This window comes from Amblyomma mixtum, chromosome 5, assembly GCF_055824585.1.
Source record: "Amblyomma mixtum isolate Tamu chromosome 5, ASM5582458v1, whole genome shotgun sequence".
In the NCBI taxonomy this organism is placed as follows: Eukaryota; Metazoa; Arthropoda; class Arachnida; order Ixodida; family Ixodidae; genus Amblyomma; species Amblyomma mixtum.
This window is the reverse complement of record NC_143016.1, coordinates 15,100,253-15,244,217: the sequence shown is the minus strand read 5'-3', so window position 1 is coordinate 15,244,217 and position 143,965 is coordinate 15,100,253. Positions and strand designations below refer to the sequence as shown.

At 48.1% G+C, this 143,965-nt stretch overlaps 2 protein-coding genes across 4 annotated transcripts; both read right to left on the bottom strand.

The window, feature by feature from the left end:
* Positions 1-39,546: 39,546 nt before the first annotated feature.
* LOC149341361 (aquaporin-9-like) lies at positions 39,547-113,953 on the bottom strand. Of its 3 annotated transcripts, none has more exons than XM_089543434.1 (7): positions 113,547-113,953; positions 62,477-62,597; positions 53,400-53,537; positions 51,362-51,480; positions 46,937-47,154; positions 45,846-46,003; positions 39,547-41,111 (listed from the first exon to the last, which is right to left on the bottom strand). In XM_089543434.1, the coding sequence occupies exons 1-7, from the start codon at positions 113,652-113,654 to the stop codon at positions 41,095-41,097; spliced, it is 879 nt and encodes a 292-aa protein (XP_089399560.1). In that variant the 5' UTR covers positions 113,655-113,953; the 3' UTR covers positions 39,547-41,094. The 3 variants fall into 3 exon arrangements, with proteins under 3 accessions (XP_089399560.1, XP_089399562.1, XP_089399561.1); XM_089543436.1 differs by lacking the exon at positions 113,547-113,953 and adding an exon at positions 91,253-91,347; XM_089543435.1 differs by lacking the exon at positions 113,547-113,953 and adding an exon at positions 89,824-89,868.
* A 1,434-nt stretch (positions 113,954-115,387) lies between these two features.
* Positions 115,388-142,981, bottom strand: Ctr9 (RNA polymerase-associated protein Ctr9). The gene is made up of 19 exons (XM_089543433.1): positions 142,812-142,981; positions 142,581-142,679; positions 136,584-136,823; positions 136,157-136,246; positions 135,928-136,050; positions 132,970-133,365; positions 129,917-130,132; positions 129,142-129,264; positions 127,399-127,663; positions 126,083-126,171; positions 123,974-124,241; positions 122,590-122,738; positions 121,534-121,796; positions 120,791-120,862; positions 119,004-119,268; positions 118,472-118,617; positions 117,802-118,011; positions 116,743-116,889; positions 115,388-116,077 (listed from the first exon to the last, which is right to left on the bottom strand). The coding sequence occupies exons 1-19, from the start codon at positions 142,851-142,853 to the stop codon at positions 115,513-115,515; spliced, it is 3,768 nt and encodes a 1,255-aa protein (XP_089399559.1). The 5' UTR covers positions 142,854-142,981; the 3' UTR covers positions 115,388-115,512.
* Positions 142,982-143,965: the final 984 nt, after the last annotated feature.

Here is a 143,965-nt window from a genome sequence, read left to right as displayed (position 1 = left end):
AGCACACTTACATAGGCCTCATTATGCGTTTCACCGTGCTGATCATTGTTCTAAGATTCGCGAATAACATGCTAGTTCTAATACCTTTGCCGGATTTTTTTTTTGTTCTCATCATTCGGTAATGACATAGTCTTTAAGCAAAGCAAGTATACAGTGTCACTGAAGACGTTTTTTTCAGCATTTTTACGATCCTGCTTCAGCGCCTTTGATCTAAGCAGGGTAACCGTTAAATAAGAAATAAATAACTTAACGACGAAGAACACGATAGGAAAGTTCTGGTAACTAAACATGAAATTCAAGAGAAAGCTACATGACGTGTGTACTTCTTTTTCCTCAAAACACTTTACGTGCTGTATTGCTAGAGATTTGCGAGCAGCGAACTCCAGGGCCATCTGTACACAATCGCTGATGCTATCCTACAAGGATTCATTTGCTCAGTAACTTATTCGCACTCTACTGCAAGAAATGAGGCGAAGCGAATGCTGGAAACATAAACCAACTAAGCAGGTTTTTAAATTATAAATAACCGTTGCTCACTGTACTTCATCTGTGATAGCCTTGCGTGCTCAACAAGGAATAGCTACAGCACTTGGAATCCACTTGGAATTCGCTACGCGACCTTTCGTGTGACGGAGTCTCAGGTGGTGCGATGGAATTATCAATTCTGCGGTGATAGCCAATTGGAGATTGATGGGAGAAGCTTTCGTAGTGAACCTAGTTGGGTTGATCATGATGAGGATGACCTTTATGACTCCACTACTCACTAAACCACTGATCTGGCACACTTATCAGTGCAACATTAGCAGATAGCCACGTGGCTCTCCGTCTTTACGGTGTTCGATAACGTTTACTGTACTGACGATTGAAGCCTCTCCTATCTCGCTGCGTCTATGAACACTTTGTTGTAACTCGGGAGCTGGAATACGTGCCAACAACACGCATTTTATGACGTTGTTGTCGAGGAGGGGACGCATATCGCAGCTATTTATCTTCAAACACGAGGCTCTCAGGGCGCGTCTCGCTTTGGCACAACGTTCTCGGAACGGACAGCTCACTTTCTCGGAACGAACTCTTCCACTGCTACCGAATTAACCGAACACCCCCACTCGGATCTTTGCTGATGATTTTTTTAAATAGAAACAAATATATGGAAGCTTCCCAGAAGACGAGAACAGCCAACCTGTCTGCCTGCCTCCCTTACGAAAGGATCAACGCGCGCAGTTCTCTGATGGCCGACTTTCAGGGGCCGCGAAAAGGCAGCACGGCGTCAGTCGCCCGACAGCGCATGCGACTCGTGTTTCGCCACTTGTCGGGGGGAGAATAAAATAGTCGAGACGTGCACAGCGGTCCTCTTCCGCGAAACTTCCCCTTCGGACACGGCACCGGGCCAGCACAAGAAGCGGGGGACGCCGTGGAGCGAGTCTCGGCTAGCTGAGAGAAGCCGTGCCCTGGCGACGCGGTGGCTCTTGCGCGGCGAACGCGGTTTCAAAACTGGGCTGTATGCTGAAGGGGAGAGGGAGGGAGCGTGCGCTTGGTTTCGCCCTCTGAGATTATCGGGGTGCCTCGCTTTTTCGTCGGTCTGCTCTTCGTAATGTCGTTAGTGTAACGACGTTAGCCGGTATAGTCGGTGTGGTGCAGTATCTTACTGCGTTGGAACGAAGCGTGTGTCTGCTGCGCTGTGCGAGGCGTGTCAGTGACCATTCGCATGGGTAGGGCCCGAAGGGTAGCGTCGTGAGTCGTGAAGGAGGGAGTAGACGGTGCGACCTACTACTGCGCTAGAGGTCCTTGCCCCACCGGATTATACTTCCCTGCACCATTAACAAACGCAAACAAACGTAGACTGTGGACACCACATGCGTTTTGTAGTTGTAGTTGTAGTTCGCAGTTGCCTTTTGCGCTGAGGATTTGGTATTCGTGCATGCCAAGGTCTAGATTATTCTCTTCAGTTACAGATTATTTTCCAGCCCGTACAGTATGCTCAGAATTTCGGAATATTGCAAGAAGCATCCTATGATTGCACATAAGAAAGTTTTAGCTTCCAAGATCCATGCAGTAGCTGCTGGGTCCTCTTATGTACACATCAAGGCTCATCGTTGGTTTCAAGTTCTTAATCGCACTTCTTTTGCCTCATTCGTGTCTGCAAAAATCGTTATGTCAACGAATAAGTAAGTTTTAGACCTTTTAAAGCCCTCGTGTTTGCAAAACACGTAAACGAAGACACACACTTACTGCAGCCGAAGTCCAGAGCTACCACACCACACGGAGGCGTCCATCTTGAAAACAATATTCTGCCTTCATATCGCCTGCCTGACTTCAAATGATTCTACGTGGCTTGTCGTAAAGTGTTCCAAATATCAGCTCCAGCAATTCCCTGCATATTACGCTTCAGCGATAACCGAAACCTGCACCAAATAAGCTATGTGTACATATGGCAACGTCGTGACCGATGGGGGCTAAGTAGACGCGTTTGGAGATCACTACACTTCTTTTTTTTTTCTTTTTGTAGAGCTCTAGCACTAAGACCCCACCCACCGATTTCGCCGACCTTTGTCTGAAACCTCCTTGACCTTGAAAACCGAGCCTCAAACAGAAACTGAAACCGCAATGAAAACCGAAGTGCTAGCTGTGATATCGTACTTCGCATTTCACCTAACCACGCTAAATCGTGTCCCTTTTTTTTTTTTTTTTCAGAACACACACGTTTTCTTGCACTGCCCTGCAGAGCGGAGTACACTAGTAGAGATGCTTCGCTCGCTCGGATGCCTTACTCCCACACCCACTCTTGTCTTCGCACCCCCCTTCCTCGCCCCGCCACGTTTCCGCCATTACGAGGTATCCGACCGACACCCAGCGCTCGCGCTCTACTTTTTATCTTGCTTCTCATGAATTGCTTCCATATCTCTTTCCCTGCAGGTTAGCGACTATAAGGCAAAAAAGAAATGTTCGCTTATCCCAGAATTTCTGTGAGCGACCTTAAATCAGACCGTCGAGCACTCCTTGCTATAGCGCGCTCATAGAGATAGTCACTCGCCCCCTCGCTCTGCAAGAAGCTACAGCAGACGCAGCCGTGAGCGCATGCGATTGTGCATTCTGTCCAGAGATGCAAAACAGGGTATTGTGCATGAGCAATCGGTCTTTAACCCGTGCGCCGCTTGCGTGTATCACCATTGTGCGCGCCAGAAAACTTACCACTTGCTCATGGGCCTTTTTTTTTATTTTCTGAGCGAGGTATTTTTCTTACTCCTAAAAACCATGCTGCATTTGTTTGATATCGAATTCAATTTTGCTTGAATGAGCGAGCAGCGAGATAAGTCCCTGCGCTTTTAAGAGGCCCAATTCAGTTCCAGTCCTCCTCTGGTTATTTCGCATCACGAATAAATCAAGCCTATTCGTAACTGTAGCAACTCCCCCCACCTGTGCACGGTTCTGTCGACATCTGGCCGGAACAATGTCGACGAAATCGCCCGAGCGGTTTCTCTACGCGAATGCGTCGGAACGCCACCAATGTTTACTGAAATGGAGATGCCCTTCATAAGATCGCAGCGCTGCATACCGTTTAGGGTTCCTTGCTGCTTGCTTAATCTGGTTTAGGGTGAAGACGTACATTTTCTGGTCGGGAGGCGCCATTCTCGGTCCCCAAGACTGCGACGAGATGCGGTGCTGACACGAAGTTTCTTTATTTCTACCTGAAGTAATAGTTTTGTGCTTGGCCGAAGTATTGTGCAGCGTTTTGGTTGGAAGGCTCAAATGTGCTGCCATCTATTGTAATACTGCAGCGGCGCAGACGCATTCACATTGAACGGAGGCGGCGGTGTTGGACATAAGTACACCCTCCGCCCGTTCGTCTTTGAGCTCCTTCGCATACGGAATGCATTTCCTTGGAACCGCATAAGACCGTTAAAACATGGCAGTTGACACTCAGCAGTTACCACACATGGCGTTTGGAGAAACTGTATTGGCACGGAGTTATCGGAATTCACCTCGTATTTAACTATAACCAGCACCCTCGGCCACTCGACCACCGCTTCAACGTACCATCACAGCGTCGTCACCCATCCATTACGAACTGGCGGCAGCGCATTGTGCACTCTAGCAGATCTACGCCGGCGCGAAGCTGCTAGTTGAATAGGAACGTGTTTTATAACAACGACATAGGTAGTGACGCCAGAAATGCAAAATAACGCAAAACAAGCGGTGTTCAGCGCTTATAGTAAACATCTGGGTTTCCTAACAGTGTCTTATTATTAGAGTTCAACCGCTACTAGCGCACTCGAAGCTGCCGCCAAGCGCTCCCTCAGGACACGCGTTTGCTATTAGGCAACTTATGGTTATGATCAGAGGCACGTCTGGTGCACACTGCACTGAGAAAGCGAGGAAATCGGCGCTGCACTGTGTGGGCATCGGCTAATAGAGCGATCACAGGCAGCACGAGTGGGCGCGTGCCGAAACGGACCTTGTGGCTAAGCACACAGCACTGGTACCGTGACCGGAGAGGGCCTATAATTTCTTTGCGTCGCTGTGACTCTGCAGCACACCTGTCTTTACTCCTCCGGCGGCGCCTGTAATGGCTGAACATTCTCTTCCTTTCTGTTCCTTCTTCCCACCTTACCTGCCTCTCCCCCTTTGTTTCGTAACTGTGCACACGCCAAAACCGGACACTGCCCTAGTTAACCCCTCCTTGTCTTTCCTCTTTTATGCTCTCTGCCCTCCATGTGTTTGACACTGCTCGGAGGCAGAGCGATGGTATCTGACCGCGCGGCTGCCTGTTTCGGCGACCTTCCGAGCGTCGCTTTCCCAACTCGCCGCTGAAAGCCAGAATATCGTTCCGCTTTCTCTGTTTCCATTTCTTCTTCTTTTTGTGTTTTCGTTGGAACAAAGGTGCATGCGCACGTAGCTGACGTCATCGTTGCAGCGAGGGATGCGACAGTGCACGTGCAGTTTCGGCCAAGCGACACTGCATGTTACTCCGGCACTCGCTGTCACCGCAATTCGCAGGTGTGTGCGAATACAGGCGGTTTCTGATGATGACAGTGAATTTTTATGGCGCAAGGGCATATATGCTGCCAAAGAGCGCCATGGCACAATATATTTTCGTTTCCTCAAGGTGGGGTCAAGGACCCATTTCCCAAGCATTTCACCCTAAATAAGCCGAGCACCAGGCCAAGGAAAGCTTGTACCCATTGCATCAGCGGTGGGTATCTGGCGGCACTGGGGATCGAACCCCACACCTCCCGCATGGCAGGCGGATGCTCAACCAATATACCATCTCTGCGGTGTTACAGGTGGTTTCTAGATGCACTGTAAACCTGCAATATGGCCATGTCTTTTTTTGTTTTTCTTATGATTCTCAGTGAAAAGAGATCCGTTTCCCTCTCAATTCGGAGAATATACGCGATGCGAATCAGTATTAATTGCGAAAAGAGGAGCGATTTAAGTCCCATTTTCGTTATAATCCCGGATATTGAAAGCTTTTAAACGGACCTCGAGGCCAACTCCATCCTAATAGTGCTCTGAGTGAAAATTGATTTCGTGACCCTTTCTGGCTCAGCTGACGTTTGTTTGGCTGGAAATAAGGGCTTAAAACTAAGAAAATTGGAGTTAAAAATCTCTCCAGTGGATTAAAACTCGTGACGTCATTATGCCGAAATGGGCGACGGGTTGCCACCGTCTTGAAGTGAGTGGCGAAGGCAAAGCAGTGACTTTTGTGCCTTCAGTTACGCGCGCTTGCACTCATCGAGACAAATGACGAGGAAGGCATACGCGCCAAGTGTTCGGACCAGCGAGCTTCGTTTTTGAACGAGCTCTGAATTTGGCCATCATCAGGATGATCCAAAGTACTATAGTACAATTATGAAGGCAGGTTAGAAAAGCCCTAGCCTTTAAAAAAACGCACTTTACAAAGCAGGAATTTTTGATGTGTGCATTTGCTACTTAGCTAACCGGAATCAACTTAGCCGTGGTCTACTTAGTGCATTCACGCCGATTTCAACGATTGTATGAATGTGAGTATGTCACAGCGCGTGGTTTTCGGTTCATTTCTTTTACGTCACTGTTGATTTTTGTGCTTCTTTACTCACGTCGTCCACGCGCCCTGCAGAGCTCTTCATATTCCCAGTCTTGCTTACCATTCGACGTGCTTTCATCATCATCAGCCTGACTACGCCCACTGCAGGGCGTAGTCAGGTTTATGATGATGATGGCGATGATTATGATGATGACAGAACAGGGTTAGGCTTGGGTGTCGGCATGGCTGAAAAAAGGCCGCCGCGGTGGCTCAGTGGCTATGGTGCTCGGCTGCTGTCCCGAAAGACGCGGGTTCGATCCCGGCCGCGGCGGTTGAATTTTTTTGGAGGAGAAATTCGAGGCCCGTGTACTGTGCGATGTCAGTGCACGTTAAAGAACCCCAGGTGGTCGAAATTTCCGGAGCCCTCCACTACGGCGTCTCTCATAGCCTTAGTCGCTTTGGGACGTTAAACCCCACAAACCACCAACCAGAACAGGGTTAATTTGAGAGCTCTCAAATTAACCCTGTCCTGTGCCAGCTGCGGCCACCCTATTCCCGCAAACTTCTTAATCTCATCTGCTTACCTAACTTTCTGATAATGCTGAGCCCTTTTGGATTTTTTCGTGCTCATAAACTTTATTAATCATTTGCTACTATAAATATCAGTACAGATTACTAATCACGTGTACAGGTAAAAAATGTGAACAATGAGAGCACTGCGTGCTGGGCTCAGTGTGCAGTATCTTCTCGGAGTAACTAACCTCGCCTCGTGTCCTCAGTTTATTCGTAAGCAGTTGATGGAAGGCCCATCTTGACCCCATCTTGAGCAAACGAAACGAAATTTTAATGAATGCGATGTAATACAATTATTTTCGAGAGTTTCTATTCGATTATTATCCTCCGCCCACCTGGGTGATTGATTCCAGCGAGAGCGAGGACATGGAGCAATCGCAGTGGAATTAGAATCGGAATTAAGTTGATATTGTTGCCAAACATTTATCTTAGCAAGGGGTACAGGTTCGTCGCCATTAATTCTCAGGATCCTTTTTTTTTTTTTTTGGTCTTGCTACCGCTGAGTAGTCTCACAGGCCGCATTGAATGCATTTAGAGATGTGAAGATGAAGTATTACACTGTTTCAGCAGAGGCATCTGTACTGACATCGGTATTTGGTGGCGGCTGCGTGACGTAGCGACAGATGTCTGCTTTCAGACCTTTAGAGTTCAATATATCCCCTCATCGAACTGTACAATGTATGACTGCAGCTAGCTAAACTGTTGTAGCTTAGCTATTCGGCGGTTAACCAAGCAACTGTCGCTGATCTTCATTGTCTTGAAGCTATAGGAACTACTGGTACTTGTACTCAGTCAGTGTGAATCACCTCCAAGCCAGTTTTTCAACTGACTTTAACCCTTCAGAATTTCGAAGACATCGAATACTGTCGTCACAATGCCAAGCGATGCATTGACATTACCCGCGACTTAAAGTACGTCGCGTACACGTGGAAATCTAATAAACAGGTGTGGGTTCGATCATCCGTCGGTATAGCGTCGGAGGGAGGCCTTTCTATTGACCCAAGTTACCCGAGACGCTTCCTGCAAATGACCTCTAGGCCAGGGATAGGCGCGTGCATGACGGATAGCGCTCCCAGGACGTTTGTGAGCTTATGCCCCCTCTCTTTCCTCGCTAGCTGCGTACGGCGGGAGACACCGCTGCGCACGAGATAATACACACTCGACTGCACAGCTGGAACAATAACAACAACAACAAAAAGAAAGCCATTCGCGAAGGAAACGGCTGTTCTGCATTGTTAAACTCACATGACTGGAATACCGCTACTCGTTTAAACGCTGCTGTCTGCTCACGCCCGAGCTAGTGACGCGCGTTTAGAAAGCTTTTCTGCTGGTTTTCAGCCTGTTCGACACGCCGCAAACACGAAAACGCGTTCCCGGCAAAAACGAAAAAGGAGCGTGAACAAAATACGAGCCGGTCACGCTTTCAAACCAGTCGGCGGACAATTTCCGATGCGGTCCGGCTCGTGTAGCGCGAAGAACAATTGTTCGGAGCCGGAAAAGAAAACCTGCGAATGTTTGAGCAGACGAGCGCGGCCGTGTCATCTGTCGCCGCGGCGGCTTCGGTTTAGCCACCGCCTGGAACGAGTCAAGCCGAGGTTCATTCGCGTGCAGACTACAGTGAACCGTAGTGCGTCCTCTGCTCCTCGACAGCTTCGCGTAGCGTGCCTGACACTTTAGCACGTGACGTCGGCGCTTTGACGACACAAGTACTAGTTTTGTTTCACTCTCAACTGCTCTGTACCAGATGCAGCCGGTTATAGCTGCTCTCCGCACACTTCGTGCCCGTCCACTTTGTATAAGGAGTTAAATGCTTCTTGAAGGAATGCGGTGCTTCGTCTTGGCAAGCCTGGTATGTCGGAAGTATTGTCAGTTATGCTCTATCCACGTCACAGGTGCGCCCCTTGTCTCATCTGGCCGCTCCTTGGGGATGGCGCGGTGAGTGAGTGATCGTATTGTGTGCCAGGAAGGTCAGTGACCCCCAGTCGTGGGTATTGGACGCTTTTCGGCTTTTGTCGGTCGTGTTGTTTGCCCCGTGTCTTGAACGTGTAGCGCAGGTGCTCACGCATGCGGCAAGTTTAAGTTAATCTGTTACGCATGGGTGGAATACAGCACACTTAACGTGCCTTCTCTCTAGTTTCTTTACGAAGACCGCAGGACCAAAGCTTACGTGGTTTTTCAGTAGTTAGTTGTTAACATAGTTGGTATTGTCCATTGAAGTTCATAGTTTTCAGTGCAACGGCACACGACAAAAGAAGGGAAGAAGGACAAGAAGAAAACTACGAACTTAAGATTTTTGTTGTTTATTATGAACTGCAACCAGAGGCTTGGTTCACTAAGCCGTCTTGTGCTTCAGAGTGACTTTGAGATAAATGTCTTAGTTTTTGCAAATTTTTAATGCCGTGACCATCAGCGTATATCCGAACGTGTGGAATGCGTACGATTACTGTAGTCACAATCATTGTAAACCACTAGCTTGTAGTAGTAAAGTGTCCGGAGATAGCTTGGTTCTCCTGAGCACATTTAAGCCTTGATGCCAGGTGCGACATTTTCTATTTAGAAAGAGTTGCAGCAGCATAACGAGCAATGACAACAGAAAGAATGGCAATGCATGTTGTGACTCATTGTTTCTTCTTGATCAATGAACCAACTAGCTTAAACTGCCACTCAGTCCTCGATTCAGCTCATGAAGTTTTGTTTCAGGTAGGAAATACACCTGGAATACACAAAGAGAAATTTCATTTACAATTTGCTCCCTTTTACGAGAAAGCCTCCGTTACGAGAGAGCTTCCCGTCCTCCTCCCCCCCCCCCCCCCCATTCACATACACGCACACACTCGAAAAAAGTTCCGGAGTCCATGCTGCCTCCACTGTGCTGCATTGCCAAAAAAAGTTCTCCCTGAGTATAGCATACCCGATGAACTGTACAATTTTTCTTAGGCTGTACCCTCAACAACATCCGTGCTATCCCTTGTACCGGCTGTGTGTCGTCTACATGCACACTCACATAGCCGTAGTAACTTACGCGTATGTATAGGCTCGCTAGTAGCTACCGGCTTGCCCGACATCGCAGCAGAACTCGTCCTCCACATATCACGACTACGTCTCGTGTACGCCGCTTCCAGGCAAGCGCGTACGTACGTCGTCTATATTCATGCAGCTCCCGAGAGAGGAAAGGCCATCCTTCTCCAAGGCTCCAGAGCTGTCAAACGTGTCAGCACTCGTGCAGCCGCGCGCTCGTTACGCATTAGCCTCGCTGCACGAAGACGACTACCGTGGGAGAGCAGCTCTGACGCAGCACCGTATTTACAGTGGTAAGAAGGCCCGAGTATCTTCGGGAGGGCTTCCTCTCTACCCATCCAAAAAAAAAAAATATATCGTGTCGGCCATCAGCCATTCGTCCCGCTTGGTTGGAGCCTAGACACAGCGAAAGAGACGGAGAAGAAAAAAAACAATTAACTTTCTTCCTCGTAATTGCGTCGCCCGTTATCCTTGGGGGTGGCCGTGAAAGTCGGTGGTGGCGAGGGATCGTGGGTCCTCGTGCGTACACACAGCGAGTCCTCGCAAGTATGGACCTACTATAACGAAGCGATGAAGAAAACCGAAAGAAAGCACGTATAACAGCTTGTCACCCGCTTTAAACAGACGGACTGCGCGCAAGCCTCAATCTTGGAGGCAGCAGACGAAAAAGGCCGCAGCGGGACCTCTGGAAAGTATTGACGCAGATTTGTTATGCTCGGGAGCTTGAAATATACCGCAAAAACTCGCGTATAGTGCAAGGTTCCTTTTTCTTATATTTCGAATATTTCGAAGTGTCAGACCGGCGTTTCTTGTTACGTGCATATGGTAACGATTTTATCATTTTAACGCGGCAGCGTTAAAGGCCCTGTTGTCCAGAAAATCTGGTGTCGGCGTTGTGAGCGATAAGTCACCAGCATGGATCTGGCAGGTGGTGCCCATAAAGCAACCTTGGAGGCAAGTGGGCCACCTAGGTCACGTGTCATTGTGACGTCATCACAACTTGGCCTCCGGATAGTGAGAAAACCGCCCATCGTGGCAGGTGGCAGTTAAATTAATGATTGGCCGTTCGGGAAGAGCAACCTGGGCCACACAAGGCACCTGCACAATGGAGCACCTGCCATCCCAGGGCTGTGGCGCCTCTCTCAACCGCTGCACCACTGCGCCAGAAGGGCTATGAGGACACCCAGGGATCTACGAATGTAGAGAATCCCCTTCTGCTTATATGGGAATTAAGCTGATACGCTATCGCGTCACACCATTAAGGAGGAGTAAGGTGGAAAGTTGGGCGAGTTGAATCTTATTCATGATGAAGTTTAGCGCCAAAAACGCGCTCGTGTTGTGTCTTCACTCCTACTTTGTCATCGTTTTTGGCGCTAAACTTCATCATGATTAAGGAGGAGCTTGAGCGTCCCCTTCATCTTTTGAAAAGACATTGCCCTCTTTGTATCTTAGCGCTCACTTCTGATTTTTTTTTTCCGGGAGTGTAGCGCCGTTTCTCGCAGTTTCAATTTTAACCCTTTCATGCGATATGTGTTCGCAATTGTGTGCAAAAAGAACTCGCGGCTTTTTATAAGCGGGGGCTGCACCCAGTACTGATTTATTTGTTTCAGGTCCATTTTGCTTCCTCCATCTCACAAATAAGCTAGTTTTTTATGTCGTATATCGAACGCAGTAAATGATATTTGGCGAAACTGCTAGCGGGATAGCACGTCGTCCGCCATTTTTGTACGCACATATTTTTCCGCCATTAGTAACATGATATTTTTTTTTCACAATTTAGAGCATAATGTGCGCCTTCAAAGTAGAAATTATTTCCACAATCCTTCGGGTGCTGACCTGATAAGTTGCGGCATTTCGATGTTGCAATTTTCATCAATTATGACGCCGTGTAAGAAATTTTGCACATCCCTGCAAAAAATCAACCGCTAGTATTTAGCGCTTGAAAACAAACAAATTGTCTATCCTAAGGCAGGAATATACTATTAAAGCGGAAAAATATTTCATTTCGATGGAAACAAAAATACAGGCGTGTCAAAGGGTTAACCCTGCCAGCAAACAGCTAGCGATCACCAACTATGAATTATCTACAAAGCGCTTGGAAGTACAGAAGGCAAGTACGGAACTCTGAAACGGTGCCTTCGGCGCTGCATCCATACCACTTCACGTTTGCTTAGCTATTACGGCATTCGACTGCTAGGCCCAAGGGCAAGAAATCGAATTCCGGCCGCGACGGCCGGATTTCGATGGAGGTGAAATCTAAATCACTCGTCTGCTGTGTGGTTTCTGTGATCGTTAAAGAACCCAAAGGTTTGAAAACTAGTGATTCGGAGTCCTCCTCTACGGCGCCTTTCACAGCATATGTGTGGCGTTGTGACGTTAAAGCCGACATAGCTGTGCCCAAAGAGGTGTCCAAAAAGAAAAACAGCAGCTCTTTCTCTGGGTCCTATGAATCCGACGATGATTGTTAGAACAGGTTTTTGAATAGCTTTTGGAAAACTTCCTGAAAACTGCCTGTAGATCGTTCTCTGTAATCCGAAGACTACAAATAAATCGCGCCGTGCTTAGTACTTTCATACGTGGATAAAGGCTTTTTTTCTTCTGATTTTGAAATCCTGCGTAGCATTATATGCGGGCTTATACGGTACGTCATCACTGTGCCTCAAGCTTTTGAACGCAGATATGACGACGAAAGAAGCAAAAACAGGTTTACTCGAGCGCGCATCTGCCTTTGCAGGCTAGAAACAGTGGGATGGCAACTTCTTGCCTTGAATCATCCGTCCGTTAACTAGAAGCCGAGGCCGGCCTGGTGCTTAAGACGCTTACGAACTCAATGCCACGCACAGCACCTCGAACGTCTTCATGTATCATACTGCTTACAATATAAGTCCCGCCAGAGTTTTTCATGGTAAATAGTCGACAAAGGACAATAGGCTTGTTTCGGCTGTCACGTCGCGCTAGCTATTAATCACCTATGTGGACATTAGTTTATGGACTGCATTCAGGGGGGGGGGGGGGGGGGGGGGGGGGGCATTTATTGAACACTTATTCACAATGTTAAGAGCACCTGCTCAGCTAATTGGTCCGCCTTACAAAAAAGTTTTCGACAGTGTATAGAGTGTCTGTAGACTTCTGTCTATAAAGTCTACAGATTATCAATAGACATATCCTAGACAGCAGTCTATAGGCAATACAAATGCCACAGACAGTCTACAGACAATCTATAGATTTATGGCCATACACATTTAGTACACTTTTGACTATAGACAGTCTATAGACTATGAATAGACAAAAAGCAATATCTATAAGAAGTCAATAAGAAGTCTGTAGGCTGTCTATAGACCATTTTTATTAGGGGCGCGCGTACTGCGTTGGCACGATTAAAATTTTTCCAGCTCGTAAATGATGCTAATACATCAGAAATTCGCTAGTCTTGCTTCGACTAATGCCTGAACCTGGCCGGGAATCGCGGTCTATAGAAATGTGACCTTGCTTCGCCAGCCGGTCAAATATTTCATGACGCGGTACGTAGTAGCAGCTGCTGACGTCGTCATATCCGCGGGCTTGGAGCGTAATTAACTCAGCAACGCCTCACTTCACGCTTGCGGGCTAAATCGAAATTCCTCGAGGGCATAATGAAGTAATGGAAAACACCTGCCGTCACACGTTGTGCACCTCGTACGGGGCAGTCATCAGAACGTGGAGAGGCTGCAGCCTTGATGCTGCAGAGGGTGTCACTGCGCCTTGTGTCAACAGTCCTGCCGCGTGGGTCGCACGACAACCTCCCTGCAAACAGTGTCGCAAGCCGCAAGGCGCCGTGGTTGAACCGGACAAGAACACGACAGGCGACAATGAGCTTGCCACCACCGGCCAAGGAAACAGAAGCGGGGTGCGGTCGTGTAGTGCACGCGTAAACGTGAGCGCTCCGAGGGAGAGAAGAAAAAAACAAATAATGAAAGCACAATTCCGTCGGCGTCAGTATTGCGTTGGAGGCCATACCGGAGAAAGAGGTCGATAGAGAAAAATAACACGCGTAAGTCACTTCCCGGCGACTCTTCTTATATAAATGACAGATACGAGACCAATAGGACCTATATCTAGTTATATACACTCATATATGGACATCATCATCATTATCATCATCAGCTTGACTACTCCCACTGCAGGGCAAAGTCCTGTGCCATGTCTCTCCAATTTAACACTGTCCGTTACAAGTTACGGCCACCGTATCCCCGCAAACTTCTTAATCTCATCCGCCCACCTGTCTGCCGCCCCCTGCTACGCCTGCCTTCTCTTGGAATTCACTCCGTTATCATTATTTACTCCGTTATCATTAAGGACCACCGGCTATCTTGCCTTCGCATTACATGCCCTGCCCAAGGCCATTTCTTCCTCTTAATTTCGACTAGGATGTCATGAACCCTCGTTTGTTCGCTCACCCACTCCGCCCGCGATATGGACATACAAGTTCATTATCAGCACGAATGTCCATGTAATCGTATGCTCGTATTGCCATAGCGAGAGCATCCCTTATATGTCGCTATATGCGGCTACATATGGGCAAGCGGTGCCACAAATCGAACAGGTACGGATAGGGTGGTTGTAGCACACAATTTCCCCGCGGGCAAAACATCCGTCGAAAGATCCCCGCGTCGTCATCCCCACGATGCAATCCAGGCAGCATTCCTCCCATATTATAAATCCCTGCATGCCAAAAGCCCTGAACCATAAATATTGTGTCAAATCACCCGCACGACACGAAAAGCGAAGCAGCTGGTCGTGTGTGCATGCCACAGATTTCAAATGGTGGACAGATGCCCTAGTGGGGTCAAAATGCGATAGAATACATAGCATGGCCAAGAATCGAGAAGAACGACTACAGAACGGGTCCCTCAACTTGAATGAATTCCTCACGAAAATGTGACGCTTTGACGGAATATAGCCATGCGTATCGCTTACTGCTACGAATAAGCATTGGCACGAGCATTATAATATGCACGGGTAAATGAAAATGAAAAGCCCCACCACAAACGAAAAAAGAAATACGCAAATGAAGACCGTAAGTGAGAAGCCCCACACTGCCGCAGCGTACTTTGTGGGGAGCAATTGACGAGGGGCAATTGATGTCAGGGGCTTCTGAACTGATTGATTTATTTGATTTATTAGGGTTTAATGTCTCAAAGCGACTCGGGCTATGAGGGACGACCTCTGAACTGTTTTCTTTCTTTTTTTTTTTTTAATGGGGCAAACGCTATGAGGAATTCGCGGAGGAGCTTTTCAGCATCATCATTATACATCAATTATTAACCCTTAAAGGTCCCGTCAGGGACATTACATAGGGGGGTGGTCAGCGGTCATACATACAATGAAGGAGCAAATAATTAACAGAACAAAAAGTCGCACAAACAAGAAGAAAGAGTTAACGGATTCAATTTTAACACATAATATGGCAAGAAACTTGGAACCTGACACGTGGCTTGTGGCATCGGGCGCTTTTGTACACCAGCCGGAGAGGATGCATCGTACAAACGCCAGACCACAAGCGTGGATGCGCCGCTTCCTCGCTCAGCCAAGCACGTGGCCGAACGCCGCCACGTGCAGCTCGAAGAAAGGGCAATCCCTACGTCGCAGTGTGCGGTCGTGCTGGAAGATCCCGCGGAAACACCTGTGCAGACGTTCGCGGGGTTCATTCTCACGCGGCGAGTTCAGTGACCTGCGATTGTGATAAGAATATCTAAAAAAAAAACAAAATAAAGATTGTCCTGTGCATTCACCTCTCCATTCACGTGCCGAAAGCGAGGCGAGGCTTCACAAAAAAATTCGAGGGCAGCCGTAAAAGCAGCGACTGAACTGGCAGGAAGTTCCTATTGCACTCTGCTTGCCTCAGCCCTTATGAGTGGCCAATTTTCATTAGCGCTCATGATCGTGTGGGTGCGTGTGTGTGTATGTGTGCGTGCGTGTCTGTGTGCGCGCGTGTGCATGCATGTGTGTGCGTGTGCGTGCGTATGTGTGCATGTGTGTGCGCGCGAGCTCGCGCAATCGAGTGATATTATGCCACTGTTGTCATATTTGACAACTCTGCTGGCAAGTCTGCCTCAGTTTAGAAAAGTCTACAATGAATACATCCCATTACACCCAATGTTGCTTTTAAGCGATCAAGCACTTATTGATTTTTCAAGTATTTTCAAGTTTCTTAAAGAAGCCAGCATTTTAAAGAAACTATATATATCTCTTTTAACACATGACATTCTAAACCTGTGTTTGGTGCATCATAGCCTTTGTTGCTTTTGCGCCATAAAACCAAATATAACTAAGTCTCTCTCAGTGTAATAGTATACAGATGAGCTGCTGACATTCGCACTGTCGTATAAGACATTATGACTGCATCGTTGTAATATAATTTTACAGTCTAGTTTGCTTGATGTTGAGATGGGGTGTCCATAATCTCTTGCACAGTTCCCTGGCACTGAAGAAGTCACAACTGGCGCCAGCAAATCACGGTTGAAACTATCAACGCACCTCTCACGAAAGAACTGTTGATGACTGGCACGAACCCGCGACAGCGGCCATCGTGATATCTGGGGTGTCCACTACGCCGACATGCTCGCCAATCACGGACGGTTGTAGTAAGAGTGCAATGCGGAAAATTCGGCTCGTGATTTGTGGTGCGAACTGCAACTAGCACACCAGTGTCCACAAACTGGGAAACAGAGTATGGGCGCTGTAGATAACTTGAATGAGCTGCTGTAGTTGAGGCAGAAAAATTTCGACGTCACTGATGTCTGCCTCCGGTTCAGGTACTCAACCTGGCGTTATGATGTATGTCGTGCATGTAGTGTCGGCATGACTTCAAAATACCTTAAGCCACTAGTGTTAGGTACGGTTGCGTAGAAAACGTGAAGGTTGAGCTGCTGCGAAGACATTCTTTTCAGAGGGCTGTATAGTTTGGTTTGCAGGGGTTTAACGCCCCAAAGCGACTCAGGCTATGATAGACGCCGTAGTGAAGGGCTCCGGAAATTTCGACCACCTGGGGTTCTTTAGCGCGCACCGACATCGCACAGTACACGGGCCTCTAGAATTTCGCCTCCATAGAAATTCCACCGCCGCGGCCGGGATCGAACCCGCGTCTTTCGGGTCAGCAGTCGAACGCCATAACCACTGAGCCACCGCGGCGGCTCATGGCTATAAAGAATATGCTTGCAAACACTGACTGAGGGTGTACAGAGCGTATCGTGCTGGTAGTTGTGGTCTGCGGCTACAAGCAATCACTACTTTTAGTTACGTAGTTCTGTCGGCTGAGATGGACGCATCTGACTCTTGTCGGCCTTAACGTGCGAAACTGCTGTACTTGATTTTTAAAAGAACGAAGTGTTGCTGCCCAGTAAGTCAGGCTGATTACTCTGTCTTAACTAACTGTTTTGTTCCCGCCGCGGTGGCACAGTGGTTACGGCGCTCTCGACTGCTGACCCGAAGGACGCGGGTTCGATCCCGGCCACGGCGGCTGAATTTCGATGAAGGCGAAATTCTAGAGGCCCGTGTACTGTGCGATGTCAGTGCACGTTAAAGAACCCCAGGTTGTCGAAATTTCCGGAGCCCTTCACTACGGCGTCCCTCATAGCCTGAGTTGCTTTGGGACGTTAAACCCCAATAAACCAAACCAAACCTAACTGTTTTGTAGCTAAAAAACACTCGGCGTAAAGTTCGTTGACGAAAAATTATTATAATTTTCTTTACCTGTGCTATTTGTGCTTCGAAAGCAACTTGCTTCCATCGCATTGCCGAGTTTTGTCAACAAGTTGAAGCATTTACATCTTGCGTTCGGCGAATCAAGTGCTCGCAGCCGATGTTCTCCTGGCGTTCTTGACCTGTCGCTTCACGACGTACAATGCACCGTGTTGTTGTTCATCAATAACAAGCCCCGTTACTACGCAGGGTCCACTGTTTGCGCGGTCACCACCCAGCGGCAATCCAACGGCGCTCTCTCTTTGGCTTCCACGCGAACCACAATATAAGCGCTCGTCTGTGACGCAAGGCAATGCCAACAATGCATTGTGCGCCGACCATAACAGTGTTTGCCTAAAGGGGCGAGTCCAGCTGATCCCTTTGGGCACCGCGTTCATCTGAAAAGCCCGGCTGCTGCCATTAGGGCTTCATGGGCCGCAACAAGCACGAGGAGCTTGCGTACTACACATGCACAGTCGCACACGCAGCCAGCGCCTTCCTTCTAATTGCATCGGCTTCCAGGCGCGCTTGGCCCAATTGCCGCCGCTGCCGGTTCGGCTCGACCTGACTACACTCCCGGTCACGCCGAGCGCTCTGACCTTGGCGATCACGATCACTTTCCTTTGACCCGCTACCACCTCTCGCCGCGGGGAGGGCGACCGGCGGACGCACCCCTCTCTGGCGCGCCGCCCTGCCCTTGCACGTGTGCGCCCTGAGTGAGCTGCAGCGGCAGGAAGGGGACAGCCGTCCCGTAATGGACAATGACGCCCGCAGGTGTAACACGAGCGCGGCATCGCTCGACTGCCACAGCTGACGGGGCCAGCTTTTGCCGGCGCCCAAGAAACCAGAGACTCGCTGCTCGAAGCGTGTTCGTGTTACGACAAGGCCGGTATACAAGTGCAACAGTGATAGATCTAGCCGGGCTAATTGTGAGTACGTAGTTCAAGCAAGCGTCCAGTGTGTGTGCCTCCACACACGTATTGCGCATTCAGTGTAAGTTTTCTCATTGGTTTTGGTTTATGGGGGTTTAACGTCCCAAAGCGACTCAGGCTTTGAGGGACGCCGTAGTGAACGGCTCCGGAAATTTCGACCACCTGGGGTTCTTTAACGTGTACTGATATCGCACAGAACACGGGCCTCTAGAATTTCGCCTCCATTGAAATTCGGCCGCCGTGGCCGGGATCGAACCCGCGCCTTTCGGGCCAGCAGCCGAGCGCCGTAACCGCTGAGCCACCGTGGCGAGGCAGTTTTCTCATTGGTAAAGACGGCATTGTAATAATATTCTCCATGTTTGCTTACATTCCCCCCGAGCAGCAGTGGCTTCGTTCGAGCCACAAAAAGTTCTGTGCTCGATATGAAGGTCACCGGGCCTCATCTGACTGCCCAAAAACAGTCAAATACCGCACGCAATTTCTCACTTAAGCGCCAATGCATGTTCAATTGTCAGTTCGGGTGGCATAGGCGTCAGCCACATCTATTACGTCGGTATCACAGAGCGTCACGAATCGTGCAGGAAGCTTTTCACTCCGGGAAGCACTCAACGCTAATGGCGGACACGGTCGGTGCGTTTCAAGCCGGTAGTCGTATTTCTCTCTCACGTTGCTGCTGTGCGAAAATTGACCTGTCATCGTCGTGACAGGTGTAAGGGTCTCAGCTGTCTACTAAAATTGGACAGGGAAACAGAGGAAAGGGGGGGATGCTATTTACTGCAGCGTTATACGGCTTTCTGCGGCTGTTAAAGCTTTTTTTTTTTTTCAAAGCTTTTAAAGTAGTTGGTAACGTGCACTATAGCCATGACACACCAAGTTCTGCTACAGACCCCGCATAGCAGGTAAATGAACAAAAAGTTTTGTTGAGGAATGGAGGATAATAAGAAGGCGCACACTGTTCTTCCAAGCATCTCTTCCCAGAAACCTCAGACTTGAACAATATGGACATGTTTGTATACGATTACATCATCTCATGCGTAGCAGAACACACGGGACAGGCGCGTGCATTGATCCTATTATAGTCCCGGAGGCACTTTTTCTGCCCAGTAAGTGTAGAAAAAACTGCTGGAAAGGACCGAGAAGGCTTCCAATCGCAAGCTATACAAAAAAAAAAAAATTAAAACTTAAAACCGGCGTCATTTACTCTTGGGGAGGAGGAGGGGTGGGGAGGTGTATAGGTTTTGTTCGTACCCATTCTCGATCGCAGTAGATTTTATTAATATAAGTATTAACCTTTGTTTGTTTTCGCATTCTCTCAGCGGATTCGTCGAAAGAGATTCATTAAATTTTATTCGTAATAAACTGCCATTAATGTGAAATGTTCTTTCGCTGAAGTCGTGGAAACTTGTACGAGATGTCTTTGTCTTTGCAGTTTTATGTATACTCCCATTCCTTTCATCTTTTAAGCGTCCGCTGGTTGTTGTAAGGCTGCGGTGACAAATGTCTGCAGCACTGTTCTTTGAAGCCAGTAGAAGTTCGGTCGTTGAAACTCCAAAGCACCTGCATTTACTTGCAGCCGTCGAAACACTTGTTGTGACGTTCTTCGCAGATGAAAAAATTTATTGCCCTAACATAGTCACAAGAGCGCGCCTTGTTTAAAGTGCAATGAACCCCGATTTGACCCTGAAATTATGAATTATTATCGTTTGCTCGTGCATGGTAAATAAAGGCAAAACTCTCCTCCGTCAGCACTACACTGCTGCGTCAGAACTTCGTCAGCACTACGTCAGCACTACGTCAGCACTACGTCAGCACTACGCTGACGTGGGTATATGCCAATGAAGAGCATAAATTGGCGTTTTCAGCCCAGCTGCACTGTAGACATGGGTAAACCATTTGGTTACGGGAGTAAGTTCGGGAACTTACTGCCCAACTTATCGCGTACAGGCAGGTGATCCACGGTAACTGCAAAATTAACGCCGTCTTGTCCACAATCCTCCGCACCTCGATCGGCACAACGTGTTTGCGATCACGCTGGAAGTGTTGCGAAAGACAAGGCTTGCGTGCCAAAGGATCGTATAACTGATCCTCGCGTTCACGCTTTGCCTTCGCTCGAAGCGCAGTTTGGCCACCTTTGATGGCTGCATCAATGTAGCCATAGTTGTACTGGGAGGCCCGCCTGCAGATTTTTTTGCATAAGTTACAACTCTCCAGTTTTTTAGTAATATCACAGCTGGGTCGACCAGACGGTCGCTCAGCTTCCCGCAGTGGTGAAACGAACGCGGCGTGGCAGCGTTGCGAGCAGACGAGCAGCAGGGGTTGTGTCACGTCAGCAGGACAGCCGAGCAGACGACGCTTCAACTGACAAGCAAACTGTGCGAATGCTCGTATACTCGTTCCTTGAGTAACTATCTGCCTTAGGGAGACGCTGAACGACCCTCTAGTCGACGCTGCCGAGATATTACGAAAAATGACCGCAGCGGTGGCCTAGTGATTTGAGCATCCGCCTCGCATGCGGGAGGCGCGGGGTTCGATCCCCAGTGCCGCCGGGTACCCACCGGTGATGCAATGGGCACAAGCTTTCCCCTTCCTGCTGCTCGGCTTCTTTAGGGGGAAAGGCTCGGGAGATGGGTCTTTGACTCCACCTTGAGAAGACGAAAATACCTTGTGCCATGGCGCTCTTTGGCCAGCCCTTGCGCCATAAATATCTATCATCCACCCAAGATATTACGAAAACATTAGAGAGCTGTACATTTTGTGAAGTGGGCAGAACGTATCTTACCGGTACTCACCTATGAAGCACACCTATGAAGCACACCTTTAGAAAAATATACACTCGTATCTTACCGGTACTCACCTATGGGCCAGAAGCGTGGAGGCTAACGAAAAGTGTTCAGCTTAAGGACAACGCAGCGAGCTATGGAAAAATATATGATAGCTTTAATGTTAAGACATCGGAAGCGGGCAGAGTGGATGCGGGAACAAACGTGGGTTAATGACATCCTAGTCAAAATTAAGAGGATGAAATGGGCTTGGGCAGGGCATGTAATGCGAAGGCAACATAACCGCTGGTCTTCAAGGGTAACGAAGTGGATTCCAAGAGAACGCAAGCGTGGCAGGGGGCGGCAGAAAGGTAGTGGGCGAATGAAACTAAGAATTTTGCGGGGACACGGTGGGTACAGTTGGCAAAGAACAGGGTTAACCGCAGAGACTTGGGAAAGGCCTTCGCCCTGAGACGATGATGATGATGATGATAGTCAGGCTGATGATGATAATTATGATGACACATTTAGTCAAAAATATGTAGGCCACCAAATCTGCTACTGGGTTCCTCAGCGGTGCTGTCGCAACTACCCTGCACTGAATACTGAAGCTCTGGAAGGGTGAAGGCGGTATACCCCTATCTCTCTCCAATTATGAACCCTGAAAACGTGAAATGAGTCGAACCGTACCGGAGAGAAGCAGATTTTGTGGCATCTACACTTTCAACAAAAGCTGTACGTTGCGTGTCTCGTTACAGGCCGGCGCGAAGTCGAGGCACGCGGATGTATCCTTCCAGCGCTGCTCTGAAACGGCTGGCGAGCGGCGGACAGCGTCGTGCCCCCGCCTGCCCCGCGGTGAACCGGCTGGCCGGCACTCTTCCCCGACGGGTGTGAACGGCTCTTGGGCCTCACGCCAGCGGCGGCGGCGGCGGCGGCCAGCTATGAGGAGCAAGGTCAGGTGGCCGGGGTGAGGGCCCGCGCCGACACTTGCATCCCACACGCCTTGGGCAACAACGCGAGGCGCTCTCCGGGCCTATACCTGCAGCTGCTGAGTACGTGCCAGAAAGTTGACGCGGCGACGAAGAGACAAAGCTGACGCGCCGCTGTGCTTGTAGGGGCCACTCAAGCTTCACCTGTGCACGTTGTATTCGCAGGCATTGGACCGAGGTTGGGGAAAGAAGTGACGGAAGCGAATCAGCTTGTCTACATATAGTTTAAGCTGCGCGCGCACGATACCTATGCTTATATGTAGATATTGTAAGTAGATATCAGCCATTTTTTTTTCTTTTCTGGGAGGCACATCGGCATCGAAAAGTGTAGATGGAAGCACGAGGGCTTGCCAGTAGGCGGATGGCCTCTTGGCCAAGCTGGGTAAATGGAATTTCCATCCATAAACACGTCGCGAAAGACTTCCAGCCTGGTGCCGACCGACAACCGACCCAGCTACCGATGGCTACCGTATACCCTCCGGGAGACTTGTAAGTTCATACCTGCATGCTTTTCCTTCCTTCCTTCCTTCCTTCCTTCCTTCCTTCCTTCCTTCCTTCCTTCCTTCCTTCCTTCCTTCCTTCCTTCCTTCCTTCCTTCCTTCCTTCCTTCCTTCCTTCCTTCCTTCCTTCCTTCCTTCCTTCATTCCTTCATTCCTTCCTTCCTTCCTTCCTTCCTTCCTTCCTTCCTTCCTTCCTTCCTTCCTTCCTCTCTTTCTTTCTTTCCTTCTTTCTTTCTTTCCTTTTTTCTTTCTATTGAAGGGCCATTGCAGGAGTGGAAACAACACAGAAAACACGGAATGCGAAAGAATCTGATGAGGCCAAGCTTCCAACAGATATGAAAAAAGAAATCTGGTTACAATGGACCATATAAATCTATGCATGCGTATAATACACTGTAGTACATGAGAAACTGTCAAAATCAAACGCACTTGAGGCCATGTATGTAGAATAACACTATAAAGGAAGACGCAAATTGAGTAAAGGAATAAAGGAAAACGAAAATTGGTTAGCACACTGCGTTCCCGGAATATACAATGTCACTAAATTAAATTTTAAAAAATAAAAGCATTAAATGAAGAAGTTTAGACTATGCCACGCGAGGGAAGTATGTTCCATTCTGTTGTAGCTCTGGGTAAGAAACTCTGCTTAAATGCATCGTTGCGAGTTTGCGGAGGGGGGAATATGCCGGATGTTCCGCCTAAGATGTTCTGGAAATTTAAAAAAAAGGGCGTTTTGAGTTAGAAGAGTGCTTTTTACAGCACAGCATTGTCAGCGGTGTAGCTCATCAGAATACTGCTAAAGTGTGCTAACTAGTTGACTGGTGCTCTAATACTGAATAGTTAACGTTTTAACTATTACCTAACTCGTGAGATCGGAAGTGGGCTGAGTGGGTGAGGGAACAAACGCGGGTTAATGACATTCTAGTAAAAATCAAGAGGGAAAAATGGGCTTGGGCAGGGCATGTAATGCGAAGGCAAGATAACCGCTGGTCCTTAAAGGTATGGAGAGAATTCCTAGAGAAGGCAAACGTAGCAGGGGGCGGCAGAAAGTTAGGCGGGCGGATGAGATTAAGAAGTTTGCTGGGATACGGTGGCCGCAACTGGCAAAGGACAGGGTTAATTGGAGAGACATGGGAGAGGCCTTTGCCCTGGTTGATAATAATGGTGATTTTAGTCTCGTTATTTATTTACAGGCGCGCAGCCCACCATAAGTGATATACACAACAGTTTTTAGAAAGTTAACGATTACCGTAAGTCTCCGTATTAATTGAAAGGCATGTAGCCCACCATAAGTAATATACACATCAACTCTTATCATTTCGAAAGCGCAGTTACCCTCGGTGCTGTCAGCTCAACAAATTTTGGCTATTTCAACGAGTTACGTGTTCTGGAGAGGTTTCCTTGCCTGCAAGCTTTTCAAAAGCACGTGTACTTTCGCGAAGTGTAGGCAAAATGTCGGCTCAGCAGGGATGGCGTAGACGTAGAGCATCCGCCCCGCGTGCTCTCCCTCCCGCACTCCCTCACCAGGACAGGGTTTGGCCACCATGGTTTAGTACTTATATGAACAAACCAATTTGCCAGGTGTTAACAGAACCTCATTTAATTTAAGCCATCTATTCTATGTAGATGCGCTGACAAAAACCGCAGAGTTTTAATATTATAAAACTCTGCACTTAGCATGTAGCTCCTTAATGAACGCAGACATCAAACTACGGGAGGCTACAATTAACAGAACCTGAAAGGCTGAGAAAACTGACATTGTATGCTTGACTTCCTCACGCCGAAATTTCACAAACGAGCTTTCTGCTGCAAATCTGACGCAATTTTTTTACTTTTTGACAATTGGCAAACCGTGTGCTGATGCCTATATTATTAGAATTATGCTTCCAAAATTACCCGACTACAATCTGTTTCTTCTGAAACGAATGAATGTCATTCAAACCGGTGTAGTGGTTTTCTAATGAGAGAATACCTGCTGTCTCTAGTAGTTTGTCCCGCGGTAAAGCTTCCTCCCAGCAGGAGAGTGAATGCACCGAACAACGAATGCCGCATGCCGTGTTTAACCAAGGCTGGTTGGCTCAAGTTCTGAAGCTGTTAAAGTCCTGGCTCGTTCACCCCAAGTTCGCTGACTGCTTTATCTTGTGTGACTGCACTCTCGCCTGAAGGGCGAAAATGCACTCACGGCATGTTGGTATGCATGTATTCACATGCAGATGGTTTCAGGTTCAGTAACACTGCCTAGAGCAAGGACTCGAATCGAATGCTTGAAATACATCGTCCGTAGAGCTACATCTGCTAACTAAAGGGCAAAGGTTGCTCCATCTATATCACTCTTTAATTTTAATCGCCTGGTTTCCATCACCGTTTGCATAAATTCGGGGTTGTCATTTTCTTATACGCAGCAGGAGCATGTAACGCTTCTTGCATGGGAGCCAAACCTACTTTTTATTATTGCGCAAATATTCCCTTCGCCTTAAAGGGAGACTGAAGCACTTTTTTTGAAAATCCGGCTGGCAGCGGCGTCCTATAGTTTTTCATGCTGTATGCTCGAATATCGCATGCAAATAAGGCAAAAACAAGCGCGAATTGCCTTTTTTAGCCGAAATATGCGGCCTGTGCCGCGGGGCACGCCGCGCGGCGCGCCGCCGCCCGTGATTGGTCAAGAGAGGTCTCACGTCACTTTGAGGACTGGAGAAGCTGCCGATGCGGATGCGGCGCTGCGCTGAGTGCAGATCGCAGCTTTCCGTGGCGTTGTAAAAGCGAATATGGCGACTGTTTTTTTACTGACCTCCGAAGAAAAGGATACTACAGTTTGTTCATTCCACGTATCACCTGAAAGCAAAAAAGACACGAGCAAAAAATTCTACGCCTAGCACAAGCATACGCTAGCGTGAAAGACACGTATGCAGACCATGCGTAAAAGGTGCCATGGCACAGCCTCGGCTGGTATTCTCGGAAAGGAAGGGGTGCGAACAATACTCAAGTCAATTACCACCACCGGACGCCTCCTGGCGCGCCCGAAAGAACGTCATCCTAAAGAAAAGGCACAAAGCGCTGCGTACAAAAAATCCTATTCTCACTACCCGGCGTAGGTTGGGGCAAGAAAGTATTTCAAGGAAACGATGAAGCAGCACAAAGCTGATGTCAAAATTAGCGAAGCGCAGTGGCCAAGCACTGCGAGGCATGTGACCACAGGATATTGAAGGAATCATTGTGCGCTGGCAACCAAGCTAAATACGCGCACAAGGCTGCTGCTTCGCTCGTGGCGCGTTCAGCAGATGCCAGAAAATATTAATCGCTGCCTCGGAAACGTTCGCCCTTCCTAGATTTGCAGTTTAGGTTCAGTGAAGTAGTGGCCAGCTATATGTGTGTTTAAAAGCCAAGCTAGCTGCAACTCGTTCGCTGCCACAGCTCGATGAAGAAACCAGCTAAGGTTGCGAGACATGGTGCTTTTTGTAAAAACTTGGTTGGCATTCATTTCTCTGTTAAATTTGCATGCGAAATCAGAACGTCGAACGCTTTCATTTTAATCGTCTAGATACGATTAAACGAGATGCCGCATATGAAGAGCTTCAATGCTTGCTTGCTTGGCTTTATTGTGTTTTGCTTTGCTTGCTTGCTTGCTTGGACACGTCGAACCGAGTATAAAATCACTAACCGAGCCTTGCTGAGCACGCCTCAGGTGGTATGGCCGCACCTAAGGTGAGAAGTGCAACACATGCTTGAGCCTCTATTAGGTTTCTGCAGGGGCATGTTTCTAGTGAGCATGTTTCTGCTTTTACAAGAGGCGCTTCTTCGAAATGGTGCCACGCCTCTCATGCGCGAGGAAATGAAAGGAACTGCGTCATGGTTCAGCCGCGACAGAAATCTCCAGAGATCACATTAGGGACAAGCTCTGCATGTAGCCGGTCTCACGAAAGTGCTTCGAGCAGAGTACGCTTGCTTTGGTCGGCTTGAATTCTTCGTCAAAGCAGCGAGCGCTTGCGCTGCGAGCGTATGATCTTGCGGAAAACAGTGGAAGACGACACAGTCGCGGGCGTAGTTGTTCGTGGACACGAAAGCAGAGTAGTGCCTCGTGTTGAATCTGATTCCCAAGGTCGGCTGACACGCTTTTTACGTTACAACGCACGCAGTACGAGGAACAACGCATGCAGCACGAGAAACAACGCGCGCTGAAAGCTCTCTCGGGTGCGCCGAAGTATCCCCGGCTCCTCAGTGTGACGTCCCGTTGGCCGACATGGACGAGGTTTCCCTCTCCGCTGTTCTCCTCTCCTGCGGTCGCGCGGGGTGCGGGAGATATAAACATCGCGTTTTTAATTGGTGATTACGCCACTGTTTTGGCCAAAATCGAAAAAATAATTTCACAGACGTGATCAGCAATGACACTACTTCAAAACCCTAAAAAATTTGCTGATTCGAAAACGGCCTCAGTATCCCTTTAAGAGGGTTATATGTACGTGTGAGACCGGTAGCAGCTACAAATGCCAACAGGGCCCGGTACTGGGGCCATGGGTCCAGATTCGAGTGTCTGGTGGCCGACTGGGGTGGTAACCCTGAATGCCTATAGTATCGCTTGCGTGCCTCCCGTAGTTCGAGGCAAGTTAGCATCAAGTGAGCTAACGTCACCTCTGTAGCAGAAACGGGGCATGAAAGTGGCAGTTCAGAAGTGGGTATGTGATGTGTGTTCAGAAGGCGCCGGTGTGCCTGTAAGTGGAAAAGAAAAATTCAATTTTTTATCTGATAGGTAAAGCCACGTTCTTAACATTTTCTCGTCTAGGACGCGAAAACGAAGTGTGCAGTTGTATTCGAGCACAATGGACCCCTTGTTCAAAGCTGGTAAAATAAGCTAGTAAATAATCCTAAATTTTGTTTATGCTTGGCTTCTTTCTCAAAGTCATATATTACAAATTTAATTGCAAAAAGTACAGATAACTGGGTTCAACATTCAGCGTTTACGAGAGCGTTGGCTTAACTTAATTACCATCCAGGCTCGTCATATTAATGCGCAACGCTTACAAAAACATGCCCTGCATAGGCGTCGAGCTAAGTTGCGGTACAGGACCAGTTGATATACTAAAGGAGCAAGGGCGTCCGCAGAATTTTTTGCAGGGGGGGGCCCGTTGGTGCCTCGGGGGGGGGGGGGGGGGGGGGGGGGGGTATGTTCGTAGCAGAAAGGCGCTATTTGCGGAGTAAATTTATTTATTTATATATAAATAAAAATTAAACAAAATGCACACATGAAAGAAAAATTACAAACAGCAAATTAAAGCGCGGCTAGGAGAGGTACATTGGAATTTATCAACGAAGAAACAACTAAAATTAATAAAAAATGCAAAAAGATGCTATATCACTTCGTGGAGAAGAGTGCTCAGTCTTGCTGCATACGGGTTCTCGACTCACCCGGATTGATGACCAGCACTCAGCACAATATGTTCACAAACACGCAACTACAGTCACTCAGTCAGTCTTCCTTGAACAGCAACTGTAGGCGCCTCGGATTTTTCTGGGCGAATTGCGTAATTACACGTGTGATAAATTCACTTCTGTGCTTCATTATACGCTCTCGGTGCACACTCATCATACACATTGATTGGAAAAACTGTTGAACGCGTACGTTGAAAACAAAAGATGACTATATATCCAACGAAAACTTATTTACAAGATAAATGCACGCTCGCAGCTTCATACACCTCGCTCCATCTTGCTTGCGCATCCGCACAGTCGAGCAACCGCACACACACTGCTCGCCGCTCGTCGTTTTCTCGTCCGCTGTCTTGGTTGTTCTCAGCTTCGCTGACAACCGGCCACTAAAAATACCCATGCACAAACACAGAGGCGCGCACACGTGCAAGGGCTTACTTGCCGCAGTATCCCCGAATGCGCACTATGGGGGTGAAAGGAACGCCGCTCAACTTCCGAGGGGAAGGGACACTCGCCACTCCAGTCGGAAAATTTGTTTTTGTGTTTTTATGAGGTTCAGAGCCCCAAAACGACTCAGGCTATGAGGGATGGAGTAGAATAGAGTTCCGGGTAATGTCGACCACCTGGGTCTCTTTACCATGCACTGACACGTACAGTACATGGGCGCTGTTGTGATTTGAGGCCCAGCCAGAGGTGACAGGCGAGCCAGGCAGGCGCCATCGGGCTGCGTTGACCAAAGGCGCTGGTTTTCGCAGAAGACGCAAAGAACGCTGGTGTGGGGGCGCCTCGGGAGACTGCGTCGCCGTGAACAAAAGCAGCTAATCCCCTTTGCCGGAGATTCTGAAAGCGGCGCTTCTACCGAACTGCGCTACCCGTGGGTCGGAGGAGACAGCGAGCGGCGGCGGCGCCAACTCATCGCCCGCTTGCCCCTGAGCAGCCCGACAAAGCGGGGGTGGACACGGCTGATTTGTCCTTCCCTCCTTAAGAATTCATCGGTGACCGGCGTAACGATAGGCGAAAACAAGATGCCCCGTGCACTGTCTGCCTCCGTGTCGCTATCTCTCTAGAGATCAAAGAAACAGACACCCATCTCAAGGCGGCTCGAAACACATGCTCGCCGGTGCCGCTGTATGTCTGGAACAGGTCGCCCTTCAGTAGAGCTAACGATGGCGTGGTTTGAAAACGGCGGAACGACGCACGCCCGGACGCGGCATTTCGCAGATGTGACCATGCGGGCTGCTTTTACCCTTTTGACTGAGCGCACCACCGCCCCTGGCGTGCGGCCATCACACACGGTTCGAGTGAGTGATTTTCCAGGGGGGTGCAGCCGCCCCCCCTTGCCCCCCCCTCCGGACGCCCATGTAAAGGAGTTATGTGAATAGCGCGGAAATGATACGAGAACATAAACGCGCTTTAGTATGTATAGTTGTGTTGCTGCGGGTTTTTTGTCGCATCCTATATCGGCGCTGTTCACTTCGTAATGGGCCTTTAGGTAGACATTTATGCATGCGTCATTTTTTCCCTGTATTTTTCCAGCATCTCGTGTACTTTCAGAGAGAGCGAAGGTCACCAAGGACTTCTGCAAAGCTACCGTTCTTGCATGTAATTTTTTTTCTCCTAGTCTATGACAGCAACACTCACGCATTAATTGGGTAGGACATTCTGCTGCCGACCATGAGGTCCCCCCTTTAATGCTTGCCTGAGCGATGCTCTCATTTCGATGGAGCTGAAATGCCAACACGGTCGTGTGCTGAGATTTCAGAGCAAGTGTTAAAAATTCACGGGGTTAAATATAAATCTATAGGTCCGCCCGATGCAGCGTGCTTCCTCGCGTATGGTGTAAGGGACTTCAGTATGTTAGCAACCATAGTAGTAACAGAACGATTTCACCGATGTGCATGATATATTGTCCGACGTGTCTGAGGTGCGCGCATAGTCTGAAGCCTAGCGGGTATACTGTCCTCACTTTTTAGCCCGAACTATGAACAATGCCTGTTTTTGTTTTAGACAGCGGAAATGTCTCCTTTTAATTCCACCCGTACAAGGACGTGAGTCGCATCTGGACAACTACTCCGAAATGTGTGATGCTGATGCAAGATGGCGCGCCAAGCTAAACACCCCTCACTGGCGAACAAAGTGGTTCTTGTTAAATACTCCTCACAATACTCAGTTTTCAGGCCAGGGGCGCAGGAGAAAGATGGGTATAGAACGTCGTTCCCGCGTTGGGGCACACTTCAGCGAGTACTGCTACGCAATTTAGCTTTATTTAATACTTACTTTTATTTCATATTTACAGCTCTCTCCCATGAGGGCAGTATATAGCAGCTAGTTTTGAGCAGACATTATGGGCTACTCAATGTGTGTGCGAGTTTTCTCTACCGAATGAGACTGCACGAGCAGCTTTTAGACAAGAAACTCTCCAGTTTATGCTGTGAAATGTACTGAGTTGAATATGAAATCGAATTCAGCAAGCAACTTTTTTTAAATGCATGTTTTCGTATTTTTATTTTGTGTGTATTATTCGGGTTATTTCAGTTGTGAATTCTTCGTTTGCTTCTTGGCAGAAAATTACGCAGGAATGTCTAGTTATGCATGTTAATTATATATTTTTGCCTGTACTGTGTTGCTACCGCTTTTTTCAGTAGGTAACAGTGCACTCCTTTGTCAAGCCGATCATAGATTTTTATGCTTACCCCTAACATAACATTTTATGTTGACATAAACGTTTGACGAAACAGCGCAAGGCATGAGCGCTTAGGAAGAAGAGGCCAGACACAGCGCTGACTTGCAGCTGATTTATTTGCAGAAATTCTCGTATACATACATCGCTTTGAAGTTTTTGATATCACTCGACATTGCATTATGGCGCCTCTTATGATAGGTGTTCTGAAAGTCAAGGTCATCCGATTTTTTCGCCATGAAAGAAATGATCGTTAAGACGCGAAAGTGCCAGCATAGTGCCAGTGTGTGTGTGTATCTATATATATATTCTGCTTTTCTAATCAATTAGCTTTAAGCGACCACATATTCAGTAATATTCTTACTTGATCAACACCACAAAAAAAATCAATGAAAAAATCCCCTGTGCTCCTTGGTTTCTGTGGCTGTTGGCTTCTCTCATATATATATATATATATATATATATATATATATATATATATATATATGTTGCGAGAGCATGAGGTACTTGACCGCTTACAGGAGTATATAGCGAAAGTATACGCTTCGTTAAAGGAAACATATTTATTCGACACGACGTTTCGACTGCCGATCGTAACGTCGAGTCGAATAAATATGTTTCCTTTAGCGAAGCGTATACTTCGCTATATATACTCCCACCGCTCCAGTTCCTTCCAGGAGTGACTCTCCACCCGGAGTCTCTATACAGAAACCATTTTAGAAGGCAGTATTTAATCACGCCCGGGTACTTGGGCAATTTGTTGTATCCCCTCTATTTTTATTCCCATATCAGCGCACCATGGACGATTGCGCTCATGGCCTGATACCACTGTGCATGACATTTACTCTGCCGGATAACGACACAGAAGTTACCTATGTGCCTTGTCACGCGTAACCTCTCTAACTGAGCACCGATGGAAGTGTCGGTTCTGCGTGGTACTATAGTCTTCGACGAACAAGATTACAAATGTAGTCTTCTTTTCCTCGGCCTAGCCATATGCGTTTGTTACTCGTGCCGTATGTGCATACCAGCACATATACATGGCAGACTGGAGCCAGCATCGCGTGCCACGCTGCCACTTGATGGATGGCCTTGTCTGGCGCATGCATTTGTTTTTCGGCGGTTAGGATATCGTCGCCACGTACACATGCATACGCTTTAAGCAAGGTAACAGCAGCGCAAAGAGACGGAGACACAAGAGACACACAACCAACAGGACTGGCGCTGAACTAACGACTGAAATTTTATTGAAAACGGCAGAGCTTTAAATACCAACAGGCCATCACAATTCCAAGAAGATAATGACTCGCCAAAAGATTATATAATGCCAGCATCAAAACCACTCAAATGGATATCACACAACCCGATAATCACTAGAAGGCATGTGCAACTACTTAAAACCGGATGAATCATGAAAAAACAACAGAACAGGATGTAATCTCGTGTCAAAGACTGATACACGGAAGTCAGTAGCGTGGCAAACGCCGAGTCAAACGCGTGAAAGTAAAACAACGAAATAGCACGCCAGGGGCCCCCGGCAACAACAGAAGTGAAACCTTAAAAGAGAAAAAAAAAGGAAGGTTTCACTTCTGTTGTTGCCGGGGGCCCCTGGGGTGCTATTTCGTTGTTTTACTTTCACGCGTTTGACTCGGCGTTTGCCACGCTACTGACTTCCGTGTATCAGTCTTTGACACGAGATTACATCCTGCTCTGTTGTTTTTTCATGATTCATCCGGTTTTAAGTAGTTGCACATGCATTCTAGTGATTATCGGGTTGTGTGATATCCATTTGAGTGGTTTTGATGCTGGCATTATATTATCTTTTGGCGAGTCATTATCTTCTTGGAATTGTGATGGCCTGTTGGTATTTAAAGCTCTGCCGTGTTCAATAAAATTTCAGTCGTTAGTTCAGGGCCAGTTCTGTTGGTTATGTGTCTCTTGTGTCCCCGTCTCTTTGCGCTGTTGTTACCTTCCATAAGATGAACCACCGACTAGCCCATACAAAAATTTTGATCGATTGCATACGCCTTCCACGGAACACCAAACGCAGCCTCTGAAAGCTGATCTCTCTAGCCTAGTTCTTCGTAGTAAGTACAGTCTTTGTCAAAAGTAACCAGGCTGCACGTTTTACTTCTCAGTCGTACATTAAAGCTTTTAGGCCAGCCTTCAAGCTCTGAATCAGTGTATGGTAAGAAGAACCCCTGTTCTCAGCTTCAAAGCTTCCTTAATCTTTAGGGAAGCCATGAAGGCTCTGTTATACGAATGAGAAGCAAACCATACGGCCTGGTTACTTTTGACAAAGACTGTACCTGTGTGCAGATGGAAACCATACGCTGGCGGACGCACTGAATGGTGTAGCTACTAGAGCACTGCACGGGCCTCAATCTGAGGCCCAAGCCCGGCCCGGGCCCGAGACCTGAAGCCCGAGCCCGGCCCGGGCCCGCGGCTTCAAGCCCGGGCCCGGCCCAGGCCCGCTAAATTATCGCTCTAGCGAGCCCGGCCCGGCCCGTGAATCCCGGAGTGAAGCCCAGCCCAGGCCCGGCCCGCCCAGTTTCACAGTAACGCTTGAGGTATACTGCTCACTCTGAGCAAATACACTGCTACTAGACCGATAAGAAACTGGCCGACAAAGGTTCTGAAACCACAGTTTGGCTTGCAAAAAGTTGGTTCCTTTTAACCCAGAAGGAAGTGATTAAGAGTAGTGCTCGCCAGTCCCGTCTTTTGGACAGTGATCTCGTGTAGGTGCGCAAAGATAAACTCGGAAGTTCCGAGAGCCAAACAAAAAGGGCTGCATACGCGCGTAATAGACTACTTTGCATTCCCCCATGATTTTAATCAGTTGTATTTTTCCGCCCGCGAAGTATACACATTAAAGATGCCCAGCAAGAAGCTACAAGGATTGAGTATTTCACGGACTTTGAAGACTATAAGCGTCCTAAACATTTCTGTATAGGTATGTTTTGGGATGACGAACAATCAATAGCCAGTTAAGAACGGTTGAATTTTTACTCTTACTGGTGGAGCAGAATATAACGCGCGAACCACGTGATAACTTACAGGGCAAAACACTTGTCATGGCAACCAGGCTGAAGAAGCGAGGAGGGTAAGATGTGGTTACGAGATGAGAGTTACAAACTCTCGCGAGCTTTTGTGGCTATTTCATCTACGAGACGTTCCGGTCAGCTGATCAAAAAGAAAACCAAACGCGCTTTAGTTTGCGAATTTTCTCACATGAGAAAAATATAGCTATACAATAAAAGCTATGTTTTGGGGGCTTAAGGGCCCAAGGGGAGTCAGGCTATGAGAGACACCGAAGCAGAGGGCTCCGGATCATTTCGACCACCTGGGTTTCTTCAACGAGCAATGATACTGCAAAGTACATGGCTGTCATGCTTGCCACCTAAATAGAAATGCGGCCGCCGAGGCTAGGAGCAAACCTTGGTTCCCCGGCTCAGTAATCACACTAAGCCACCGTGGCGTGGAAATAAGGAAATAAATAAGTCGTACTCTAACCCATAGCTCATCCATGTCGCTGCTCCAATGCCGCAGTTGTGTACTTCACTCTGCAATAGTGAATGAATAGTCGGACACCAGACGTTTCTGTACGGACCCAAACCCGACTTGGGTCCGCGGCTCTAAGGCCGAGCCCGGCCCGGGCCCGCAACTTCAGGCCCGGGCCCGGCCCAGACCCGGCAAAACAGATCATGTCCCGGGCTTTCGGGCCGGCCCGAGCCCGTGCAGTGCACTATAAAAAAAAGTAGCTACGTATTATAGTAGCTACGTATTCAAGAGGGCGACGAAGGGCTCTGTTTCTCCCCCCCCCCCCCCCCCCCCCCCCACGTCCCCCTCGTGGAGGGAGAGAAAAATTCTGGCTGTGGGCCTGGAGCAGTAGGGGCTTTAAGCAGTAAGTGCTTAGCGCGCCATCTTTCGGGAATTGAAAGAAGTTCGGCCGTGGAGCTCAGCGCGGGGCCTTCGGCAGGTGGCGCAACGTTTCTTTGGCACCTGGAGCGCTTGGGCGCCACGCCTCATGTCGAGGCGCGCTAACGCTAGAACCCTGTTACATGTTACAGCGCTATAGTTGCAGAACCAATGTGCTGCATTATTAGCTGGCTCACTAAATGTTCCCATAAAATTGCATTGTTTGCATGTTTGGTTGCTCACATTAGCCTGTCATTGCTTCCTATGAACTCAACAAGCAGTAAATGTTAAGACGGTGGACCACAAAGAATCGCATTTCCGACAGTGTTTACAAGTCTTTCTAAACGGATACACGTATGTAAGCATGAAAAATACAGCGGAAGTAATAAAATATGAAGGGCTCACCCCAAGTAAAAGATTAATAGCCGTGCAATGAAACTAATAAATGACGTGCTGTCCAACAGGTTTAAAGTTTATATTAAAAATGAATCACTCAAAAGTTTCGGAAAAGTACAACAGTAAAAACGCCTACAGGTTGGTGATGACAGGCAGTATGACGAATCACCGGTGTAAAAATATTCTAAGCCACTTCGTCCAGAAAAAGTATGTGCTTAGGGGAGTAGTGGAAAATATTCCATTCTGCTGATATCCTTCTATTCCAAGAAATTCGTCATTCTCACAGTTCAAAGAAACATGAATTGAAGCTAACACTCTTTCTCATTAATTATGTTGAGTGTCGCGTAAAACTAGAGTGGCGGTTTCTCCTGTTAGCACACAATACCTGTTCATAATATACGTCTGCATACTAGGTGTTTCAGGGAAACTTAACACCAATTTTTAAAAGTAGGTTTTTAGGTAAAGAGACGCATTTTGTGGCATACTAATTCCAGTTTTCGTAGGCACCAGAAAAGGGGCGAATCGTGTTATATAGTAAAGTGATTAACTTACTTCTCACATTATATTTCTAACTCTTAAAAATAGGCGCCTGGGGGCAATAACAGGCTTTAGCCGGCCATTATTAAGTATATAAAAGTCATATTAGTTACAATTTCAAAAACACGATTACACGCACCGCTGTGGCTCAACAAATTTTGGCCATTTCTGACGCAATTCGAAAACCGCGGTGCGCACACAGCGATTTCCATCAAACTGTGTCATGCCGCACGTCCACGTACTTTACTATATAAAAAATAGAAATCGACTAGCTTAAAAGGGTCGAATGTGTGAAACTTGTAGGTAAAGCATGCGAAGTCTTTTTGGGCTAGCATTTGAAATAGGGACGTAATCGCCGATTAAAATCGCGACACCCTTCAAGCTTCTCTGCAGCGCACAATGTCAAGTGGAAGGTGCATGATGACGTCATCGAAGGTATCGGTACATTGCCAACGCGTAAACGCCTGCTTTGAAGGAAAAAAATCAACGCCACCGAAGGGAAATCCTGCCGCGAGTTGTTTGGCAGTGTCTAATGAGGCACGGCAGGGTGTGGCTGACGGCAGCGGTAATTTGAAATCATAACCTCCATGACGTCACACTGAACTTCCCCGCACTGCTTTAGTGCACTGAGGAGAAGCGAAAAACTCGATCATCGATTACGTTACTATTTTAAATGCTAGTGCAAAAACACTTGACATGCTTTACCTACAGCCTATGCAGATTTGAACCCTCGAATATTGCGAAATTCTCAAAAAGTGGTGCAGTTACCCTTTAACATTATTCGCCTTTTTTTTTCTGATATCCGCCGACACTGGTATTACTATGCCGCAGAAACCGCACCTTCACCTAGAGAAACCTATTTTTAAATATAGTGGCTGGCTTCTCTGAACTAGCCCTAGGCAGTGTATGTATCGCATAAGCCAAGGGAAGCGCAAACAAATTCCGTTTTATTCAAGCATATACATGTATGTTTGTTTTTTTTATTTCGATTTCACGCAATGAAGTTAAATGCAGTACATACCAAGACGAACGCGTCACAGGTGGAAACCGAACCAACCAATTGTCTCGTACTGCGCTCTTGCAAATTTGTAATCGAGCTAAGGCGGGGGCTGTGCACACCCCGTTGCATCCACATACCTTTCAAGCGTGAATGAACACGCGTAGCTTGTACGAACATAACCTTTGCGTTCATGCAGTGGCGTCCGCAGACCCAAGGTGGAGAGGGAAATCAGCGAGTGACGACAGCTGCTGCTGTCGGGATACTTCTCTCTATTTTTAAAGCATTGCACTGCAAATCAACCGCGGCCTTCGTACGTCTCGTTTTGGGGCTCGTCACTGCAACCGTATAACTGCCGACTGCTCAGAAGCCGGCCGCAATAAAGAAAAAATAACAGAACGGCATGGCGACTTGTCTTTTTTTTTTTCTCGTGATCGCGACGTCCTTATGAGGTTTAGTCTTTACCATAGGCCCCAAGAGTTTCGATATTTGAATTTTTTTTAATTAACAGGATGTTCCTTAGCCTTAATAACGGGAGTGTTTTCCGGCGTTAGCTGGCGCGGAAGGAGCGTTTTTTTTTCCCTCCTCTTCTTCTCCATGTTCCTGTTGCCATAGCTCGTTTTGGTGACATTTGCCGCAGATGTGGCCTAATGGTTTGAGCATCCGCCTCGCATGTGGGAGGTACGGGGTTCGATCCCCAGTGCCACCAGGTACCCACGGTGATACAATGGGTACAAGCTTTCCCCTGGTCTGGTGCTCGGCTTCTTTAGGACGAAATGGATCTTGAGCTGGGGCGCTCTTTGGCCATAGATGCCCTTGCGCCACAAAAATCCATTATCATCATCATCGTTTTAGTGACTCCGACTAGAAAAGTTTTGCAGAAGTCTACCTTGTAAAGAAATGAACCGAAATCTCGCGCAAATTATGCTCCAACTGCACTCCTTAACTCTCTAACAGGTCCAATTAAAAAAGTTTTTTATCTTTGGCACTATAAAGTTTCTTTTTTAACCATTTAGTTGGAAGTTTTCAAATGTTAAGTTTCACCGTATTCAGACAGAAAATATCGGAATGAAAAATGGGCTTCTATCAGACGCCAGATTGGAACTTTTTTATGTTAGCAAACCAGATTGCATTCTAATTGATTTAGGAGTTTAGTCGTAGTTTCGTAGTTCGCAGAAAGGTTCTTCCCTACTCACGTGCTTCGTATGAGCTCCTGCAATCACAGAACGTGATATCACCCCCAGATCTTTCAGTGCAGCACCGTATGATAATTTGTGCGATGTCTGAGCAAGCCACTGCAGGAATTAGATGCTGCTTGGCAGTTCTCCAGTAAGCGACTCGTGTGCACTGCATCCTGCGGATTCGTATTTCTGGCGACATGGCATAGCTTGCGAGAATATAGTTGCTCAATGTGTCACATGTAACAAGTTCCACCGCTGCAGAGTTTCTCCCCTCCGCATTACACAATAGAGGGAGGAACTCATTCATGTTTTGTGTCTAGGGAGCCCCAGTTGGAGCTGTGGTTGCGGCTACAAGGCGCCTGACAACGTAGTGTGAGAGCAATGAGATAGTCTGCCAGACGCACATCAGAGGAGCAAGCTTTCTTCAGGTTCCTGTGGTCAACCAGTCACATGACAGCGCAGAATGAAAAGGGAGCGTACGGGCACATATATGAAAGTACTACTTACGCCCGGCTTCGCCTTTACAAATGCATTCATGCCTGCATTAGCAGGAGTCCCTGCATTAGCAGGAACACATACGATGTTTCGGGTTTCTGTAAGCAAAAAGTGAAAGGACTTATGAAGTCGCTCTGTTAATGTCTGTGTGGTGTTTGCAGGTCGCAGAAAGCAAGAAGCGATAAGAGAGTTGCGTAGGACTTTATTTCAAGGCAGATAGGGTGCTTTCTTTTGTAGAGGCCTTGCTGACGTCACTGCTTAACGTGTCATTTATCGCGCCTGTATCAAACTGCGGCGGCGCGTTTCAGCCTGTACGTCATGAGCAGAGATCCTGCCCCTCCTCTATAAAACTTAGGAAATGTTCCCAGTTTGCAGCACGTCGAGCATTGAGCTCTAGCTCCGTGTCTTCGTGTGAAAGCTCCCTTGGCAGTGCAACGCAGGGTAGAGGCATAGAAGGCTGCGAATCAAGTCACATGCTGTATCACATAGATCGAAAGGCTTGACGCATTAGACCTCTCATTGGTCTCTTGTAGATCAATTAGATCTCTTGTAGTGAAATTTAGCGTGTCATCGCTACATTTCACTACGTTTTGTACAAATCCGTCCTCAGAGTTCTCTGAAGAGTAGCAGAAGGTCACATGATTCGTTTCGTGTTCAGTCCTCGCAATAACATCTTGATCGAAATACGTCAAGTGTGGCCTTGCCGCTATTTTCTTGCCGGATCAAAGCACGATGCTTCTGAATTTAATAAGATGAGAGAAACCGTAATGACGGTGATGATGCTTACCTAGTACCGAAATGATGACCACTTACCTTTCGACGCCATAAGTTCGCCGATGGCACAGAAAATATGGCGGAAGCATTTGATTTTCTACTAAGCTAATGTAAACACACTGGCTACCGCGGGCATTTCCGAGAAATGACTGCGCAGCTTGTGAGAAGTCCGTACAGCCGGCCAGTTTTTCTAACGGTATCACGCGAGCGTCGAACGGACGGCAGGGCAGCACCCTACCACGTAGTGAAGCGGTTAAATGAGTCAGCATAGGAGTGAGCACACAAAATGCATATTGCTTGCAACCTGTTTTTCATCTCCGCTTTGCTACATGGCGCTGTATGACCGTTTCTTCAACGCTTGCGTGTTTCTGTTTAAAATATGCAGACAGTACTCAAAAAGGGCCCGGTTCATGAGTGACTTCTGATTTTGGTGCCACTCATGCACCGTACCCTTTTGCCGGCTCAGCTGCCTCCATCAGCCAGTCCCGTCGTCTACCGAAGGCGGCCGGATGTGGGTCAGGAGGGCCGCCTTCTATAGCGATCTCTCATAAACCCTGTAGCAGACTTCATAGCTGTTACTCCTCTCTCACGCTTTGAAACACGCGTACTAGATAAGCACCGTCACTCCAGAGCAAGAAAACAAATCAACAGGATGGAGAAAACAACGTTCTTTATTACAACTCCCCGTCATTACGCATGCCTAAAGCTTCTAAAGAAACATTTGAAAAGCGTAGTTACAAATATTTGACTCCTCGCGCGCCATCACCTTCCTTTAGATGGCAGTACCCATATATCTCAGGGCATAAAAGGCACTGCGCACACTGAACATCGCGTCGGTTGTGAGCCTTTCATACACTTTGTACTCGGGGCTCCACATCACCTGCATTTGATCCCGGCAAGTACGCTGAAGCGTGCTCCCGTCACATGACGGGAGGGCGACAGCTCTCGTCCGTGTACTGCATCATCAATTCACCAGTGAGGGATGACAGCGTGGCAGTTTACTTTTGCTTTATACTCGGTCAGCCCAAAATCAGGTGGAGACGCAAACTGCCAGCAGAGGTTACCTTCGCATCAGGCTATCTTCCGTCAAGCTAGGACATGCTCGAGGGCAGGAATGTCCAGACCGAGACGCTTCAGTCAATGGCAGTTGCTTAGCGTGGAAACGCGACATGTGCTGGCGCGTGTGACGCATCAGCAACTGTACCTGCGCTGCATCTGTTTACGGAACCAACACCCGAAAACCCTGCGCGCTTATGAGACAGACAACGATCTTTTTGACGAATCCAGATGCACGGAACCGTGTCTCATTTCCAAACGACTAAACACTTTGTCATTTTGCTAAGCACTGCATGCCGTGAAAAAGAGAAAACAAATTCTCTACTCCGTTACCCCAGCACCATGCAAGGAAGGAGTTCACACTGACAAGAATGTTCTTTTGAAGTGAAAGTACGTATACAGCCAGCTTCAGGCACAGGACGTAATCTGTCTACAGTGGTACGTACTGCGTACAAGAATGCTTCGTTAGCCATGAAGTGTTGTTTCATGAAGTGATGAAAGTCAAGGAGGACATCACAAAATGCGAACTCGTTGTTCAAGTTGATGCAAGTCGCTTTTGCGCACCCGGCGTGGCATGTTTAATCATGTATTCTTTATTTTGTTTTTTTTTTGCAACTACTAAGACTCCCTTACAAAATGGCTGGGAGCATTTTGAGACCTAAGCTTTCGCAGGCTAAAATTTGTCGTGCTAAACAAAATACACACTGGATAACCATGTAGCGAACGTTCCGTTTTCAACAGTATCCAGAACGAAAACTTTGGACTTCAACAAAAATTCCGTGTGAACACAATGCAACCTTTGTAACAAAGACGACATAAAAAATTATATTATAAAGAATGGTTGACGTTTTTCGCCTTAAATACCAGGCCTCCTTCAGCTGCCTCTAAACGTAATCTGAAGGATGAGTACCAAAGTAGTCTAAGTATACTTAGGGAGCAGACTTTATGAACTAGTCAAACTCCGCCTTAAAGCCTATTGCATTCAGACTAAAGAGTCCACGAATGTAAATGTTTGTGACATAATGCGGTGACCATCTCTGCGGTGTCGTGCGCAGTTTCTTTGCGGTCTGAAGCCACGGTGACGAGGATGAATGAGTTGTCCGCACTGCGCTGCTTGGATGATTTCAAGAAGGAGTCGTGGTCCTCTAGGCCGCTGTTTTGTCTGAAATATACAACAAGAGCAACAAAAACGGGGTGTACAACCGACCCGGCTTAACCGCGCTCTAATACCAAACCAGGCAAAGCGGGCCAAGCCGGGTGCGAGCATGCGGCGGGGGTGGAGTGCTAGGCAAAGCTCAGTGTATAAAATAATGAACAAGGGTAAGGCTCAGCCACTGACCACATTGTAAACACGAATGCGCCTATATGGGAGTAAAAAGGGAGTAAACTCTCCTCTAGCGCACCCCATTGTATAAAAAGGAGTGCGCTAGAGGAGAGTTTACTCCCTTTTTACTCTCATACTCTATACTCCTTTTTCTTTAGAGTGAAAACTCCGAACAAAAAGGAGTAAAAAAGGAGGAAACTCTCCTCTAGCGCACTCCTTTTTATACAATGGGGTGCGCTAGAGGAGAGTTTACTCCCTTTTTACTCTCATACTCTATACTCCTTTTTCTTTAGAGTGAAAACTCCGAACAAAAAGGAGTAAAAAGGGAGGAAACTCTCCTCTAGCGCACTCCTCTTTACTCACATACTCTCTTTATACTCCTTTCTGTATAGAGTGCAAACTCTGAGAAAAAAAGAGTAAAAAGGGTGTAAGCTCTCCTCTAGCGCACTAGGGCGTGCGTCAGAGTACAACTTACTCCCTTTTACTCCCTTATAGGTGTATTTGTGTTCAGAGCGCACGGGGAGAATCCTAAAGAACCCCAAGAACTGAAAACCAAGCGGCATCCGAACGTGAGTAAAGTGAGGGCAGAAACTGGATCAGATGTGACCAAGGATTCAAGGGTACCACCGTTGAGAAAAATACGCGACAAGACAAACGCCCAGTGCAAGCTAGGCGCCTTGTCGACAGCGGGAGAGGAGGACGGCGTTTGCGTGCAACAACGACAACGCAGCGCCCTGATTTTAGCGGCAGCTGAACGACAGACGTTTGAGCGAAGGACAAACAGCTGTTGGGATTCTTCGCTGTCAGAAAAATATCATCAGTGTAAATGAGGCTAAACGAACCTCGCAATGTCCGCGGCTTGATGGTACGCGTTGGCAGAGGAAGCAGCCCAGAGATTTATTTGCGCCTCCGTCGCTCGACGTGTCTGTCCAAGGCCTCACTGGTCACGATATCATTTACATCTGTTCCCGATTTAGCTTCTCACTTCACAACCCACCCTCGCATTTATTTAGGTGCCCCCGAAACTGTTAAGCGCTTCGGTGAGGCCACAGCCAGCTGAGAATGAACAAGTAAACATCTCCCGATTGGTTGATTTCGATTAAATTAAAACATAAGTCATGTCCTTCATCAACTTTTATGCAACGAAAGCGGCATCGCGCATACTTCAGCATCCTCATCCCAAAGGCAAACTAGAAAATACTGTCGGAATTGCGTCTATCTTGCCCTGTTTTTTCCTGTGCGCTTTTTCATTACCTGATTATACTACACCTCACCCCCCTACCACAGTCCGTAGCTTTTTTGTTGGTTTTTTTTACTGCGTGAATGTCACATATTTGGGCTACCCAACGCACTGGTCGTTCCTGCCAGCTTCTTCCACGTGAATAATGCAGCACCAAGGACAAATGAAACACGGACGAGGCACTCTGAATGAGAGTCCACAGATAGGACGGTTTCTGTTTCTAGAGCTAGAATAATGGCACGCTTGATTCTTATGACGATCTGTCACTGCGCTAGTCACTGCTCCGCACTTGCCACACAGCGTTCCTGCCATTGCATTGTCCCTGCACGAACATAGTCTCGTTATTTCTCCTACATAAGCCAAAATCTACTTCGGCTTTTTCACTTGTCGCGTCCGGCTCGTGTTTCATTTATGCACGACATTTCGTTGCCCATGCGTGACACAAGCAGTTGCCATGCTCCGTACGTTACATCTATACCTCGGCAGATAACGATCTATGGCATGGCTGTACGTCTGGTCTTTCGGATATTGTACAGGCGAAAAAGAGAGAGTCCGCCAGAAATCCCGGAGGCTGTGGCCAGAGCTGCCGGAGGGTTGAGCTATAGGAGGGCTGAGCCACAGGAAAGACAGCTGGCGGATGTACACCACATGCTTTTTTCAGTAGTGAAGGTATTGTCCGCGCCACGAACAATGGGGATGGGACGCAGGAAACAAAGCGACGAATGGGTGTCGCTTTCACTATAAGCGTGGTCGCGTAGGCGCTAGAAAAGACAAGATCGCCAATCGATGGAGGCCGTATTTGAATAAGTGGCGCAATAAGGTATCTATGGGGCTCGGTGATTGAGGAAGTGCCGGAGGCACTTGTATGCGTCGACATTTTCTCGTTATAGCGATAGCCAGTGGGCTAAGATTCTCGGTAGAATGAAGCTACTGCCGTTCAAGGCAATCATCCATGACTGTACTGCGCGATATTATCAACGACGCCGACGTGAAACAATAGCAATAGGGTTCGTGTCGTACTGTAGTCCCGTAATGATGGAAAAAGTGCGCCAAAAAACACATGATGATGCCGAGTACGCGTAATTTTTTTCCCTGTTAGCGATTTTTCTGCAGTATTGCTTTTTTTTTTTCACTACCGTATTTAACTTGTCGTTGCGAAGGAAGTTGAAATGTGGAGACCCCATGAGCAGTAAAAGATAAGGTGTGAGACAAACAGAGTAGATAAGGTATGTACGGCATAACGAAAGAAGTAAAGCAGCATATGCAGGTGGTAAAGCAGATGTTGCAGCAATGAACAGCGCAGAAGCTGGTCAGCACTTGATGGAATTAAGAAAAACTAGTACTGACACCACATAACGGTGAACCAAATTTTCATTTGGCCTCACAGCCCTAAAGCATGCAGAATTTGAACTTTTCGTTGAATACAGTTTAGCAACTCGCTTAGGAACTTGTGATTCTCAGATATTTCTGTCTCTGTTTCTGCAGGACGTCTTTCCCAGAGTCTCTGTAAAGAGTGAATTCGAGTGAGTATATGAAATGATCGTTTTATTAAAAACGTATATCACACGATGGGCCCATGATTATGATTCTTCCAAGCATCATCTACAGCTGCTCCATTCTTTACTCGGTATTGCTCTCCGCAGGACATTCCGATGCCGTTTTGTGGCGAGGAGTTACGGGCACTTGTATTCACTGTTGTCCGTAATGTGATACACTGCGGAGCGTAGCCCGACTGTGTATATGCCTGCGTTTCCGGTGCTCTCACCTAGTGAGGAAAGGGAACCAATGCATGAAAGGAGACTGCAGCATCAGTTGGCAAGCATCGATCAAGGCGTCACAGCCGATCGTTTCACAAGCAGCCTAGTTCCATTAATGACAAGGCATAGAGGGAACTACACGCTTTAGACAACACCCTTAATAAAAGAAATACATCCAACTTACCGAGAGCTGCAAGCATGTGCACACACAAATTGGGCTGTTCGTTTGCGATAAAAGTAAATGCTCGTTTTAACGAAGTCGCATTAATTTCAATGCATCCTTGCATCGCACTAAGGTAATTTCATTGCATGAAATCGATAATTATTTGTTGCTGTTTTAAATCAAAATGTGAGTCGCGATTTATTTACGCGGTAAAGTTACTAGTTATATAACTCGCGACCTGTATAATCAGCACTTATATACACGGATTTATGACGCCTGTATAACTCGCATTATAAAGCACATACATTAAGGAAAGTTTACCATGTTTATGCGCCCAGACTATTATCTTATCGTGCCGTGTTTCATCTATTCCTGATTAACATCAAGTCCGCAGGTGGGCTGTAAGACCATCTGGAAATTCTTGCTATCTTCTAGCTTTTCCGTGACGCCGGCAGCTGCTGCCTGTGTGTATGTCGCCACTGACGCCATGGCAACGCCCCAGACGTCATAACAACACCCCTGACGTCAGGATGATGCCACTGTCAGATGCGCCACGCACGTACACAGGCGGCATACACGCCGCTGAAGACACTCGGCTTCTCGTCACATTTTGCCTCGCCGTTAGCAGACTGAGGACAATTACTGGAAAACAGGCCATGAAGTACGAACTGACATCCATAGATGATATTTGATCCTCCTCCGGCTCGGCAATGACACGTGGCGCATTTGGAGGCACTCGGTTCGTCGCCACGTTATGCCTCGCCATCAGCTCACCAATGAAGAGAGGTATAGCGTCCAATAAATGCCATCCATTCTGGGTGCTCTTACGCTTCTTGTGTCGTTGCCCTAATCATTCCGTTACTGACTGCAGCATGTTCTGCTAAGCGTATGAGGTCTGAGTATAACAGTCAATATATGCTTCACACCCTTTGAGCGTTCCTTGGGTGGTCCTCTTTCGAAGCTTTTTGTTTGCTTCGCTAGCTTTAGCTTGTGACTGCACCCGGCACCAGCACTTCAATTCCGTCGACGTGTTAATGCCATTAGAAGTTCGCAGGTTCGCCAGACATGATTTCGTAAAATTTTACTCTCCTGCTCGCTCTTAAACGAGTGCGTGTATACGAGAAAGTTAACCTTTGCTCTCTTGCTTACCTGCACCACAGTCTACAGAAGACTTGCTTGCAGGCCACTGCACGATTTACGTTTGCACCATGGCACTACTAAAGTTCAAACGTCACATGCACCCTTACAAAATTTTTTTTAGACAGTTTATTAGACTGTCCATACTGTCCATAGACTTCTTTCTATAAAGTCTGTAGACACTTTATAGACAAATCTCCCAGAGGCCTAATGGGTTAGAGCGGGTGCAAAGCAGGGGCGAGGAAATGCCATGCGCGTTCAAAGGCGGCACTAACCGGCCCTGGGCGCCAGCGGAAGCAGGTTGACGCACTCGGCTCCTTCCTTCTGCTGTGGCTTGGAGACGTGCATGCCGACGCCCAGCACGTACAGCCAGGTGCCGATCAGACCGCCCAGGTGGGGCACGAACATCGGGATCCACCAGAAGTTGCGGAACCTGCGTTCGTTGGACGGGTGACGAACGCCTTTTGCATTGCGCGCGAAACATCACTTGACGGTGGAATAATACTCAGTGGTAAAAAAAAATGGAGATCACACAAGAGCACAACATGGACATGCGCTGAGCCATGTTGTTTTCTTGTGTCGTTCATCGTCCTTGGTATTCCACCGTTGACCACGCACCATGTATAGCCCAGCAGCAAGCTTTAATAAAAAGGGGCACTTGGGGGCGCATTCTCGCGAGGTATGCCACACTGTGGAGAGCGCTCCGCACTGTCCTCCCGCTCGGCTCTAAGTGGGGAGCGATCGCTTTTCACGGATTGCTTAAACGGGGGTGTTATTTTGGATTAACTAAGCTCAGTTCACTCTTGCCGCTTATTAAACAGTCATCATCACCATCAGCCTGATTACGTCCACTGCAGGGCAAAAGACTACTCGCCCATGTCTCTCCAATTAACCCTGTCCGTTGCCAGCTGCGGCCAACATATCCCCGCAAACTTCTTCTCATCCCCCCATCTAATTTTCTGCCGCCCCTTGCTGCGCTTGGCCTCTCTTGGAATCCACACCAGCGGCTGTCTTGCCTTTACCTCAATGAGCCCTATGACATCCCATTTAATACCCGCTAGTTCCTCGAAGAGCACTGCTAGGCTAGCCTCAATGGATAAGGTTCTAGCGTTAAACGTTGCCAGGTTCAGTTTCCAATGCATTAATATACATTTGTAAGATTCGTCTTGGAGCTTGACCAGCACTGCTGTTCAACTACTATCTAGCATCCATGACTAGCGAAACAGTAACGGCAAGCAGTTTAAGCGGACAATGGGTATTCCTCTGGGCAGAAATAATGGCGCTACACGCATCCTTGGACAAAAGCCCGTGCTCTGTCGTTGACGTTAAACTGAGGAGACGAAGGACAACCTTATAAAATACTCACGTGAACGACTCGGAGCCGTATCCGACGAGCGCGCTGAGCACCCTAGCGGGGAAGTCCCTCGCCGGGTTGACGGCGGCCATGCAGTTGGCCCCGTAGGCCCAGCACAGCGCCACCACCATGATGCCGATCAGGTAGGCGTGCATGCCCTTGGTGGTGTTCGCGTTGCGCTCGTCCAGGATCACCATGATGGTGAACATGAGCAGGCCCGAGCAGATGACCTGCGTCGCCGAGAAAGAGGGAATTCAGGTCAGCAACAGAGAAAGGCGTGGATTGAGCCACCGTGCCCAGGTCTGAAACTGTACGAAGAAAGGCGTAGAAAGAAGCGCAAAGGGTAACTATGAAGGGTTAGGGTATACAGAGAGAAGCAAAGCTCTTAATGCCGGGAATGCAGTCAAGGCTAACAAAACTCTCGGTTTAGATCAACTTTTGTGATTTGCATGTCAACGGGCAACTCGACTGCACCTGTACGGTGCAGTCGCCACGCCTTCGTGCCGCTGTTGTGATACGGTTATGTACTTACGCACTTACAGCAGTGGCCATCGTTATGAAAGTGGACAAACGTGAGCTATGCCTCGTTGTTTCATTCATCTGCTTCCACTCCCCATGTGTTTTGTTTTTTAGTTTAACGGACTGCATGTCGTATAAGCCTAAGGCAACCTAATTTACTCTGACTGAAAATTTAGAACAAAGAATACGCAATATTCTTCGATAATGACAAAATTAAAGCCAAAAAATACGAAACAACAGAACAGAAGAGACAACAATAGCCCTCGTGTTTTCGTGTTCTGTTCTCCCGTTTTTCTGCCCTAATTTTCCGCTGCTGGAGACCCAAATACGGCCTTTGGGCGCAGCTGAGACAGCTGTGTAGCACCGCTTCTTGCCTCGCTGCTTCCTGTTCCGTGCTGAACAGCCCGTTCGCCCTTACTTTGGCTTCCTTACGCCCCATGACTCCTTGATTGATTTCTCTTCTCAATGGCCCGCGCCGTTTTCTTTCCGCATTTGTGGCAACCCCTTCTCGTTATGCATGCCTCGCGCTTCGCCTCGATGCCCACTGCCGTCGAGAAGTTGGCTTTGTTTTGCAGTTCGCTGGCCTGGTGGGTGAGCTCGCTGCAAGTATCTCACGTGCTGAACTCGTAGCTTGGTTCCGAATTTAACGCGAGGTGCATTCTAAAGCACGCAGTGAACTAGAAAAAAAAAAAAAACTCACGCTTATATTCGTGAAAATACGGTAATCTTGATTTCTACAGAGGCTAGTATCGTGGCTCTTCCGACACAAGTGTGTAAGCGCGCTTGCTGCCAGAGCCGCAACGCTTGATGCGCTAGGCTGCTTGAGCGTAGGGAAAGCAAGCATGTCAAAGCATCAGCAGAACTTATCTTAGTTCGACATCAGGTTCCACCTTTTTAGAGAAATCGGGCAATTAAATAATCACAATATCATGGTTCTATCGTTCCTAGTGATGTTCGCAAACCCAATGTTATCAAAAAAGAAAATGTGGTTTCTAGCACACAATTCTACGAAAAATGCTAAAATCCGTGAAAAACTATGGGTCCTTGCCGCGTAAGACAGGTCTGGAGACCGTAAAAGAAGGAAAAATAAGCTAGTGCTTGTACGTAGGGTTAGTAACACACGGAACAAGAAAAAAAAAAGCAACGCCTGCCGTATATTATGCGAGCTGGATCAAAACCGGCGCCAAAGCAGGACAGTTCCCACGGGAGGCGTGCTTGTTTCCCAACTAAGCATTTACTTTGCACATGGACATCCGCGCCTACAAGTGCTCCCTTCTTTAGCAGGAAACATCCTTACGATGATCATATAGTATATCCGAAAACCGCAAGCGTGCATAAAAAGAATTCAATGGAAGTATTTGCGGTGGCAAGCGTTGTGGTTAGTGAAAGCGAAGAAGCCAACAAAGAACGTTTTGCTTGTTCCTGAAGAACAGAGATCGTTAATGAAGGTTACGGCTGTTCAACACAGCCAAAGTACTAGTCCGCTGCGACTTGCAAAGGTATGCAAAAAGTCAAATTACTACGACTGTGGATGCCCCTGACATCAGAAAGCTGTAGGTATGTATTTGGAGTATCCCGAAGAGAACTGAAATCAAATGCAATGCAGAGAACGAAACTACGCAGCGTACGCACTCATAGACATGTGCACAAACGGATATCAACTTAGCCCCGTACTCTCAAGAGCGTCCTGGAAGGCAAGACAAAAAACTAAGCCATGGTTCAGCGCGTACGGTTCGGCCATGGCCTTCCACGCGACGTCGACGGGACAAACATGTTGAAGTTCCCAAACCAAGTTTCGGCTATGCTCTCAATGCGCGGATTCCTTCTCATTGGCAAGGACACCACGCGGGACGAAGGGCGAAGGGAACGGTAGTTGAATGCAATGGGGTGCTGCGGGGTCAATGGGGCCCAAATGCAACGCTCCAGCAAGGCTGGCGCGAACAGCGGCAGCCGGCTGAATGCCTCCGTATTTCGCCTTCGTGCCATAGCGGAGCGAGTGATCTTCAGCATCTGGTCCCCTTCTACAGCGTTATTCCAGATACTGCGAAAAGATGCGCGCTGAAGACGGAAGCGAATAGCGCGCGCAAAAGACTGCGGAGCGATGACCCAAGGCTACGCCACTCAACGCTGTTTTCCGCCCTGCCCCGTCGCAGCAACGCGACCGCTTCAAATAGAAGCGGCGCGTGTCTGGACAGCCGCCAGGGAATCTACTTGTGGGCTGCCCATTGAGCCGATCGCCAGTACGACGGAAGCTTGCGACCTCCAGCCCGTCAGACGTTATGCAAAGTATCACTTTATGCGGTCACCAGTAACCCTCCGTTTGTGTGCACAGTGGGAATAAACGATGGTGAATACAAGGGGGGGTACTGCGCACAAAAAGACAAGGACAAGAAGATAACACAACAAGCGCAGACTCGCGACTAACTTGATTTGAAAACACGACACTCCTTTTATAGTTTCAAACTGTCACATCACACACATGTGGAAACCAAAAACCTGTCTTCATTCTGATACAGTTTGATAGAAGGGTCACTTACGCAATCTTTATCCTTCTGTTTGATGCAAAACGCCTCAGCATAAACGACCTTTAGCATGTGGCAACGAGTCCGTTAGGCGGAGGCAATGACACCTGATAATTTCTCGTCTTATTAATGCGAAATCATTATATGGCTATGTCGCGTCAGCAAAAAGTGTCCACAAAACGTGTCCGGTAATTTTGTCCCCATGATTAGGTCGCTCTCCGAAGATAAATGTGTGGAGGTGTGATTGTGATAGATAGTGTGTGATAAAATGTTGCCGTGGGAAAATTTGGTTGATGAGGTATAATTAATGAATCAATTAAACGGGAAAAAATACACTCAGATGTCAAAACATGGACATCGATATAGTGCATGGACGTCAGAACCGCCACGGACGTCGATATAGTGTGTGGACGTTTTGCTTTCGCATTGCTCCAGTGCGGGTCGCCGCAGTGATCTAAAAGCTTTTTGCTTGCTGATTCAAACTGTTAATGGCAGTTGCTGCGATGTTGTGTTTTCCTTCTGATGTAGTGGCCGGCCTCACTTTGCACCCGTAGTCGTGCCACCTCTTGCACAGTTACCGGTTCAAAGCGCCTGTGATCGGAGTGCAGTCACGCGCGTTTGTTCGCCACATTGTTCTGCCATTTCATTTGTCAAAGCTCGTGAGCGGAAGGCTGAAATTCCTCCTGAACATCATTAATAATGAAACCAACGGGTGGCACTGTTTACTATACCGTTTCGCGGCTACACGCTTACTACGGTTGCGGGCACTTTGGCGTGTGAGCTTTTGCAACAGTCTGCACCTCTTCCGTAGTACTTACGGGTCGAGGGTGCTACAACGCCTGAGTGATGTGCGCCACGGGTTTGACTGCTCTCGTAGGTATAGTCTCATTTCCACGAGTATAAAACGCAAGAAGCCTCGTATATACTAAGAATATCGAACATGCAGATGAGCCGGCAGGTAATATTGTAAACGAATGAATCCTGCAAGACAACATCCTGGCTACCTCGTGTTGTCAAGAATTCCATCTTTCTGCTTTCTTTCTACCGTGGCTGCCACACTGTTCTTCGTGGATGTCGAAACCCACCAGCTTGAATTCAAACGCAACGGCAGTGAGCAGCAGTGCTGCCTATTAGTGTTGTTGGTATGGATCCATTAAGGATTGCCCGCCAGTGGCCAGTACCAGACTCGTCCACATAATGGAAGCGCCATTATACCACGAGAACAAATCAATAAGGAACACCGAGCAAGGTATGCGCGCATCATTCGTCGCGTCTATACGCTCAGTATTGAGCTTCTATGGCCGATGTCGTGCTCTCGTCGTTTAAAACTATTTGGTGACATTGAGACAAAGGTGGTGGGTGTGTGATTTCTACCAAAAGCCGGGCTTTGGCTCACCGTGTCGAAGACGCAGACAGAGAGGTGGACGTTGTCGTTGGGGTACGTGGTGAGCAGGATGCCAGTGCCGTTCTTGCCGAAGATTTGCCGCTCGCCACCATCGACGCTGTCCAGCAGGTCTGCGGGAGCGGGACAGAACGTCAGAGCCGCCATGCGCACGACAGTATATTTGCGTGCGTGTGTGCTTGCGTGTACATTTTATGACTGCTCTGAATGCAGTAAAGAGAGAAAAAAAAAAACCCCGAACAGCGGTGCGATGGCTTTAATTAGAGGTTTCACTAAAGGCAAAAGAGCTGAAAAAGTAAAGTTAACTTCATTTCCTTTTTTTTTCTTTTTGACTTCTCTCTCCCGCTTGGTCAAATGTTTTAGGGCAATCCCCCAATGAGTGGGTGTGTGAGGATCCTGCTAATACCTAACTGTTTTCTTTAATTCCACAAGTCTTACACTGCTAAGGTAACCCTTATCAACAACTGCTTTCTTTATTGCCACAAGTCTAACACTGGCACGGTACGCAGCACTTCGGCTATTTTATCGATTATATCCCGTATGCGTGTGCAAGATAAAGTAATGGCTTTCCCTGTGTTGCTTGTGCCCTCGGTGCCACCCTAACTATATTTCTTTACATCATATTTATATCACACATAGAAGTGAGCGTTGCAGCAGCGCCTATTGCGCGCTGACCACCCATCTTCAGGCTGCATTATCAGAATTCCCGAACTGCCCGAATGCCTCTCCCCTTTCTCTGCGCTCGGAGCGAGACATGCGCTCGCAATGAACGGCCTCTGCAGGCATGCTACGTGACCAGAATCGACAAGGTCGCGGAGCTCCGCCTTCCGCGTGCCTCTAAATACAGCTGATCCCCTTTCTCTCAAGTCCAAGCGCTCTCCCGCACCCGCAGTAGCTGCTCCCCGGAGAGATGATTACCTGCCTTTTCTACGCGAGCAGACTCCGCAGCGGCGGCAAAGGCCTATCAGTTCTGCGTGTCATCGCATCCCACTTCAACGGCACATGGTCGTCGTTTCATATCCCTCGGGCGTGCCTCGGCCAGTTATTCGCGAGCGCTCGTTTAAGCTTGACAGCTACTCGTTCATGGAAGCGGATCCGCGATGTGTGCATAAATATGAATTCTTTTATTTTTTTTCATGTTCGCGCAAGTAATGGAGCAAACGCGTCCGCAGAAAAGAGAGAGAACCTACCCCTCAGTGCTCCGCAAGTATGCTTCCGAGCTGCTCCTCGGAAGCATACTTGCAAAACAGCCCACTTTTTAGCCCGAGGCCTGCGCTGAAAACGACCGCTCGCAAGGTCGCCAGGACCTCATTCTCATATAGTGCATTACGAAATATACGAGAATATATGAATAGAATGTCGAGCTCGGTAGGCAAATTATTTTTACGCTTGCTTGACTTCCTTGGGCGGCCACATACGCGCCTTTTTTATTTGCTTATGGACGTTTCCTAGTGTGCGATCTGCGTGATCGGTGATGAGGACAAATGATGGTGAGTGAGTGAGTGAGTGAGTGAGTGAGTGAGTGAGTGAGTGAGTGAGTGAGTGAGTGAGTGAGTGAGTGAGTGAGTGAGTGAGTGAGTGAGCGAGCGAGCGAGCGAGCGAGCGAGCGAGCGAGCGAGTGAGTGAGTGAGTGAGTGAGTGAGTGAGCGAGCGAGCGAGCGAGCGAGCGAGCGAGTGAGTGAGTGAGTGAGTGAGTGAGTGAGTGAGTGAGCGAGCGAGTGAGTGAGTGAGTGAGTGAGTGAGTGAGTGAGTGAGTGAGTGAGTGAGTGAGTGAGTGAGTGAGTGAGTGAGTGAGTGAGTGAGTGAGTGAGTTGGGTGACTGAGTGAGTGAAGATTATGATGAGTATGCCCTAGAATTCTACAGCCATGAAATTTATAAATGCGAGGCTGCCGGATTCGTGAGTTAACTGCGAGGCATTTGCCATACTGTACTACGATTACCACAAACGTAAGATTACGCGCGTTTGTTGTGGTTCAGTAAATAAAAAAGAATGACACCTTACGCAAACACAAGGTGCTCTCCTTTCCTTACCGATGTAGTTGAAGTAGAGAATGGCCGAGGCGAGGAAGGCGCCCAGGTGCTGCCCGAGCAGGTAGTGCGGCACCTTGCGCCACGGAAGCTTGCCGACGCTGGCGAACGATGTCGTCACGATCGGGTTTACGTGACCCCCTGCAGAGGAGAAGGCAGGGGCCTCGTCAGCTGGCATGCCGACCAGAGCTGTGACAGTGTGTACTACACACGAAAGGACTCAATTGAGAGGGTTGCAGTCGAAGACTCACTTCTAAAAAGTCATCATTCAGGCATTTAGGACTTAAATAACTATATACACACACTTAGAAACTATACGTTGCTAAGGTGCTGTTTAGATAAAATATATTTACTACGTCTCTATATTCAAACCTATATATTGTATTAAACTACACCTATTCCACTGATTGTTGGCATATTAGAATTAGTTTCCTCGTGGCTATTATTGTCAATTTTAGAGACTGCCTAACCAAATCGCACTACGACAAAGATGAAATTATTCATGTGGGCTGCTTTTTTTTTTTATTCAACCGTAGATCTCCGGTAAACTTCCAGTTCCATCTAATCCTATCCTTCTCTTGTGACTTCGCGCAATGTATATTCAGGACGGAAGCATAAAACAGTATCGGTTAAAGGGAAACTCGCCTGTACGGACAAACTAGAATCAGGAGTGGAGCCTAGTAACATTGCTTGAAAGTGATGACGTCATCAAAACCACGCAAGAGAAGCGGAAGAGAAGGAGAGGGGTATAAGGTGGAAAAAAGGCTAAAAGCAGATTTTTCATGCGTTCGTTCCCACGTAAACAGGGTCACAATTCTGTTGTTTTTTTTCTGAAACTTTCAGATCGCTGCAACCATTGATTAATTCAAACAAAAAATATTTGACCCATCTAAATGGTTCAAATACGCGGGTGGATTATTGTTGCAGACTCCTCGGCGACAGGAGAACACGAAGAAAAAGAAAGCCTCAGAGAAGAGGCGCTTCTAATTTCGTTCTCAAAGATGAAAACGTAGTCCGAACTGCTATTCTCGCAAGAACCTGATTCTACGTACTAACCGCCCCCTTAACCATACTCCTTCACATAGTCGCCTAGACACATCTCAACAGCAGACAGCTCAATTAGTGAAGGCTGTCACATTCAACGAGGGTAAGAAACGGTCATGAAACATACTTAATTGCCGACCACAGTTAGCTTCCGTTTTCAATCGTTCCGCACAACCACGCCCCTTAAATCAGACGCCAAGGACCAGCGGCCATACAAAGCATGGCGTAAGCTTGCTCATTGTTATAATGGACATGGAATAATGACCACACGAGTCGGAGTTTCCTGGGTGTTGCGATTCGCCGGCGTCCTTGGTGCAAAAGCCTATTGGGTAACTGCTGACGTGAATAGTGTCGCTGTCTCCAGACAGAATACTGGAATTCCCACATCCAGAGGACACTTTCAGCGAAGACAGGTCAGCCGCTTGAGAAATCATGTCGCTGACCAGAGCTAGTGCTGCGCAAAAGGAAATGAGCAGAAGACGCGGAAGAATTACGTATGCAGAGTAGTTGTCTCCTTTCTTCCTTGTCGCCACTCAGCATAGTCAAGCAACAGTGCAGTGTGTAGAGATGCTGCGTGTAGTGAGTCAGAACACGTATATTGTCCGCCGCGTGGTTCTTGTTCACTGCGATCTGTAATGAACGCCTGTTGAATGGTTTGGCTAGTTGGTAAACATGCATTGTAGGAAAAACTACTGTTCTAAGAGACGCGGGATAAAGAGAAGGAACTGCACGAGCCCTGTCAATTCCCTTTCCTTTGTCCCGTGTCGGTTAGCGCAGTAGCGTTTCTGACTCGCAGCTAAGGCTCTTAATTGGGCTAGCTGGTTTACGGAAGCCGACATGGTTACTAATGCTGTAAATACACGGATACAGAAAGATGCGACAGGACACACTCTAGACTTGCAACTGATATTTTATTACGGGACAGGAATATTAAAAGGGTTAACTCGCAGCGCCTGCGCGTTTCAATTTCCTGGTGGGGTGTACGAGCAGCGCGCGCAGTGGATTCGTAAGGGGATGCGAGTTTACACAGCCATGGCAGAGATGAAGCTGGTGTCGCGATCGCGTGCACCAATGAGAGGTGATCGAGTTTGTGATTAGTACGCGCACGGCTGCCGCTGAGTTCCACGATTTACGCTGCATAGCGTTAGAGAAGAGAGAGAGGGCAAACTTTTATTCGTCGACATGGGTGTGGTGGAAGCCCGTGGGGCGCTGCTTGGTTAGGTGGCCTGGAGTCACTGGAAAAATTTTCCCAGTGACTCTAAGGTGGCCTTGAGCCCATGGCGTTCGGCGACATCTAGGGCCCTGCCCACGACCCTGAGTTGGACGTCCAGATCGGAGCTAAGCAATGCGGCCTCCCCACTGTTCGGCGTTCGATGGTTGCAGGCCCTCCGTCGAATGTCTCGAGGACATACATACAGGATGTGGGAAAGGGTGGCCTTGGGGCGACCGCACAGTTTGTAGGAAGTAGTGTATTCTCTCTTTATACAAGGTGTTTCAGGGAAGCCCACCACTAATTTTTAAAAGTAGGGTTTTTGAGGTAAAGACAAGCTTTTTGCGTCATAGTAGTACTAGGCGGACGTCAGAAAACAAGAGAATCATTTCAACTAGTTGAGTGGTTAACTAAGTTCTAAACTTAACTTTTTCACTATTACCGATAGGCACCTGATTGCGATTAAAGATCTTTAGCCAACCATTAGTAATAGCCATTCCAATTTCTAAAGTTTCAAAAACGCGATTGCCTTTGCCACCGTGGCTAAACTGATTCGGCCATTTTTAGCGCCATTCGAAAGCCGTGCGCCTGCGGAGAACGCAGATCGATGTCCAACAAATAGCGTCAGCTCATCCGCTGTGCTGACAATCTCTGCCACGCCCGCAATGGAGCAGCGAAGTGGCGAGGGCCGGGGAGCACCACAGCTGGCAAGGGGTCTGATGCAAGGGGGCTGAGCTGGATCTCAGCAGTGCGGTTAGAAAGAAATGCTTTAATGAAGTTGAAGGTTCTCTCGGTTCCCCCATCATGGATATTGCATTTAGAATGGCTTCATGTTCGACATTATCAAGCGGCTTTTTAAGGCCTAGGGTAACAATAGCTCTACTTCGACGGTGGTGGATGAAGCTCAGAACTTTGTTGGAGATTCTGAGCATAATGTCTTGGGTGAAGAGGTGAGGACGGAAGCCTGATATGGTTGTTGGGAATAATGCATTTGTTTGACAAAGCAAAACGTGAACACTGAGTAATTTTTACCTACGATAAAGATCATGCTAGCCTGCAATGGCACTTAATGGACAAGTTGCTTACAATTGACGCGCGCGCTGCAGAAAACCTTAAAAGGAACGAAATAAAAGACAGAAGCCGCACTTCTCAAGGTACAGCCTGAGTCACGCTTGTCTACAGCGCTCGACCGGCACACTCGCATAAAGTGACACCTCGTCGTAGCTGCTAGGCTATAGAGAAAATGGTTCCTTGTCAGTTGAGCCGCGCAGTCTTGCAAGCAACGTGGGCACTACCACTTTGACCGGGAATCATGGGTTCCTGTCTAATATCCATTCTTTATTGCCTGGTGGGTACTGGCTGAGTGCTCTACACGAGGGTGACGCAGACTGTACAATTGTTGCTAATACAGGCCTGTGAGAAATAATACATGCACAGAAAATGTAACTCCACATGTGCTATACCGATGCTTCACTACTCTCTTGAAGAAGGCCCTTCGAGGGCAATATTAAGAATTTAATTGTGCAGTTTAAAGTCTCGAAGCGACACATGGGCTATGAGGGACGCTGTAGTGGAGGGCTTCGGATTAATTTTGAACACTTGGGGTCACTCAACGTGCGCAATCTGTATATCCGCCAAAAGGCACAGCGTGGTCCTGGATTAAACGGTCTCCCGTTGTCAGTTATCGCCTCATTCGAAAAAGGTGCAATCGACTATCGCCCTTTTTTAAGTCGTCTCAAATCTGGAATCCTCTCCTTTCCACATCCACTCCCCTTGATTTCATTTCTCGCACGCAGATGCTAGAAAAGCTACAGACCATACCACTCGACTACGCTTTTTCATCACGCGCTACTGGTCTTCTTTTCGGGAAGAGAAGGCTATGAAAGTTAGTTTTGAGGAAATGAAAGTAACTCTGTCATTTTTCAGTGGACATTTGAACCGCGCCGTGAGGAAAGGGTTGACGGTGGTAGTGAAAGAAGATAGAGAGAAAGAGGTGCTGTAGCGGAGGGCTCACAAATAATTTCCACCCCCTTGGGATCTTTCACGTGCCCTGACATTGCACACCACACAGGCGCCTTTTCGTTTCGCCTCCATCGAAATGCGGTCGCCGTGGCTGGATTCGAACCCGGGTACTGGAGCTAAAGGCGCGATAACTGTCTCCTTCTGAGTGCACGACGAAAGGAGATGACAATGTAAAGGGCAAGAGCGAAAGAAGCTAGCATGAGAGCTGCTCAGAGGACTCCGCTGCGGGGATACCTATATATACGAGGAAGTAAATAAATGGAAAGAAAAGAAGAGACCGTCCTCCTCGTCCATACACTGCGATGAGACGGTGACGCACGAATTCCTTTCCTCCTCGCTTCTTGCAGCTACATGATGGGTAGCCGAGGAAGCGCGTCACACATCTCGGCACTAAAGAGATCAAACGCCGTTCCCGGCTTACCCTTCCACACAGCTCATGTTGCCTTTACCGCAAGAGCCCGTACGACCTGCAGTAGTAAAACGTAAGCATTTGCTGAGCACAGCCCGTGGAAAGCAAAAGTCGCGCTCTTCGAGGCGCACTTATTAGTTTTACGCTTAATTCATCACTTTCTTGTTTTCTACTGCGGCGGCTTCACAACAAACCGGGCCGTTTTCGTGGGCCAAAATAAATGGTTCCCGCGGCACTCGCACTTCGCCAACCCTTTCTCAACCCCTACGGCAAGCCTCCCAGAATTAGACTACTTCGCCCCGGTGTCTAGTGCCGAGTGCCAGGCGCGCGGCTCCTCTCCCTCAGAATCCTCCTTCTACTTCTTTGTATGCCACCGCGCATCCCGGCGCCCTCCCCCGCCACTTTGGATTCGGCGTGACGTCGCCTCGTTGTGGGGTCACCACAAGCAGCACCGTGTGCCTGAAATAACAGCCGCGGGTGGCACCGCTCGGCTTGGCCCTGGGGTCGACCACTGCGAGGAGGCGAGCCTTGACTACAGTCGCTTCCGAAATACTCGCTCATGCACCTTAGCTCACTCCAGTGGAGCTGCGTGAAGGGACTCCCGGTGTTCCGCATTTCCGTTAGTTTCCGCGGGGTATTACAATGGGTGGAGTTTCCTCCAAACTGTGTATACATCTCGCCCATCCGGAACAGTGATCAGCACTACTAAGCGAGAGTGCTCGTCAGAATCATCGATAGCCTGATCCACATTCCTGATGGCGGCTTTGCTTGTAAGAAAATCCGTTCAGATGTGGTCCCCTGCTAAAAGCTGTCAGATATGCGTTGAGAAGGATGCTCAAGAGGACTGTTGAGGTTCCAAAGGTCATCATTTTTAATTCACCCTGACGGCGTTCCCTTTAATGCCTCATGGGCAAGGAATGCGGCTTATGAAGTCTCGCCTGTAGGCTCCCACGAACCTTCATATTTTTGTAACAACCTTTGCGTTTAGACCAGTATGTAAGTAAACGTGGGAAACCACACGCACGCAAACGCGTTTGTTCGCAAAGACTAAAGGCAAGGGCATTTTCTACTCAAGTCTCCGTTCACGTGTGAGTGCGTGCATGTTTCTGTGACTGAATGTTCTGCCTTTTTACTTCTGTTATTCTGTTTTCCTTGAGCAGCAAGCTCCCATCCGTTTTTGCCGGGATTGAAGCTGCCACTTGACAAGGCTGCGATTGCTAAAAGGAACGAAAATACCAGGCGTCGCGCCGCCCCATAAACTCCCTTTATTGGCAGCGCGTACGTACCACACGCCTACGGCATCGTCGATGTTACGACACGCAGATGCCCGGTGGCACTTCGCGTGTGTACCATTGTTGACACGGAAGAAATCTATTCATTCGCCTCTCGGTCTAAACTTCGGGCACGAAACAGGTATAGATGCCTCGCCTACGCGCGTCGCGAGCTACAAACAAACCGCCGGCAATACTCGTGTCACATCTGAGAAAGCTTCCGTAGTCTGACGCATCCAATTAGCGTCTGAGAGAGCCACTCTTGCGCACATCTATTTTTCTTGTCTTTCTATTTTGCGTGACGTAGTCTCTCTCTAAGTGTCCTCTTCCTACACCTCTGACACACTGAAGCCTTACCATAGTTATTATTACTTCGTGAGGCAAACACTGCATAACCGGAAATTTACTGCGCCTAAAAAGGAATCAAAGGACTGCTCCTGTATTCAATCATCCAAAAGTCCTTTCTTTCCAAAGATCGTCCGCAAAGTAAACAGCCGCGCTCAACATGCCTTCAATGTCACCACTTTGTAAACCATGTTTGTCTTGCTATCCCGTACTTCGCTATTGCTTCTTCTCTTTCATTTGCCATGTCATGTTCCTAGAGTATACAGAGTTGGAATGTATACTGGACTGTATCACGTCTCTACTATATATTTTGTGCAGGGCAAGCTCTTTCTTGACGCAGCCGTGACATGAGGTTAGCAGTAGTGCATTTATTCATACAATGCAAACATGTTTCCATGGCAGCATTATACAGAAGTACTTCAAGAATACAGCTAGAAGTCGAGAAGGTCCTCGCCTCGACAGTAACCCCGCAACAACAACAACAACAATAAAAAGCGCAAGCGACTAGCGCCGCAAGCAAGGAGCGACACTATTGGCAGCAGCAGCAGCCCGCGGCGGCGCCGATGACGCCGACCACGGTGGCGCGCCCTTCACTCGAGTGAGGTGTGCCAAGAGGAAATAAATTTCCAGGGGAGACTGGGCGGACGGGCGCCCGATGCTGCTGCCCTGAGGCGCCTGCTGCTCGCTGCCGTTGTTCCCGTCCGGAGGGAGCCGAAGCTTCGCACTTCTGCCGCACTGTTTTGAGCGATGCTCTGCTTAGATGGTGATGGGCCTCGTCTCGGCACTGCAGCCAACAGGCTGGCGGTCGGCTTCCGTGCCAGGCAAAACAAACGCCACGCGGGGCCTGTCAGATTCACGCGTCAGAGCTGGAACACTGGGAGCCTTATAGCGGAGCCTCTTGAGCAGGACGAGAAAGCATCGCAGGCGCACAACGGCCTACGCTGTAAACACGAATTTGCATACTATGGGAGCGAAAAGTAAGCTGTCCTTGAGCGCACCCGCTTTTAGGGGAAGGGTATATGCTGCTCGAGTACATGCGTGGATTTCGAGCCATAAACATGAGGAATGCTTACTCTTGGCAACGAAGGCATATTCTCACCGCAAAGCATAGTAACTTGATGCAGTTAGCGAGGGGAGGAGGCTTTTAAACGGGGCGCCGGAGATGTTGATGTTAGCAAATAGAGGAGATTGAAACCCAGATTACTATCTCCGCAGTTGCTAGAGCATCACATTGTTTGAAGAGGGATTTGTTTCCGTAGCCAAATGTAAGTACTCCGTACCTTTAGTGATGGAAATCTACCCTACAGAGCTTGCACAAAATACCCTCCCCCCACTCCAACCCCCCCCCCCCCCCCCCTCCAAAAAAAAAGGAGTGCGCCAGAGGACAGCTTACTTCCTTTTTACACCCGTATAGGCTAATTCGTGTTTAGAGTACGCGGCGCAGTGGCCGGAAAGGGAATAACGGGAATTTTGATCCATAGGATGAAAACAATAGAGGTGAAGGAATCGCAGAAGCATGGGCCTATGTTATGTAAGTCAGCCACGCTGCAGCTGCAGAGCGGTAGGAAGGAAGGAGGAGAGTGGATTATTAAGGAATTAATAAGTATGGAGCACTCCAAGAAGCAGCATGTAATTCTACTTCGGAGGGTAAGTCAGGAAGAGCTTGTTTGTATGATTCACTGCTGCAAAACCAGACGGACTACGGGGAGGTAGTAAGCATGCACCTCTGCATATAAACTTTTTTTTTTTATTCCGCACACGTTGAGAAGACAGGGCGAATCATAGCAGCCAGTACAGCTTGGTCACAGCTGTGTCCATTGGAGAACACAGGAACCACCGGCATCACACCATACATGCGGGCCGCTGTAAGCTGCACGACTAAAGATTGCACGCGGTCAGGGCGCACTTTGCGAATCGTTCTGGCGAAATAATACTTCTTACTACGCAACGAATAAACACACGATAGCTGTTACTCAAAATTTATGACTCTTAGTTGCCTAAGGAAGTCGTATTCCTGCAGATAGCAGGTTCAGAAAGACACCGTGACACAGTTGGCATCTTGACGCAGTTTCAGATAAGCAAACCAGATAGCAGATAGCTAACTTCTCACACAGCACCTTGTACAGCCCAGTCAGAGCGAGTTCCGCGTACTTGAGAGGCCCAGAGCAAAGATACTCATGTCCCAGCGCCGTAACTCACACCTTGAGTTTACACAAAGTTGCGAGCCTTGCCTATCACTGACGTTCAAGTGCATCACAGGGTCATTGCGTAGCGTTTCTGGCAAAAGCTTAAGAATGAGACGCGAAAGAAATAGTCTGTAATTTTACGCTTGATGAGTACTCGACGTGACTGATATTTCGTTAACAAATTAAGATGTGGCACTGAATTACCCTTAATTCCGGTCTGATGTGACCGCTGTGGACCGTACATATGTTCGCTCTTAACCGTAGGTGTCACAGACGTAAAGAGCATCACCACGATAGATGTCTTTGGCTCAACAAATATATTCCACACAGAACAATGGGGAAAATTCGCGTAGTTGTAAGCGTTCGTTCTTCACACTTCGGAAGGGTGTACTTTTCACACCGCCATAACGCCTGTAACGGTTGCGTCAATATGGTGGCAGTACTGATGGGGGCCATAGGTAGCATGAGACAATGAACCGCCCTGTTGTTTCCAGATAGCTCCACCGCATAGTGGGTATATGCATATTGGTTGTCCTTCCACAGGTAAGAAGTGCCGGTGGGAGTAGTCGTATCCACGCAGTCAGGGCACTGACCTGAGACGCCGGCGCCGGTCTGGATGCCGAGCATGACGCCGATTCCCCAGCAGAATGTCACCGCGAACACATCCTTCGAGTCCGTGAACAGGTAGTGGGCGAATGACGCGCCGCCGAACATCTGCGACGGAGAAGGAAAAAAAAAGTATTGAAAAAAAAAAACAGAAAAACTGAGCCATTATCCGCAGCATCTGCTATTACGGTATTGCGTTATCCATGTTCCAGGACACTTCCAGAAACGTGCTTTGCATTGTAACGCGACCGAGGCAGCAGTGCACGTGGACCTGACAATAGGAGGCGCCGTCGTCAGGTGAAAAGTTTGTTTGTTGTGCAAACAGAACTTGTTCATGATCATTGGTGCTTCATGATCAGTAAATAAACAAAGTACGTCCACGGTGTATCCACAGACCGGCACTCATGTCTGAGGTCCTTAAATATTTCAAAGGCGCTTTGACTGCGTTCTGCGTTGAAAAAGTCAAAGCTGCTTTTCTGGAATCCTGACCTTTGTTAGGGGACGAAAGTCCAAGTGGTACAGTCCTGACTCCTGAGGAACCCGTTCGTTGTAAAAGGGAGGTCAGTAGCAAAGCAAATGCGCAGTTGTGTCTTACGACACGACTACGACAATCGGCACTCCGCGCGTTCGTAAATGGCAATCCCAACCTTTACCCCCCCTCTCTCGTGTGTGGGGTAGCCAACCGTGTGTAGCATGGTTAGCCTCTGTACTCTTTTTCTTCCCTCTCTCATTAGGTGGAGGCGAGAGATGTGACCGCACAGTCATTGTTCTCACCTACCTGTTAGCGCCGGCATACGGGCAAGTGTCAGGGAATTAAAGCAGAGAATACAGAGCGAAGATTAAAGCAGAAAAAACGCAACGAAAAACACGCAGAAGGTAAGAGGAGCGCTACCAGCGACAGTGAGACTTATTCAACAACGTACGCCAACAGGTTTATTTAGGAGCACAGCCCACAACGATCATCGCAGCAGGTGTGATTTGTTCTCTTGCAGTATGTGCTGCTAAATAAACTTCACGCTTGTTAGTAGCGATAGTAGCGCCTGTCCCGTCTGCACCCTTTGCTCCACGTCCTCTCCGAGCGAAGCCACACTGCATCGTGTTGCTGTAAAGTGTTGCTGAGCGGCTTAATCAAATACAGTCGCGGTAAATAAAACGCACATTCTGTAAATACAGAACAGAAGCGAACCATGCTCAAATTTCAAGGGGGTGCATTTTGTATACGGATGCAACGCCGCCCATCAGCAGAGGCCAGGCTGGAAAAGCTTTCTCCTTTCAGCCGGCTAAGTACTGTTTTAAATGTTCGCTTTCGCCGCTTCATGTTATCGCGCAGAAATCTCGCTCTCCCGCGTTATCGTTTACAAAATACTAGACAACTAGACGGCTCACGCAGAAAAACAAAAAGCACTAGATTTACGCAGGAAACTTATTTACAGCTCTCTCTCTCTATGCAGCTAGAACGACCGCGCATCTCATTTCATGAATAACCGCACTCTCGCGCACTCACACACATAGTTCTTGCTTGGCGTTCTCAGAACTTTTTCACTCTTATTCCTTCCCAACCGTCGGAACGTGGTCTCCCGCACATGTACCGGCCTTTCTTGTGGTTTCGGGTGTCACTGGCGTCGGGCCGGCGCCGCCGAAGGTTGAGTCCAGTCTTCTATGAGCGCTTCGGTTGGTCTAAAATTAAGTTACGAACCGGTAGAAACTAAAAGTGCAAAAAAGCCACCCCCCTACACCTTTAATCACTTCAAGCTCGCACAATTCCCGAGTAACCGCAAAATTAACACAAGGCTGAAACACAAAAGTCGTTAGATGATTTAGTTAAGCTCACCTTTTTTTTTCTTTGCATGAGGAAGATGACATTTTGCGAATTTGAAGGAATTAACGACCCTTTTTTCCTCTTTTTCTGCGCTCCCCGAAGTATTACTGAACGCCTTGCGTTCTCTGAAACGCTCGCCGAAACCTTGGAGCAGCTGCGCTTCCAGGTTTCGCCCTCTTAAGAACGAAACACTCAATTCGCGCCCCATGAAATGATTGACAGAGGAGCGTCGTTGGTCGATGGAACGTAATCAGAATTCTCCCCACCACGTGAACGAATGCGTGTCTCTTGCTTGGAAGTTTTGACAAGCTGTAATTTAAAGCATCGTTTCGCTTATCAATAACGTCCATCGCATAGTACGCCTGGAAAAAGTATGAATAAAGGACCAACCATGCGTACACCGCATTTCTCAAGCAACGAACCACGCACAGGAACCGAAAGCTGTTGTGTATAACGCGAGGTCATCGACCCGTAAATACTACAGCCTTCGAGCTGCTAAAGTTCGACGTGCCTTCTGCGGGTTTCGCAACACGGGGCGTTACCTACGTTCTGACGCGCAGTGGTGGTTCAGCGGCAAGGGCGTTCGGTTGTTGACCCTCAGTTCATAGTTTCCATTCCCAGCCACGTCGGCTGTCTTCTATTGGCAGCGAAATGCAACAACTTTACTCCTAAGGTAAGATGACAACGCGCGCTAAAGACTCCAGGTCGTCGAGAGACGTAGCGTACCCTGTACGCTACAGCGTGCCTCTGAACTGCGGATAACCTTTGGGACGTAGTGATGCATTACTTTTGAATTTTCTTAATGTCATCTTGGCTATCCTCTTCAGTGCTATGCGCAGCTAGAGCATGAGGGAGGAAAAATGAAAGGAGTATGGAGAATGGCCAAGTCTACCTGGCATAACGATTCAGCATAACAGTGTACAACCCTGCGTATTTACACGTGTGCAGTTCCTCTAGGATATTTTTGAAGAAACGAAATTTTGGCTTTAGTACTCGACTACCGTGTTCGCTCCCTCGATACATTGGTGTGCTTTGGCTGACTTCGTTTCTATAATGTGATAAAAGGCGGCGAGCGGTGGATATCAGATGTCGGGCGCTCTTCCGTCTACCACTGCATCTCTCACTGAGAGTTGGCAGTACAATACGCCGGAAACGGGAGCTATGCGGCAGGTATACAGTGGCAGGTCCAATCGGGCAATGGAAACGCTTGATCGATTTCCATCTGCCGCCACCGCCTCAACAAAGACTGGCTCTTCTTGGCGCGTTTCTCTGCATGTCTTAGGGGTATAGGAATACTGTGCCGGATTTGCATCTAGTGACGTTTATTAAAGACAGACAGAAGAAGCCAGCATATGAAACGGTGTAAAGCAGAAAGTTGGGCTAGTTGGTAACGATCCATCAAAAAAACGGCGCACAGAAAAACACGGAAAACACAAGGAGAACGACAGGACAAAAGCGCACTAGCACCTGATGCGTGATGAGAGCAACGACCACGCATCAGTTACTAGTGCGCTTTTGTCCTGTCGTTCTCCTTGTGTTTTATGTGTTTTTCTGTATGCCGTTTTTTTTTATGAAACGGTGTAATCGTTGCAACTCCTCATTGTTTGTGTTCAGAAATCCGAACGCGGGCTCTTTGAACTGTTACCAACATGCGAAAAAAAAGAGATGTAACTCGCCCAGCGCCACTCTCTTTAGGCTCGTCGGCACGCATTTACAACACCCGCGGCTTCCACTTCAGCGGAACGCGGGCGAGCTCTTCGTAGAAAGACCGGTACGTTACTTCAAAAACAAATCTACAGTAGGCGCCATGCTCGACGCTGGACTCCGAAACTCGCGCGTTAGCTGAACTGGAGACAGCTGTGGCTTGATGCTTCGGCAGTTAGGTGCACGCCGTCGTCTAAAAATGGGAGGCCCCCTGCTGTCGCTTGTAAGCAGCAAAACCACCTATGCTTCATAACAATGAGAAGGTATACAATCTGACAATTCGAACACGAGGGGCTCGGCTAGGGCTCCCCTTTTAAAAAAAGTGATGCTGACGAGACCGAAGCGTCATCCGAATAAACCGGAAGTTCGAATTAAACGAGTTCGAATTAACGAGAATCCACGTATACATTCCGGGACATTCTGTCAGCTCTGGCCGCGCCGTACGAACACGAGATCGAGCGAGGAAGGCGTGCGTGGTGCCAGGACAGGAAGACTACCAACGGCGAACCAATAGCGCTTACTTAGTACACCGCTGGTTGCGCTCCCGTCGAGCAATGCGCCGACACCGCCGTCCGCCTGTTGACATGCACAGCTGCGTACGCTACTGCTGCGTCTACTGCTGCAGCTGTTGCGATCACGGACAGGTCACGACACAACCACGTGCGTGTGGAGGTGGGCGAAGCGGCGTGCTTCCTCAGCTGTCGAATAGCGTTGGACTTCCTGCAGCTGTGAAGCCTGACACTGAGCACGCAGGCTCGAGCAATGGAATTCAAGCTGCGTGCTGCACACTCACACTGCAGCCCATCCACGGGCCCTTCGGCACTGAGGCATTCTTCCCGCTGCGTGCGTATAGCGCAGTTTATTGTGCGCGCATGAGCAAGAAACGATCTCTAGTGCGTGTTGGAGGGGGGTGGGGATGATGTCGACGTGCATGGTGCGAGTGACCACTAATATTGTGACCGCCGCATCGCCACATGTTGACCGGCAACAGTCCGGAAGGAATGACCCTTCACTGCCGCGCACTCGTACACAATAAAGTGGTACATTGCCTGTAACGTTTAATTGCGAAGGGCTAAAGCCTCGGCTCGAACTACCCCCTTCCCTGCTGCCCTGTTTCCAAGGAAAAACAAATCCCATGGCTGCCCCATTGAGTAAAGCGTGGTCGAATATCAGACTTCACTTGCACCCCCTCAATTGTTTCAGCTAGAGACACAAATTCTCAGAATAATACGGTTATAATTTCATAATACGGTTATAATTGCAGGAAGGAGACAAATTGTTCAGTGCTGCGCTATATGGCCACTCGCGACACTGAGCATTTTTCTGCATGCGATTTCCGCCACGGTGGCTCAGTGCCTTTGGCGTTCGGTTGCTGACCCCAAGGTCGCGGGATCGAATCTCATCCTCGGCGGCCACATTGACATGTAGGCGAGGTACAAAAACTCCAGTGTGTTGTACGATGTCGGCTCACGTTAAGAACCCCAGGCCAGCACCCTACTACGGCGTCCCTCTAGCCCACGTGCTGTTTCGGGACGTTAAACCCCACTATCACCATCAAGCTTCGGTGACCGGCAGGGCAAACAGAGGTTACGCCCGCTAGAATGACGCCCCTTCGTATGGGAAACAAGGCCTCGAATTCGGCGTAATCGGCAGAAGAATGTGACAGCCACTTGAACCTTTTCAAGTCAGCCCTCTTTGATGCAGCTTCACGCGGCGCGAGGTTCTCTGAATATTCCGCCGCGTGACAGACGTCGATGTCAGATACGTGAAAGCACGCAGTCGCGACTGTTCCGCCCATTTTCGTCACTCCTCTCGACCCTTATCGCAACCTGCGTGCGTGGAATGTCGACGCCTGGGGCCTGCCATTGAATTAAGGTCAGCGTGCTGCTTCAACACGTGCGCTCAGCTCTCGAGTGCTGCTAAGAGCTACTTTCGCAAAACCTGCCCACTTGCAGGCAGACGTGGCTGGGAGAGGAAAGAGCGAAAGGAATACACGGATGATGGACAAGGTCAAGCCATGATGGCCGGCTAGCAGAGCTGGAAGCAGAAATAAAAAAAAGGCTTCACTACTTCAGATTTCCTAAAAAAGGTAGCGTACACGACGTCGATTGCTTTGCAATACATGAACGCGAGGTCTTTACGGAGTGCAGCGCAATGAATACTAGGGCCAACACTACGCATCGGCTTACTGAATATGGCGCTCGGCTTCTGAGCCAAGGACGTGGCGGCTGCATTTTGATGCAAGCGAAATGGAAAAGCGCACGTGTGTTGTGAGTGCACGCTAAAGAACCCCAGCTGGTCGCTATAATTCGGGAGAACCCACTACACTGTGTCTCATGTCCCATGCGCTGCTTTTGCACATTAAACCGCACTCTTCCAACACTACCCACTACCCATACAACATCCTTCCCATATCAAATTATTGATCGATTCGCCCTCGCCCTAGCAGTGCTAGCCATCCCGGTTAGCTCAGTTTATAGAGTGACTACCCCGGTGAAGCGGTGGTCCCGGGTTTGAATCACGAACCAGTACGAATTTTTGTTTAACTACAGAGTTTCTGTGAAAGTTGTGTACCTTTCCTTTGTAGCCGTATGGCTGCGGTTGTGTGAATGCCAGTGACTAATTACTCTTATTACAAGACACAGCGCCTTGGTTATGGATTGTCTGTCTTGGGCAGCGTCTTTATGCTGCGAACAGCTAGATGTCCCAAGGCCGACCCACTACGAACACTGACGGATTATCGCTCGCTGAGTGCATACCAGTTTCCGCAGAGATACATCAAAAAGATCAGTGTGCCTCGGACACAGACTATGAGACCAGTGGCTATATTAACTCCCTCTTTCCCCGTGGTTTGGCGATAAAATAAACCGTAGTATGAGGCAGGTTGTAGTTTCAGAGCAATGCGTTTTGTTCGCTGAATATTAAGGGTTATGGGTGCATCCATATAGGTATGTCCTGCACGGCTTCTGCAAGACATCATTAGTTGTCTCGACACCAACGACTTCTCGCGGAAGCCGCAGTGCTGGCGTAGTGGTTTGAGCATGTACCTCGTATCCGTAGGCGGGGTTCGATACCGACTGCCGTCGGGTACCCACCGAATTCGAACGGTTACAACCTTTCTTCTGTCCTAATGCTCTGCGTGTCTGGTGGGAGATGCGTTTAAAGTGGGTCTTTGGCCCCACCCTATGCACACCAAAGACTTCAACCGCGGCTCTGCTGCCCAATCTGCTCTTGTGCCATTAAAATCAAATCACTATCATCTCTATAATCATCATCATCGTTTTTTTGCGGAACGCGCAACTTCTACAGAAATGTGGGTCAACACGTACTCGCGAGATGACGTTCAATGAACAACGGCAAATGGCCTCGCTATCAGTAGACAGCTATCAGCTTAGCAGAAAGCAAAAACGAAACAGGAGCACGTAGGGAGTAAGTGTTACGCCTACGTCGTGAACCTGAAGTGATAACGACATCAATTGTTCTCGGCCGACGTCTTGCTCTTCAACGATAAAGGCGGCTTTAGGGGGCGGGTCATCAGTCAACCCTAAGCGCGTTTTTATCTCCTCAGCGCGCGTGTTTATTCCGCTATACACCCGCACTGAACTCGGGCCAACTTCCACATTGCGCCCTATGACGCCAGCGCGTGCTTTCATACGTATTCACGTAGCTGCTCGCGTTTGCACAGAAAGCAATACTGATACTTCGAAGAAGGAAACACTAGTCGGGCGTTTAACCTTGCGGGTAACGCGAATTGCAGCGACGCCTGGGTAACGAGAGTTGCAGTGACGCCTGGTGTGGTGGGAAATGCCGATACCAGTCACAGTGTTCAGTAGCTTTTTGTAGCGTCAGTGGCGTTTCTGTGGCGCAGCTAGGAAAGCGGGTGAGGGGGAGCGCGGACAACGACGACGACAGCTATTTTGCTGAAGGTATCACATACAGCTATCGTTATAAAAGCTTCAGCTATAAAACAAACTCCCAGGGATTAGGCTCTCTCTCCATATTTATATAGAATAGGAGGAAGAGGACGGGGTCTGCAGGGTTGTTTTTTTTTTTTTCAATAATTGTTGTCACGTGTGATTCACAAGCTATGTGTATTATTGCACGTGCAACAAACGCCAACGAGGACAACCGAGAACAAGTGAAGTTTTATGATTTATGGGGAGTAGTAGTAGTAGTAAAAACATTTATTTTTTTTTTTTCAAAAGGAAGAGTTAGGGAGTAGGGGGATGGGGATAGATAGATGTGGAGCTACAGTGGTCGGTCTTCCCTAGTCCAGGATACCGTTGGCCTCCGCCGCTGCCGTCACCAGCATAAGCTGAGTGCTCGGGTCGGAGTCAGCCAGGAGGGCCTCCCACTGCTCTAGACTAGGGCTATTTACCTTTGGTAGTAAAGGGCTTTTTTCGCAGCCCCAGGTGGCGTGGTACGTTGTGGCGTAGCCCCCACACCACACGCACTCTTTCGCGTATGGGGAGTTTAACGTCCCAAAGTGACTCAGGCTACGAGGGACGCCGTAGTGAAGGGCTCCGGAAATTTCAACCACCTGGGGTTCTTTAACGTGCACTGACATCGCACAGCACACGGGCCTCTAGAATTTCGCCTCCATCGAAATTCGACCGTCGCGGCCGGGATCGAACCCGTGTCTTTTGGGTCAGCAGCCGGGCGCCATAACCAGGTAAAGCAGTATACCTGCAGGGCTCTGTATCTCATGTGACAATAAATGCTTTAGACGAAATGAAGCGTGCGAATGATAATTAACGCAAAATAAACAAAAAAGACTGCGTGCCAAATAATCGATATTATATCTAAATGCACCTAAATAAAAGCGCGCCTTTATTTGCTCCAGCGGTCGCGCCATTCGCACTTCAAGGTCCAAGAAAGCAAAACCAGCTCCAACCGCAACGGTGCGCAGCCGGCTGTGGGATAAAGCACGCGTTCACGGTGTGGCTAAGTGTGGGAAACTGGAACATGCTTTGAAGGTTTTTCACAACACGAGCGGCAAACCCAATTATTATAGCGGAGTTCTTCGTGCTACCGCAGACTTCCCGTTGTAGTAGTTGTCGTGAGTGTTCGACGAGCGCAGAGAAGAACGACCCTTCAGACGGGTGGCTGAGAACAGAAAAGCATTTATTTTAGAAAGGGACAGGCGAGCTGGGGCTCGCCCTCCGACGGGCGCCGGGAGAGGAGGGCGCGTCCGCTCTTTCACATTACTTGGCGCTCGGCTGTTACACTAGCCGGCGGCACACCACATCCCCCTCCGTTAGCCGATACCACGGCGATGCCCCCGAAACGGTCCGGCACAAAGACACTACGCCCGGAGCGAGTCACGGCAACTGGTGCCCTTGCAGCTGCAGCTTGAGTGCTGGGTGATGTCTCGGGCGGTGAGTTACTGCCGCGCTGCGGTCGAGCTCCCTCGTTGTCCTCTGTCGGCGACGCTCTTGGTGTTAATAGCCAGTCTTCATCGTCGTAGTCCAGGAAAGCGGGAGAAGGAGGCGGCGTCGTTCGACTCTGCGATGGCTTCCAGGAAACCAGCATCCGCCGATTGCGGCGCACGGTCCCGCGGCTTGTCTTTACCCAGTATGACCGTGGGGTCCCGGCTTGCTCTACTATTTCCCCCTCGCAGTCGAAGTCTCTCACCCAAACTTGGGTCTTGGGCGGGAGTACCGGCAGCTCTCTGGCAGCGTGTCGCGAGTTGAAATTTCGCCTCTGTTGCTCCTTGGTTTCGCGATCCTTTGCGGCTGCCTGCTTGCTCTCGCTACCCCGCTGTGCGAAGAGAGCGGGAAATGTCGGAACACGTGTGCGCAGCCGTCGTCCCATGAGCAGTCTCGAAGGGCTGAAGCCTGTTGGTCCCGGCGTGTCTCTGTAGGCCAGCAACGCAAGATAAGGATCTTCAGCCTTCTTCAGCAGGCGTTTTACTGTTTGCACCGCTCGCTCTGCTTCCCCGTTGGCCTGCGGATGTAAGGGGCTGCTCGTGATGTGGGTGAAACCGTACGTCTTCGCGAATTTCTTAAACTCCGAGCACGAAAACTGAGGGCCGTTGTCGGAAACCACAGTCAAAGGAATTCCATGACGAGCAAAAAAGCTCTTGAGGTGGTTTATAACTGCGTCTGCTGTTGTGGAAGCTAGAAGCGCTATCTCCGGGTACCGAGAGTGGTAGTCCACACAGATGAGGTACGGCTTGCCACGAAGTTGGAAGAGATCTATGCCCACCATGTTCCAAGGCTGCTCGGGAATTGATGTTGGCAGGAGCGGCTCAGCATTTTGCTGGCGCGTTTTAGCGCAGATTTGACAGTTAGAGACGACTTGGCGGAGTTCACTGGATAACCCCGGCCACCACGCAGACTGCCTGGCTCTGGCTCTGCAACGCTCGATTCCTTGATGCCCCTCGTGTAGGCGAGCGAGAATTTCTCCTCTCATGTGTTGAGGGATAACCAAGCGTGTTCCATATAGCAAGTAGCCATCGTTTTGGGATAGACTTGCTTGGTGTTGCCAGAATGGTGACAAAGCAGCGGGAACTTTGCGTTTTTCCGGCCATCCATGCACGCAGTACCACCGAAGACGCTGGCAGATTTCGTCTTCGTTTTGTGCTTTCTTGATCGGATCGAAGGCGGAACTTTGTAGTCCGATGACAGCTCCCTTTACGTAGGCACTGACTTCGTCGCAGGTGAGCATTCCTGCTACCAGGTCGCTGGTTACGGGTGCCCTGGACAAAGTGTCGGCCGTTGCAAGGCTTTTCCCTGGCACATACTGCATCGTATAGGTGAAGCGCATCAGGCGCATGCGGAAGCGTTGAATACGTGGCGGCAGCAAATCCAGAGAGGCCTTTCCCAGAAGGGTGATCAAAGGCTGATGGTCAGTCTGGAATGTTGCCGTGAGTCCACGGATGTATCCTTCAAAGCGTTCGGCTGCCCATGTCAGTGCCAAGGCTTCCTTTTCAACCTGAGCATAGCGCGTTTCTGCCGTTGTGAGGGATCTCGAGGCGTATGCAACTGGGCGTTCACATCCATCTGGCTGCGTTTGTAGCAGGACTGCACCCAAACCATGGGCTGATGCATCCGCTGACAGTGTTGTAGGGTAGTCTGGATGATACTTGGCTAAGCACTTCTCTGAACAAAGGAGGTCTTTGATGCTCGTGAACGCCACTTCCTGAGCAGGCCCCCAGGTCCACTCTGATGTCTTTTTGAGGAGGTCACGAAGCGGTGCAGTTTTCTCGGCCAGACATGGCAGAAACCTTGCCAAATGATTCACCATTCCCAAGATCCTCCGAACTCCGGCGACGTCTTTTGGCGGAGGAAGTGACTTGACTGCCTCGACTTTTTTAGGGTCGGGGCGGATACCTCGGCGGTTTATGACGCATCCCAGGAAGGTCACCTCATTAACACTGAAAACACATTTCGTGCGGTTGAGGGTGAATCCCGATGAAGCGAGTTGCTTTAGCGTCGCGTCCAGGTTCTTGTCATGCTCCGCTTGGTCGCGGCCAAAAACTAGAATGTCGTCCATGAGATTGACTACTCCAGTCAGTCCACTGAGAGTTTCGGACATGCGTTTTTGAAAGTATTCCGGCGCTGACGTGATACCGAAGGGAAGTCTGGTGAAACAGAACCGCCCTATCGGCGTGATAAACGTAGTCAGCTCTTGGGATGCCGGAGAAAGAGGAATTTGGTGAAATCCCGAGTTGGCATCAAGTCGAGAAAATACTGTAGCCTCACCTAGCAGTGCGAGTGACTGTTCCACTGACGGAAGAGGAAACCTTTCTCTGAGCACCGATGAATTGAGGCGAGTAAAATCCACGCAGATTCGGACTCCTCCTGACGGCTTCACAACGGGAACGATTCCGGCACACCAGTCCGTAGGGCCTTCAACAGGACGAATAACCCCTTGCTCCCTCATCTTGAGTATTTCCTGCTCCACTGCTTTTAGTAGCGGTACAGGAATGCGCCTCGCTACAGTCACGGAGTATGGCACGGCTGTCGGCTCGAGACGAATGGTGTACTCGCCCGGCAACTGACCTAGTCCGCAGAAAAGTTGGGAGTAACGCTCCTCAATGCGTTCGGTTGCGCACAGGAACTTCACCAAGCCCAAAGCCTCTATAGCAGGTAATCCAAGGAGCGGGTGCTTGAGATGCTGAACGACGTAGATGACTTGGTCGGAACTTCGCTTCTTCCATTTGATAGTTGCGCCAAATTTTCCGACAACTTGAAGCGCTTTCCCCGTCGGTCCTGCCAAAGTTTCTTTTACCGGATGGAGATCTCTGGGAACTGCGGCAAAATTTGCAGGCACAACGGAGACTTGAGCCCCTGTGTCAATCTTGGCAACCAATGGAAATCCGTTAATGCCGACTTCGACGAGCCTGATGTCGTTCTGAGCAGTGGCTGGTTGATGGACAGCGCCGAGAAAAAGTGCTGAGGTTTCCTGCTCGAGTGTTGAGACTTCTTTAGAGGGAAACTTTCTGCAGACGCGAGCGTAATGTCCCTTACTTTTGCATCTTGAGCACTTTTCGGACTTAGCCGGACACGAAGGACGAGGGTGAGGCGTTCCCCCGCAGTAGCTGCAAGACTGGCTGCTCGTCTTCGCGAAACTGGCCGGTCGCGTGCGATTTTTTTTCTTGTGCTTTGCGCGGGCAACAGCATCCAAAGCAATGCCTTCCGTCTTGACCGATGGGCTTCCCTCCGCGGCTTGAAGTTGAAGTAGCTGCTGTTGATGATGCACTGTTTCCTTCTGTCGAGCCTTGGAGAGAGCTTTGACGAGGGTGAGGTCGGCATCCAGCTGCAACGCTTCTGACAGCCTTTTATCACGGAGGCCCAAGACAAAACGGTCGCGGATGAGTCGATCCCGCAGTTCACCGTAATCGCACCTGTCCGCCATGTTGTACAGCACAGTGACGTATTGGTCAACCGTCTCTGTGGGCTCCTGTTCACGCCGGTTGAAGCACGCTGATTCGTAGACAACGTTCTTTGTCTGAACGAAGTGCGAATCGAACTTCTCCTTGACGAGGTCGTAGTTCTTTGCGTCTTCAGCGGAGAGCGAAAACGTGCTGAAGATTTGCCTGGCTTGGCGGCCCATCACGTAGAGCAGAGTCCGCACCTGCGTCTCCTGGTCTTGCCTGTTGAGACCGGATGCGTAGCGGTAGTCCTCGAACTCGAGAATCCAGGCTGGCCATTCCGACGCTCGGTCGAAAGTGAAAGCTGTGGGCGGCTTCAGAGCAAAGCCCGAACTCGCAGTTGCTTCTGCCATCACGGTTCCTTCCGACCGCTGAGGACGGCGAGAATCTCTTTAGCGAAGCCCGGATCCCGCTTCTGACACCATGTCGTGAGTGTTCGACGAGCGCAGAGAAGAACGACCCTTCAGACGGGTGGCTGAGAACAGAAAAGCATTTATTTTAGAAAGGGACAGGCGAGCTGGGGCTCGCCCTCCGACGGGCGCCGGGAGAGGAGGGCGCGTCCGCTCTTTCACATTACTTGGCGCTCGGCTGTTACACTAGCCGGCGGCACACCACAGTAGTGATGGGAAATGTCAGCGTATAGCGCTGTGTCTATGGCTATACGCGAAGTCCACAGTGCGGCCTACCTGGCTACCTCTATGCAAGCTGCTTGTTACACGTGCGTATGGGAAGTCGACCGCCGTTCTCAGTTATTTTGTGTAGGACTCTCACCTCCTGTCTCTCTCCACACATACGAAGCAAGCCAGCGAAAACGCTGCCTCCTTCTGGCCAACCCTTTCTTGCATTTTTCCTCTCGACACGTTTCTGCAGCCTCCACCGGTGTCCGCAAAGCAAAGCAGGTGTATCGCTCGACAAAGACCGCGAAGGTTTTCTATTATTATTTTATGTCTTGTTTTTATTTCTTTATTTATTTAGAGTACATGGATATGCAGCGAGCTGCTTTCGTTGCGGCAGAAAGCAAGCACTGCATATCCCGCGGACGCTCGGTTGCTGCATCGCTGAGCCCAGCTGAAACTGGTTCCAGTATCTTTCGAGCAAGCAGCTCGTTTCTTCGACGGTCAGGCGTTTCCCGTGTGTGCGGCAGCGATCGACTTTCCACCTTGCGATTGGCCTCGATTCCTTGTCTCCGATGGAAAGCGACATTCGCGGAGTCTGTTTCCGCTGCAGTGTAAGCTGTGCGGATGCTACAGGGTTGCTTGCATTTTATGAGCATGCAAAACGCGATGAGCAATAAAACCACCGCTTTCTCCTTTTTTTTTATCTTGCGCCCCAGGGCACCTGAGTTCCTTGTGGAACACTGTTTATGATAGCCTGGTAGTTCCTCGTCTAACGTATGCTTTCTGCAACTATAATGTCATCATATGATGGCATGGCATTCACCCCGATTTGACTGTGCCAGTCTTGCTGAGGTATCTTTTGTAATGCAGCAAGGAGCGAGTCAATACATTTGGGACGCATCATACTATCCTACTCATAGTTTCCGTTTGCGTGCTTTCTAGTCATAGTTAATAGCGGCCATTGATCAAGAAGGTCAGCAAAAAAAAAAAAAACGAGCCTATTTTATGACAGCCATTTGTTTGGATCACGTTTGTTAGAGCACCCAGTTTAATATCGAAATAGTTCGGATGCTTTGTTTTTACCTATTTTACTCGATGAAATCGAAACTGCTAGGGGTGGAGACTGTGGCTGTTTCACACGAGTAGCTCTGCAGCTAGCGTTTTATTTTTCCTCTCATTGCAAACACCATTTTGAAACAAGGGTGACTGAATTAGTCTTCAGATTCCTTAAAATGACATTAGATGTTTTTAGCATGCCGGAGACGTATTATCGTAGAGTTTGAGTCTACGATAATACGTCTCCGGCATGCTAAACACGTTTGTTAGTACTAGGACGGCCACAAATATTTGATAACTATGCTTACGCGCGCTGTGTCTGACGCGCGCTTAAGCCACGCGATCCAGTGCACGTCACTTCTGTCTTCTACTGGGGCCGATTGGCCGGCCCCTCTACTCCACTGGAACCGCATAGTGTGCCAACGAAGGCTGCAACAGGCCAATTGATAGCCGCAAATCTGGTTCCGGCAAATCTCCGTTCGCAGCTTCAAGTGTACCGATACCGCTATCGGCGTCCTCCGGCAGCACACGGCTTCATTCAGAGCCCTCCGCACTCATACATGTGCTCCAAGAAACAGCGCCCGCCCTGGTTGGGACAAACGCAGTGGCTGCAGCAGCTACCGCGCGCCAACCTCTTCTCGTGGCAGCTATAGCCTCAAGAGCGGCAAACACTCGGACGAGATATGGGGCAGTTTCCTATCCGTGTATATACATCGAGCCTATCTCGCGGTTCTGTGGGCGCACTGCGGAGCAACGACAGGCCTTATTCGTGGAGTTACGCCGACTTTCCAGTACACCGACAAGACGTACAGTGGTGAGCAGCCTTGTCTAGAGCGCTCGGGCGGTGCACTTCCTTGCAAACAAATCCAGATTTTGTGGCAGCCTCTAGGGTCCAGCTGCAGCGCTTGCACGGAAGTAGCGCCAGATAGCCTCGTAAACAAAGCAGGCACGAAAACTTTGCCCTGTAATGAGGGGCTGCTCTCTAATTTCGGTTTTTGTTACCATGTGCGCACTGCTCAAGCGCTCTAGACAAGGCTGCTCACCACTGTACAGCTATAGGTTTCGAAATCAATAAATTGTATGTGACTGTTGAATGTAAAATAGCGTGTCGAAACGGTGGTTATGGCATCTTCACCCCTTTGCAATTTGAAAGATTTTCGGATGTGTCAACACAAATCTGAAGATATGAAGGGTTAATGAGAATCGCCCACAATCGATTTCGATATATATCGCAGAAGACATGTCACTGCTACGAAATACAGTGTAGTATATGTATATGTATCCTATGCCTTGGCTCGCGGTCAAGCATGCCCCCCCGCCAGTTGCTCCCAAAAACGAGACTCTACCAGAACCTTTACTTTGCGCGGACAGCAGCAGCCGAGTTTGGGAAAACTAAATTTAGATAGATGCGTTCTAACAGCCCGCTTATTTTTCAAAAAAAAAATGTCTTCCCTCTTAGGCGGGGCTTTTCAGCTGAAGGTTGGCATGTAGTTCCTTGGCCCGAGTACTGGAGGGACGTCAACAGCAGCGCTCGGCCGCGCAGCGTCTCGTTGACGACTCTAGTGAGCTTTCCGAATGAACATCGGCATGTCTGAAGACCAGTAGTGCTAGCACTGGTGGAGAACGTTGTAACTCGGAGTTTAAGACAAATTTTTCTGCCTCTACATGGCACCCGGACCCGCTCTTGAGACTCTTCTCAGATAGAGCGTGCTCCGTGAAGGCTCTGCATCGTCAGGTCGTTGGACGGCGCCCGTTCCGTATCAGCCTTTTAAACTTTTCTGACAGACTGCGAGTGTAGAAATTACAGCAAGTGCGTTCAGGTGCCCGTCCGGCATCCGCTAAACAAATTAATCTTCGATGCATGCTGATTGCACAAGACAGGATGCTGCAATGCAGCACAGCGCCAGAGCAAGCGACCTGTCATGATCTTTGGCGCATGATAAGTTTTCAGTGATGTGTTGTACTGGTCACACTTGCATGTGAACGTATTTCTTTTTCTTTGTGCATGTACTACAAACGTCAAATGGAACGTGAACAGGACTACTGCGACGTGAACTCGAAAACAGAAAAATATTAGCTGCCGGAGAAAAATGACAGCAGGGTCTATTAACGCTTCCGCACAGCCGTTTTCGTGTCACTGAAGCGTAAATGAAGTGTGCTGTTGTTTAGTAACCCTCAACTAAGCTCTTCTCGTTTGGCTGTCCTTGTGCCAACTGTCTTGTTCGCTTTTCCTAATATTGTGTTCGACAGTATGTGTAGCAGGCTGCGGATGCAGCATGGGTGGTTACGGTAACAGTCGCCTAATGCTTCCACTCTGTTTTACAATAAATGGCTTGAATCATGGTGCGCACATTTGCTTTCTGTATAGCCTTCAACCGCTTTGACCCTTTTATGCGCAGCCTTATAGTTGTCACACCAAAACCCCGCCGCAGACGCGTGTCACAATAATTCCCTGAAAGGTCAAGGCTGTGATGACGTCACAGGTGTCACACGACCGCAAAAGACCAACCACAGAGCATCACCCACTGGAGGCATATTCAAACCACCAAATTAAAAGTGGAATAAGACGCATTATGAAACAGCATTAGCGGTCCCGTTCTCATGAAAAGCCGGCGTTTGTCGTGTCCTGAAAAAAGCGCCATTGATCGAGAAAGTGGTGACACAAAAAGAAAAGCAGGTTCGCTTAAAGGGAGACTGAAGCACTTTTTCTGAAAATTGGGCTGGCAGCGGCATCCTATAGTTTTTCATGCTGTATACTGGAATATCGCATCCGAATAAGGCAAAAACAAGCGCGAATTGCCTTTTATAGCCGAAATATGCGGCCTGTGCCGCGGGGCACGCCGCGCGGCGCGCCGCCGCCCGCGATTGGTCAAGAGAGGTCGTGACGTCACTTTGAGGACTGGAGAAGCTGCCGATGCGGATCCGGCGCTGCGTTGAGGGCAGATCGCAGCTTTCCGTGTCGTTGTAAAAGCGAATACGGCGACTATTTTTTTTTACTGACCACCGAAGAAAAGGATACTACAGTTTGCTCATTCCACGTATCGCCTGAAACCAAAAAAGACACAAGCAAAAACTTCTATGCCTAGCACAAGCATACGCCAGCGTCAAAGACGCGATGCAGACCATGCGTAAAAGGTGCCAGCACAACCTCGGCTCGTATTCTCGGAAAGGAAGGGGTGCGAACAATACTCAAGTCAATTACCACCACCGGACGCCTCCTGGCTCGCCCGGAAGAGCGTCATCCTAAAGAAAAGGCCCAAAGCACTGTGAACAAAAAATCCCGTCCTCAGTACCCGGCGTTGCAGGTTGGGGCAAGAAAGTATTCCAAGGAAACGATGAAGGAGCACAAAGTTGGTGTCAAAATTAGCGAAGCGCAGTGGCCAAGCACTGCGAGGCATGTGACCACAAGATAGTGACGCAATCATGGTGCGCTGGAAACCAAGCCAAATACGCGCACAAATACGCTTCACTCCTGGCGCGTTCAGCAGATGCCAGAAAATATTAATCGCTGCCTCGGAAACGTTCGCCCTTCCTAGATTTGCAGTTTAGGTTCAGTGAAGTAGTTGCCAACCATATGTGTGTTTAAAAGCCAAGCTAGCTGCAACTCGCCCGCTGCCACAACTTGATGAAGAAACCGAGTAAGGTTGCGGTGTTTTTTTGCAAAAACTCGGTTGGCATTCATTTCTCTCATAAATTGGCATCCGAAATCAACGTCGAACGCTTTCATTTTAATTGCTTAGCTAGGATTAAACGAGATGCCGCATATGAAGAGCTTCGATGCTTGCTTGCTTTGCTTTATTGTGCTTTGCTCTGCTTGCTTGCTTGCTTGCTTGTTTGCTTGGACACGTCGAACCGAGTATAAATCACTAACCGAGCCTTGCTGAGCACGTCTCAGGCGGTCTGGCCGCACCTAAGCTGAGGAGAGCGACACATGCTTAAGCCTCTATAAGGTTTCTTCAGGGGCTAAGTGAGCATGTTTCTACTTTTGAAAGAGGCGCTTCTTCGGAATGGTGACACGCCTCTTATGCGCGAGGAAATCAATGGAAGTGTGTCATGGTTCAGCCGCGTCTTTTCGACAGAAATCTCCAGAGATCACACTAGGACAAGCTCTGCCTGTAGCCGCTCTTACGAAAGTGTTTCGAGCAGAGTAAGATTGCTTTAGTCGACTTGAATTCTTCGTCACAGCAGCGAGCGGTTGCGCTGCGAGCTTGTGATCTTGCGGAAAACAAAGACGACACAGTCGCGGCCGTAGTTGTTCGTGGACAATTACGCAGAGTAGTACCTGTTGAATCTGATTCTCAAGGTCGGCTGACAGACTTTGTACGTCACAACGCACGCAGTACGAGGAACGACGCATGCAGCACGAGAAACAACGCGCGCTGAAAGCGCGCTCGGGTGCGCCGAAGCATCCCCGGCTCCTCAACATGACGTCACGCTGGCCGACATGGACGAAGTTTCCCTCTCCGCTGTTCCCCTCTCCGGCGCTCGCGCGGGGCGCGGGAAATTTAAACATCGCATTTTTAATTGGTGATTGCGGCACTGTTTTAGCCAAAATCGAAAAAATAATTTCACAGATGTGATCAGCAATGACACTACTTCAAAACCCTAGAAGGTTAGCTGATTCGAAAACCGCCTCAGTATCCCTTTAAAAGGGGAAAAAAAGATGCCCTTTGATTCGCAAGCCGGGCGCGCTGCCTTTACAGCACTGCGGAGCGTTCGAAAGATGCTATCACATTCTGTTCTTAAGGGTAAGTTAAGTTAACGTAAGATTTCTCCCCGCCTCCTTCGTCTGCTTGTATTCCTTTCCATTCCAAATCCCATTTCTCCTTTTCATCCACATTTAAAAAGAAAAAAGCTAAAACTTCTTTCTTCTACGGTTTCTTGAAGGCATGATGCCGCTGTTCCAGAAATGCGACAAGAGAGCGTCAAAATTTAAGACTTTTTCTCGCAACGGCCACTAATTAAGTTTTGCGGTGGTTTTTAACATGCATGTCACTAGTACTTACTCAGGTTTACGCATTTCGAACATTTCCCTGCACTGGCATCCCACACAGGTGTGGGATGCCAAATTCTTTCAAACCATTACCTCTTCAAAGCTGAAGAGAATAACTGATAGTTATGTGCGCTATAACATCGCCAGAGAAGAGAAAGACACCTTTATGAGCTTCACAGCGTATAGCAGGGACGAAATGGTCCCAGATAAAGTAAGCCCCCGTGGAAATCTTATCTTCTCGGCGGTTATCGCTTACACAAAATGGCGCTTCGCCCGTAAACGGCTCAGAAGCTGCTCCACGCCTTCGCGCCAACCTCAGGCTGACCCACTTTACACCCGCTGATTGGGCCCGCATCGGCGACGCAAAGCTGCCTCGCTATAGAGTAAGCTCGCGCACGCTCGCAACGAGTCCCTCTCGTCGCGTGGACCGATCGAGGTCGGTGTAGCTCTATCGCGTCCTCATTTTCGTCTTTCTCCCTTTAACTTTCTCCTTTTCTTAAAGGGGGGCGGGGGTGACGTTACGACAAATACGCGCGCCTTCGAGGGCTTGCTTAGTGTGCAGTTCGTCAAGGAGCTGCTTGCGGCACGCCACTCGCTGCCCTTGGGGGCTGCGGCAGTGTCCGTGACGAAATACACGCAACTTGTGTGGCGCATACGTCAATGATGAGGAAAGAAAAAAAAAACGCTATTTATGCCGTGAGAAAACATCAGTGCTATCGGGGACGTCGTAATGAATAGAGAACTTTGCCACGTGGGGTTTGTAAATGTGCTCTGAATGTACGTGCATAACACGACCGCCTTTGGATTTCACCTATATCGAAGTGCAGACTTCGCCGCAGCCGCGAATCGAACCTGAGAGCAGACCGTAAAATATATCGATTCCTTTCCATTGGAACTATTATATTCTCACTGTTCTCCACGTCGATCAGCTGATTACGGCCATAACGGGATCATGCCATCTCTTGATATAAAAACAATGGGCCAACAGAATCGAAATGGAATGAAATTGCACCATACAACTACAGTTGAACCTCGTTATAACGAATTTGAAGGGGACTGGCGATTATTTCGTTATAGCCGTAGCTTCGCTATAGCCCGTGTTGACCGAGCTTCCAAGGTGAATCGTCATTCCTTCGTTATATGCATTATTTCGCTGTAAACCGCTTTTTTTATAACGAGCTGTATTACATTATCCCAGGCTTGGTGTTCATCAGTGGAAGGCCACAGACACAGAATCAGCGCTGTAGTCCCCAGTTAGGAGAAATGCTACGGGGAAATGCCAACTCTGCATGGTCAAGGACCAAGTTTCGATGTTATGCGGTTAAAAATGTTTCCTCTTGACGACCCGCTGTTCCAGACGTGCTCTATCAGAGCTCCGTGGCTCAATTAGGCTGCCGGTCACTTTCACCTTTTTTATTCTTATTCTGGGCGAGTTCCTGAATTAATTCGTAGATTCTAACATTTCCGTTGCCTTTGTCGTATATATTATTTTTTTACTCGTCACAAACGGGACAATTTTTTTCAATTTGAATGTCACATTCGAAAAGCAGCGAGTTTCTTGTACTGTACCTTCATATTGCATATGGAAGGTGATAGTGATCTTATTGCTAATTTGAAATAGAATGGTTGTAAAAAACATCATTCGGTTTTATATTCTGATAACAACATAATGGTAGCCAAATTTTTCCAGACACCGCAAAAGACACCTTATTTAAGCAATGTTTTTTTTTTGCTAGCTGTTCAGTCTTTCCTGTTACTGATACGACGACATTACGTGCCCCAAAATATAATATCTAGACAGTAAGGGGACTGGCGTGCATAAACGGAACAGTGCACATGATGTACGCATGATAATACAATAGACTGTGCCGAAAAAAGAGGGATTTATTTGTTTTTGTTTGGTTTCCTTGATCCACATCCGGTTATTTGGCCACAAGTGGCATCCTCATTTTCGAGACGAGCTGCCTTCTGTTCGCACCTATAGTGCTGCTGTTCCTTGCCATGAATATAACCGCAGATTGTGCTCTTATTCCGCTTTGATTATGGACATCACACGCACCCGACCTGTAGATATTTCATAGAGTAAATAGAATACTTGTATATGTATATAGTACCTCTCTCCCCGCTATCTTTTCTGGCTGTCCCCCCACCTCTTTCATTTCATTTCTCCAGTCTGCCTGCTATCCCTTTATTTCCGCTGCCTGAGCTCAGGTGCTTCCCGTAGCGATGGTAGATGCCGTGGCTAGCAAAAATGTATTCCTTCTTTTTATTATTGTCTTTAAATAAACCACCACTACTACGTCGCTCTGCTCAGCGCCTCCATCCACCTTGGCTTCCGTGTTTTTGTTTTTTTTTCACCCTGGCCCTAACATCACAATAAATCCTCGTGAAAACATGCCGCGCGCTCATTCCCACTGCTGCTGACGACGGTCAACAATACGCGGCAGAAGCGGAAAACAGCGCATCGAGAAACGTTGCGAGACTTCAAAAGCCTATAGACGCATGCACGGCTTGCTGCGTTGGCGCTTCAACCGCATGCGTCGTTCCTTACTGCAGGGGGAGAGAGCGCGTGAGCTTGTTGTTGGAGTGCCACGAGGCTAGGCCAGCGCTGCAAGACAATGCCGACTTGTTCAGTGCCTTCAATAACCCCGCTGATGAACTGACGCCGACGTCGCGTGGCCGGTCGGTCGGTTCGTTCACACAAGTGCGCGTGGCCGAGTGTAGGCTTCCGCGAAGGAAATGTTGAGGCCACTGAACAAGCTGCATTCTTCGACGAGCACTGCGTGGGTTTCGTAATTATTTGTTCCGCTCTGAAAGGACGTATTTCCTGTGGGTTTCAGGTGATCGACCTTCGTGCCTCTCTCTTTCGAATGCCCTTTGTCTGCTTGGCGTGAGAAGCGAAGAACGCAGTGCGCTGTGCTTATATTATTCATTTCCGGATTCAGAACTCCTCTTGTATTGTCCATGTTCTATTTTGTTCTGTTTACAGGGCTCTCTTTTCTCTATGGTTATCTTTATTTATGGTTATCTCGCAGGGAGTTCTGAAGCATGTTGTCTTATCAATTATCTTCTTTTTTTTGTACCATAAAACCCTCCTTTCGTAGCATTGTTCCCTTTTCTTGAGCTCAGAGCGGCTGCTTTCAGCTAAAATTACAAAGAGGTTCTCAGAGTTATTGCTCGTTAACAACAAAAGGAAGAAAGAAATAAAGAAAGAAGGAAAGAAAGAATGAAAGAAAGAAAGAAAGAAAGTAAGAAAGAAAGGAAACAAGAAAGAAAGAAAGGAAACAAGAAAGAAAGAGAAAGAAAGAAAGAAAGAAAGAGAGAAAGAAAGAAAGAAAGAAAGAAAGAAAGAAAGAAAGAAAGAAAGAAAGAAAGAAAGAAAGAAAGAAAGAAAGAAAGAAAGAAAGAAAGAAAGAAAGAAAGGAAACAAGAAAGAAAGAGAAAGAAAGAGAAAGAAAGAAAGAAAGAAAGAAAGAAAGAAAGAAAGAAAGAAAGAAAGAAAGAAAGGAAGAAAGAAAGAAAGAAAGAGAAAGAAAGAAAGAAAGAAAGAAAGAAAGAAAGAAAGAAAGAAAGAAAGAAAGAAAGAAAGAAAGAAAGAAGGAAAGGAAACAAGAAAGAAAGAAAGAAAGAAAGAAAGAAAGAAAGAAAGAAAGAAAGAAAGAAAGAAAGAAAGAAAGAAAGAAAGAAAGAAAGAAAGAAAGAAAGAAAGAAAGAAAGAAAGAAAGAAAGAAAGAAAGAAAGAAAGAAAGAAAGGAAACTACAGTTTAATTCAGATGCATTGCATTTCAGTGCAGCTCTCACGAGACGGCTTACTCCGATCGTATATTAGCGTTTTTGTCCTGCTTGCGGAAATAAACATCTAACGATAAACTCCGTCTTCAACACCACACATTGCCTTTCACAGCACATAGCGCATGCTTGGTCTGAGAAATTTTCGTTTTAGTGGCTACATAAAAGTAATTAACCTTATTAATCGCACAACCAGCTTTATTAAGTCACGGATAAATTAGGTTGGTGTGATTGTGCCACTAAAACAAAAGAATAAAACCTGACTTCACCTGAATAATGGTGCAAAGAACCGCGTACTTTGTTAAACTCTCTACGTCTGTGAGTGTGTCACTCTCCCTTTCTCTTAACCTTGACAGTCGTGACGGCTACACGTAAAGAAGATCCTTCAACGTAAAACATTCATAAATGCCACCGTGAGCACGTAACACGCGCGTGCCATGCAGCACGTGATTTGTAACAATCTACCACGAGCATCGTAACGGCTGTCAGTAAACTGTGCCAACCAAGTGCGTCACTGCCCTGCGTGTGTTCGAGAGAATATATGCATTCTTAGAAGAGCGCAGACTCCCTGAGATATGCTCGGTCTTCTTCTCACAAGGCACCTAAGAACCCTTCATCTTCACGCATGCGTCAAAGATCACATGTGTGTATGAGCGTGTGTGTGTGCCCCGCGATGTCTTGGCACGCTGTGTGCTCACGAAGTAGCAGAAGAAATGGGCGCGACTGCTTTGCTGTGTCGTGGCACTGGCTTACAAAGCACTGCGCTTGGCAGAGCCCCCTATTCTGCTGACGGGTCCTCCTTTGTGCCAAAGACGAGTCTCGGACAAACAAAAATAAGGAAAAGAAGCGCGGACGCTGCAGGGCATGCATATGTCACCTGCTCGGTGACATAACCAAGACAATGAGAAGGCGAACAGCAAACGCAGAAACAGAATTCCTCACGCGTGACTAACCCCAGCCTGGCGAACGTCCAGCGTCCTGAGAGAATCAGAACGCCTCAACCAAGGCGCTCTGCCTCTCGTTAGGCGCGTGCAAAGCTATCGGAAGTGGGCGTCAGGTATACGCACACACGGCGTTGCGCTGGGAGAAGGAAACGAGCGCGAGAGATCCACCAGACGCCCCGATGACTGTATACCCCGCGGCATTGGTCTTACGTAAGGACTAGTGAGTAAAGATGGTTCATTTCATTAGCGAACGTGGGCTTTTAATCGTGTATGAGGAAAGTGCAGCGTTCTTTCGCAATTTAAGAGCTATATTCTCGTCCGTGCAAAGTACAGCTTACATCTTATAACGTGGCTCACTGCTATATACACATGCTCAGCTAGCATCTACGCGACAACATACGCGACTTACAGCTTTCATCAGTCACAGCACGCGTACCCAACAGTTGTACCAGGCAGCAGTACCACGTGCTAAAAGCAACATCTTGCTGTAGAAGGACGCTGTATGAAAGCTTTCTAAGTGCGTCTCAAAGTTTCCAGTCAGGAGTGGGGACCCATTCACTCCAAACTGAAAGGAGTAAAAAGGGAGTAAGAAGCCCTGCATAGTGAGGTATAAATAACTACGATGTATACAACGGTGCGACTTGTTAACTTATGCAAGAATTTTTTCTGGGAAACAGCAAGTTGTGAAAGAAGCGACATATACCGGGTGTTTCACGTAACTTAAGCCAAAGATAAAAATTAAAAGGCTGGGAACCGTAGCATTGTGAAACCAATCATATATGGAGCGTGCGGCCGCCGCTCAGTTCATCATCATCATCATCATCAGCCTTACTACACCCAATGCAGGGCAAAGGCCTCTCCCATGTCTCTCCAATTAACCCTGTCCTTCGCCAGTTGCCGCCACTGTATCCCCGCAAACTTCTTAATCTCATCCGCCCACCTAACTTTCTGCCTTCCCCTGCTACGTTTGCTTTCTCTTGGAATCCACTCCGTTACCCTTAAGGACCAGCGGTTATCTTGCCTTCGCATTACATGCCCTGCCCAAGCCCATTTCTTCCTCTTGATTTCAACTAAGATGTCATTAACCCGCGTTTGTTCCCTCACCCACTCCGCCCTCTTCCGATCTCTTAATGTTACACCTATCATTTTCCTTTCCATAGCTCGCTGCGTTGTTCTTAACTTAAGCTGAACCCTCTTTGTTAGCCTCCACGTTTCTGCCCCATAGGTGAGTACCGGCAGGATACAGCTGTTGTATACTTAAAACAACGACGGGGTGCATAATGATAAAAGTAAAGAAAACGGAGGCTACGTTGAAATACGCGACTTCAGTTCTTTCCCTTATTTATTTATTTTTTTCGCTGTGCTACGGCTCAGTAAAAGCTCTGTCTGAATTGCATGTCGCTGATATGCATATCACAAATTACAGATCACGGCGCGCATTTTCTACGCTCTCGAGAAACGTGCTGACGTACTTTCGAAGACTATTCTGGCAGCGGTATCGGCCGCTCAGATCGAAACGGTGAGCGCGCACGCTTCGTTCATTGCGGGCTTCGGAGCGCTACAACACGGTAGCTCAAGAGCGCAGTCGCGTATTTTTTATTTTTTATTTTATTTTTTTTTTTTCAAATTTCGCGAGCTTTGCTTGGGCGCCAGTAAAAAGAGCCGCGTAAGAGGCACGTTACGGCAAGAAATTAAATCGTTAGATTTTTAACCCCTTCTACATCTTGACGAAACGCCCATGATAATTTTGCATAACCTTATGCTAGTGAACTGATGATGATGGATTTTTTTTGGCGCAAGGGCATCTGCAGAAAAAGAACACCATGGCACAAGGTATTTTTCTTCTACTCAAGAAGGAGTAAAATACTCATTTCCCAAGCATTTCACCCTAAATAAGCCCAGCACCAGACCGGAGGGAAATCTTGTAACCTCTGTATCACCGGTGGGAACACGGCGGCACTGGGGATCGAACCCGGCACCTCCCGTATGCGAGGCGGATGCTCAACCCACTAAGCCACCACTGCAGTACAGCTAATTATCTAATATCGAAACTTAAAAACGCTCTGAGGAGCACCATATAAACAACTATACAAGCTGATATAAACAACAGTGCTAGTTATAGGCCAGAAAATACGGTGCCCCAAGTACACGTACACTAAAAAATAGACTCGAGTACGTGCAATAAGTTACAGTTCTGCTGTAAACAGCGACCTCTTGCTCCTTTTGCTTCCGTGGCCGCCTTTGACTCTTTCTACCTCGTTACTTTTCTGTGTCGCTCGTTATCTGTAACTTCGCAGCGCTGCCAATTGGATGCATCCGCCGTCAATGAACGACGCGCCCGTGGTGCTAAAGATTACGGGAACGTACAACGCGCCGACATGGAACGCGGTAGCCCATGCGGCATAAACTCGAAGAGAAGAAGCAAAAAACAAACAAACAAACAAACAAACAAACAACTAAGCCTCATGCTTCGCGCTCACTGACACTCCCTCGAGTCAGAGTAAGGCACAGTTTGCGCATTTTCCTTTCATTTTGTGTGCCGTGTGAAATGTGCCTGAAAATCAAGTACAGTGTTTGAAAAGTTCCAAAAGTGCTGCTATCAAAGACGAGTTGTTAACGTTGTTTAGCGCTGCCATTTCCGCCTTCTACATGAGCGTATAGTTCGTGCTTTAACACCATAAACATTGTTGCACCAAAACTCGAGAACCACGGCATATGGGCTCAGTTATGTCGTTTTTAATGTGGCAGAATTTTTTAGTAAAATTGTTATTACATTACGACAGGAATTAAAAGCACGAAAAGATGTAGGACTATGTGCCGTTCTGGCGATAGTTTTCCATCTAACGTCATGTAATTCGTAGTGTGAGCACAACATGGCCCTGGCAAAATTTCTGCAGCTCATACACAAGTTCGCTGGTCCAGGCTTTCCTGTACTGAGTGATCCTAGACATTTCAACAGGAACATGAAGAACAAAGGTGCATTTCGGGAGCGACCCCTGGGCAAAGTGCACACAATGTGTTCCAACCTCGGCACTCAAGCGAGGCAGTAATCTGATCCGACTTCCCCGCAGTGTGGAGACTGCATTCATATGCATATAGGAGGATTTACGTAACTTTCCCTCTACGAAGCTGCAACCAGCCCGTATCCGTTGTACAATGCGTGATTCAGCCCTCCCTACGCAACGCGGTGGTTGGGGATTTCACAATCGTGTATTCGGGTTCCCAGAATACCGTATCCGTCATTTTTGGTAACGTGATGTCACTGTCGGTAAACGGAAATGATCGCAACGCGGACACCAACGCGAAAAACCTTTCCAGCGCACACACGAACGTTCTCCTTGTCTCACTTTCTAACAGATCCGAGTTTGGTGTCTGCATATAAGATGGAAGAGCAATCTGCACTGCCATGTCTCTTATCAGCGCTGTTCGTACACCTACAGACATGAGACACGCATTGATGCTATTGTGCTATCTACTACACCTTTCCGGTGGCACCGAGATTTTCCCGTGGGGCGGACAGGAAAGGGACCTCACGACAACAACGCTGGATTCCAGTGACGACATCTCGGCGCGTCTCCGTGGCGCCGTTCGCTGCGGCTGAGTCTAGACAGAGTGACGACTGGCATGTATGTATGCGGTTACGTAGGCGAGAACAAAAATGTGTTGCTCTTTCTTCACCGCGCGCCCCTCGTGATGAAGGGCGATCAAGTTGGCGGTGAGGAACGGAACAGCATCGTTTTTGATGGAGTTTTGAATTAGACAATCTTTCCGTTAAAATAGAGCAACGCTGCCGAAGCTACATAAGCAAAATTTAGGTGTGATTTTATCGATAACGCCAAGTATCCCGCTCTCGAGGTAGCGCTCGATAAAGGTGACGCGGGATCGAATCCCGTCCGCGGCGGCCGCATTTCCATGAAGGCGAAATGGGAAAAGACGCCCGTGCATTGGGCGTTGTCAGCGCACGCTACAGAATCTCAGGGAGTCTAAATTAATCAGAAGCATACCACCACGAAGTTCCTCATAGTTTACGTACAGCTTAGGGACGTAGAACCTCAAACACCATACCATACCATACCATACCATACCATACCATACCATACCATACCATACCATACCATACCATACCATACCATACCATACCATACCATACCATACCATACCATACCGTACTGTACCGTACCACATCTATGTGCTACACTTCATCGCCCGAAACGTATATCGCTCCTCTGTGTACTGAACAAGCAGTACCTGTGCGATGTTCTCTAAGTTCCGTGAGAGTGTGATCCATTCCAAATCGCTGCTGCCACAACTCTGCTCACTTGAAATCAGAAGACGCCAGTTGTAAATGGCGCGGTAGGTAATCGCGCACCAAATTTACACAGCTTACGGTCATTCGTATGCTAGGCAAGACGCCGGCAAATCTCAAGTTGTTACAGCTCAAGTGTACAGCTCAAGTTGTTTCTTCCACTCAAACAGCTTTGTTAACTGTTGGAGTGGACAGCACTAGCGCCTGTGTTTCCGCCTTTCTGCTGTCTCCTTATTTCACACTCTTTAGTTGTGTAACCGCAATGAACCAACACGCCCAACCACCTAAACTGTTTCGCTAGCTCAAGCTTTGGACACAAAGGCTGCGGGATTTCAGTGGGAGCGTAGGCTAGTCTGAAGTCGAAAACGCAACCATGAGCCGTACCAGCGAAAGAGAGAGAAAACGAAGTTTATTGCAGTAAACAATAAATCCCGCGCAGGTGGGCCCAATAGTGCAAAAGTCCAGCTCTGGCCGCTATCGTCCTAACTATATGCACCGACACCAGGCAAGGCGTTCCTGATAGGTCACGGGGATCACTGGCTGATTCTCTGTGTGGTGTACGAGGAATATGTTTTGGTGCAGGTCTACACTGTTTCGGTATCTTCGGCGTGCACCTAAGTTCGCCCCCCCCCCAAAGAAATGAATGTACAGTCCAACCTGCAAAGTTCTGATCAGCTGCAGAATGCGCTTTTGTCCTCTAGCCACCGGTCGCCGGAGCACGCAGATCCCCGTCTAGTCAGGCGCTGGCGCGGACCACGTGAGCGCGATCTAGTTTCCCGACGGTTCCCATGGGCCGCCGTCACGCGAAATAGGATTCGGTTTCTGACGCCGTGCGAACGTCGTACCCGACGTCTGCATTCTTTCCCGCCGCGCCAGTGGAACAGCGCTGGCAGGCGACAGCACAGCTTAGGGCCATCACGTTAGCGCCATCCTTACCTATCTTCCACCTTTTGTTTTTAATACAGAATGCATTCAAGAGTTTGTGGCCCAAGTGTATTCTCCACAGTTTTCGAACCGAAAATTTTCGAGAAGTGTCGGCACTTTGAACTGTCACAAGGAACGCGAAGAATATTACCACTACATAATATGGCGCAATTTGTAAGTCGGCAACTGCGTTTGGATATGGACAGCATAACTTAAAGCTGCGCTAGTTGGATTCATCATAGCGCTAAACAACGAATATAAGGAAGAAGAGGACTATTTGAGAGGAGGCCGTAGAAGCGAGTGGATGCGGTGGTTGTTTGATGAGAGGCAAAAAAGGAATAGAAATGGTTGCGGGCACCGTAACTGCACCATTGAACGGTGGGCGCCTAAACTATTGAGAATTTATCGATTCTTTACACGAGGTATCCTCTATTTGCTTTACACCGAAATGACGTGACGTAACTGTTTTATCTTCCTGCTCCTATTTTATTCTCCTTCCCGTTTGACTTCGCTGTTTCTTGGAACGGCGACGAGAAATGCATTCTGTAGTAGCCAGACTTTTTGCTCGAAGCTTCGCAAAAGCCGAATTTGCAATGCGCTCTGAAGAAAGAAAGTGAAAGTTATGAGGAGACTTCTCGAGCGAAAAATAGAGAGGAAAAAAGCGAGGCCTAACGCAGCCTACGGCTTAGAACATTCGGCGACAGCTGTCTTGTTGTTGTTGCCTCAAAAACGATGGCACATACCCACGGTAGGGGATTGGCCGGGGTTTGGTGCAGACCCAAACAGGGAAAAAGCTCATCCAGGTTTATCTCAAGCGGCTCTTAAATATAATAGAGGAATCTGTGAAAAAAACCATGAATTTTGAGAGATCTTGAGGAAATCAGAATGAAAATCGAGGAAACAAAGCGGTGTGGGTTGAATAACTAAATTTTAGAGCAATAATCAGAAATAAAACAATTTTGAGAGAAAAGTAGAGGCATCGAGAAGTTAACACAAAAATCTCCCGGTTTCAGAAATATACTTGTGAAGAAGCTGACACACCTGCTTTAGGGCATGCACCTTTGACGGCTGCACCGAAGGAGAGGAGGACGAGAAGAGTAAACGGCAGCCTTAATTGAGCGAGAGCATTTTGCGAAAACTGAATTCTCTGCCGTGCAAACCGCCGGCAGTGTATAGAGGATGAAATGATCTATCGTGTCAACGTTCCCGCGTGACGCAAATAGATTCGACGGCGTGAACCCCAGAACGGCATAAATATAAATTAAGGCAAGCTAGGAATCCTCCAGCGCAACCGCGCCATGGAAACCTCACATTGCCTTGATGCGCAAGAACGTATGTTCCATGGGAATTTTAAATATTCTAAATGCGCATTACCAAGGATGTGCTCATGGCTCAGGTATCGATGTATGTTCTCTCATTTTCTTCTCTTTTTTCCTTTCTTGTGTTCTTTCTCTTCCTATTCTCTTTCTTGGCTGGGCTCAGCTTCCGTCTTCTTCATCTCGTAATTTCTTCTTCTTCTTCATCTTCTTCTTCTTCTTTTACTTCTTCTTCTTCTTCTCTATAATGGCACATACCCATATGGGGAGAGGTGTAGTGGCATAAATTCCCTTCTTATTTTCTTCTTCCTCCCTTCTTTCTCTTCTTTTCTTCTCTATCACCTGTTTTTTTTTTCTCTCCCTTTGCTTGGCTCCTGTTTTACCCCCTTTTAGTTTCTTGTGCTTCTTATCTTCTCCTTTGGCTTCTTCTCGCACTTGACTTAGCTGGCCTTACGGATTTCTACAACTGGCTTCAGTTAAGTTCTCCGTCTTTTTTCTTCTCTTCTTCATCTCTCTCTCTTGGCTTGGCTTTCGTCTTCTTTTTCTTCTTCGCCTTATTTCGCCTCTCTCCGTTTCGCTTGGCTCTTGGCTTGGTTTGTCTTCTCTTTCGGATTTCTACGACAGCTACTACAACGCGATTCAGTTACAAAACCGCTCTGGGTGGGGTCGCAGTAACGGATCCCGCCGTGAAGCACTATAACCTAGCGAAAACAGTGCGGATAGATACGCTTCTATTCTTGTTGCTGCTATACATCACGTACAACCGTACCCGGGAGTCAAGTTTGTATGCATTTCTTGGAGAAGCGGCGACAAAACGCGTGTGCTGCTACCTCTTTCGATACGAGCGGCGCGTCGTACCACTGCATTCAAAGTGGGCCGCTGTACGATAGCGTTGTCGCCAACATTGTTATCGGCCTTCAGTACACAAAGCCCTTGCAGACCTAGCGGCGGTCGCTGCCCAATGTTTGCGCCAGTTACCTGCTATTTTCATATTGCCGACACTCTGTCGCCGGCCATGCGAGGAATACGACACCATACGGGCAGATAATGAGCGCTTGACATTCGTGGCAATACTAAAAAAAGTACGAAAATGAATTTTCTTTTTTCCCTTTGTTTTTTATTAACGAAAGGCAAGGCTCGATAATTGTCGCACTCTCGACGAACACTTCAACACCGGATTGGGGTAAGGATAAAGGAGGGAGGGAAATAGTCGCCGCAGAGTAGGGTTCTCATTTTCAAACACTTGGGGTTATTTAACGTGCGCTGTAGCCGCACAGCTACACTGGCGTTTTTGCATTTCGTCCCTACTGAAAAGTGGCCGCCGCGTTGCGGGACTCGATCCTACGACCTTGTGTTAAGCAGCCTATAACGCTAAGACGATCTGGCCATAGCGGGATTATTTATAACCTTAGACACATCCCAGCAAGCAGCCAGGCCAGGTCAAACATAGGTCCCACAGTTAATGCTTTCCCGTTACTAGTGTCTTTAGTTATCATATCAACGAAAATAAATACCATGGACCGTGTGCTATACGTGTCTCGGTTTTACAGAGCTCTTCGTCGTTCAAAAGAAATTGAACGGTCAAGTTTTGTTCGAAGCGGCAGCAATGACTGTTTACACAAGTCGCATGGCCGAGGGCTCCTTTACACGGGTTCGCCCTCCTCATCTGAAACGTTTCGACAAAAACAATAGCAGCCATCCCGCAAAACACAACTGCAATTAAAAGAACCCTTAAAAATGCGTGGCGTTTGAGTGACACATGCATCTTTGTAGCCGTATGGCTGCGCTGGGGTGGATGCCAGTTCTCTGTCGACCTACCATAAGCTTGCCGTCCCAGTTAGCGCAGTTGGTAGTGCGACTGCTCTGCTGAAGCGGTGGACCAGGACGAATTTTTCTTCAACTACGAAGTTTCTCAGAAAGCTGTATATAGCTCTCCTTTGTAGCCGTATGGCTGTGTTTGGGTGGATTCCAATAAGTAATCACTCCCTTATTATACATACATCTAAGTGCACACTTAAATAATATCAGTGACCTTCCATTATTGCTGCGTTTTTTTTTTTTTCATAAAAGAAGCGCTTATTTTTTCCGAGCATGGTTCTTGAACCAAACTGCTGCAGGAACCAAACCGAAAAGCAAGCAAGCTAGAGGCTGATCACAACAGCACCCATGCGCCGCCCGAGCGGACAATTAACGCGCACGGCCCACAAGGACGTGGACGACGAGATCGGCAAGCGGAAAGACGCGGCGGCAGCGATTAAAAGAATAGCAAAACCTCCGCAGCTAGCGAAGGGCGAGACGCGCTCCGTTCGAAAGCCTTTCCGCACGCGACGGACTCTTTTTTTCCCGAGCTGCGGGCTGCCTCCCGTCATGGCGAACGTCAAGGTCACCAAGGCCGTCATCATTGTCTCTTCCTTTCACGCTGATTTTGTTTTCCTTGGACGTACTCATCCAAGTTCCTCGCGGCAGTCAGGTCCACGAGTGCGAAGGTGACCTAATTTTTTCGAAACAGCCAAATCGTGTTTAATACGCGGTTAAGTGCCGTACAGTGTACATTCTGCATTTCGGGCACGATGAAAAATGTATGGATGAAAGATGGGAGCGCCCCCTTTGAAAGAGGTGGTGGCAGTTGCCTCCATGATCGGCTCTTTTTATTTGTCTTTATTTAACTGTGTCAGAAATTCGTCCTAAAATTCGCCATTTCCTTTAAACACGTTTTCAGTCCCGCAATCTAATCTTACGTCATTTCTCTGCCTTTGAGCTATCAATCTTCCAATCGCTTTTAGCTAACTACCCCCCGATGATTTATTTATGTGGCCATTGTTATCTCTAAGCCCTAGGGCCCCAGGGAGAGTGACTGTGCTTTCATCGACATCCGGATGGATACCATCACATTCGAGTATGAGGTGTTCATTTGTTTTGACAAATCGTGAGCGAAGCCATCTTCCTCTCGCGCCCGGCAGCGAAAAAACGTAGATCCAACGTAGCCAGCGCCAGCGAGCTACAGCTACATCTGTCGAGCTTTAACGAGTCGGTGACACTCTCCGGGCAACGTCCCCGTTCACACGTGTGCATGCGTCGATCCGCATCGCTCCGTCGTCGCTTTTAATACCTCCCCCCCGCAGCGCGAAGGTTCACTGAGCAGTCATGCTTCGCGCCTGACGCATATACGGCGACCCACCTAGAGACGGACGCCTTGGAGTTCATCCTGTACCTCCCCCCCCCCCCCCCCCCCCCCAACCGACAACAGCGAAAACCACCACTCATCTCCGGTCATTCTTCGTCAAGTCATCTCGGGGTAGGAATGATCTACCACTGGAAGCCATGCACCATAACAATCTCATCTATTTCAAGAACTCCATCGAGGCCATCATTCTGTAGGTGCCTCGCTCTCCACTCATGGCAGAAGCCCTTAAGGAAATAAAAATAAAACTGCATCGGGGAGACTCTGCGTGGTTTCCTTCATCGTAGCAGTGGTGTACTACGTGTGTCTAACTGAAAACCGAGTGACGGTGCCCTTCCTGGATCGCACGTGATCGCCTTCCAGCCAAAGGGAATGGAGCGACGCCGAGTTTACCTGCCGGCTCACGAGGTGGTGCCGTGCGGGGTCATGCGATGCATGCATGTGTTCCGGGGATGGACACCTTAGCGGAGATAAGGAGAAGGAGGACAGGGGAAGAAGGGTGGGGGGCAGGTGATACACCACTGCTATTGTTTCGCCTAACGTTTTTTCACGCTCCAGAATAGCCGGGAAACTCAAGACAATCCCTTCCCTTCCCTTCATTCCTTCCTGTCTCCGTCCCTCCCTCCCTCCTCATTTCCATTTTTCTTTCTTGTTGTTTTCTCTAGTTTGTTCTTCTTTTCTTTCATGATCGCACTTTACTTTTCACGCCTTCAAAGATTTTTGTGCAGTGGCTTCCCAGGAATGAGATTATTTCTTGGAATAACAACTGCGCTCGGCAAACTGAAAGAGAAAACGCTCCGAAAGGCAGAAGCGATAAATTTGCACAGAGTACGGTCCCGTAATTTGACATTTGCAAGGGAAAAAAAATTTTATGCATACCAGACACTGTCGGCATTATACGAAATAACGTAAGTACAAACAAGATGAAATGAACCAAATATAACCTACTGTAATGTCTCAACTGTCTGCGAAGGCGCCGGCGCGTCTCATTGATGACAAGTATAACGTGGAGCGCATAAAGGCGGATAGCAACCGTGGCCTGGAAACAAGCACTCGTCGACGAGGGTTGCTGTAGAGCGTGGCCGTACACGGAGCTCAAGTTCGCATCGTTTCGAGGGTCCGGATGAGGCAGAAGATATACAAGGCTACCCGAGAACGGCGACCTCGCCCAGGTGCAACGGCGTGGGCATAACACAAGCAACGCTGGCTTCGCGCCGGGGTCGGTTTACCGAAACCCGCCGTTTGGAGAAACGTACACATCGTCGAGAAGCAAGCCTACAGGAGGACGAGCGGACACGCCGAGAACACGATCTTCCAAGTTCGCAGCGTGAGAAACAGCGGTTGCCTGCGGAAGGCTGGTGGTGTGTGTGCTCACGTGCTGTGGCTTACGTGCAGGAATTCGAGGGCGGGCCTTTATGGTGCCGTGTGAAAAGAATGGCAATTTGTGCTCTTCGATTGGTGCGTGCCCAAGGACAACAAATTCCCTGCCTAGGGACCTAGGGACATTACAAGGTTTAAAACCCGGTGTTTCCGCCTCGTAGGGGGCAGAATTCTCTGAAATCTCCATCTGTAAAGATGTAAATAAATTCTAATTCGCCTACGAGAGCTCCTCGCCTCCGTGGTCCCTCGACGCCTCGCTGGTCTTCGCTACCCTCGACTCGGGCCCAACGTCCGGCGTCGCGACAACTGGTGGCAGCGTGGTGGGATCGAGCCTGGCTGACCGACGGAGGACAGCACGCAGAGATCGCAGAGACTGGCAGTTGCAGAGTGGTGAGTGCCGGCATTGCTTTTGGTTGCCAGGCTGATAAGATAGAGGTGTAATCTTCTCCCTGGTGAGGCCAGCCGCAGAAGCGTGGATTAAAGTACTTCTGGGTGGAGGCCACGGCATTGTCGCACTGCTGTCAGTCATGGATTTGAAGCGGCTACTCAAGACTCAGCTCGTGAGTCTGAGTGAGGAGCTTGGCATTAAGGTCGGTCCGGAGATGACAAAGTCTGATATCATCGTGGCTATAGAAAGTTTGGATGCCGAGAGCGGGCAAGTAGAAGAAGCATGGAAAGAGATGCAGAGATGCCAAGCGGCAGAACAAAAGCAGTTAGAGCTGGAAGTAGAGAAACTTCGCCTAGAAGTTGATCTCAGAAAGACGAGCAGTGTTCAAGGCGTAGAGGCAGTGGCCCGGCCAGATCTATATGATCTATCGAAACTGCTCCAGCCCTTCAAGACTGGGCAAGACATAGGCCTCTATCTCGTTAATTTCGAGAGAGCTTGCGAAAAAGCGCAGTTTAGTCGCAGCTCTTGGCCGCGACGGTTGTTGAGCTTGCTACCTTGCGAAGCAGCGGATGTGATCGCTAGACTCCCTGCTGAGGACTCGGACAATTATGACAAAGTGAAAGAAAGCCTTCTTAAGCGATTTCGCTTATCGCCAGAGGCATTCAGGCATAGGTTTCGGAGCCTAACAAAGAAGCAGGGCGCTAGCTACGCAGAGTTTGCCTATGAGTTGAAGGCAAACCTAGTGGAATGGATGAAAGGCGCCAAAGCTAATGATGAGTTTAGTAAGGCTCTAGAAATTATCGCCATCGAGCAGTTTCTTTCGAAAGTTCCAGAGTCGATGAAACTTTGGATTCAAGACAGGGCGACTGTCAGCTCGGTGCAGGCAGCGGCCGAACTGGCGAACGAGTATGTCTCCCGCCGAGGGGTACGAGAGGAGTTTTCTTCCGCCAGGCCGGCTGATAGGGGGAAGAGCTGGACAGAGCGCCAGTGGAGAGCGGCACCAAAGCCGAAGCTTGAGACACCAGAGGCTACGATAAAGCCTACTAAAGTGGAGAACACGCAAAGTGAGCGAGAGAAAAAGGGAGATGATGACCGCTCAAAGAAAAAAAATTTTGAAGCGCGCAGGCCGCTCACATGCTATAACTGTCAGGAAACTGGGCACATCGCTGCAGGATGTCGCACACCAAAAGTAACGTTTGCTTACGCTTGCGATTCAGCCTCAAATGAGGAGCTGCTGAGCCCATACTTGTTTAATCTTACTGTGAATGGAAAGACATGTCGGGTGCTCAGAGACAGTGGAGCGACAATTGACCTTGTACATCCAGACTACGTTGAACAAACGCAGTACAACGGCAAATGCGCCTGGATAAAACCTATACTGCAAGAAGCCAGCGTTTGCCTTCCAGTAGCAGACGTGGTCATAAGCGGGCCGTTCGGGGAAGTTCATACTGAGGCGGCGGTTTCAGACAAGCTACCCCCACAGTACCCGTACTTGTTTTCTAACCGAACTGACCGACTTCTGAAAGGTGAAGGAATAACCTTGACAGAAGGAACTGTTCAGGCTCTGACAAGAGCTAAAGCGCGTGCTCTCGCTGCTAGGTTGGAGACGACGGTGCCTAACTCGGATGAGGATGCGACAGAAAGCCATGGCACTAGTGCACAGCCTCCAACATTGCAGATGGGCGGCAACAAAGAGAGCGAAGGTGAGAAGTCAGACACACAGAATGACACTGAAGAGCAACCGTCCACAGTACCTTCGGATGAATCGGTGATGGAGGTGGAAGGAGACAATTCAAACCGGTCAGGGCAATCAGAAAGCGCAGTACTGGATTGTGAGGGATTGTTTGTGCTTCCATCGTCAGATTCACTTGACCTAATTCTTGGAAGGGTGACCAGGGACACTCTTATTAAGGAGCAGTCAGAAGATCCGACGCTCAAAGATATGAGGGAAACGGCTAAGGAAGGAATAGCTCGTAAGAATGTGCGCTTCCTAGTGAAAGATGGAATATTGTATCGACACTACAGCTGCGCCAAAGGCCGTATGTTCGACCAGCTGGTAGTGCCGGCCAGGTATCGGGCCGACATTTTGTCCCTTTGTCACGGAGCAGGTTGGTCGGGACATTTAGGGGTCCGTAAGACGAAAAACCGTTTGCTGTCTGAATTTTATTGGCCCGGCTGCTTCAAGGACGTCGAAAACTATGTCAGGGCATGCGACACTTGCCAAAGAGTGGGGAAACCGCACGATAAGACGAAGGCTCCGCTCAAACTAGTACCCCTGATTTCGGAGCCCTTTCAGCGGTTGGTAATAGATATCGTGGGACCGCTCCCAGTGACAAAATCAGGGCATCGATACTTGCTGACTGCTGTTTGTCCAGCCACAAAGTTTCCAGAGGCCATCCCCATTAAAGAACAGAGTTCTGTGGAAGTAGTCAACGCACTACTGTCCATATTCTCAAGAATAGGATTTCCTCAAGAGATTCAGTGCGATCAGGGTACGATGTTCACGAGTGTCCTCACATCCGGTTTTCTGGAGAGGTGCGGGGTCAAACTAATTCATAGCTCTGTTTATCACCCGCAGTCGAACAGCGTTGAACGGTGCCACTCAGTAATGAAGCACATACTGAGGGCACTTATCTTTGAAAAGAAACGCCAGTGGGACGCATGTGTTCCCGCTATGCTATTTGCTTTGCGGACAGTCACTCATGAGGCGACTGGATTCAGTCCAGCAGAGCTAGCGTACGGGCGGACCTTACGTTCACCGTTACGCCTACTAAGGGAATCTTGGGAGGAAAAAGGCACAGACCCTACTGTGGTCGAATATATATTGGACTTGCTAGGTAGGCTTCATCGATGCCGAGAAATCGCAGAAGCAAACATGAAAGAGGCGCAGACTAGGGCGAAAAGTTATTATGACCGAAATGCGAAACTTCGATCGTATCAAGAAGGAGACAGAGTGCTTGTTCTGCGACCCTCGCGAATGAACAAGCTCGAGGTTCAATGGGAAGGACCGTTCAGAGTTGTGAAAAAGCTTTCCGATACGAACTATGCTATCGAACGGAAAGGAAAGCGCCGAGAGATCATGATTTATCACCACAACCTCATGAAACGATATGTCGCAGAGGTAGAGACAATCAACATGGCTCTTAACGTCAGTGAGGAACTAAACACGGAGATTCCTCAGCTGAAAGGCTCTAAACAAAGCATTGGGGCTGAGGAGGTTATGAGAGTAGCAGCGCCTGCTGAAGGCCTGACCGAAACGCAGTGGGCTGACTTGCGCAGTTTAATCTCCGAGTACGGCGGTCTCTTCTCCGAGAGACCAGGGCGGACAGCGCTTGTTGCTCGCGATATCGAGCTGACGTCTGATGTACCGATCAAGTTACGGCCTTACAGAATGGCTCCACGTAAGCAGGAAATACTGAAGGAGGAGGTAGAACGCATGCTCGAGCTTGGAGTTATTGAACCGTGCGAGAGTGCCTACGCGTCTCCTATGATACTTGTGGAAGTTCCGGGCAAAGACCCTCGACCTTGCGTAGATTATCGGAAGTTAAATGCAATAACCAAAGATCAGATCTACCCTATTCCGAACGTAGAAGAGCGCGTAGAGAAAGTGAGTTCGTCAAACTACGTATCTACCTTGGATTTAGTCAGGGGCTACTGGCAGGTACCTATGACCGAACGAGCTAGCCAGTACGCCGCTTTTGTAACACCTACGGGCACCTTTAGACCCCTTGCCTTGAGTTTCGGTCTAAAGAATGCGCCATTTTGCTTTTCCAGCCTCATGGACCGAGTGTTGAAAGGCGCGGAGACTTACGCTCTGCCCTATTTGGATGATATAGCTATATTTTCGGCTACATGGGAAGAGCACCTTTGTCACCTGCGAGACATATTCAATCGTCTGATGAACGCAGGTCTAACTGTGAAGCCCGCAAAGTGCCAAATGGCACGAGCAGAAGTGAGGTATTTGGGGCACGTCGTGGGGCAAGGCAGAAGGAGACCAGATGATTTGAAAGTCGAGGCAGTGGTTGAATTTCCGCAACCACAAAACAAGTCCGGAATAAGAGCGTTTCTAGGGCTTACGGGTTATTATCAAAGATACATACCCCGTTACTCTGAACTTGCCGCTCCATTGACAGACGCACTGAGAAAAAACGCGCCAGAGAGAGTACGGTGGAACAAAGAAATGGACAGTGCTTTTCAGGCGCTGAAAACAGCCCTGTCCAGTTCTCCTGTACTGCGTGCACCGAGATATGATAGACCCTTTGTCATTCAATGCGACGCAAGTAACCGTGGGTTAGGGGTTATTCTCTGTCAAGAAGACGAAAACGGGAATGAACATCCAGTGCTCTTCGCAACCAGGAAGCTAACAGCGAGAGAGGAGGCCTATAGTGCATGTGAGAAAGAGTGTGCATGCCTCGTTTGGGCATCCCAAAAACTGGCATGCTACCTCTACGGAACCCCGTTCGTCTTTGTGACCGATCACTGCCCGCTGACATGGCTATCGCAAATGTCAGGCAAAAACCCCCGACTGCTGAGATGGAGCCTTGCGCTTCAAGATTTGAGTTTTCATGTGCGGTATAAAAGAGGAAAGGCGAACGCTAATGTCGATGGCTTGAGCCGTGCCTTTTAACCGCCTACAGGAACAAGGGGAATATTCATCGCTCTTTTAAGCGTTTATGCTAAGTATTGTTGCAGTGATTCTTTCTTTTGGTAGCTCATGTAACCTAGTGACTTTTTTCTTCTTTGTTCTGCTAAAGAAAAAGACCACAGTACAGTGTGACAATGACCGCGAAATCCGATATTGGGCAGGACCTTTCTTATCATGCAAGAGCCTGGTTGCCAGGAAGCTTTTGCTGGCGCTTGCTTGCTCTGTGGCGCTAGTATTTACCCTTCAGGAGTGTCCATCAACCGGACGATGATGCAGACCTCTTACGTCGAGCAGCTGACACTCCTCGCCGTCCGAGATCATCCCGTCGGCGGAGGAGCTGTAATGTCTCAACTGTCTGCGAAGGCGCCGGCGCGTCTCATTGATGACAAGTATAACGTGGAGCGCATAAAGGCGGATAGCAACCGTGGCCTGGAAACAAGCACTCGTCGACGAGGGTTGCTGTAGAGCGTGGCCGTACACGGAGCTCAAGTTCGCATCGTTTCGAGGGTCCGGATGAGGCAGAAGATATACAAGGCTACCCGAGAACGGCGACCTCGCCCAGGTGCAACGGCGTGGGCATAACACAAGCAACGCTGGCTTCGCGCCGGGGTCGGTTTACCGAAACCCGCCGTTTGGAGAAACGTACACATCGTCGAGAAGCAAGCCTACAGGAGGACGAGCGGACACGCCGAGAACACGATCTTCCAAGTTCGCAGCGTGAGAAACAGCGGTTGCCTGCGGAAGGCTGGTGGTGTGTGTGCTCACGTGCTGTGGCTTACGTGCAGGAATTCGAGGGCGGGCCTTTATGGTGCCGTGTGAAAAGAATGGCAATTTGTGCTCTTCGATTGGTGCGTGCCCAAGGACAACAAATTCCCTGCCAAGGGACCTAGGGACATTACAAGGTTTAAAACCCGGTGTTTCCGCCTCGTAGGGGGCAGAATTCTCTGAAATCTCCATCTGTAAAGATGTAAATAAATTCTAATTCGCCTACGAGAGCTCCTCGCCTCCGTGGTTCCTCGACGCCTCGCTGGTCTTCGCTACCCTCGACTCGGGCCCAACGTCCGGCGTCGCGACACTACAACCACCAATGCTCCTTGTAGAAAGTAATTTCCAGTTGTTTGGCCTTATCTTTGCGCGAACTTCGAGGGTGTCACTCGTGCTGTTCTCCAAGTGCAGTACATGGTCTTCTAATGAATTCCGACAAAACATCGACAACATCGAGCGCGCGTGCAGCAGGGCTTGTGAGGCAGGGGCTTGCCTCGAAGCTGATGCCGTCGCTGCGAGGAAGCAGCGGTAGATAACCGTGCAGGTGCCGACGTGGAGCATTGCTCTATGTAATAAATGCAGATGGCCTCCGTTCGCGGCTTCGCATGCTGTGAACCTGTAGCCGTTGGTTTCCCTCTCTCCCTTACTCCCTCTGTATGCGCTGCTGTCTCAAACATTGGTAGGCCACGCGGATATACGCATGAGTGGTAGCTGTTGTGGGGTTGTTGTGTGCCTCTGCAAACTACGTAAAAAAAAAATGAAAAATTACAAGTACCGGAAGCGTTCTCTCTCTGCAAGCCGCACTGCTTTAGTAACGATGATAATTAATTAACTGCGGTGGATCGTAAGGGATCGTAAGAAGGGATGGCGCATGTCATGCGCACTATACATACACATGAGAGATGAGACACTGCGTAGTGGAGGGCTCGGGATTAATTTTTACCACCGGGGGTTCTTTAACGTTCACTGGCATCACACAGCACACGGATGTTATTGCTTTATCATTTCGCCACCATCGAAATGCGGCCACCGCAGCCGGGATTCGAACACGCGTTCTCGAGACCAGCAGCAAGTCGCCACAGCGACTAATCTACCGCGGCGGGTGGGTGCGTGCGTACGTGTGAGAAAATACCAGGACAAAGGAAGATTCACACAAGCAGAACTATCTAAATATGAATGAGTGAAGAACGAGAACCAGATATTTTGCACTGGAGCCAGTGAGATCTGCAGCCCTTTAAGGATTCATCAGTCGATGCGAATGACGTCAACGACAGCGTCGTAAAATTTCTAACAAGCTCTTTATACAGCATTCACAGCGAGCCTGCTCCAAGCGCATCAAGGCGGCGATTAATTCGCACAGCAGTTGGAGCCGCTGGAGCCAGTATTGGCAGACGCGAGGCGAGCTGGTAGTGTGTTCCGAAAGAAACCGGGGATACAGCGTCGCACGACTCGCTTGCAAAACCAGCTAAACACTGAGTGCAACCGTGTATGCGCATTCCGTATTGAGCAACGACTGGTGATGTTCCGGGGCGCTCCCGGCCTGCCGTACCCGTTCGTATTATCCAAGCGACATGTTTCGCGGTTTCCAAATAGGGCTGTATCCCAACGCCGACCGCGACGGCATTCTGATCTCGACTCGGCTTGGCCGTATAAATTCCCGCGCGTAACGCAGGCGCGAAGGAGGCGTCGCTGGGCGCGTAATCGCTCTCGCTGCGTGAACGGCGTGCGATACAGCCCAAGCTGCTGGCGCGCCCATCTCGCCGTCGAGTGGTCATTGTTCAAGGCCGCTTTTCTTCCCGCTAAGGGCCCGGCTCGTAATCAGGCAGCGGTGTCACGTTACGCCGCCTCGGCCTCTCCAGCGGGCAGAGAAGAGAGAGTCGGCGTCCAGGAGGCAGCGCCAACAGCAGCCGCACGCAGCTCGACCCTCTGTAAACACGTTGCCCCGGTGTGCTGTGCGATGCATACATTTTGTGAGCCCAGATGTGCGGTGAAAATATAACGATTCAGCCCACAGCTGCCACATTGCCAGCAGTGTTTCTGAACGGTGGCTCCGTACCCAACAATTGTGGACGAAAGTAGTATTTTTCAGCGGGAAACCGCTTATGAACGCACTCTTTTATATGCCGTAAGATTTCGTTATCATCATCATCATCATCAGCCTGACTACGCCCATTGCAGGGCAAAGGCCTCTCCCATGTCTCTCCAATCAACCCTGTCCTTTGACAGTAGCAGCCACCCTATCCCGGCAAACTTCTCAATCTCATCCGCCCACCTAACTTTCTGGCGCCTTGACGGCAGTCTTGTATTTTTTTTTTTCTATTAACGTTTTTGTGATCGTCAAAAGCGTTCCCCGCTTTGAAGTTTTCACTGTTCGATGCGATCGATATAAAAACACTTTAAAAGAAAGATTTTGCTACATATCAGACGAATGGACCATTACCTTCAATATGACCATAACAGTGTCTTGCGATTTTCCAATTCTCAAAATTTTTCTCCGAGAATGTTGAACATGCCCACGTTTTTCGTTTCGCCCATGTGTACATGTGATAAAGCATGCGAAACTGTTCCGAGCAGGTAACCAACACTTTTCGGTGACTACACGGCCCGACGTCTTCCGTCCGCTGAGACTCCGGCGTTTTGCAATGTTGGACCCGCCAAGTTCGTCGCAACGGCAGAGCGGTAACGGCTTGTACGTGATGGCATAGGCGCCATCATGATGAACCCCCATAGTTCCCGCAGTAGAGACACAGCAAATTGCGATAAGCGATTTAGGTAAGGGCTCAGCCTTTCACCGCGCGGTCCTGTTCCACAAACTACGGCAGCAGCTGCTATGAAGCCGGTGTACCAGCCCTCTAAGGTATAGAACTGAAGACTGAGTCTTCGCCTAAAAGTGGCGTTGGTGCCTCCAGCCTGAACGACGACGCTGAACATTGAGTTATCATAAATGCGATGAAAGCCTTTTGAAAGCCTCCTCTGTGCAACACGGGGAAGTGCGACAAGGGGAATTGCTACCATCGTAAAGAGGAAGATAAAGCTGCCACTTTATGGTATTCTTTCTTTTTTTCATTCTTACTTTTTCTCAAGAGTTTGACGTCTGATGTACGGTCGCTCTAGACATGACGTGCAACATACGTTTGGTGGCATGCTCTTAAGGGGTTTCAACGCGAAAAACGCTGAACTTCCGTGCAGACACGCCTCAATGGGTGTCTTCAGACCTCTCTCGGCCGATTGTGTCCTAACGCGCACGGACATCTCTGCAGACGGGCATTTTTGTATTTTCCCCTTTGTTAGCACTGTCTTCAATAAGTATGCAGCGGGTAGTCGACGGGGCAGGAAAACGATGCATTGAGCTACGGCCAGAGAGGCAACGGTTCGCTGCACTGCGCACCCACGTGTTCGCGGCTATCAATCATGGCGCCCTGTATAGCTGCGAAGAGCAAAGCTCCTCGCTATAAGCGGCAGCACTGCGTTGCAGGTTATAATGATCGCCACTGCATTCCACCGAAGGAGGTTCTGCAGCTTCGAGCTACGCGCCATGCTAGGCACACTTACGCCGTATGTGGACAAGACGGCTTCGTTGCAGTGACTACATGAAAAGTGGTCTGCAGTACTAAGACGCCTCTGAAGGCATTAGAAAATCTCTATTGGCAGTAGTGATGCAAGAATGCTCTGCGAGCATCGCTTTTGAAGCATTACGTTTGCGTGCGCAACAGAAAGCAGTTGTGGGTACGTTCCATGTTCGACTAACTTACGAGTACGCGCTTTAGATAACCTTATCGGGGGCTCAATTTAATTTATTTGTTTCTACTCCAACCCTCACTTATGTTGAACCAGCTAGCACTGGCTGCTCGTTCACGCCTTTCTTTCCTTTGTCTTCTCTGTTCTTTCTTCATACTAATTTCCTTTGATCGCGCAGTACATAGGCCGACCGGTTTCGCAGCGCTGCGCAGGCAATGAGGTGGCATTTCTTTCGCTCCGTTTAACGGCTGGAGAACAACGACAGCTAAGCGTATAAATACTCCCGCACAAATGATCAACCCTGCACTTTGGAAGCCAGCTGCCAGTGCCCTAATCGATCACCCGAAGCAAAAACCGCCAGCGGGAAACCGTACGCTCGTCGATCTTCGACAAGCTGTGCGTGGCGAACGGCCTCAGATGTCACGCGGAATTTCCTCACACTTATGCCCGTTATCTTCGCACCAAAGGAATAGCGCGCGAAAAGTGGTAGCGACCGTGCGTTCTCTGGTCGAGTCACAGGCAGCTGGAGTTTGGGGAATGCGCTTTTCCAATGCGTTTTGGAGCGACGAACTCGAGCTGCATTCGAATGCCGGAAAGACACGTGGATTTCGATCCGTCATCGACGCTGCATTTAGACATTGTCACGGTTACGTAACGCCGGGGAGAAAGAGATATAGTGTGACAAAACTGCTATCCTGTGTGTGACACACATGTTTTCTTATTCCCTTTTTTTCCAAATCGGTGAGCATTTAAGAAGGGAAACTTCAAATTATAGCAAGCTCATGCTCTCACTATAGGAATCGCAGCGAACGTCACAAGAAGAGGCTGACATGGGCGGATTCGTAGACAACCATTGGAGGGGGCCGTTCTATTCGTACACTGAACTTCTCTCACTTTTCCGTCGAATAAAGTGAATGTCTATGTTGTTCTTGTTGTTGACCTCAGTAGCCATGGCGCATACTCACGCGGAGGTATTCACCAGGGTTTGGTGGTGAATGTCAAGGAAAATCCTCTCCTCTCTCCCCTTCCTTGAATATTCGCGCGGAGGCGGACAGCACAGACAGATTGTGCTGTGTCTCTGCTGGCTTCCCAGAGCTACAGAGCCGTGGCTTCAAGCAACCATTATGATGCGTGTGTCACGCCACTCCGATGAAGAATGAGATAAGCGGACTGGTGGTACCCTCCTCAGGCTCACAAGAGCTGGGATTTAAATGAGTGGGAAAACCTGCAGCGCAGGAAAACAGGAGGGAGCTCCGACTCAAAACTGCTCGCTTGCTTCCTCAAAAACGTTTTGGTTATCTGCCAAATCAGAGCTCGCTCGCTCGCACGCTCATTCACTCTCACTCCACTCGCTAGCTCACTAAGTCACTCGTGCAACGCCCACGTCCATTGACTGAATCACTTATTAGCCTACTCGCTCGCTCACACACTAACTCACCTGCTCACCCATTCGCTCACTCACAAATCATTCTGGCTTTCCTCCCTCAGACGGCAGCCACGAATAAGTGCATGCGGACTAATCTCCTCCCCCTCTGCGCTCTCTGCGCTGCTCCTATGAGGTCCCTTAATTATAAAACGCGCTGGCTTTATCTCGCGCCATTGTTCGAAAGCGGCCGCTCTAAAATTGTTCCGTGGCCTCCACTTGATAAACCAAATGCGGACAAGTCTGACGCACTGCAGCATGCACGGGAGGCAATGCGATCATGGCGCTAAAAGTGTGCAGTGCCTCCGGTTTGGTTTTTCTACCGGGAAAAACGAGCTCTAACCTCGAGACAAGCATGCATATGTCTGTCCGTATTGAAGGGGTTGAGAGGAAAGGAAAAACCTTACGTCCGCTGTTTCTGCATTTGCTTTTCTGTCAGTGCAGAAATTAATTAAACAGAATGCACGCCAGACTTTCGAGGCAGGATGGTTGGTGAGCCTGGTAGAAGAGGAAGATGAAGAACAGGAAGAAGAAGGTTATTGTTGTTGAAAATGTTTATTGACCAAATTGAGCACGCACCCCGCTGTTGGAGTCCCTGTTTCAGAATTCCATTGGTCGAAGGTGCTACGGCGACCCTGTTTACGAATCATTTCTTTATCTCAGGGCCTGCATTACGCAGGGCGATCTCCCACTGGTTAGGGGTTGGTGAAGTAATTGGGGATACGGCCTTGTTTTCCTGGGAGGCCTATAGCATGCGGTAGAAATCCGTACTTTCTCCACGGTGCCGACATTCTAACCTGTAAAGTTCTGGGTACCCCGTGTGTAGTGATTTGGGGGTGCGAAAGGTGGTGTTGTGTCTTTATCAATGTTGTTTCTTCGTCCTTGCTTAACTCTTTCGATGAGCAAGGTATGATGCTGGGCGAGTTGATAGAGCATTCTTTTGAAACACAGCGCTGGCGGACAACGAACGAGAATGAAGCGCATAGTGAGTCTTCTGTGTGTCTTCATTCTCTTCCGATGGTTTGGGAAATTGTGATTGCTCTAGCCTGTAGTTCTGTAGGATTTCAGAAAAGGTGTAGAGCGACATATCATAGTTATGATCACTCTGCAACGATTCCCAGGGTAATAAATCACAGGCGAGGTTATGGGCAAAGTTCGTTGCTCCGTAAACCTTGGTGTCCAGGGGACCATATTATGAGTGCTGTTTCAAAGTTCGTTACACTGATCCCAGCGGCCATGCAGCTCACCGACCCGGCCCTCAATGAAGTTTCTACACGCGGTTTGAGAGTTTGAGATCACGATGAAGAATGTAGCTTCGATAGTATGCGTGGGCGCTTGTGAGCAATCGCTGGGGGGCGCATTCGTGCAGGAACTCTACGCAGCATTCAGCGCGTATATGTGCAATTTCTTTTTCGTTTTGTTTCAACGAGACACAAAGATTGGTGGACAGTATCGCTTTATAGCCGTTTAGTTCTACAGACTACAACACACTTACGTCGGTCAGCAAAAAGCACACGGAGCTCATTGTGACCACTCGTGTAAATGCCGGTATCAGCACCGTGTATTATGCATTAGGCACGTGACAGAGTTGCTGGCACACTCTTCTCGCGGATTGTGAAGGCGCACTCGAGCATGCGTCGGGCAAAAAAGCGGCTGCGTTGCGAAACCGCGTTCACGTGTCTTAGCGATAACTTTCCGCAGAGAAGATGCAGCGTGTGAGGAAATTTTCTCGTATTTTCTGCGTGCTTGCCGCATATTTGGCGTGTTTGTGAGCACACATGCTTAAACTGCGCCTACGCCACTTCAGGCTCAAGGGCACCTTTGCAGATGGCTCCCTGAACTTTGGCCGTGTGTTGCTATTCTCCTCTTTAACACACGGTAGATTGTGTTAGCTTTCCCTTTTCTCCTATTCTGCGTTTTTATCTCTTTAATAGTATTTTCTATTTAGTATCCTCTGCCTTAAGTCACACGGGCGCAGTCCTCCCTTTGCTGGTCTCGCTAATTACTGGCCTATTCTTATGCACAAAACGACAATGGCGACGACGGTTGTGGTGATGATGACGACGAAACAGTGATGATGATGTAATAATAATAAGAAGGAGTAAAAAGTAGAATTCTGACCGTACTGAAGCCACCTTCTCTTTACGTAGGTATTAAAGTATTCTTCCACGGAGTTTTGATCATTCAAGCCCACACGCACCCTTGCGCACGCAACACGGCATATAATGGCGGGTACTGACACAAAGCCAATGCTCTCCACAGCTGAAGAAATTGTGCGGTGCATCATTCAATGGGTATTGCACGATGCCTCGGGGTCAATCTAATTCTCTTTTTCTGATGACAAGATTTATTGACACATATCTTTCCAAATATTTCCAAGCACACTATAGCAATATGCCTTCTAGCCTGCGCCTTCCCGAAGAAGGTCACAGCCGCCAAGCTTTACGTATATACGGCTGAACCGCACACGTTGCGCCTGGGCTCTTTTCCAGTACCTGGACATCCCCTTGTGATGAGAACTTGCCGGCCAGCAACTATAGAACCGCGGTGAAATTTGAGGAAGCCAGCGGAATCACGAGAAACGGCAGTCAGTCGTCACATCTCTGCATGCAAGAAATCCCCGTTCTGCCGAGAAGCTGTTTATGGAACATCATCCGAGATAACCGACAGCCTAATCAGTCGCTTCGGGGGGAGGAGGAAGAGGAAGAAGAAGGCGAGAGGCATTTACTATGTTCTCGTCTAATATAAAAATCCAACAAAGCCAAAGCAGGTACCGAGCTTAGATTCCAATCAATGTTTCTCTCTGAATTAACTGCGTCAAGCCATAGCTTATGCCGGCCGCAATTATTTTTCCCGTCGTACCGCAGATGCTGCCGGTCTTGGCATGCCCCAAGCATGCTCTGCACGTCACCGCCTGAGGATTTTTCTACAGCAGTGGGGAAATTGCTTTGGCAGCCGCTAACAAAAGCATGGCCGCCCCACACACACAAGAAAAGAAAAACTAAGGAAACAAAACCGGAATGCTGCAGACTCTCGTTTCACAGCACACTTTTGCCGCCCATTTATGCGAATATACATACATTGCATCACAAGTACAGTTTCCTCCCACTCCTGTTGCATCAATTAACTCAGTTCCTTATCTCCTGCTTCGCTTTTAAGAACCACTGCTGGCCCAATGGAGCAGAACAGGAGAGGGGGCGGTTCAGCTTGTTGTGCGGAATGAAAAAGCCCATTTGGCGTGGCGCCACTCGACGCGTGAGGAGAGACCGTTAGTGTTCCTCATTGGGCTTTCCGTGTTTCGTAAGGTTAGCTTTCTTTATTGCTGCCTTCCTCGTCCTGCAAAAGACAGTGACGTCGACGGCAGGTGAGGCCGTTACGGGCGCAATTACGCTTCCGTACGTCCTTTCTCATTGTTCCGTTTAGTTATATATTTGAACTAAAAAAAAAGAAAACCGGCAAGAGTTTTCCGCAAGTTCGCGTCACCGAATCATTGCTGGACGCTGAAACTCTGCGGGCTGATGGCAATAAATAAATAAACAAAAATTAGCAGGAGATTTGATAATGACCGCACTGTGATGCCAGCAGCCGCTAGGGAGAGCTCAGATACAAGCGCTTACCTTGATCTCGTCTGGAGATGCTCATAGCCTAGCCGTAGACCGAGCTATATAGCTATGCTTCATATGCGTGAAAGGTAACGCGCGCGCTGATACGCACAAACACATTAACGCGCTCATTCGAAGCTGTTTTCAAAGCCTGGTTGAGTTATACGACTCCAATTTACAGTGCTCACAGATCAAAGAGAGAGGCGTAGTCAGGCCAGAATCAGTAATGAAGGACTCTGGTCAGGCTGAATTATCCGCGCCACTTTCAGATATTCAGCAAATACAGGTGATGAACCAAACGCAATTCTCGTCCTACTTAATTTGCGAGAACTTCAAATACGTAAATAATAAGGTAAAATGAAGGCATCAGCAATAAATTAGAATTATTAATGAGTGTAAATATGCGACATTAGCACATTAGCGCGCGGTCACTCGTGCATGCCAGCCGAGAGCAATGCAGGCCGATGAAAACGGAGTGCCATTCGTACGTACAGGCTTGATCTGCAAGAACACTCGCCTCTCAACAATCGTAGCGTTTTCTGTCTTCGCAATATTTGCTTCCCGTCTTTGTCTTTCAGAAGGTCGAAATTTACTCACAGCTCAACTTGCGTTCTTTAGACCGTTGCGCATAACTTTAGTAGTATACCGTTGCGCCCTCAACATCTAGAAACGCCGAGTCAACACTCCTACAGCGTCATTGCACTTTTTGCTATCACAGACACGCGCAAGCGGAGGGTGGGGAGCGCGGGGCCATGACCTTCCCTATTCTGTGAAAGGAGGGGGGGTAATGGCTAGAGAGGGGCGGATAATACGGCAAAAAAAAAAAAAAAAAGGAATGGCCACAAGCATCCGCCCCACCTCTAGTGGGCTCGTCTCAGTCACCAGGCAGTTTTGTAAAATGCTGCAGAAATACACGAATTTTGTGGCACCAACAAATCAAATTAGGATAGCTACACTGTAATGTAACTATAGTGGTTCATTCGAACCAATTAAATGTCAGAAAACTGAAAGCCGACTTGTGAGAAAATAAACTGCTGCTCCCTTATTTGTGAAGTTACTCGCTGTAATGCTTAAAATGTTTTCCTCAAGTAATGCTTAATGTCTACCACAAGCGTTGAGAATCATTTAGGCGAAACTCGTGACTGACACTTGACTCGTTCGGCACTACGTTTTTTTTTTGTTTTTTTTTTATCGAGAGACAAAATGCGAATTAAATGTCAAACGATGCTTTTTTTACCGCAGCGAAATTTCCGCTTCATGAACGCGTCTCCAGAACGAGTGATATCATCACGCTTATTTCTGAACTTCTAATAGAGAGTTGAACTGTTATATCACACAGTAAATGTAGCTTTTATAATGAACCATGTCGCGCTAATTTTTTGCGAGCCAGTTATACAAATTAAAACAGTAATAAAATATTAATCGTATATTAAACCGAATTAAACTGAAAGCGAAAAGAACCCCAGCCTCGATTTGTCATTGTGGGCTTATAGTTTGTTCGGTAGTCGACGAGAAAAGGAATGATTAAAAAAAACGTTTTAGGACACTCAAGGTTGCAATAAAGAAGGCAAAACGATGAGCGCACTTACGTAGAGGATGAACGTGCCCAGGAACTCGGCGAGAAACTCCTTAACAGCCTCATTCTTGGTCACAAAGCGCCTCAGGAAAGGAAAGGGTGGGTTCCCCGCACTTGCCATGGTTGCTCTTCCCGTTTCCCGAACTTACTTTTTAAATATCTAAACTACGAAGCGACTAGAAGAGCACGGCAGACGAGCAGCGGCGAAGCAGCGATATGATGCACGTTCGCGCACTCGACACGCATGCAGACGACGCACCGCAAGCACGTGACACGCGGTCCCCAAAGGCGAGGTGCACTGACTCCGTGCCGCGAGCCGCGAAACTGAGAAGTGTTTTCTTCGCGATCGCCCGCAGCAGCCGATGCGTTCTTACGATAGGAAAGAAGGCCGCTGTCGTCTGCATGCGAGCGCCTCCATTGGGCGCACGCCTGCCGCCGCGGACGGCGCCGCGAGGTTCGAGTTTCGTTTTTCCGCGTGTGGCGGCGCCTGTGGGTGGAGATCGAAGTCTTCAGTGCAACGCCATGGCCTCCGAGATCACTTGCGCGCTCTCGTTTCAGAGAAACGTGCCGCGGGTAATCTCGGAGGCCATGGCAACGCGCGCGCTGCGGTTGCCGCTTTGTCAGGACCATCAACAAACCAGCCTTAATTGCTGCTATTCTAAATTAGTGGCTAATCAACCTTCTGTTCCGTCTGCAAAAAGAAAAAAAGATTGTTTATGAGAGCTCCCTCGAACTACCGTTACGTGTGGTGCTATACGTATATAACCGTCAGCTGCACATTAATTTCCCGCAATATTCAAATTCGCAGCTCCTGCACTTAAAAAAATAATGGCCAAACAACACATAGCAAGAGAAAACTTGTAGTTGCCAGGACATCAAACCTCGCTGCAGTTTGCATGTGCAGGCCAGGACACATACTTTCGATATGTCTGTCCGGACAAGCGAATAGCCAAACATTACAAAAAACGTGAGGAAAAACTGACCTTGCTCAATTGCACCCGTAACTCAACACTGAACAGGGACATAACTTTTGTAGAGTACAGACCAACAGTCTCCTCACCTCACTGATGCTCTGCAATTTCAGATGGTATGCAACAGCTCACTATCCCAACTGCCGAGAGATTCAGGTAAACTAAGCAGACACAACAGACTTCATTTAAACATGTAACATTGTCAAAACCTTAATAAAGTTGTTCTTGTCCTTGACACTTTAAATGCTGCTAACACATGCACAATACTACTTGCTGGCCCATCCATACTGTTGGACAGCATAACGGCACGGTCACACAAGACTGGTCAAGCGTTGGTGCAGCACATTACAACATGCACAGTGATATAGCTCAGTGCTCGCATAGACGCACCAGTGCAACAATCATGTGATGAAGGCAGGGAAAATTTTGCAGAATATGCTTCAAGAGTTGAAGACGGTAGAAGTGTCACATCTACATGTGCTGTGAAATGTTGGATCTCACAGCTGATGCCTTTTTTTTAAGTAACGAAAGTAGTTTTCATGAGAGTGTTACACGGGCTCTGCGTTCACAATTTTTGCTATCAGTTGAGGTGCTGCGTAAAAAATGTGTACACCTGAAATTCTTACATATATGGATGGTACCTACACATTCTATGCAAAGTACCCAACTGCTTGAAGGATATTGTAACTTTAGATATTTGTCCCCTGGACAAAGAGAGGAACACAAATTAATCCAAAATGAGTGCTTATCGTTGCAGAAAACTGTATTTACTCGCGTTATTTGTGCACTTTTTTTTCCTTCAAATTAAGGCTTCACCAAGGTGGTGCCCAAATTATGCGAGTAAATACAGTACACAACTCTTACTACACTGAAACAAAGCAAATTCAACTTGTGTGAATTTTTATTGTCTCCAAGACTGTTGTCGTAAACACAGAGATGATGAGGTGATGAAACAAAGAGAAACGAACAATAAACCGACCGGCCTTTTCATTTTTTGTGCTGCACTGATCACTCACTTTCGGAGCCAGATTGAGCAGGGGAACCAGGTGGGCTACCCTGCTTAGAGCCAGAGGGCGTCCCAGAACGTGAATGTGACCCTGACCGAGATCTAGAGCCTGATTTTGAACGTGACCTGGAACGCGACCTTGATGGAGACCGTGAACCAGACTTCGACCTAGACCGCGATCGTGATGGTGACTTGGATGCTGAGCGGGCTGGGGACCCTGATTTCGACCTTGATCCTGACCTTGACCGTGACTTTGATCTCGAGCCTGACCGAGATCTCGATCCAGATCGTGACCTGGAAGGAGACTTTGAGGGCGATTTGGAAGCTGACCTGGACCTTGACCGAGATTTTGACCTTGAACCTGATTTAGACCGTGAGCCAGATTTAGACCTGGAACGGGATTTTGAATGAGAACGAGATCGTGAGTTAGCTGGGGATCCTGACTTTGACCGCGAACGAGACCGCGATGGTGACTTTGACCTCGATGGGGACCGTGATTTGTTGGATCCAGACCGAGAGCCAGAGGCTGATCTCGACCTTGACCGTCTTGGACTGCTTGCTGGTGACCTACAATGAAGAAAACAGCAAGCATGTGAGGACAGGCAACATTAGTATTGCATTCTAGTAGCAACCATGACACCGTAATAATTTGCCAGCTCATAGGAAACTGAAATCTCAACCTTTTCACAAAACCCATTAGTAAAGTTCCTCCTTAAACTGCACTAAGGCAACCTCCATCTTGGCTGTTTATAGTATTACAGTAAAATCTCAGTGGTACCAACATCGCTCATACGAATTCGTAAAATCTACCAGACAAAATGCACTGTATATAATGTGTACAATTTCAAGTGTTCTGAACATTCTCCTGCACTCATACAGTTGATATGAACACAAGAGCAGTAACTGCCCCCATGAGCAGCGCTGCCCTTATATCGCCAACCCCGCGATCATCAGTCATACCGTACACGGTGGCCGCACACAATCAAAAGGTGGCTGCGTGGCCATAAGTAAATCCCACCAGCCCTAAATAGGCTTGCCTAGGTGAACGCAATTTCCTGTTCTTCAGCATTAGGATTTTGATCATTTTTTTAATGACATGGATATTTCTCACAGTTCCATGAGATTCATATCAGCAAGATTCTCCTGCATTTGCAAATGCTGCTAATCACTTATGCTTTGCACCTGACAAGTGAGTGTTCGAATTTTAGAGAAGCACGTGACGGTCAACTCACCCCTTGTTTGACTGTTCTTTCTCATTCTCCGAGTCTGAAGAGACAATCTGGCGTCTCTTCCCTTTCCCAACGTCAGAGTCACCAGCCTCACTGCCAGAGGAGATGCGCTTGCGCTTCCTGCCCTTGGTGCTCTCATCCTCACTGCCACTGCAAAGCAGCGGACAAGGCCATCAGTGCGCGCCACATCAAGCACAGCAGAAAGAGGTAACATGATGACTATTGGCGGGGTCAGCTACATAGCTACAGAAGGTGTACAAATGATCAGGTTCAATTTACTCTGCACCACAGTACAGCATGCAAACCCAGACACAGTGCAAACTACAAAGGATATCTCTTCTGCATCGTAACAGTACACCTACAAGAACTAAACTAACCCACTATCATTCAACTTCTAATTTCACACAGGTACTAACTCATTTCATTTTAACTGACCAGAATTTTTTTTTTTTGAATCGCAGAACACTTGAGGTCCACAATTAAGGATGGAACCAGTTCTTCATTAAGTTCTACATTCTATGGGGATTCCAAACCTTTACAAGCAAAGACAATGTGCTGATTTCAAATCTGCAAACAATAACAATAAAACAAAAACCACAATAATGAGTCTTGCTAAGCCGAATAAACAGTAAGCAATGTACAATGTCACATGAGAGTGCTGCTGGCAGTTAAACCAAATACGGTCATTCACATGCAGGCGATACCTGCACTTTCCTGCCACCAGTGACACATGGTACACTCTTGCAAATCCATCAAAACTGATTGTCAGCCACTTCTTCTTTAAAAGCAATACCACAGAACAAATTTACAGCCATTCAGGAAAGGCAGCAATATGCTTCAAAACAATTTTTTTTAAAAAAGGACACAACATAATTCTGCACTTGTTCTCGTGCGGAGCACTATTGAATACGTTTTTCTTTTCTCTTCCTTTTTGACTGGCATACCTCACATGTCAATATATATCCCGCATTCATCTTGCTTTTGTAAAGAACTCAAAATATGCTCGCATAAATAAGCCACGAAACTCTCGTGGCTCTGCTGTAGACCCTCCCTTGCCCTCACCTGGACTTGCCACCTCGGTCAGATTCTGACTCGTCGCTGGAGGAGATGGTTTCCTTGGAGACGATGCGCAGCCGCTGCTTGGCCGACATGCCCGAGTCCTTGGCTGCCGCTGCTGCTGCTGCTGCAGCAGCTTTCTTGCTGCTGCCCTTGGCCCCCTTGCGGGAACGGCCGCCCTTCTCTTTCTCACCACCATCCCTGCGGCTCATGCGCCTGCATTGGACACACACAGGCAGGCGTCAGCCAGCATCAAAATGGGTGCACTCCTTCTAGCTGACAACCTCTGACATTGATGATGGCTGGGGCAACCGCTTTAATGCACTGCTTGTTGGCTGCAATGCCTGCAATGAACAAAACTTCACAGCATCAGAAAATAACGGGCATGCGTTAGTTGCAGCTTAGAGGAGGTTGCACACAACAGCGCAGTTTGTGCACAGCCATCATCATCTTCTCCTCCCTTACCCTTCCTACTTTGGTGAGGTTGCTCTCTCCAGAGTATTATGTTGACGACCATTAAACCATACATAAAGGGCAATCTGACCATGGAAGCTGTAACATGCTTTCAGCTCAGTCATTCATATCGGCACATAGCTGCCATGCCAGCTTTCTTTCATGCCATTCAATTGAAAGGTAGAGAGCTACGAGTGACGAACCAAAGCAGGAAGGCACTCACTCCTTCTTCTTCTTGCGGGGTTTCTCCTCCCCATCAGAGCCAGCTTGGTGCTTCTTGCGCTTCTTCTTTTCCTTGACTTCACCATTCTCTCCCGGTTCACCTCCTTCATCACTGCTGTCACTGACATAGTCCTGGGTCTTGCGTCCCTACAAGGGCCATCCCATACAGACACAAAAAAAAAAACACATGCTAAGTGAATCCTCCAGCAAACATCACACTTTTAACTTTTGCCATGGACTAGATGCAATTCTGGCATTTAGGCAACTGCCCCCAACATTAAGGTGTTTGTTCAACATCACGTCACCTGGCATGCCACCAGTAAAAGAAGGTAGCATGCTGTAACACACCGAGTACCCCTTCCACTGTCTTCATGATACTCATCGGGCTGACCAATCCAAATCAAGTTAAGAGGCTGAGATTGTTGCCGGCTACTAACAGGACTAGCCCTGCAATTACCCCAGTCGACTGCTCTGCCGCAGCGTGCAAACACAAGTGATTCAGGGCACGCAGGCAGCCCGCAGCATGGACTTGCCTTTGACTTCTTGGGCTTCTCGTCGGGCAGCTCGACAAACTGCAGCTTGCTCTTGCTCTTCTCGACGAACTCCTGGCGCTTCATGATCATGGCCCTCTCCTGCTCCTGCTTCTGCTCCTCGATCATCCTCTGCTCCTCGGAGATCTTGCGGCGAAGGGCCTCCCGCTCCTCCTCCTGCTTACGGCGGATTTCCCGCTCTTCCTCGTCCATGCGGCGTGCACGGGCCACGTGGTACTGCGCCTGGCTCAGCAAGTCCTGGCACTGCCTGTAGCACAGGAGCAAGGACCAAGAACGAGGGTCAAGGATAAACGCCTGGTTCAAGCACCCATGCGGGCACTCCATGAAGGAACATGCAGCAGCCATTCCTGAACATCTCTTCCACATGGTCGCTGCATGCTGAACGCAGCTTTTATGGCATCAACAACTAGATCAGCTGAACAGTACAAGCTAGCCTGCAGGCAGCATGGAAGCCATACCATGTGCACTAATAATCGGCTACACTTGACTATATGAAGTCACCCAGAGCTGAAACTACCATATATACTCGTGTAAGGGCCGCACATTTTTCCACGGTTTTGATGAGGAGCAGCTTTTACATGGGACTGGCATTTATCCATAAATTTTTTCCACCTCCAGGGGAGCCCCGAGAACACGACCCCATTTTATACGGTAACATGCATTTTTATGACGAATTAGCGTAGCCTGGCAAATCCTCCAAATACATAAAGCATTGAAAGCATGGATGATGCAACAAGCACCCGATAACAGGCACAAAAAGTAAAACAGGTTGCTAGATCCCTTTACTGGTGCATAGCTGCCAGTAATGAGCAATGACGGCTTGGTCAACAGCTCGGAGTGGCACTCCACACATGTGCCTCACGGCCATCAGTGTGAGGTGGCCTTCGCCTGGCCTGCTTTTCTGTGTGCTTTGCTGTCGAAGGCCTTGCAGAAATCAATTACAAATTTGACTTTAATGTGAGGTTATTGTGTGATAGTAACTGGGTAACAAGTTTAGAACTTTGATCATACACTGGGACTAGATTCCAAGCACCTTCGCTGCGATTTTGAAGCGAAGCATGCCAAGCTCAGCAACACCAGGCAAATGGCATGCTACTGCGCTGCGTATTTCACCAGCGTCGCCTGGCGGGCGACTCAGTTCCTTGCATGTACCCCGTTTTGGCTTTTGCGCAGGATAACATTTCGTCCTTTCTGGTGCAAATGCTGAGCGCACAAGATGAGTCAGCAGCGCTGAAGCACTGTGTGTTCGCAATTCCAGGCAAAGTGTGGCATGCAGGATGCGTCCTTGGTCACAGCGAGTGTCACAGGTCATTATCATACTACATGGGCAAAATTATGCACGCATGGAGCAATTCTTTTGGCTGATGTCGTTTTTTTTCAATTACAGGCTGCCAAACTAGAAGTGTGGCCTTAACACGGGAGGCAGCCCTTACGTGAGTATTATATATGGTAATTTTTCAAGTGATGAATACTGCTTTGTACAGTGTCCCACCATATACAATGTGAAAGGAAACAAAGTACGAGCATTCAATTATTGATTAGTCCATAATTATGAGTGACAAGCACAGTTTCTTTGTTTTCTAACTAGCTTTCCTCTTGGCATATAATATCCAAAAGTCATTCGTACCTGTAGTAGAGCAATAACCAGACAATATGCACTTCTGTGCTAATTCCTGTTCCTTTCATACTGCACACAGGAACACAGCAAAGTGAACATCCTACCGGTCACAAAAATCAATTTCACAAACACAACGAGTACACATTCTCACCTGGACTCGGCAGCAGCTTGGGCAAGGTCATACTTCATTCGGTCCCCATGGACACTCAGGTATTGAAAATACCTGCACAAACAAAAGGGTACAGATTACGCCGCTGTTAAGAAGGTCACTAAAAACATAGTAAGAGCAAAACTAACAAAATGAACTTCATTTTTGCATGTAGTGTAGAGTTACAGGAGCTCCTGTAATGACCACACACCATTCCAAAGGCACGGAAACAGTGCAGGACTGAAGAGGGTTAACAGCACCTGCTCATTTTCATGGCTACTGAAGCATGGCTATTGGGCAATTTGGTTCTTCTTTCTTCCGAGAAGTAAAATCAGTTGCATTCCAGCTTCATCCGTATTTCTTCTAGGCTCACGTGAACGAGCGCCAATGCTACCCTATCAAAAAGTGCCATTTTACCAAAATGCTGACAATAGGTGCAAAGATTAAGAACAGGTAAAAACAAAGAATCTTCAGCACATTTAATCCACAATCCTTTCCAAACACCCACTGTACATCCCGCAACTCTATTCCTCTGGGGCTCCAACAACGACGGCATCAAGATTCTCCTCCCACAAATTCGGTGCCAGTACGAGGCAATTTTTCGCACGAATGATGGCCTCTCTTAAGCCTCGAAGCAAGGTTAGCTGCATTTTCACTCCTCTATGCTTTCGAAACACCACCTCTGAGCAACCAGCGAGTTGAAATAAGAATCAAGGGAGTGAATCACCATCACAATGCATACACACCTGTGTGCAAGGCCAAGCTCGTGAACGGCTGAGAGCACGGTGGCCAGGGAGGACTTGTCGTCACGCAAGCACTGGGCAGCCAGCTTCTGCAGCACCAGGGCAATGTTGTAGAGCAGCAGGGTGTCCTGGGGTGCCACCCGGCGTGCCCTGAGTAGCACACGCTTGCACTCGCGCAGACGGTTGCAGCGGAACAGAGCACGGGCCAGGTACACCAGAATGTCCACATGATGGTGCCGGTAGAACTTGCGCAGGCAGTTCTCGTACTGAAATGCACAGCAGATGCCACAGTCTCTTATCTGCTGGATAAAGCACCATGATCAGACCGGATTGCTTGGCAATTCACAAACAGGTAAAAGTAAGCCCCACCTATGGCAAGGTGAACGTATTGAATACAAGTCAACCCATTTCTTTCCAGTAACATTATCCAAAGCCAGATGCACTAAACAATAACCATGAGCAAAAAAACGCCCTCCCATAATCAAACACGGTCTTGTCTGCAGTCAAGATCAAGCACAACCCGACAGACTGTTACCTCATCATCCCAGATTCTAGTGACATACAAAGTTGTAGCTAACTTCTTAGCCTTGCTTTCTATAACAGAGAAAGCTGTACACAGAAGATCATCAGCATCGCTTTTAGCAGCGGAACAGGCTAATGAGAGGGCGGAGGCTAATGAGAACAGTGCTCTCAAACACATGCACTGTAGGGTCATGTTATTCATGGGATTCTTGGAGTCTGCGATAACATGAAGTGGGGCACTGTACAGCTATTGCTGCCACTTCTTTGCCACCGAGGGAGGTGAAAAGTACGGGAAGCTTTTTGCCAGTGAAGGGTAGACGCCATTTTCGCGATTTTGAAAGCCGGTTTTTCGCAGAAAAGCTTAATTTTTTAAGTTCACGGATTTTTCGGACTGTTCGATTATTCGGACCATTTTTCGGGTACCACCGAGTCTGAAAAATCGGACGGCGACTGTATGCCTATCAGAGGCAAGGAAGAGTGAAAAAGAATGCAAAGAAGCAAAGGAGAAGCCACCCCAATAAAGAAGCCAGCACTTACCATTTGAATCGCAGCAACATATTGCTTCTGCTCCACATATATGTGTGCAATGTTGAGCCAGACGTCACAAAAGTCAGCAGTAGCCTCCCGCACTTGGGCAAAGATGTCCCGAGACTCCGAAATGTAGCCCTTGTGGGCCAGCACAGCACCTGTAAGGGAACCATATTTATGTGTTTAAGGGGGGAGCCTGGTCTTGAAAAGAAAATTTTATTAATCTAGTCATAGCTATGAAATTTTTAGGCCACATGTATTTTTGTGCGCTGATTCTAGATGTGTCATTTAATTTCATGTAAAACAATTCCTTGAGCACTTGTGCAATTTTTATGCATGTATTTGGGGAAGAGTTTTGAAGAAAATTTGCTGCAGGAAACTCGCTGAAATGTATGCCATTGGGTTCTCTTGATACCAAGAAATGCAATAAGGGTAAAATTATCATCTTGGCTATCATAGAACTTGAGTTATAGGGTACTGGAGCTGCCACTTCAGGAACAGGAGCACACACTTTTCGTCTAATTTCTGAAGCGACAAATTCAAAACCCTATAACTCGGGTTCTATGATAGGCAGAAAGATAATTTTACCCTTATTGCATTCCTTGGCGTCAAGAGAACCCAATGGCATACATTTCAGCGAATTTCCTGCAGCAAATTTTCTTCAAAACTCTTCCCCAAATACATGCATAAAAATTGCATAAGTGCTCAATGAATTGTTTTACATGAAATTAAATGACACATCTAGAATCAGCGCACAAAAATACATATTCCCTGAAGGTTTCTTAACTGTGACTTCATTAATAAAAATTTTTTCTTCAAGACCAGTGTCCCCCCTTAACACAAGCACATCCATCACTTGCTAAGGTACCACGAGAGAGTGAGCACACGCATGAAATGAGTCCAAAACATATGCGAATATAGACAAGGCCGAGCAAGAACTGTACTAGCTGAGCTTGTTGGCTGAAGCTACATCACTGAAACTAGTTTTCTTGCGTGGACTGTCAATTAAAACTAGCACTGACGAGTAACAAGCAGCAGTGACACAGCAATCACAATGAGTGAAGCTGGAAGGTCACATTTTCTAAGCCTGCTTACTCGCAATGCTAACAACAAGCTGTCCACGTCTCGCAAGCAGTTTAGTGTCGTATCAATGCTTTAAGCACTGTGAGTAATTAAGGCACTCCACACTGTTTGGCTCAAATCACCACTCTACACAAGCTCATCCCTAGTGAATAGAGCTGCATGAGAAAGCAACAGCAATTCTTCACTGTCAAGGTTAAAAACTGTGACCCCTGCAAGGAGTTCAGGTGAACACCAGTTGCGTTCAATTTGTGTGCACCACTAAACTGTGCCTGTGCCCACGTGCTGAGAACAGAGAAGGAGGAGAACCAACCGACGCCGTTGGCGGCCCAGATGTTGCGTGGGTCGAGGCGCAGCACCTGCTTGTACATGGCCAGGGCCCGGTCCTGGTGGCGGCGCTCCTTGTCCCGGTCACGGATGGGCTGGTGCAGCGTCTGCAGCCACACGTTGCCCAGTGCCACCAGGGAGTAGGCATCCCCGGGGGCCCCCTTCAGGATGCGCTCAAACTTCTTCTGGCCTGGACCCCACTCCTGCTTGCCCAGGTGGAGGTTCCCAATGAGGGACCATGAGTCGGGATGCTCCTGCAAGGCACCACACACCAGAGTTGGCCAAGTCAGTGGGGTGAACACAACCACCTCCATCTCACGGGGCATTCAAACATTTCATTTTAATGCTAGAGCATTAGAAGGGCCACGGAGGTGAAAACTGTCGGGCGTCAGCATCGGCGGCGACGTCTGTGTGGAGCCACCACCTGCTACCTCTAGAAGGTGGCAGGTGGTGTTTAGGGGGATTTTCCTCACTACCTGCCAACAGTCCCTATCTCCCCTGGCCCCTCTCCACTTATTGGGGGAAGGAGGCAGATGCGGGATTAAAATGACTCAGCAAAAAAGACAATGCCTGAGAAGAATATGACTCCAACAGCAGCAGGCCTATGTGCAAAGTAGACAGCCTCCCAAAGAACGATGTGTGCAAAAAATGAGGCTTGCAAGGGGTGTTCCTCCTCTGCACTGCTCAGGAAGAGCAACCTGCGCTTTGTGTGTGTGTATTCGCGCCTTCTTTTGTCCCGTCGTCTTCGCGCAGTGCTGTTTCACTCTAGCAACCTGGCTCTCACATGTCCCATTGGTGGCTGCGTCTGAAGCACCCACCTGCCAGTGCAGTGGTGCATTGCTTAACCACTGCACCACTGTGCCGGCAGTAGTATCAGGACTTGCCACAATCTATCAGAGTGACATGTTTTGCATAATTACAACAGCCGGACTAAGCAAACATCCAGAGATGACACAATGTGAGATGAGGAGATGACACAATTGGCACAGAATCAGAATTTGAATAGACTGGCGAGTGAGAAAAGGATGTTGTCACGTTTCCTCTGCATCAAAGCAAGTGATTATGCCTCAATTTTTTTCTGGGTGCATATTTAGACTACTGGTACAGTCTGATGAGCAAAGTCAAATGCAGCCCATGGCAGAGATTTCATCAATTTTTTTAGCCTCAGAGAACCCCGACAGCTTTCAAAAGGAGCCTAGGAGCCCTCCGTGTCTAGGTTTCCATCCCTTTCTCCCTGACATGCATGCAAAAGACGGCATGCAGAAACACGGCCCATTAAATAATGCACAAATTTAATTAATAATGACTGGGTGTATAGTGAAACTATCTGGTATTTTCACAGTACAACTGAGGACCGAAATAGGGTGAGTAAAGGACAGGGGTTGAGGCATGCATAGATTGAGGTGCTTGGGGCACCCAAAAATAACTCTTGAGGAGCTTGAGGGCTCAACAGAACACGGTTTGAGAGCCGCAGGCTTAGATAATGCTTTTTTTCATTTGTCTTTGATCCTAATTTTACTATAATGGGTGCTAAATATCAGGCCTTTGAAAATGCCCCCTGAACTCCAATCATAAAGTATGAAAAAGCTTGGACACAGGTAAGGTAGCAAATAAAGGACAGAATCATTACCCCATGTTCTGTAAGGCTGCCAAAACACTGCAATAAGTGCTTCATGGTGTCCTTCCCAGTTACACCTGCTTGCTAAAGACTATACCAACAATATCATTCTTGACAACACTGTTATGCAGCTGCAGTCAGAGGCAACAAGGTCAGCTGCACGTATGCCCATAGATGTGGCTACCTGTGTCTATAACCATGAAACATCGGTAAAACCATTATGTGCAAGTTAACAATACTTGTCAGAGCTCTAAGTTCAAACAGCACCTGCTTATTCTGAGAAAGTTGATGTAATAAAATAAAATCTACTTATTTTGTTAAACAAGAATATAAGAGGGTGAGACGCACTAGCTGAGAAAGCCTACTACATTAAAGCATCATTCATTTTTTACACAAAGCAAGCAACAATACCAGAACTTGATTTCAGGTAACAGGAACGAAAAAGCAGTGTGAGGCCTGGTATTTCTCCATCATCACCTGATTCACTTGAAGGGCTTCCTTGAACCAATCAGAGGCCTCATAGATTTGGCCTCTGTCTCTTGCCATGCAGCCCAGACGAAGATAACCTGCCAACAAAAAAGAACATTCAAACTCATAGGCAAGTATCACTAAGGTCAAATTTTGCATAATGATGACAGCTCGAGCCTATCAAATTTAGTGAAATTTATGTAAAGGTGAGTGTGGCTTGTCCAGCATAATTCGTTTCATTAGCATAATCATAAATACATTTACATGTTGCACTTCCAGAGAAACAAAAACTAGATGGTGCAAGAAGGCTCCACAGACAGACTTTTTAATTCAGCAACAGCAAGCTTGAAGGGTAGATGAAAATGAGAGTTCTCTTAATATGCCTTTCAGCAGAGTCACTGAAGCACGTGCACGTGCTAATAAAGAAACAATTTTCTGAGCATTTTTTTTGCTTCTATGAAAGCACTGAGAGGTTAAAGAGGAAACAGGTAAAAAAACTACCTCACTCATGAAAAGCACAATCGCCCGTGGTAGCTCCCCCCACAAAAAAAAAGGTCACAAAAAGGACATGGGTGCACCGGCATTAGCCATATTATCAGAATAAAATCTTCGTATAAGTAACAGAGTGGAAAGAACAATTCAGGTCAACCATTGTGAGCATGGCAAGCTGTCAGCATTTACCAGCGTCAACCACACAAGACAAATCTGGCAGTTACTACACTGCACAGCACCAATACCAACCAGTTAGCGACTGTCAACACACAATGTTGTTACATAAGCATTATAAACTGCTGGCTTTTACAAGACCTCATTAATATGTTACACATTTCACCTAACTAACAAAATGTTCCTACAATTCCTCCAGTCTTGGGCTAATGACCTCAATCTGTTTCTTCACCATGGGCACTAGCAACATCTAGGTTGCATAGGTGATTATGCGTAGTGTCTACATTTCATCTTTATTCATGATCTCATTTGTCATTTTTAATGCTTTTCGATTAAAGCACACTCTTTCATTCAAGTTTCACATATGTACACCGGACAAAAGTGAAGGCTCCCAGCAGATAATAGGCACTCAGGCCAATAATTAAATATAAGAATGAATTTATCAGAAAGGTAGGCCTGAGGCCACTGGGTGAGGAGATCAAAATTATAGTGATTCCTTAGTGTGGGGGTCCTGTCAATTTCAGATTTTGGGTTACGTTATATTCCGATAAATATTCACTTCAAGCCCAAGACAAGCCCTCTGACACAAGACCAGCTTCCCACAGAGCAGAGCAGTGAGGACCAAGCAAAAAGACCTGCACAGGGACGCTGCCACTCACAGTCAACATAGTTGGGGTGCTCTCGAAGGATGTTCTTGTAGGCCTGTTCGGCCCGGTCAAAGAGGCTCAGGGCCTCGTACAGTCGGGCCAGGTTGTACGTGGTGGTCACCGAGATGGAGCCGTAATAGTGCTCGTCATTTTGGGCCTCAGTGCGACTGCGGTCCAGGGATGCCTCGTAGAAGCGCCGTGCCTCCTGCAGGTTGCCCATCCGGAAGTGCAGCGCCCCCACATTGTTCAGGATCTCCGGTGGCACGTCCGCTTTCACCTGGGGTCAGGGCAAAGGAAGATGCCAGATGATGCACCCGACAACGCATCCCCACATACCAATCTGTGAAAGAACAAGCACCTCAAGGCCAGTGAGCCTGTGAGCCGGCACACAGTAAGAGAGGGCACAAGGCTTGTCTACAGCACTCTGGCAGTGCACTGAGCAGATAAGAAAGCAGCATCTGACAGCAGCTGTTGCTGTTGGGATACAGTTTATGGTTTATTGGGGTTTAATGTCCCAAAGCGACTCAGGCTATGAGGGACGCTGGTTGGGATACGGTGCACACGACTGTGCAGTCTGTACACCTGTACACTAGCACCGCCTACAAACGCCTAAGGCTACACTGGCTGATGATGCCACTGTTGCTATGCAGCGCACCACTTAAGTGCTCAGACTGGCAAAGCCCGCAGTGCATCTTTTTATGCAAACTGAGTTATCAAGGTAGCAGCAACAGTGTGGTCGCCCACTGGAACACGGCTACAGGTCTGGCTATAATATATGACATCAGGCAAAAACTTCAACTGAAGAAAATTAATCGCCATATTAACAGACACATATTTGTGTTAACAAAACAAAGTGCTTGCTAGCTGGTGGGAGGTAGGTTCTAGGCTAAAAGCTAAAAAGTAACAAGTAGCTAGGTTTTCTGACCTGAACTGATATGTTCAACAAAGCATCAATTTTTCAATTCGCTTTAGAGGAAGACATAAAAGGCAAAAAAAATAAAGCATCAGCCTAATAACCGAAGCAACAGCTCAAAGAAAGTCGCATTAAGGGGGGACATGGGTCTTAGATCATGTTTTTTATTTACAGACCAAATGCAATGAAACTGCACAGACTTATTCAGTTTTTTCTGCTGATTTCAAATCTGCAATTTGTTTATTTCTAGGCCAATTAGTTCCTTAGATATTATATATATCATGCCATTGTCTGCTGAAACAATAGAAAAGAAATGGGCCACCAGAAATTTAATTTTAATGTGTGGGTAGATACTACAATGTGTGTGAGGAATGCAACGCTGGAAGCAGTTTTCAGTTTTTTGTCCATGTGGACAAATGGGCTTAATAGTTAGTTTCATGTGTGTCATGTTTTCTGGCACTGTATGTCTGGTCAACTCACTTGAAAACTAACTATTAAGCCCATTTGTCCACACGGACAAAAAACTGAAAACTGCTTCCAGCGTTGCATTCCTCACACACATTGTAGTATCTACCCACACATTAAAATTAAATTTCTAGTGGCCCATTTTTTTTCTATTGTTTCAGCAGACAATGGCATGATGTATATTAATATCTCAGGAACAAATTGGCCTAGAACTAAACAAATTGCATATTTGAAATCAGCAGAAAAAACTGAATAAGTCTGTGCAGTTTCATTGCCTTTGGTCTGTAAATAAAAAAAAAAATGCTCTAAGACCCATGTCCCCCCCTTAAACTGAAGTCCATAGTGGAAGAAGTAGTCGCAATGAACAGATGAGAAACCTTGTCCTGGAGCAGACGGGTGGCAGTTCCGTAGGCTGACAGTGCCCCTTGGACGTCTCCCTGCTCCAGGATCTGAGCCAGCTCTATCCAGGCCTCCACATCCTCAGGGAACTGCTCAGTCACCTGCATTCCAAGACATGCACACACATGCGCAAGTAGGTGTCACTCCCATTGGGTGCAAGGTGAACCCAAGCAAGAAGAAACATTACTGCTTGTGAATGCAGACACTTGCAAACGCAGGTGACAAGAAAAACAAGAAACACTTTACACAACAGTGAAATGAGACCTCCTGTTATTTATTGTTCAAATAACATACCTCTAATATTAGCGGCATCAAATAATAAGCTAGAAGCAGTGAAATAGTCAGAAATTAGAGATTCATATGAATGCAACCGAAGACTCACTACCATGTCACCATGCAATACTACACACAACTCAATGAAGAAAGCAATCCAAGAAAATACGGCCCCAAATTTGTATTAAAAAAAAAATAATAGCACTAATTCACAACACTCAGCAAGACTTTAAGCACTTTAACAACGCTGAATGTTTTACTGTTTTATCAAGTCCCTATGCTAAAATCCTCCTGAAATGCAGCTGTTATTATGTGCTGCAACTCGTAAATGTTGGAACAATGGAACAATTATCCTTGTTAGAGTGCTTTTGGCACTCTCACTGGATTAAGGTTGCATCAACCTGCATATATATGCAGAGTGCAAATGAAGAGTAGCAATATAAGATCAAGGGAGAGGAACAGTGCCGCATTAGAACTTGCCTTCTTGAGGTGAGTCTTTGCCTGGTCTCGCTTGGACTGACTCGATGAGTTGGCATACAGCGATCCCAGGATTTTCATGGTCTCATAGTTGCCAGGCTGGGCCTTGAGTACTTTCTCAAAACACTGCGCCGCATTGTCGACGTCCCCCCGGAAGATGTACATTTGGCCAAGGCCAAAATGCGGCAGCACGAAGGATGGTGGTGCAAACTGAGTAGCCTGTTGGCAAAGAAAACAGCCAAATGGCATCACTTCTGCCGATACTGGCTAAAGCGGCACCAAATAACAGACAGAAAGAAAGTAAAATGGAGCCTAAGGAGGTAGGCCTCTGCCCACACCACTCTTATTTTGTGGGTATGCATAAAAAAAAAAAAGGAAACACTGGAATGCCACCAAAATTCTTTTAGCATGCATTTACTTATATGCTGCAACTCATAAATGTTGGAACATCTCAAAAGTATTACGAAGTGAGACAATAATATGCAGGCCTGGTAAAACATAACAATTGCACCTGCGTAATGGTCATTTGCTAAATCAATGCGATGCCCAGCATTCGCTCTGCATTACTGGCTCAAACTAGCGATAGCAGGAACGTGGCGCCATTTCAGGAAACAACCAAGGGCTGCAATTATAAAAACTAAATAGAATTGTATGATAGCAATTTTGTTGCGATTACCCAAAGCAAATACCGTATTTACTCACATAATAGGCACACTTTGTTTCCAGAAAATCGGGCTCAAAGTTCGGGGTGAGCCTATTACGCGAAATTACGCCTATTACGCGACTCGCAAAATTGAACATACCGCATAAACGCACCCATGTGTGGGCCGCAAACTGTTTTATCAAAGGAAAAATTTAAAAAAAAAAAGATACGTGTAAGGGCCGCACCGAGACCCATGCGGGAATAGCCTTTGAAATGCACGCGCCGTGGCCTCTGTGATCAGCTTCGGCTGCACGCAATGGCCGCTTGATCGAGGAGGCCACACATGTGCACAGGAGCTTCTAGCTTCAGGCCACAGAGGGCGCTCGAGGCCAAGCTCATCATCATCCTAAACTTTTTCCTCCACCACGAGCTTTCGCTATCCATTTTGGCATAAGCATCGCCAGCTCCAGTTTTTTTTTGTGGCGGTTAAAGTGCTGGGATCTGTGGTAGCCTATTAGTTCTTCGTAGCTGTGGCTTTGCCGCCGAGCGTTACTGTTCTAGCACGACCTACAAGCACCTTAATAGCTACACGGCTGGGAGTTTGTTCTCAAACACGGCAAGCATGCGGCAGGCAGGAAATTCGACATCTCCAAAAAGTGTGGCAGTTGCGACTGTGGCGTGCCTAAATTTTCATACATGACTCCAAGCGCCGAGGTTTCCATGGGCCGAAGTCGGGAAGGTTTCCGGCTGGAGATGAAGCTTTCCAAACAGACGTTTAAAGTGAGCATCCCTGAAAACTGTGTACGGCTGTTCCACGCGATGTCGTTGTATGTGCTGTGGGTCCGCAGCAGCTGTGACGGCGGCAGCACTAGTGAGGACTAGTGGTCAGTTCCGCAAAAACTGTTAAAGGGACTATGCAATGAATTAAAGGTCACTTGTAAATGTTTTCAATACTTCGAAATGATGCTAAGAAGCATTCACACCAAGTATGAGTCTTCGGAACTGAGCCGGCAATTTATTAAGAATTTTTAAAAACCGTGTTTTTTAAAATTCGCGGGCCGATTGGTGTTTTCGTAGTGACCGACTTCCGACACCGAAATCGGGAAAATAGACGTCACTAGTCCCGTGACGTCGGCAGGCCACTACACGTTGTCATTCGCTGGAGCCACGGCAGCCATGACATCACGGGTACACTTCCGGTAGCCGTGAAAATCGTTTGCTCGAGCCGCCGCGCGACCCCCTCGGTACCCTCGGGCAAGCGTGAGCCAGGGCACTGCCTTCACGCATACGTTTTCAATTTACCTCTGCCGCCTCTTTCTGTCGGGAGTTCGGAAACCACTAGCAGTGCCTTTGTCGCAGTGACAAGCAAAGAAATCCGACGTGCAACGCGATCCAGGAAGGCAAAGAGAGACCGAAGAGACGCTGCCGACGCTGCTGCTGGGGTGCTGGGTGCGACAACCGGAAGTCACAAACCAAACGGGAATGACGCATTTGTGGGCGGGGCCCAGTCCCAGAGCTGTTTTCTTTATTTTTTCTTGGTGCTCCGCATGTACGAGTTGAGGGGGGAGAGGAGGAGCATGATTTTTAATTGTCTATAACTTCGTTATTATTGATGCTAGCTCAAAAATTCTTGCACTGGGGTGACAAGTGATAGAATGCCTATCTCTCGTCTGCTTTACGTAATCACAATTTACTGCATAGTCCCTTTAAAATAAAGATTTGGGGGTGGGGGGAGGCATCGGCTTGCAATCATGTAAATACAGTATTGATCTCAGGGCTTTTTTCGGGGTGCGCCTATTATGCGCGGAAATAAAAAAAAATTATTTTTAGCTACCAAACTGGGGGTGCGCCTATGATGTAAGTGCACCTATTATATGCGTAAACACAGCACTAACTCGGTCTCCACAAATCAGACAGAAATACAGTAAAGCCTCATTGACACATTCCCGGTTCATACAATTTCGCGGTTCACATGCTCAAAATCGCAGGCAATAAAAATATCCCATGGAGTTGCGCCATTGTTTTTTCCAAATATGACGTTTCCGGATAAGACAACTTCCCGGCTACTATGTTCACAATTTCAATAAATTCTGATTGTATAAATGTTCAGCAACCAAATGCTTCTTGGCTACTACGTTGACAATTTCAATAAATTCTGGTCATATAGATGTTTATCAACCAAATGCAATGGGTAGGCTGAACCTGAGTGCACGCAACATGAGCTGAAATGCAGCGACAGTTTGTGAACGAACTGTGAAAGCGTAAGGGGCAAACATACCCAGCCAGTACTTCTGAAAGAACAGAAGGTGTCATGTGAAGTAGAGTAGTGCAGCCACACAGTGCCTTCAACTCAGCTCCAACCCACCGAACAAATGACTGCAGTGACCGTAAGTGAGAGGCCCAGCGGCAGTACCTGGTAGTAATACTGGAAGGCCTGGTCATAGTCCTCCTGAACGTGGAAGGAGCGGGCCAGCTGGTAGCAGCTCTCGGCCCGCATGGCCTCGTTCTCCGTGTTGTGGAAAGCGTGCAGGGCCAGGTGCTGCACCTTGCTGTAGTCCTTCTTGAAGAAGAAGTGGTTGGCCAGCTGGTTGAGCACCACGGGGCACGACGGGTCGACCGCATACGCCCGCGACAGCATCTGGACGCCAGCACGCGTTGCCTCGGGCCCCTTGCGGTTCAGCTGCAGCACGGCCAGCCCCGAGAGGGCACCCACGCACTGTGGGTCCAGGGCCAGCGCCCGCTCAAAGGCCGCCCGTGCTTTCTCCTGCTTGCCCAGGCGGTAGAGGCAGTGGCCCATCCCAAGACGCACCTGCATGCCACGTTGCTCAACCCGTCAGAAAGGAGCAATGCCACAAGAGAGGGCATGGTGTTGAAAGAACACAGGCCGCAAAGTGCACTCAGCTGTTTCTATACACACAATACCACACCCCCTGGAAGCAGTAGTGCATTGCACCCAGCATGAAATCTACACCTTTTGGCGGGTTAATGGCTTCATCATGAAGTATCTCGTGAAGAACACTACAGCAATTAAGTATCTTAAGTTCAAACAAAGGAATAATTTGTTGAAGTTCCATATTCCAAGGCACTTAACACACAGGCAAGGTGATGATGCTGTAGTGGCAGACTCAGTATTCATTTGGGCAACACAAAATTACTAAGTATCCACAGAAATCCCACTGCACAGAGGTTACTGCATTTTCCCTCGCTGATGAACAGAAAGTAAAGACAGAGGTCTAGTCTGTGTTTTTGTGTTCAGGCGAAGAATCACCAAGTTGCTGCAACAGGCTAATTTCAACGAGAGTAAAAAAATGAGGGGCTCATTACGACATACACAGGAAGGAAGAGAACAGCCGATGAACCTAGGAAAGCATAACGAAATGTTTTTATTATTTGTAGTGTTGGCTAATATAAAATTACAGTGCAATCAATTTTTACCTGAAAAAAAAAAATTGATTAGAATGTAGAGGAAGAAACAACCACATCCAGCCCATGGGATCCGAACCCACGACCTCCACACCGACTGAGGTACAGCAGCGGCTGTACATTCTTCTACTTTTGAGTGTACTTGCGTCGCATGTAGCCTAACCTTGAGTGAGTTAAGGGGAGACACTAGTCTTAGACCTATTTTCCTTATTTTTAGTCCAATCCTAATGAAACTAGACCAGCTGGCTCGGTTTTTTACACTGATTTCAACAGTTGAATTATCTTTCTCATAAAGTAGTTGGTTCCCAATATAATTCATTTTAATTAGTCATTCATTAGTGCCTCTGTGCAAAAAAAGAAGTGTCAATAAAAAATCATTTTTAATCCATGGCTACATAGCATGGTGAGTAAAGAGTGGAATAGTAATCAAAACCATTTTTCTATTTTACCCTCATTAGTAATTTTACAACACTTGGAATATCAATGTTCAAGGTATGAATGTAATGCATCGATAAACTTTGCGAAATTGTGCGATTGAGCAAATCTGCATTGATTATTGCATACACTGTGCCTTTAGCTTCCCTTAGCAAACAACAGGACATCTCTATCTGTCCTAGATGTTGAGATATCGACATACTAAGACAACCAGATGCCCAAAATTTTCATGCTATAAAATTTTCTGCTCCTACATAAATTCAGGCCACACGGTGATCTGAATTTAATATTACGGCCAAAATGTTGATTTCTTGAAGGAAAAAACTGGTACAATAAAAACTGGTAAGTACAAGTACAAGTAAAAGGTAAGTACAAGCGAAATATCAGTGTCACAGGGAACAAGTGCTCTTTATCCCGGGACTCCTCCCCTGCGAACTCATTGCTCCTTTCATTTTTAAGCATCAAATGCTTTTAGCTCCCGTTGTCGGCAGTGTGGTGACGTCACGCCGAGACCGAGAGCCATCATCCGGGCTCTGAAACGAGAACATCCGGGCACCGTACGAGACTAAACGAGATTTAACGAGACTCTCTAAGCCCTCCTACGCAACCGGCATGCAAGCGCCGGTTGGTCTCCAAACGAGTAACAAAAAATAACTGCTGCCAGTGCCTTCTCAATGTTTATCAAGATATCAGTCGAGCTGTGCGTTTGATAATGCACGGAATTATAATTTCCGATTTCTAATAACGTGTGCAAAAAGCACATAAATGCCACGATACACTTCGTTGTCATACGTGATCTCTTAGGGGCTTCGCGCATCGAAGCCAAGCCGCGCAGGCGCACAGGGGCCCGGGGGAGAAGCGCTGTGTTCAAAGGGCAAGGCATCGCACGGAATGGGTGGTGGCGTTCCTCCCTTCCTTTACGGTGCGGTTCGGGTGTCCACAGAGATGGCAGAGAATTACTGCGCCATTTCCTTTCCTCAAAAAACCTTGCGTTCAAATGCGCTGAACGGGTGGTGGCGTTCCTGCCTTCCTGTACGGTGCGGTTCGGGTGTCTACCGAGATGACATTAGGCCCGTAAACATTTCATGCTTACTCTACTCTCGGTTACGGGAGAGGCAGAGATTTTTTTTTCTACATTCCAGTGCAAACTAATTCAACACTACACAAACTAACGGGCTCTAAATAGCATCCACCTCCTTCGCGTCGCCATCTCAGCACTATAGTACTTATTTGCACTAGAGTCAACAAAACTTTTCACACAGAGCCCCCACACTGACCTCTCAGTCAGCTTGGCCTACAGCCAGAGAGAAAAGCTACACACCTCTCTGTAGACCAAAAGCAGCACCAGTGATAGCACTTGTCACTCCACAAGCAAAATAGCCACCAATAAAGTGTTTGGTCATGACTGAAATGTATGCTGTGCAGTGCTAAAGCAGTCTCCCATGCTAAAGAGGCATGGTCCAAGCAACAGTGGACGCAGCGAGAACTTGAAAGTACAACAGCAAACACTGACCTCAGCTGGACAGTTTGGGTTGGTACGCAGAGCCTTCTTATAGAAGGCCAGTGCACCTCTGTAGTCTTTCTTGTTGAACGCAATGCATGCCTTGCCCAAAAGTGATGGAATGTTGTTGGGGGACTGGCAGAAAGAGAGGGTAAAACAAATCACATTAAATGCACTTTCTTACACTCACAAGTGCAAAAAAAAGCATATTGCTGAATGACAGCTTAACAAAGAAGCTCACCTGGTTGAGTACAAAGTTGAATTGAGCATCTGCTTGGTCCATTTTGTCACCTTCCAGAAGACAGAAGTACGCTCGCCCGAGCAGATGGTTCTGAAGAAGAGATGGAGCGCATTTCACAAGTGAAATGGCAGGACTAGTGAGCCACAGTCAGTACATGAATGAAGCAAGACTCATTTATAATCATCAAGAAGACTTATAAAACAGTAGCACAGTATTCACCGCATGCATACCATCACAGTTAATTTATTCTTATGCAGAAAAAAGAGAAAAAAGTGCAAACATAGACAAAAACCATGCACATAAGGAAGAACTACATAAAAAGTAAAACAGGAATCGAACCACGAAACATGAAAGTTGTGACTGAACAACAATGATACTACTAATGACCCCACACAATGCCTCATGCTAGAGCCTGCCAGCCCCTGACCTGTGTGTACATGATGATTTTGTCGGCAGTGGTGTACAGCAGGGTGGCCTTGGTGAACAGTTCATGCTTGCGGTCCTTGTTCTTCTCCCGGCTGGCCTTGTGCACATAGTAGGCGGCCAGTGTGTCCAGGCAGGTCATCTGGTCCTGCTCAAAGTCCCGGTAGTCAAGCCGGGCCTCCGTGCGGCCAGCTTCAAGCAGCCGCACAAAGTCATCCACCTTTCCCTGGCGGTAGTACTCCAGCTGCAGAGCCATGCAACATAAGCCATGAAAACAACATCGCTGATTTCAGAGCATCCTAACAGCAGCCATCACTAGTAATGTGCATCACGCATGGATGTAATATGTGCATAGCAAGAGTTATCCCTCCACATGCCATCTAGTTGAGAGGAGGAGGACTGAAAAAGGGGACTAAGCAAGCTGGCTCCATTGTAAATTCAATAACTCTTCACAACTGCAGGTGCCATGCATGACATCAGCAAAGCCAAACTAATAAGACTCCACAGTTCTTGGATTTGACAGACCTGCAGCTGTAGCTAGAATAACGAAACTAAAAGATCAGTTTCCTGGTCCTGAAGTTGGTCAAGCTTCTTATTATGCCTGCAGTCTAATTAGGATATTTGGCACCAGTCCCCACTGACAGTTAATACGCTGGGAACTCAAACTTGTGGCATGCATGCGGAGATACCCACAAAGATGGTAGAGAAGACAAACATTACAAAGGATCATTTGGCACAGCACTTGATTCAACATGCAAGTCACTATAGTCGGATACAACTCAAGAACGAAGCGGCTGATGCCCCTCAAAGGAGGCCCTCCAGCCAATAGCGGCGACCGATTCTCATGACGTCGTGGTTAATTAATGCTCTTCGACTTGCTAGCATGAAATCGCAGGGAGTGGCAGATGAAGGGGGATTAGCCATGGCTTAAACAGATTAACCCTTTGAAGGTTTTTGCCGTATATGTACGGCGGCGGTTTTCTGTCCCGCAAGGTCTTTGCCGTACGGGTACGGTTTCGATCTTCCGTTTGAAATTTTGCGCCAAAAGAACAATGCGTGCTCACTGGGGGGTGCTGCCACCTCTTAGGACTTACAAGAAGTGTTTGAATTTTGTGCTGCCTTCTTACGGAGATAAGCAGAACTTATGTCTAGCTTTAGCACAGCGGCACAGACTGCAGCAACACCCCTTTTGTAGTTTTGGTTTCGCCGCGTGATCGCAACGGAGTCGCGCGAAATTTGAGTTTTCTTTTTGGCAGCACTATCTTGCAGGGGCTGCCGAAGTTGATTTCTATCTTTATTGGCGCTGCTCTTAGCTTGCTTATCACCGTTGCTCGCGAGGTATTCTCGCCCTCTGTGGCAACGCGCCTACGCGGTTTTGATTCCGCCGCGGGATCACAACGGAGTCGCGCGAAACGTGTTTTCTCTTTTTGGGCACTGTTTTGCAGAGGCGGTGAAAGTTGATTTCTATCTTTATTGGTGCTGCTCTTAGCTTGCTTATCACCGTTGCTATTCTATTCTATTGAACATTTTCCAGTTGTGAGTGATGCCGTCCCCAAAGTACTGTTCCTAATTTTTTTTTACTATTTATTCTCGATTATATAGATTTTGTAGATTCAAGATCCGCAATAAAGTAATTTGACCACCTGGGAAAGTTTTCTTCAAAATAATTCGACCCTCAAAGGGTTAATCACAGCATCATTAAAATGGCTAGACGCCACTGACTGGAGGCTCCTTTCAGGGGCATCAGCCGCTTCATTCTTGAGTTGCATACAACTACAGTGAATTGTTGTTTATTTTTGTATTCCATTTCAACTCATGAGCAACCTGCACATCCTGATTCACTCAAGCACTAAAACTCATCCATAGCTTCCCTGCTCTCAAAGACTTTTTATCCTACTATTATTATTAAAAAAAAAATTTGTCAACAAACTTGCGATTGGCAACTTTCCCCACTCTCTGGAGTCAGACACCACTATAGTTGGATACAACTCAAGAAAGCAGCGGCAAAGGCCCCTCAAAAGAGGCCCTCCAGTCAACGGCCTGGACCAACTATCATGATGTCCTGGTGAATCCAGATAATCCATGATTAATCCCTTTGCCACTATCAGCCCCATGTGATGTAGCACTAGCAGATAAAAGCGGACTAACTGTGACATCATGACAATAAGTCAATGCCATTAGATGGAGGGCCTCCTTTGGGGGGGGGCATTTGCCGCTGCATTCTTGAGTTGCGTCCGGCTATAATACAATCATTTATGGGTAGATGATAGTGTCACGAAAGTTTTTGTCCTGAGCTGCATGTGACCACCGATGAACACCACATGGGAGGCTTCAGAATTAATTTCAACCAGCCCGAATGTTTTAGCATGTGCTGACATTGCAGAGCACACTAGCACTTTAGAGCGCAGCAATTAGGTGCCCGCTTCTGCATTCCGCATTGTAGTCATCGGCCATCTGCGTAACACGCCACCTGAGAGGTCACCCTGTCACCTGTCAGATGGCAGGTAGTAACGAAGCGAAACGCCACCTGCCACCGCGAGCAACGTTTATAGATACTTTTTTAGTTCCGTAACTCCTCGCAGCGCAAGTAGGGAGCAAGCGGCCGGTCGCCGTCCCCGCCACCGCGGCGCTGCAATCGCGGGTTGAGCTTCGAGAGCGAGAGTCGTCTGCTAGCGTGCAGTGTTTCGTACGAGCACTCGCATTCGAATCATCGCTGCGCGACTGCTGTTTTTTGTTTCCAGCTCTTGCCCGGAGGTAATCCATAACATATGTGTGCTTAGCGCGTTTGCAAATTTAAGAGCAGTATTCTGAGCCGTGTCACAAGCGGCCGTTTTGTACGGGCAATGACGAAATGCATGCTTCGATTCAGCTTCTCGTGAGGTGAACCTAACCTTGCTACTTCGATAGATTCGGATTATCCGCCGAACCAGTTTTTTCGCGACTGGCTGTTGTGTCTCGCATTTCGCGCAAAATTACTTTTACGTTTTATTACAGCAATGCTGGTGCAAATAAAACCCGCCGCTGTCTCAGTGGCTACGGCCAGCGGCTGCTTTCCCGAAAGCCGCGAGTTCGATACCGGTGTAGCCGAAATGCATGAGTAATTCAAGGCCCTTGGCATTTAAACAGAAAAATTTTATTCACAAACCCACTAAACATCGTTGTAGACAGATTTGCTGTCAACTAATTTGTCAGACAAGCTTCGCCTACTTTCGCTCTCTTGGAGCTCTAACGGCGCTACTATTTTCCAAGCACTTTGCTCACGCAAAGAAGTGCATGCGCGTCACTAAATAAAAATCAATTAATTGAGCTGTGAACACCTCAGCATGCTCTGGACAACCAACACCATTCGTGCCTTTTTTTACAAGAGAATCCAGCAGGTTTCAAAACAGGTCGCCGAACATCTCGCCTTTTCTAGACTGTTTTATAGCACCCTCTACCGCGCTTACACAGGCAAATATCTTTTTGGAAGGGTACGCGAGACTGCCACTGACATACTCGCGCTCAGTAATGAGCATAGCCTCACGCGGCAGAGAATCCTGCCTGCCAAGTGCGTCACATTGCGCTACAGAGTTCACACTGCGCTTTATTTTTCATTTTAAAAGCCACATAGCCTGCCAAATAGTACAAGGCTGTTTCTTCTGGTGATGGAACACTGTATCTGTGTCGTTGGAGGCATTGGAGAGGTCCCTGAAAAGTATCGCCATCAGCTCCTGCCAGATCTGTTCTTTCTAGCCTTTTTCTGGATGAGAGCGTCGCGACGCTTTTCTCCGAGGCTCTCGAAGGCACTAATTAAGACACCATCAGTTCCCGTCTCACAGTTCCCTTTTACAGCTACTTCAACAGGTGTATAAAGAGAAAGCAGCCTAAATAATTGGCTGAACTTGGTCACTGTAGGGTGGTCTTCGTCACCTCCTAATGACCTCACTAGGCCAAAAAATCTCTGGATTAAAAAAAAAACACATTATATATGAGCATTTCTAGGCTTTTTCAATGTGTCAAGCGGTTCTTGGTTAAACTTCGCTGTGAGAATATAGCTGACGCCCTTGTTGTGTAGGAAGTCTATGATATTGATATTTCCTCTTGCTTCCGTCCGGATGGCGTTTCTCCGGGTTGCTCTTGTACCTAATCTGAACGAAAAAACGTAGCATTGAAACAGGACACAGAAAGATGAGGACAGGACGGGGCTACGTGTAGCCCCGTTCTGTCCTCATCTTTCTGTGTCCTGTTTCAACGCTACGTTTTTTCGTTCAGATTATGTATGACCAACTGGTCCCACAGTGTACGCTGTTAAACTACATTTCTTCTACATTGGGCACTTTTATTTGTTCTCGTCCCCTTCATGAGCAACAAAAAAAATGTAGCCCCGTCCTGTCCTCATCTTTCTGTGTCCTCTTTCAACGCTACGTTTTTTCTTTCTGATTATGTACGACCAACTGGCCCCACAGTGTACTCCGTTAAACTTCATCTCGATCCTCTTGTAGCCGCTGGTACAACCGGGCACGAAGCAAGTGCGCGTCGTCGCGCTCGAAAGCTGCTTCACGGCCAGCAGCGTTTGTTGTTCTGAGTGCACGATGGGGACCACGTGTTCGCAGAGCGCACAGGAACACAGAAGGACAAAAAAAAAAGGCAACGACAAACCCGGGCACGGGCTATGTAGTATCTGTAGGAGAGGAGTCGCGCACGCGGGTGACCGCGCAAACCTCGACTGCAGCGCCCTCTCACCGCCCGGGTACAAGCAGCGCCCGCTTTCAGAGGAGGAGTTATGAAACTAAAAAAGTATCTATAAACGTTGACCGCGAGAGCGGAGGAGCGGACAACCAGAAGGTGGCTACCACAGGAAGATCGCGGAGGGTGGCTAGCAGCGTAACATGCCATGTGCCAGCAGTGGTGTGAAAACACAAGAAGAGCTCTGCCCAGAGCTCAAATTTCACATTACTGGCTATCGTAACCATCTGTCAATCATTTTACATTTCACCTCCATTGATATGCACCCACTCCCAGGATTTATGGGAAGGTGAGAAGCAATAAACGATGCAATTTCCTCTGCTACTGTTATTACAGGCTGAATAGCCTATGCTTAGCCATGGTAGCTGTTTTACAATGTTATGCGATAAAGTGTTGCCTCACTGTACTCTGGAACTTCACAGTACTAATAAACACTGGCACTGGGGGTAACAAAATTGCATCATACAGTGGCCATGCACAGGGGACAGGACAGGCAGTGTGACAGAGTGACATAGAAATAGTGCCACCCCTGTAAGCCTGAAAGCATGTCCCTGTACCAGTGGTGTCTTGCACTGTTGAGACACACACAAAAAAATTAAAATTTGCAGGAACACCTAATTACATTATGTTTCGGCAGTGTGATAGCATTAGAAGCTGTACATGCCTTTACCGGAAGTGCCGTCTGTTCTCTTCAACCAATTGGAATTATCCAGACTGGTGACGTCACTTTCCTAGAGCCAATGGGCGAATTCTACGACGACGACACATTTACTTTCCCAATGAGGCTTCTAAAGCTATCGCATCAAAAAAAAAAAAGACTCCAGGTGCACCACACTCTCTCAGTAGCGCTGGAAAGACGCGACGGCACACCAGGAAACCGCAACCTCTTACCAGGAAGAAATCAAGACCAACAGGTGTGTTCTTCACTGCAATGAACTAGGTACGTCATGTATTTCATTTTTCTTCAAATGCAAAATAAACTTTCCCGCTAAACTTTCTCACATATGCTAAATAAATTGTCTCTGCCGAAACTTAGGCCATCTCTCTCTTTTTTTTTTTTGCCTTTTCTAAATTATTGCTGCGCACTGCATGTATTTTATCCACAGCAAGGAAGTTCGTGATTATGGTTGCTGAAATGCGGAAGGTCTATAGCTAGCACCAACACATCTATGAAGCGCATCGCGACGACTCAACGAGTATTTGCTCTGCGCAACTCTCCGCAATTCGTCCCTCGCGTATACCGTTTCCTCACGCTCAATCGCCAGCTCTTACGTACCGCAAGGTTGACCCATAGGTGCAGTTGAGCCTGCTCCTGTCGGAGAATGCCCAAGACTTCTTCTCCGTCCGGGAGTTGATCCACATCGAGCTCAATCACCTGGAACAAGCACGTTACAGGAGCAGATCAGTATCTACATGCGGAAAACGGTAATACTGGTGAGCGTCCGCCACAACCGCTCCACATGCCGACAGCGACCACGATGAAAGCCAGGACAGGACACGAACTCACCTCATCGGTGTCACGCAATGGGATCTCTATGGAGCCTGGCATCGTGGAAGGCCTTCCGCTGACAGAAACGACGTTAGAGACAAGAAATCAGCGCATGTGACACTCAACCAAGCATCTGCAACCCGTCCATTCTACTGCTGCGTGCGTTGTTTTGGAAATGGCGATGGCACTGGCAACGGAAGCAGAACGGGCGCTGCTGTTTCCGCTTCCAATGCGGTTTTGGTTTCAGTTTCATGCGCGGCGTTTTCAAGAAGACTATGACGCACACTGAATAAAAAAAGGCTAAAATTCCCGACTTGAGAATTTTTAAAACCTCTTCACGCGCCCAAAGCGAGATCTTTTTTAATACCGCATGCTTCGAGTCAAGAACGAATTTTGGGAAAGCCCGGTGCAGGACGTTTCAGGGCGAATTCGGTGCCTGGACTCGTACAGGTGGCAGGCGATCCAATATTAAAATTGTAAATGTAAATTGGTTTTTGAGGAAAGCAAATGGCGCAGTATCTGTCTCACCATAGCCTCCTATGGTCTCACATATCTCGGTGGACACCTGAACCACTCCGTAAATGAAGGGAGGAAGGTGGGAGTGAAAGAAGAAAGAGAGAAAGAGATGCCGCAGTGGAGGTTGGTTGGTTGGTAACAACTTTATTTATAGTCCTGCAGAGCTTTCGCCGATGGGGCCTTAGGTTTCCCACGTGGGGACGCCAAGCGCCTCGCGGGCCTGGTGGACGGCCCAGAGTTCTCCGGGATAATTTCGACCGCCTGGAAATGTTTAACGTGCACTCACATCGCACAGCACAGGGCGCCTTTCGCCTCCATCAAAACGCGGCCGCCGTGCTCGAGTTCAAACCCGAGTACTCCTGCTCAGTATCTGCGGTTGAGGTGTGCACGAGTAGTGAGACGGTTACCGCGCATATCATTTCCTGCTAACCAATCATTCTGTCAAAAATCTCAGCAATAGTGGTTTGGTTTGGTTTATGGGGTTTAACGTCCCAAAGCGACTCAGGCTATGAGAGACGTCGTAGTGGAGGGCTCCGGAAATTTCGACCACCAGTGGTTCTTTAACGTGCACTGACATCGCACAGTACACGGACCTCTAGAATTTCTCCTCCAAAGAAATTCAACCGCCGCGGCCGGGATCGAACCCGCGTCTTTCG

Excerpts from the sequence above, each read along its gene's own strand:
- Ctr9 (XM_089543433.1), bottom strand. The coding sequence starts at position 142,853 with ATGCCAGGCTCCATAGAGATCCCATTGCGTGACACCGATGAG. Across the intron at positions 119,269-120,790 it reads CAAGCTGCTGCCGAGTCCAG|GCAGTGCCAGGACTTGCTGA; the intron begins GTGAGAATGTGT and ends CCTGTGCTACAG. Across the intron at positions 116,890-117,801 it reads GACCGAGGTGGCAAGTCCAG|TGGCAGTGAGGATGAGAGCA; the intron begins GTGAGGGCAAGG and ends GCTGCTTTGCAG.
- LOC149341361 (XM_089543434.1), bottom strand. The coding sequence starts at position 113,654 with ATGGCAAGTGCGGGGAACCCACCCTTTCCTTTCCTGAGGCGCTTTGTG. Across the intron at positions 62,598-113,546 it reads TGGGCACGTTCATCCTCTAC|ATGTTCGGCGGCGCGTCATT; the intron begins GTAAGTGCGCTC and ends TCTCCGTCGCAG. Across the intron at positions 47,155-51,361 it reads CTGTCTGCGTCTTCGACACG|GTCATCTGCTCGGGCCTGCT; the intron begins GTGAGCCAAAGC and ends TCGGCGACGCAG.